This window comes from Anabrus simplex, chromosome 3, assembly GCF_040414725.1.
Source record: "Anabrus simplex isolate iqAnaSimp1 chromosome 3, ASM4041472v1, whole genome shotgun sequence".
Lineage (NCBI taxonomy): Eukaryota > Metazoa > Arthropoda > Insecta > Orthoptera > Tettigoniidae > Anabrus > Anabrus simplex.
The window spans coordinates 244,123,234-244,266,044 of NC_090267.1; the positions used below are offsets into that span (position 1 = coordinate 244,123,234).

Below are 142,811 nucleotides of genomic sequence, written 5' to 3' on the forward strand. Positions count from 1 at the left end.
ACCTACCACCGAAGCCGGTTTAAGGTTACAGCTTCATCCATTAAGTTCATTTCTAACTTCGCTTTACCTCCTCATTCCGAGTACCCTCCTGCCGCTGTTCCCACCTATTTCTACCAGCAATCATTCCCGCTACTTTAATGTCTGTTACTTCTAACTTATGAATAAGATATCCTGATCCCACCTGGATTTCATTCCCGTTCAACAAAGCTTGTCTGAAAACAGACCAATCTAAATATAGTTTCGTCCGGGAGCTAAATTCCTACTTACAGAATACGGTTAATCGCGTCTGCGAGCTCACTGCATTAGCTTTACTGCACCTTGATTCTATCTCACTTAACATACAATACTACCATCCTGGGAGAACACACATCCTGAATACTTGAAATTATCTTCTTGTTCCAGCTTCGTATCTCCAATCTGACATTCAATTCTCTTGTATTTCCTACCTACTGACATCAATTTAGTCTTAGAAAGGCTTGTTTTCACACTATTCTCATTGCACTTGTTTTCAAGTTCCAAGAAATTACAAATTATATATAATATGATTGTTCACAAAGGGAATCTTAAATATCTGAAAGAAGCAATGCAAACAAACAAGAAATGCCTTTCACAACTTGAATAGACCAAGGCATTAAAATTTCGGGTTACTCAAATAATATGCTAGGTAGACCAGTAATGCCCAGCTACTTTATTAAATAACATATAAAATACAATAATTGAAATTTGAATGGTCATAATTACTTACTTTACATGTTCCCTTTCCATTTAGTCGAGGTGGGGTGCATATGACTCTTCTATCAATGGGTATGGTTGGGGGATAATATTTCTTGCACTGCTCTATGTTCATGATTTCCAGGTTAACCTTCTGTAGAATGTTGGTTGGTTTATTTTCCTGTAACAGAGAATTTCAACCAAAGGTATAATAATCGTATTGCCTTTAATATTGATTCATTATGGTACTGGAAAGAAGATTAATATAACGAACACAGAATATGTATTCCAAAAAAGTTATTATCCTTGAGAAACTATATATTCTTTGGATACCTGTTGCCATTCCTTCATGGATGCAGTATTTTTGTATCCCTCTCTTGGCACAGGCCAGAGCAAAGTGTAGCTTACACCGAAGTCCCTGTCTTATTCATGGCTGTAAAAATATGAAAGCTGCTGGGGTATGGGTGATGCTGAGTGATGACATTTGGAGCACAACTAGTGTCTGAATGTTATGAAAGGTGTTGCTCATGCCAACATTCGTGCTCCAGTAGCACCTTCTGATCCAGTGAGGAAAGCAATGGCCAACTACCTCACTACTCATCTTGCCTAGTACGCCTCATTTCGGCTCTGCCATTAGTTTTTGCAGTTTCCCTATAACTGCATTTCGTGGTGCTATTTAAGGATCCAACCAGCCTCCGGGCTGATGACCTAACCGACAGATATTCTTTGGTAATAGTTTTAAGTCACATCAACTCAGAGAGACTTTCTGGTGGCCATGGGAAAGGAAAATGTTAGGACTGAGGAGAAAGTGATCGAGGCTTTATTAAGGTACAGTCCCAGCCTTTGCCTAGTTTCAAAAAAGTAGAAACCCGGGAATATCTTCATGGCTGCCAGTAATGGTGTTCGAAATCACCAACACTCCAATGCAAGCAGCCAACTCACTCGAATACGAATGAATACGAAACAGTAAAACTGATTTTTTTACAAAAATGAAAGCATCATTATATTGAATACCGCCGAAGGGCAATCTTCCGTAAACCTTTGCTATTTACATCAATTTTACATAAAATTGAAAATCTAAATTTACGTACACCATTGAATAACTCAATAGTACAGCATTCTACCTAGTTAAGAAGTGATACTCACCCCGATAGAGCCCCATCCAACAGCGGTCACAAAGTTTCCTAGAGGGATGTCCGTTTCTTGAGTTGCCAGTCTAGCAGCCTTGATAGTGAAGTCATTCAAAGGAAAGGGTTTTTCGACCTGCGCATTTAAGAAGAAAGAAAAACACGAATAGCACTACATTGCCCCGATAGAGCACTACATTACGAATTATTTCCTGATGACAAGTGTAACAGGTGTTTTATTCAGTGAGGAGGCTACCGACTCAACAAAACCACTTATCTATTTTTATTGCCCGTTTCTATATAAAATAAGCTATAAAAGACTTGTCCGTCGCTGTTTTCCACATGGACGTTCAGGGGGACGTGTGCAGATGACTCCTGGATCAGGGAGAATCTTCACTATGGATTCTAAACGTAGGAAATACGTGTCCGCTTCCATTGCGTAACGGTTATCAATATAGCTGTCGTCCTCCGATGTCCGGCTTCGATTCCTAGTACTGCCAGAAATGTAAGAATTATTAAAATGGTTCATGAAGCTCATCGCCATTGGGGGTGCACCACCTCGGTATGAGCACGCGAGTTTACTTTACTGGAATCTCTTCACACGACACACACTTACTGTGAGAACAGAGCAACGTGGAACTAGAATAATACCAGAGTTGGTTTATGAGCTGCAACAGTTCAGTATAAGAACCGACTCTCCGTTCAAAGAATCCCTGAAAATGTGTGAAAAGGTAAGTAAAAGGGGGAGGCAAACAGCAAAGAAATTATGGGGAAAATAACTGAGCGACATACAGGGTTAATCAGCTAAGTTGTCCATCTGAAATATATTCCGGTCCGTTAAAGATAGAGGCATTCTGTTTTCATACTCTTACATCTATCTATATTATCTTACTATATATAAAAATGGATGTATGTGTGTAAATGACACATCTCCTCCTAAACCACTCTAGCAATTTCAACCAAACTTGGTACACTTATGATTTACTATCCGGAGACGAGCAATGTGGGGGTAAGCCATCCGTAGCTCCCTTAGGATTGGGGGGTCAGGGGGGCAAGGTATAAAACAAATTGAAAAAGGTGTCGAATCCACAGTTTTCGGGGTCACTGAGATAAATAGTGGCATTTCCGATTTTTTAAAAGTCAAAGTTCAGCTCCCTTTTGGGTGGGGGGCGAGGGGGGAGTGATAAATAAAATTAAATGAAAATAGTGTCGAATATATAGTTTTCGGGGTCGCCGAGGTTGAATTGTACACTCCGAATTTTTAGTATCAGGAGACAAACCACGTGGGAGTAAGGAAGCCCAGGCACCCTTACGGGTGAGGGGGGCGAAGGGGTCAGATATACAAATTAACGAAAATATTGTCAAATCCATACTTTTCGGGGTCGCTGAGATGAATAGTGACACTCCGGATTTTTTTAAAGTCCATGTTCAGCCCCCTCTGGGGTGGAGGATAAGGGGGGAGTGATATTTAAAATTAAACGAAAATAGTGTCGAATACATAGTTTTCGGGCTCACCGAGGTTGAATTGTACACTCCGAATTTTTAGTATCAGGAGACAAACCACGTGGGGGTAAGACAGCCCACAAACCCTTATGGATGGGGGGCGAGGGGGTCAGATATACAAATTAACGAAAATAATGTTGAATCCATACTTTTCGGGGTCGCTGAGATGAACAGTGACACTCCGGATTTTTTAAAGTCCATGTTCAGCCCCGTTTGGTGTGGGGGCGAGGGGGGGAGTGATATATAAAATTAAACGAAAATAGTGTCGAATACATAGTATTCGGGGTCACCGGGGAGAATTACACACTCGAATTTTTAGTATCAGGAGACAAACCACGTGGGTGTAGGACACCCCAGGAACTCCTAGGGGCGGGGGACGAAGGGGCTGAGATATAAAAATAATCGTAAGTAGTGTCGAATCCATACTTTTCGGGGTCGCTGAGATGAATAATGATACTCCGGAATTTTTTTCAAGTTCAGTCCCCTTCGTGATAGGGGGACGATGGGAGAGTGGTATATAAAAATAATCAAAAATAGTGTCGACTCCACAGTTGTCGGGGTCGCTGAGATGAATAGTGAGACTCCGGATATTTTATAAGTCCAAGTTCATCACCCTTTGTGGTGGGGGCGAGGGGATTGAACTTAAAAATAAACGAAAATAGTGTCGCTGAGATGAATACTAACACACCCGATTTTTTAAAAATCAATGGTTAGCCCCATTTAGGGTGGGGGAGGTGGGGGGAGTGAGATTTAAAAATAATCGAATATACTGCCGAGTCCATAGTTTTCCGGGTCGTTGAGATGAATAGTAACATTCCGGATTTTTAAAGTCCAACTTCAGCCCCCTTCGGCGTAGGGGGTGAGAAGGTTAGAAAATAAATTGTCAAAAATGACCAAGATAGTGGACGTGTGTATGTTCCAGTGTGACTTTCAAGTATGACTTACTACCTGGAAAACATACTTTGGGAGTAAGACGCCCCTAGAACCACTAGGGAAGCGGGTGAAATATAATCTGTATTAATGAATGGAAGTCAGTTTGGAGCGATCTATATATACTGTACTACATATATATATATATTAAAGCATTAAAATGAAAGCAGACGTGACCATTCTAGGCATCTTAGAAACTTAAAACTTGGTACCAGACAAGCTTATGACTTCGGGATCCATAGAAAAATCTAAACTTCTCATAATTCTCTGAGGGGGACACGCTGGGAGTTTCAAATCTGCTTAAGAACACAGTGGGTGATATTTATCCAGAACGATAACTTATAGGTTTCATGGGCTTAAAAGTTTCCTGAAAGTCCTCATTTTTAACCCCCTCCTCCATATGAAGATGGCGGCACAATCTCCCAGACAAGTTAGAAAATTGAAATTTGGCAAAATTATAGCTTTTTGTACGTTAAATTTGGTTGTATTTCTGGATTTACCTAAATTTTCCACTTTATACACGTGTAATTGATGGTTTGATTCACTAATAGGAAAGACGGGATCATCAACTTCTACACGAATATTGGCCCACCCAGTAGCCATATGTAAGCCAAATTCTATGTTTGAAGCTGTATGAAAAGTAATTCACTGTGTGAAAATCTTACACAAATTTCACTCTATTCAACGTTTCTGCTCAATCATACCTTTAAATAGATGAGATACGAGGAAATATGAGGCCAGAGGTGTCTTACCGTACAATCCGCTTTTCGATATCATGCACCGTTTAGAAGCAGATATTCTGTAAATGTAGGTGAACATGCATACACTTCCGTATGTCGACCTACGTTTATTCATTGAAGTAGATTTGTAGCTATCTAGAAGAGGGTGTGTCTGACATTGTAATTAATACGTTACAAATCAATAGTGAATGACAGCTGGAGGGCGTCTGCTGTTGTAATCAGTACTCCCCACATCGACTATAATTGGCAGTAGAAATGGGGACCTCCTCCAACGCCTGTGTACAATTGTAATGTATAATTCCCTTCTCGATTTGACTAGTAGACAACAAGGGAGCGTGCATTTTTCAAAACTCTTTTAGCTGATTCTCTTTATCGTTAGGAATAGGTGCCCCCTTGCAAGGGGGCCATGGATTATAAAAAAATTTACCCATCAAAATGTGACTGATGTTACGCATAGTGAATTGCGGTGGACAAGTGGACCTGTCATTATCATCACAACTCCACAACTCGCACTTTACATTGGAAACCACGTCTGCGTACCTTCCTATGCTGTTTCTCGGATAACGTCAAGAGACATGCAGTTTAAAATTTTTTATTCACTTCATGTACAGTAATTTACTTCGATATCCGTATACAATGTAGAATACCGTAGCGAAGCACGGGTACATTTGCTAGTATCTATATAAAATGAATGTTTATATGTTTGCATGTATGTAAATGACACATCTCCTCCTAAACCACTCGAGAAAATTCAAAGAAAATTGGTACAGTCATAACTTACCGTCCGGAGACGAGCACTGTGGGGGTAAACCATCCCTAGCAACCTTAGGGGTGGGCGGTCAAGGGGCTTATATATAAAATTAATAGAAAGTAGTTTCGAATACATAGTTTTCTGGTTCGCTGACATGAAAAGTGACATGCCGGATTTTTTAAAAGTCCAAGTCAGCCCCCTTCGTAAAGGGGAGCGAGGGGGCAGTGATATATAAAAATAATCGATAATAGCGTCGAATCCATTGATTTCGGGGTCGCTGAGATGAATAGTAACACTCCGAAAATTTTTAAAGACCAACTTCTGCCCCCTTTGGAGTGGGGGGTCCGAGGGGGAGAGATATATAAAAATAATCCAAAAGAGCGACGAATCTATAGATTTCGTGTTCGCTGAGGTGAATAGTGACATTCCGGAATTTTTTTAGTCCAACTTTAGCCCTTTGGTGTGGGGGGCGATTTGTTAGTGATATTTGAAAATAGCCGAAAATAGTGTCAAATCCATACTTTTCGGGCTTGCTGAGATGAATAGTGTCACTCAGGATATTTTATTAAACTACAAGTTCGGCCCGCTTTGGGATGGGAGGCGTACAAATATTACCTACTATCTGGAAAATATACTGTGGGGTAGGACGCCCCTAGAACCCATAGGAAACGCGGTTAAATATAACCCGTATTAATAAATGAAAGTCGGTTTGGAACTATCTATATACGCAGTATACTGTACTGTATATATAAGTTAAGGTATAAAAATTAAAATAGATATGAATTAATGAGGCACTTCCAGGCATCCTAGAAACTTAAAACTTGGTAGCAGAGAAGCTGGTGCCTTCAGGAACCCAAGAAAAAAAAAAATTTCAAATTACCCTGAGGGGCCTCGCTGGGAGTCTCAAATTTGGGGCTCAGCATAAGAACGCAGTCGGATATATTTATCATAAACAATAACCTATAGGTTTCATGGGCTTAAAAGTCTCCTGAAGGTCCTAATTTTTAATCCTCTCCCCCATATCAAGATGGTCGCAAAATCTGCCAGACGAGCTAGAAAATAGAAAATTAGCAGAATTATAGCTTTTAGCCTGTAATCGACGGAAAAGTTACGAGATGTTAAATATGTTTATTTTTTAGCCGCCAAAAATATCGAAATATGGAGGCAATTTTAAAGACGGTGCAGACCTTCCTTTTGAGGTATTTGGTGGCTAAATGGTATGTCGTATCACAAAACGGATGGCACATTCTCGGTTCAATTTGGAGTGATCCATAACTTTGGTCCTATGACTTTTTGTCGTATGTCTCTCTTCCTTACGCGTTAGATTTGGCTGTATTTGTTTGTACGTTTTTTTCACACACGTACACTGACTGACAGAGCAAATGCAACACCAAGAAGGAGTGGTCAGAACTTTATGCCAATTGCAGGGTAGACTGACGTCACTGAGTAATGCTCATGATGTGAAATGCGCCGCTGTGCTGCGCACGTAGCGAACGATAAATGGGACACGGCGTTGGCGAATGGCCCACTTCGTACCGTGATTTCTCAGCCGACAGTCATTGTAGAACGTGTTGTCGTGTGCCACAGGACACGTGTATAGCTAAGAATGCCAGGCCGCCGTCAACGGAGGCATTTCCAGCAGACAGACGACTTTACGAGGGGTATGGTGATCGGGCTGAGAAGGGCAGGTTGGTCGCTTCGTCAAATCGCAGCCGATACCCATAGGGATGTGTCCACGGTGCAGCGCCTGTGGCGAAGATGGTTGGCGCAGGGACATGTGGCATGTGCGAGGGGTCCAGGCGCAGCCCGAGTGACGTCAGCACGCGAGGATCGGCGCATCCGCCACCAAGCGGCGGCAGCCCCGCACGCCACGTCAACCGCCATTCTTCAGCATGTGCAAGACACCCTGGCTGTTCCAATATCGACCAGAACAATTTCCCGTCGATTGGTTGAAGGAGGCCTGCACTCCCGGCGTCCGCTCAGAAGACTACCATTGACTCCACAGCATAGACGTGCACGCCTGGCATGGTGCCGGGCTAGAGCGACTTGGATGAGGGAATGGCGGAACGTCGTGTTCTCCGATGAGTCACGCTTCTGTTCTGTCAGTGATAGTCACCGCAGACGAGGGTGGCGTCGGCGTGGAGAAAGGTCAAATCCGGCAGTAACTGTGGAGCGCCCTACCGCTAGATAACGCGGCATCATGGTTTGGGGCGCTATTGCGTATGATTCCACGTCACCTCTAGTGCGTATTCAAGGCACGTTAAATGCCCACCGCTACGTGCAGCATGTGCTGCGGCCGGTGGCACTCCCGTACCTTCAGGGGCTGCCCAATGCTCTGTTTCAGCAGGATAATGCCCGCCCACACACTGCTCGCATCTCCCAACAGGCTCTACGAGGTGTACAGATGCTTCCGTGGCCAGCGTACTCTCCGGATCTCTCACCAATCGAACACGTGTGGGATCTCATTGGACGCCGTTTGCAAACTCTGCCCCAGCCTCGTACGGACGACCAACTGTGGCAAATGGTTGACAGAGAATGGAGAACCATCCCTCAGGACACCATCCGCACTCTTATTGACTCTGTACCTCGACGTGTTTCTGCGTGCATCGCCGCTCGCGGTGGTCCTACATCCTACTGAGTCGATGCCGTGCGCATTGTGTAACCTGCATATCGGTTTGAAATAAACATCAATTATTCGTCCGTGCCGTCTCTGTTTTTTCCCCAACTTTCATCCCTTTCGAACCACTCCTTCTTGGTGGTGCATTTGCTCTGTCAGTCAGTGTATATTTCATAGTTTGACACACTTATAGGAAGGATAGAATTATCAAATTTGGCACACATATTGATACGACCGAAGGCCATATGCGAGCCAAATTTCATGATTCTCGCTTCCTCATAAGTATGCGAAAGGTAATGTAATATGTTATAAATGTACCCAAATTGCGCCCTGTTCAAAGTTTCTCATTCGATTTTGCCCACAAAAATATAAAGATACAAGAAAATGTAGAATGATAAATGGGGTGTCTGGTGGCGCGATCCGTTTTTCGATATGATGTACATTTTAGAAGCAGTTAATGTCGAAATGACGGTTAGCACTTATAAACATGCCCGTGCCTATCTGTCCTCTATCTATCAATTTATCTATCTATATGTATAAAAATGAATGTTTGTATGTTTGTATGTATGTAAATGACACATCTCCTCCTAAACCACTCGAGAAAAATTACGGTAAAGAAATTTGGTACACTCATAACTTACCATCCGGAGACGAGCACTGTGGGGGAAAGCCATCCCCAGCACCTTTAGGAGTGGCTGGTCAGGGGGGCTATATATAAAATTAATAGAAAGTAGTTTCGAATACATAGTTTTCGGGTTCGCTGACATGAAAAGTGACATGCCGGATTTTTTAAAAGTCCAAGTCAGCCCCCTTCGTAAAGGGGGGCGAGGGGACAGTGATATATGAAAATAATCGATAATAGCGTCGAATCCGTTGATTTCGGGGTCGCTGAGATGAATAGTAACACTCCGAAAATTTTTAAAGTCCAGCCCTCTTTGGAGTGGGGGGTCCGAGGGGGAGTGATGTATAAAAATAATCCCAAATACCGATGAATCTATAGATTTCGCGGTAGCTGAGGTGAACAGTGACATAACGGAATTTTTAAGTCCAACTTCAGCCCCCTTTCTTGTGGGGGGGGGGGGATTTGTTAGTGATATATGAAAATAATCTAAAATAGTGTCGAATCCATGCTTTTCGGGGTTGCTGAGATGAATAGTATCACTCAAGATATTTTTAAAGTACAAGTTCAGCCCGCTTTGGGGTGGGAGGCGAACAAATATTACCTACTATCTGGAAAATATACTGTGGGGGCTGGACGCCCCTAGAACCCATAAGGAACGGGGTTAAATATAACTCATATTAAAAAATGAAAGTCGGTTTGGATCTATCTATATACGTAGTATACTGTACTGTATATATAAGTTAAGGTATAAAAATTAAAATAGACGTGAATTAATGAGGCACTTCCAGGCATCCTAAAAACTTAAAATTTGGTACCAGACAAGCTGGTGCCTTCAGGAACCCAAGAAAAACATAAAATTTTCAAATTACCCTGAGGGGCCTCGCTGGGAGTCTCAAATTTGGGGCTCAGCATAAGAACGCAGTCGGATATATTTATCATAAACAATAACCTATAGGTTTCATGGGCTTAAAAGTCTCCTGAAGGTCCTAATTTTTTATCCTCTCCCCCATATCAAGATGGTCGCAAAATCTGCCAGACGAGCTAGAAAATATAAAATTAGCAGAATTATAGCTTTTAGCCAGTAATCGACGGAAAAGTTACGAGATGTTAAATATGTTTATTTTTTTAGCCGCCTAAAATATCGAAATATGGAGGCAATTTTAAAGACGGTGCAGACCTTCCTTTTGAGGTATTTGGTGGCTAAACGGTAAGTCGTATCACAAAACGGATGGCACATTATCAGTTCAATTTGAAATGATCTACAACTTTGGTTCCTATGACCCTTTGTCGTATCTCTATAACTTATACGTTAAATTTGACTGTATTTCTGGATTGTACGTATTTTTTGCACTTTTTACACGTATAACTGGTAGTTTGATTCACTTATCCGAAAGATAGGATCAGCAACTTCTACGTGAACCTTGGCCTACGCACTACCTATATGTGTACCAAATTCTATGTTTGTATTTGTCACATATGTGTCCGAAGAGTAAATCTATGTGAGAAAACTTTACCAAAATTTCACTGTATTCAACATTCTAACTCAATCTTACACATAAATAGATTATATACGAGAACATGTCTAATGACCAGCCATTTAGACCGTTATATAAGGGGTCTTATCGTAGGCCTACAAATCTTTTGTCGATATGGTGTACCTTTTAGAGCAGTTAATCTTCAAATGAACGTAAAAATGCACTTATTTTCGTATGTCGTTCTCTATTTATTCATTGAAATCAATTTGTAGCTATCCAGAAGGAGTTTGCGTGCCTTTTTAATTAATACTTTACAAATTGATAATGACTTTCAGCAGGAGGGCATCTGCTATTGTAGTCAGTACTCCCCCATCGACTTAAACTGGCAGTATGAATGGGGTCTATGTTCAACTCCTGTGTACCATTATAGTGAATATATTCCTTCTCGATTTGACTGGCAGAAGGCTGGGGAACATACAATTTTTTTTAAAGCTCCCATAACTGGTTGTGCTTGGTATTAGGCTGGGGTGCTCGCCATTATAAAAAAAATTGCCCATCTAAAATATGCTTGACGTTATGCATATCGGGCTGCTATCATACTGGTAACTCATCAATTCGTTGTGACTGGCAGTAAGCTGACTGGCATTAGGAAAAGTGGCCTGTCATTATATTGATAACAGCACAACTCAATTTTGGCTGGCTGTAGAGAAGGTGCCTGCCATTATAAAAAAAATTCCTCGATTGTTATCTGTCTGAAAGTAGGAAATGGGGCCTGTCATTGCAACGAAAACTCCCCAAATATATTGTGACCGCGCAGCAGGCAGTGGGGCCCGTCATTATAATGAATATTCCCAAATCGATTGCGAATGGCAGTAGGTTAGTTATCGTCACAACTCCGTAACTCGCTCTTTACATTAGAAGCAACGTATGTGGACCTCCCTACGCTGTTTCTCGGATAACGCTGTGAGACATGGAATTAAAAAAGATCTTACTCAATGCATGTACAGTAATTTACTTAGATGTCCGTGTACAATATAGAATACCGTAGCGAAGCACGAATACATTTGCTATTATATACATAAAACACTGTCTAGATCATTCTATTAGGTTTGTAATTACCGATAAACTTGCAGCAACTTCGATTTTTTAATGGGACTATACTAATATTGCACAATTGAACAACAACTAAGAATTGAGTGAAAATATCAGTGATGTGCTTATTTTGCAAATCCGACGAGTACGTTTGGAGCTATTAAAGGGTTTTATATGTGCAGGCATTAAACATTTTACGAACTTCCAGATGTTGCGGGAAGAATGGAAGAACATCCCCAGGTGGAGGAATACGTTATCCAGTTAACATTCACAACTGTAGAAGTAGAAGGGGATTCTTGGTTGGTAAATGTTCTTCTTTTCCTCGTGTGCTTCGCTGGGCTGGTTAGCGTGCAATTCAAACCGAACCGTAGGATCAATGATATATACATTGATCTCACTTCTGAAGGCTACCATATCAATCCTAGGGGTACAGCTGTTCTCCGATAACCCATGGATCACTTCACAAGCGCACTGTGTAAGCGGCGTCTCTTACTGGCTGAGCGATGGATCTATCTCGTTATGGCAATGCCGACAACAGTTCTTGTCCTGGAACCTGCCTGGAACGGCTACTATATTATCGCGGCATCTTTAAAGCATCGCGCCAGTCACTGCACGATAGACTATCATGGTGTGTTGCCGAACTGTTCGCTAAATGTTGTTCTTTGAAAAAGATGACACATCTTTTCCCTTTTGAGAAAGCTGGCACTACTTTATGAATTCCTAATATCTCAGTAAATGCCCCATTTTTCATATCTATCATATTCGTCGTAAATGAAATTTTCTTATAATTTGCTTTACTTCGCACCGATACAGATAAATCTTATAGCGATGATGGGATAGGAAAGGGCTGCTGACAGTGGGGTTCGAACCCACTACCTTCCGAATGGATGCTGATAGCTACGTAACCCAATCCACGCTGCTACTTCTTCGGTTATCAGGTTTTCTGTGTCGTAAATTGCATTCCGAATGTATCTGAGGATAATAATATACACTGCTCCAAAAATATAGAGGGACATGATTTTGGTCATCTGTAGCATTTAACCAGTTAATTTGTAAGCTATGAAGTGTGTTTTGTCATTATCCGAAATGATTTACAAATATACGCTCCCTGACGGTTGAACCATCTTGACTATTCCTTTTGCGACATAGGGGAACGTGTTGTGTTATGTAGAAAACTAAAGTGGGTGGCCAGCGACGCACACATCCTCTACGTGAAATGCTCTTGTACCAGACTCTTTACAAACTATTGTAGAAAGGGTCGAGAAACGATTCAAAGAAACACGCTTGTATTCTAGGAGACCAGGCCAGGGTAGAAATCGAAAAGCTCCGGTGAGAGAGAACAGGTATGTGGTCAATTGTGCAATTCGTCGACGTGCTGGTACGACTCGGTAGCACTAAATTGATCTGCAGGCAGCAAACGGTACAAATGCCGGTGACCAAACCGTTCGCAAGAGGCTGCAAGAGATAGGCTTAAGGTCAATATAAGCGCCTCGTCACAGAAGAAATTGACTGAGATATTCGGATGCACTTGGGAACTGGCAACTCCGACATTAGCGCAATGTGATGCTCACTGATAAATCGCGCTTTCACCTAACTCAGTGTGAAGGACGTCTGCTGGTGTATTGTCATCATGGATAGCGGTATACAGAGGCAGCAGTCCAGGAAGTGGTGAAGTTTTGTGCTAGTCCCTCATTGTTTGGGGTGGCATCAGTCTCGATGGCCGAACGGACCTTGCGGTGATCGTAATACAGACTTACGGCTACAGAGATATTGTGATCCATCATTTGATGCCCATTGTACCTGTTATGGGTCTCCAGTTTCTGCTGCAACGAGAGAATGTAAGGGCGCCTACAGGAGCCGCTACCACGATTACCATCGGATAAATTCAGATTCAAACCATCGAACGACCCGCTATGAGTCCCGACGTCAGTCCAACCGAGCACTTATTGGGCAAGATAGGTCAAGTCCGACAGCATCCAAGAGCCCCTCGGACACTTCAAGAACTTGCAGATGCTCTGGTCGAAGAATGGGAGAATATCCTCCAGGTGAAGTTTCGTCGACTGATCAGAAGTATGCCTCGTAGATGCGCGGCAATCGTACAGGCAAATATAAATCATACCTGATACTGAAGGGTCTCTGTATTACTTTAAGTTATGGAACTGGATGGTGACTCCGCTTTGGTTTATTACAGCGCTTGCCGCGTCTAAGTTTACAATGCGATGAAAGCAAACTCTTCACTCCTCTTTGATGAAGGTTTGAACTGTCTGGTGGCTACACATAATATAACACTGTACACCTAACTGGACAGCTGGACGAATGCTTATGTGAGTGGCTGTATCTTATGACTGCATATGTACTGATTTTGAGTCAGGTGATGAAGTCCCGGCTAGCACCAAGGTGTAGGAACGTGTTGGATGACAATATCTGGCATATGTCTGGGTAATTACAAGTACACGATTGGGGAGGGACATTACTGCATTGGAAGTCAAAAGGGAAAAATCGAGAAAGAACTTGTTCCTCTTGTATCTTGCTTTACAAAAATTTGGCCGGCCGACGTTTTCACCGACATTTGTTTGGACTTGCCTGTCTACTCCCAAGCTGGGCAGACGTGTTTGTTTGATCTCCGCTGTGATATCAAGTCTCATATGTGTTCAAGTTAATTCGGAGTGATCGCCAGTAATCTAGTGTGTTATTTAACTTGTGCTTTTCGTGTTCATGTGCATTTGTGTTTATTGACATCCGTGTGCGTTATTATCACCAGTAATTACTGTATTAACCCACAACGAATAACCAGTTACCTGATACAGGTCAGTTAATGCACAGTTCTGGTGACCTTATTTATGACACCGAGCGAAGCCAACTAGAACATCAACAGCCGCATACATCATCACCGAGTTTTACTCAAAATTTCTCCAAGCATCTACCGCAGCAACATTGCTATCCAGAAAATTTACATCAAACTTCCGAACTCCGCCCAGTCCAACGCCAACGTGCACCCTACTTCAGATTCACAATCTGTAAGTAAGCAAATGCTCAAGCCACCCAGATTTTAAGTATGCTCCTCGTGATACAGTGACTGATGACAGTATACAACAGTGTAATGAAGGCATGCACACAACTCAGTCAGTGAATACACACGATCAAATAGGACTATTAGCTTATCGACATACTCTTTCCCCAACTAATTATACACCCACCAAACGGCATCGCGTGCCAACATCACCACAGAGTAGCACTCCTTATGTTCTCAATGTTTCTACTCATAATCGCTTTCAACAACTTACTGATCCTAACAACATAGATCATCAACCTCACGACTAAGTAACTCCAACAATTACAGAAAAGACTCCACCAATCTGCTTACGTGAAGTGAATAATCATCAGCTACTAGTTCAAGACATACAAAAAATCACCCAGTCCGCCTTCCATACACAGTTAACTGGGAAGGTTGTAAAAGTGTTCACTACCACAATAACAGACTTTCGAGCGCTGACTGCATATTTTGGATCAATTCACCAGCAAAACTACATCATAGAAACCCTGTAGATGAAAGTTTTCAGTAATAACACGAAATGTACCGTATTCGTTCAGTGATCAAGAGACTTTTGTTGAATTACAAGAGCTCAGATTCCCAGTTCACAAGGTCGCTCGCTTTTTAAATAAAGATAAGAAATCCACCCCACTCTGCATAGCTGAACTCCCTGACACTGATGAAGGAAAGGCAATACTTAACCTCACGGTGTTGTCTCGCAGTATAGTTGAAGTTGAATTACGCCATCATAGCAGCGATATTACTCAATGTACACGTTGCCAAGCTTATAGCCACACTAAAAATTGTTGCCATTTGTCACCACGATGTGTTCGCTGCATCGATTCTCATTATAACTCCTAATGCCCGGCTCCCAAATCGGTTCCACCACAATGTGTCAACTGTCAGCAACATCACGCCGCCAACATTAAAGGATGCCGTCACTATTTAAAACTTAAGGAACGCACACTTAACAGGCATCAACCAACATCGATCCACTGACGAGTTCTGTACGCCCAACAACAACAACAACAACAACAACAACAACAGCATTACCGGCAACCAAGACATCCATAGTCGCAGCAACGACCTACGGGGGCATTCCACCACCCAATAATAATATACGTACATTTTCTAACTCTCACGTCCACTCCCGTACAACCTGCGCCACTCAATGCCAACAGCTACGTTGCAGCCGTAAGATCCTGACCTCCCTTTCAATAAAAACGACAGCCTCAACAAGAAACCACGACCGCACCTGCTAACCAATCTCCTTTCAGTGACTTCTTCTCCCAGCTGCTCAGTGTCTTAAAGTCAGTTATAGTTTCTTATCTCGCATAAATCCGTGAATTTATCCTCTCTTGCCTGTTGTCGAGTTTACACTATGAGTTTTTGGCTGTTGTTATGGTGATCTTTGGAAAAAAAAAACAAGTATGGATGACGGACTGTAATGTGTGAAATTGTATTTTCGTAATATAGTGTTTCTTTTATAGCAGTTGTGTTTATTATGTGATCAACTGGTTATACCTATACCGGGTAGGCCTAGGTCCCTAACAAAATTGTGGAGACCCTGCCAGGATACGTATTAATTTATACAACTTGCAGATTGTGTTGAAATGGAGAAGTTAACGAAAGCTCGGAGACCGGTTAGAGCGACTTTTACGAAAACGTGCAATTTGCTCTTGCAAAATTTAAGTCAAGAAATGAAAGACGGCATTCATGAAGACACGTTGCAATCCCTGATAAATAAATTGGAAAGGTTAGGAAACGAACTGGCACCGTTGGATGCAAATGTGTTACATTTGTTGCTGGAAAGAGAAGGAGACGACGAGTATGACCGTGAGTACGAATCTATAGACATTTTTAGAGACAAATTAGATGATGCAAGACAAAAATATGCCCTGTGGTTACAAGCTAATAATGCCAATGTGTTGGAAGTAGTGTCAGGTAGATCAACTGTATCAGCTGAGAACGAAAACAAAAGGCGTTACTTGGTTTTCTGAAGGGTGATGTAGAGAGTGAAGAGAGAATTACATTCGCTCAAGCTGGTTTTGGACTCTCTAATAAAGATAGAACTCGTGAAATTCGATGGTTAGTTTAGGAATTGGTTGGAATTTTGGGGACAATTTCGTCGCATCCATGAGGACTCTGAAATTGAGGATGAATATAACTTTCAATACCTAGTCATGTTCACGAAGGTTGATAGCCGAGTTAGAGATTTAGTTACCAGTTCCCCACCCCCCACTGCTGAAAATGACTCTAAGGCTGTAGAATCCCTTAAGGGTAGGTTTGGAAGAGAAGATTTACTGACAGAATTCTATGTCAGGGAGCTTAAAATTCTTGTAGTAAAAAATGCTTCTCAGACAAGGGAGAAGCCTAGCTTATACGACAAGTTAGAAGCACAGCTGAGAGCTTTAGAAACAATAGTCGTTACTCGAGATAAGTACGGCTCGATGCTCTTTCCGTTAGTAGAATCTTGCTTGCCTGAGAAAGTATTACGTGTCTGGATTAGGAGTTCATCAACGACTAAAACGGATCAGGATAATGGACATGCTGACAAACTAACCGCGTTACTTGGTTTTCGCTCAAGCTGGTTTTGGACCCTCTAATAAATCGAGGAGTGCTAAGATTAAAGAACTGGAGCGGGAGGAGCAAGGTTTAGCTACTGCTAGTGTACTTTTCGCTGGAAAAGGAAATGTTTGGAGTGTGTCTTCTGTAATAAACCGCATGACAGCAAAGGGTGTCATCTGGCTCAAGAATTGAACTTAAGGGATGAACATAAGATGTTGTCAGAGGATAAAGCTTGTTTTTCATGTCTGAAGGTGGGACATAGGGCTGCTAATTGAATTACGAAACTAAAATGTCTCGGGTGCAGTGATAAACATGAGGCTATTATGTGTGCCAAATTAGATGTAAATAAGGAGGTTATAAGGATGATATGAAGAACCAAGAATGGGGTTGAAAGTTGTCAGGTGGTCCAACTGTAACCCTTAACACCCAAACCAGTGATATTTCGGAAGTACTGTTACAAACTCTTGTAGTTAGATTAAATCATCAAGGGAAAGAAAGAACTGTACGGACATCGCTGGATACAGGCTCGAAGAGATCCTATCTATTGGAGAAAACTGCCGTGGAAATAGGGTATATTCCATCAAAGACGGAAGAAATTGAACACAAGCGTTTTGGAGGTGATTCAATCGGTGCAAACGAACATAACTTGTATGAGACAGCTATTATCAACCTACGTTATTCAATTTCTCAGAACATTAAGGTTCTGGGACAAAAGGTAATTTGTGGTACAATCCCACGTTTATAAAGGGGTCCTTGGATGGATGAGATCAGAGAAAAGAAAATTTACCTCCCTGATTATGGTCCAGAGCCATCGGAGATTGAGTTACTAATTGGTTCAGACAACGTGGGAAGTTTATTGACCGGGGAACAATCAAGTTCAGGTCTGGTCTGGTTGCTGTTAGGACCACATTTTGTTGGACAGTGATGGGACAGCTCTGGAAGACAACTGAAAACTCTAACACAGTGTCTATGGTGAACTCTCTGCTTCTTTGGGTGAACTATGGAACTTGGAAATCATAGCAATTTGTGATACAACCAAAACGTTGTCGACGAAGGAAATTGAAATGGCAACGTTGAAACATTTCCAAGAAAATGTTAAGGTAGATGAGGAAGGACGATATGAAGTCGTGCTTCCATGGAAAGAAGATCAGCAGCTATTGGAAGACAACAAGGATGTTGCATTTAAAAGACTGGTTTCTGCAACACACCGCTTAATCAAGGAAGAACATTTTTAGAAGTAGCAGCAGGTGCTCATTGACTGGCAAGATGAAATGAAATGGCGTATGGCTTTTAGTGCCGGGAGTGTCCGAGGACAAGTTCGGCTCGCCAGATGCAGGTCTTTTGATTTGACACCCGTAGGTGACCTGCGCGTCGTGATGAGGATGAAATGATGATGAATACGACACATACACCCAGCCCCCGTGTCAGTGAAATTAACCAATTATGGTTAAAATTCCCGACCCCACCGGGAATCGAACCCGGGACTCCTGTGGCCAAAGGCCAGCACGCTAACCATTTAGCCATGGAGCCGGACACTGGCAAGATGAAGGGATAATTGAAGAAGTTGGCCAAGAAAGCTCTCAGGATGCTGGGAGAAGGGATAATTGAAGAAGTTGGCCAAGAAAGCTCTCAGGATGCTGGGTACTTTCTACCGCACCGAGGAGTTGTTAAGGAAGGATTGGCTACAGCAGTGAGGCTGGTGTTTGATGCTTCATGTAAATTGAAAGGAGGACTTTCACTCAACGACTGTATGGAAAAGGGACCTAATCTATTAGAAGTAATTCCATATATTTTGAACAGGTTCCGTTTAAACAGGATTGGCGTGATCTGAGACATAAAGAAGGCCTTTCTTCAAAACGCAGTCTCTGAAAGGGATCAAAACTTTATGAAATTCCTGTGGTGGGAGAATTTTGCTGAGGGAACTCTAAAAATATCCCGCCACAAACGGGTTGTTTCTGGAGTTAACGGCAGTCCGTTTCTACTTGGAACGGTATTGGAGCTTCATTTAAAAAACGATTCATGCTTCCGTGAAACCGCAAATAAACTGAGAGCATCTCTGTATGTGGACAACTGCGTCACTTCCGTGAACACAGAAGAAGAACTTAAACAATTTATGGATGAGTCGAAGGAGCTACTGTTGCAAGGAAAATTTAAGCTAAGAGAGTGGGAGTACACCAGGTTGACTCTGGAGGATGAAGTACCTAAAGTGACACCTGTTTTGGGTTTGTTGTGGGACCCCGTAGCTGATGTTTTGTCAGTGAAGTTGAATGACTCTTATGTTCTCACAAGGAGGACAATTTTGACAATGACTGAAATTATTTTTGACCCAATTGGTTTTACTTCTCCGGTTTCCATTGTACCAAAGGTTTTACTACAGGAAAGTTGGAGAGAGAAATTAAGTTGGGATAGTCCGTTAAGTGAAGACACCCAAATCAAATTCAATAAATGGTTCAATGAGTTGTTCTCTGTTGCTGAAATTAAAGTGCCTAGAACATTTTCTAGTTATGAGGACAAATCGTCATGGAGTGTGCATGTATTTTGTGATGCCAGTCAAGTGGCTTATGCAGTCGTTATTTTCTTAATATCTTTCAATGGAAAAGAGTTTGAAGTGCGAATGGTCGCAGCAAAATCAAGGGTATCCTCCTTAAAGAAAATAACGATACCGAGACTGGAGTTATTAGCCTGCACTATAGGCTCACGTCTCGCTTTTCCTGTGAAAGAAAATTTGAATCTGACGGACATCCCGGAGTACTATTGGAGTGACTCTCCTTTTGTGCTATGTTGGATAAGAATATAGGAAAATTGGGGAGTGTTCGTCACTAACAGAGTGAAAGAAATCAGATTATGATCTAATCCTAAGCGTTGGTTTCATCTACCAGGCACAGACAACCCAGCAGGCCTACCTTCGAGAGGTTTCTGTACTTCACAGCTGATTTCTTCTTGTTGGTGGGAGGGACCCGTTTCGTTAGTTGGAAGAGAACAGTTGGCCATCGCGCGTTGTAGAAATTAATGAAGAGGAGGTCAGTGAAGAAAGAAAAAAAGCCTTGTTACGACTACTATGCTTGTCTCCCAGGAAAAGCAGTGTTATTTAAGATACTTTTTTCAGTATTCAAGAATCATCAGAATGGCGGCCTGGATGCTGCGGTTCATCAACAATGCGAGAAAGGACGTAGAGCAGAATGTTGCTTCTGAATGGGATTGTTTTGAAATTTCAATGGCGGAGAGACGACTGTTGAAAATTGTTCAAGAAGAGAACTTTACGGAAAGGGACAACCAAAAAACATTGTGCCTTTTCAAAGACCAGCTGGGCCTCGTCAGGGTTAAGACAAAAATCACCAACAGAGAGGATGTATACGTTTTCCATACATCTGTTTTATTGCCATCGAATCACCCTCTGACTGATGTGATAATCAGAAAACATCATTTGAGAGCTTCTCATGCTGGTGTTCAGATTCTACTCGCCATACTGCTGGAGCACTATTGGATACGAACGGGAAGAAGAACAATTCGCAAAGTCATCAGGAAATGTATTCAATGTAGAAGATTCGAAATGAAAAAAATCAGTTCCTGAAACGCTAGCCTTTCCAGAAGATCGTGTGGGAGATGCAGGTGTATTTGAAATGTTAGAAGTCGATCTTGCTGGACCACTATTTCTAAAATCCAAAGACAAGGATTGGATTGTGATTTTTACATGTGCAGTTGTTAGAGCAGTGAATTTGGAATTAGTAATGACTTTGTCAACTACAGGGTTTTTACTAGCCCTTAGGCGCTTCATAGCCCTGAAAGGCAGGCCTCGTGTGATTTATAGTGACAATGGGACAAACTTTGCTGGGGCTAACAAATTGTTCGGCAACACTGATTGGAAAAAAGTAGATGCGGAAACATCGGTTACTAGAATCGAGTGGAAGTTTAGTCCTCCTTCAGCTCCTTGGTGGGGTGGATTCTGAGAGCGCATTGTGCAAATGGTCAAGAAACTATTAAGGCTTGTTTTGGGCAAGGTTATCTTGAAATAAGAGGAACTGTTGACTGTTATTGACGATTGTGAATCCGTAATTAACTCCAGACCTCTCGCCTACATTTCAGAAAGTAGTGATGAATTCGCATCTCTAACTCAATCAATGTTTCTTCAGGACATTCCCGTGGTTGGTACTCCAGATTTAGAAAAACTAGATCAGGCTAGTCTCTCAAGAAGGTTTCAGTACCTTCAACAGCTGAGGAATGAACTGAGGAGAAGATTCCGACTGGAATATCTGGGTAGCCTTCTGTGCTGTCCATCGGATAAGGAGCCTGATCTGCATTGGAAGGTAGGAGATGTGGTCATCATTGGTAGTGATGACAAGAGAAGAATTGACTGGCCCCTGGGGAGAGTGACAGCTATATTTCCAGGTAAAGACAAAGTGATCAGAGTAGTTCGGGTGAAGACATCCTCTGGAGAACTCATCCGTCCTACGAGGCACCTTTATCCATTGGAGGTTGAAGGTGGGAGTGAGGAAATGGCCTTACTCCCAGTGATACGGTTCCTGAGATAGTAAGTCTCGGCAGCCGCAACTTCACCAGGAGTGGTAAAAGAGTTGAAATACCTTCTCTCCTCTGTCTGTAAACATTGTGTTTTGATTGGTATCAAAAAGTGGGAGTACTTCATGCTTACACTATGAGTGTTTGGCTGTTGTTATGTTGATCCTCGGAATAAAAAATGTACGGCTGACGGACTGTAATGTGTGAAATTGTATTTTCGTAATATAGTGCTTCTTTTATAGCAGTTGTGAGTGTTTATTATGTGATCAATGGGTTATACCTATACCGGGTAGGCATAGGTCCCTAACACCTGTCGTCTACTCTTCAACATGGAGGAACGTAGTATACAGATAGCTCGCCAATTAACACTTGTAAACCGAAATGCAAACGGTATTCGTTAAAAGCGCTCCATGTTTATAGCTTCCCTTGCAAGACATACTGTTGACGTTGCTTGAGTTACTGAAACTCACCTTCTTCCAAATGAATATTTCAAAATTCCTTAATACCTGGTTTACTGTACGGACAGAACAGCACTAGTTGCATCAGGTGGAATTGCCATCTTGATAAGGATGATAATTGCTCACTGTAGTATTTTTTTTCCATTCTTGTCCACTATTGAAACAGTGGGAATTATACTGAAATACGATGACATCAATGTCCTTCTGCTGATACGTTTATACAAGCCGCCGAAATATAAGTTGAATTATTAAGCATGTTGAACTTCCTCTCACAAGTGGATATTCAACCATATTACTTGGAAATCTTAATGCTAAACATATATCATGGGGATACAGAGCCACATACCCAAATGGATACCACCTTCTTGACGCAAGTAGTTCCTATGAAATACAAATATTAGCAACACCCGAACCTACGTATTTATCATTTAATCCACGAGAACAACCAGATATACTCGACACTGAGCTGGCAAGGGACCTCAACTTTCCCATCCATATGCAACCTCAGGCTGAACTAACATCTGATCATTGTCCAGTATTGGTCACATTTCACGCGACCCCATGCACCTCAGTCAACAACCCATGATTGATCACTGGTCGTATGGATTGGCATAGATTTCAAACGTCACTAGATATCCCACAGATTCAGCCTTATAAATTGAAAAGCAGTGAAGATGTTGACAACGCCGTTCAGAATTTCACGGACACCATAGTAACTTGCGTGAAATCTTCATTGTTATGAACTCTAAACCATCACGTACCTCCAGTGATCTCCCACAAACTGTATTACGCCTGATAAAAGAAAAATATCGAATTCGCCGTATCTGGCTAAAAGAACGCTGTCCCTGGCAATATAGCAGGTTAAATGCCCTAATACGTAGGATCATAACGGAACTGGACCAATATCGAGTTTCTTCATACCAACGATATTTAGCAAAAATTCGCCCAGATGACCACACATTCTGGATAGCAACTAAACGAATTAAGAACCAACAATCGTACCACCTCTGAAAAGTAACGATCACATATACACAGATGCTATCGACAAGTGCAACATTCCTTCAGCATATTATAAGTCCACATTTCCGTCGAATGCAACAGGACCTGAACATTCCTTTATCAGTAGAAGACGCTCTTTAAGCAGAAAACGATAAACTTGCTGCACACACCCAAATAATCTTCACCTCACCGCATGGAATTCGAAGACTTACCAATCGCCTGCCAAGGAAAAGTCACCTGGCCATGATTTAATACCAAATATCGTCCTTCAGCATCTTACTAAGGAAGCTATCACCTACCTGGCATCTCTGTTTAATGCTGCTCTGCATTGGTGTTATTTTCCTTCCAAGAGGAAATTCTCCGAAATCTTTGTCTTCCACAAACCTGGCAAACCTACTAGCCTCCCTTCAAGCTATAGACAAATCAGTCTCCTTCCCACCTTATCCAAACATTTAGAGAAGATTCTCTACCGTCGAATATCTGCTGAAGTCCCCAGGATTTATATACTTCCAAATTTCGAGTTTCGATTTCGACCTATACACTCAACGGTCTACCAGCTTCTATGTGTCACTGAGTTCATAATCAAAGGCTATGAACGTAAACAACAACCAGCGGCTCTATTCCTTGATATAGCACAAGCATTCGATACTGTGTGGCATGAAGGCCTGCTGTTCATTTTACATCGAATTTCCCTCCCACATTACCTCATCAATATAGTCAAGAGCTTCCTAACACACGGAAAATATGTTGTACGAATCGGAGGCAAAACATCCACACCGAAGAAAATTACTTCCGGAGTACCAAAAGGATCCATTCTAGCACCACTTCTGTTTAATGTCTTCATGGGTGACGTAACTGATCTTACACCGTCATGCACAGCAATGTACACCGGCGATAACAGTTCTTTTCACCGCCCATTCTGATCTTCACGGAGCCATCTCCAGGCTACAAACTTCCCTCATTCAGCTTTTTCAGTGGTTCCAGAAATGGCGAATCTCCTTGAATCCAAAAAAGACATAAGTGAAGATATTTGCACTCAGACCACACACCGCACCACCGTCTCTTAGCTCCGCAATAAGAGACTAACCTGGCTACCTCCTGACACGGCAGTCAAATGTCTTGGTGTTCCCTTAGACACACGCTTGACTTGGGATGCTGATATTAAACGACTAACAACATTGGCATACGTTCGTTTACATGAATGTATATCCTGTTCTAAATAGAAAAACCTCGCTTTAAATTGGATGCTCATTGTTGTTATACAGAGCACTTCTCCGAACAACAATCACTTGTGCTGCTCCAGTTTGGGGAGGAACTCTTAATAACTAACTCAGCAAATGCAAAATTTTCAAAATAGTGTGCTGAGCATTATCAGTAACGCTCCCTGGTACGTGCAAAATAAGCAACTCCGCAACGAAATGGGAATTCTACCTCTCCGACAATTTATAAAAAAGGCAGCCAGAAAATTCTCCAACCGCCTTGATGCAGTCGCAGGCGCTGTGTACTACAACATCGGCGTCAAGTCACGTAGGCCAACCCGCTTAAAACGACGATTACCACAAGATATATTTCGCAGTAACTCATCACACACAGAGGATTCAAATTAAACCTATCAGCACATTATTCATTTCATGAACTAGTAACTCTATCCTGTGTGGACTCACGTTCTGCTTTCTTTTCAGTGTTCAACGAGATAGAGGAGCCAACATGGCCAACCTCAGATTAATTATTCTCGAGTGCTGGTCAGTGTCAATCATTTCTGGTTTTTTTTCTTAATTTGTGTGCTTATTATGTGTGTATGATTATTAAGTATTCTTTACAGTCAGATCTTTACAGCACAAGTGCTGGCGATCAATAAATACAGTAAATTTTAAAAAATAACGAAAGTTCTTCATTGGGGTAATCACATAAATGGAATTGTAAATAAAGGGTACATATCTCTGCACACGGTTATGAGGGTATTTAGGGGTTGTAGTAAGGATGCAAAGGAGGGGGCATATACGTCCCTGGCAAGACCTCAACTAGATAGTTCCAGTGTATGGGACCCTTACCAGGATTACTTGATTCAAGAACTGGAAACATTCCAAAGAAACGCAGCTCGATTTTTACTGGATGATACCCGACATTAGTGTAGCGTTACAAAAATGCTGAAAAGTATGGGCTGGGAAGATTTGGGAGAAAGGAGACGAGCTGCTCGACTGAGTGGTATGTTCCGAGCTGTCAGTGGAGAGCTGGCGTGGATTGACATTAGTAGACGAATTAAGTTCGAGTGGTGTTTTCAACAGTAGGAAAGATCACAATATGAAGTTGGAATTCATGAGGGCAAATTGGGGCAAATATTCGTTTACAAGAAGGGGAGTTAGGGATTAGAATAACTTGCCGAGGGTGATGTTCAATAAATTTCCAATATCTTTGAAATCATGTAAGAAAAGGCAAGGAAAACAACAGACTGGGAATCTACCACTTGAACGACTGCCCTAAAGGCAGAGATTGATTGATTGATTGATTGATTGATTGATTGATTGATTGATTGATTGATTGATTGATTGATTGATTGATTGATTGATTGATTGATTGATTGATTGATTGATTGATTGATATATATCAGAGCAATTTTGGTGTCAATTTGTGCGTAAACAAACGGAATAACTAATACAAGCGGAAGTAACAAACACGCATATTGGCTTTATAACCAAAATATACATGTTCTTTGTAGGTACAAGATGAATCGGCTATTTGACCGTCAAAATATCGGTTACAGTTACAAATCCTTCTCTAAGCCCGATATAATTGCACCACAATAAGTCTGAGGGACAAACATAGAAAATGTAAGAATTCTTCAGCTTGCTCCGTATCGACTCCTGAATGTAAATTCCGACCCATGATGTTTTTATCGTTGCATAGACATTATTTTGCCCAATATAACAAATACCGAGAACGAAGAATTATTGATAGTCTGAATAAAAATCAGCCTGCAGTGATAAGAATCGATGGCTTTGAAATAGAAAGCAGCAATACAGAAAGGAGTAAGGGAAGGCTGAAGATTGTCCCATCACCTTTTCAGTGTTTATGCAGAACAGGCAGTAAAGGAAATCAAAGGGGAGTTTGGAAAAGGAGTCACAATCAAAGGAGAGGAAATAAAACCTTGAAATTTGCCGATGATATTGTTATTTTATCTGAGACTGCAGAAGATCTGGAGAAATTGCTGAATCGTATGGACGGAGTGTTGGGTAAGGAGTTCAGGATGAAAATAAATACGTCCAAAACAAAAGGAATGGAGTGCAGTTGAACGAAGTCAAGTGTTGCAGGTAATAGTAGATTAGGAAATGAAGTCATAAAGGAAATATATGAATATTATTACTTAAGCAGTAATATAACTAACGATGACATAAGTTAGGAGAACATAAAATGCAAACTAGCACAAGCAAGGAAGGCCTTTCTTAGAAAAGAAATATGCTCGCTCGAATATTGATATAGGAATTAGACGTTTCTGAAGACTATCGTCTGGAGCGCGGGCTTGTATGGAAGTGAAACATCGATGATAAATAGCTCAGAATGAAAGAGAATAGAAGCTTTCGAAATGTGGTGTTACAGAGAAATGCTGAAGGTGATGGATAGATCGAATCACGAACGAAGTGATACTGAATCGAATTGGTGGGAGGAGATCGTTGTGGCTAAATGTGACGAGAAGAAGGGATGGAAAGATAGGACACATATTAAGACACACAGGACTTGTACAGTTGGTTTTTGAGGGAAGTGTTGGGGTTGAGAACGGTAGGGGTAGACCGAAGTATGAATATGACAAGCAGATTAAAACAGATGTAGGATACAGAAGTTACGTAATAATGAAAAGTTTGCTATTTGTTTTAAGTCGCACCGACACAGATAGGTCTTATGGCGACGATGGGACGAGAGAGGGCTGGAAGTGGGAAGGGAGCGGCCGTGGCCTTAATTAAGCATTTGCCTGCTGTGAAAATGGGAAACCACGGAAAACCACCTTCAGGGCTGCCGACAGTGGGGTTCGAACCCACTACCTTCCGAATACTGGATACTGGCCGCATTTAAGCGGCTGCAGCTATCAAGCTCGGTACAATGAAAAGTTTAGCAGAGGATAAGTTGGCATGGAAAGCTGCATCAGACCAGTCTATGGACTGATGACTCGAACAAACAGCAACGAATGCTAGGCCTAATACAATAATTAGAGTGCAAAATGTTTAGTTCTTTATTATTTTCTCCAGATCTACGGTAAAAAATCCATTCAATCTGATAAATGAGAAAAATAACATTGTCCAGCCTATAGGCGAAATAAACTAAAACGAAATGAACAACAGATGCTGATATGTGGCCCATGAACAACTCCTTATCGGAGATGCCATGGCACTACGGCAGTAAATGGCACATGTAGTTTACAAACCTACATCTCTACAATGAAAAACAGGCAAAATTAAAATGGCAAAATAGAGTGGTAAAATTAAATACAATAAGGCTAACTAAAATGAAACGTGCCGCTGACAGAGGCAAAATTAAAATGGCAATGAGCGAATGATGCTGATAACCAGTTGACTTAGTAAAGTTGCGCATCCACTGGGGTTACGAAACATTAACCATTCCCAGATTTGCTTGCCTGAGTAAGCCAGTCTGGCAACAAACTTCCACTCTTGGCACCCCGGCAAGATCACGTTTTCTGCTGAGTGCGCTGACTTTCCTGTCTACACAGGGCAGTCCTCTACCACTTCAATTACTTAATGCCTCTACTACACTTACTCAGTCTGCTGAGCTGTCCTATCTCTATTACCACACAAGCACTTCATTATTTAGAGTTCCAAATTCATACTCAATTGCGCAATAAGAAAGCAGTCCAACGTTTCGAACTCTTCAACTAAATATTCTGCGAAACAAACTTGCTCAATATCACCCCCTATACTTCAGATTAAATTTACTACACATATACAGGGTGTTAGGTGTATACGTGCAGATATTTCTTGTAGCAATAGAGAACGATGTCACGAACCACTATATATCAAACTTTTAGTAATCAGCGGAAGTTATTTTCGAAAGCAAAGGGGTACGATGTTTTTAGAATAGGTAGTATGCCTTGTTCTGCGAATGAATAGCTTTCCGTTGATAACAGGCAAGTCACGCGCCACCCGTGCCAAACCGGTTTCTGTTTATGTTTCAGAGCAAATGTACTACTGTAACGAGATGTTACGTAATATACTTGCCAAACTGGTTTTATGTTTACGAGCAACTGAAGTACGATAGCAGCTGAAGGCTGCTACCGGTGTACGTACCTACATTTCGTGCTTCCTGCCGGGCTGTATGGCACAGACGGTTGAGGTGCTGGCCTTTTTACTCCAACCTCGCAGGTTCGAACCTGGCCCAGTCCGGTGGTATTTGAATGTGCTCAAATACGTCACACTCGTGCCGGTCGATTTAGTGACACGTAAATAGAACCCCTGCGAGACCTCATCGTCTCCGAAAACCGTAAACGTAACGCAAATACCATCATCATCATCATCATCATTATTATTATTATTATTATTATTATTATTATTATTATTATTATTATTATTATTATTATTATTATTATTGACTACTCGCCAATAATGTCTGCCCAGAAAATACTTCTCATCGTTTATAACTATGGATCTCGACAGTTGTATAATGTCCTAAATATGATGATTTTCAAAATTGGCTTTACGTCGCACCGACACAGATAGGTCTTATGGTGACGATGGGAGAGAAAAGGTGTAGAAGTGAGAAGGAAGCGTTCGTGGCCTTAATAAAGGTTCAGCTCCAGCATTTTCCTGATGTGAAAATGGGAAACCACGGAGAACCATCTTCAGGGCTGTCGACAGTGGAGTTCGAACCCAGTATCTCCCCAATGAAAGTTCACAATTTCGCGCCCCTAACCGCACGACCAACGTATTCCAAGCTCTAATGCCGGGCTGAGTACCTCGGACGATAGTTCGCTGGTATTCTGATCCCATCTTGGCAGGTTCGATGGAGGCTCAATTCGGGGGTATTTGAAGGTGCTGAAATACGCCAGTTTCGTGTCTGTAGATTTACTTGCATTAAAAAAAGTCCTGCGGTACAACATTCCGGCGCCTCGGCGTCTCCAAAATCTGTCACAGTAATTATTAGGACGTAAAAAATTACATTATTATTTCGTGCTTACAAACGAAAAGCATATGTGTAATGGTAAAATAAAGTATAACGTACTGCTTCCTTTGCAGTGCTTAATAAATTTATCAAAATAAAAGTGGCCAGTCTGAGTTGCTCAGACGGTTAAAGCACTGGTTTCTTGGTTCCAACTTAGCAGGCTCGATCTTGGGTCAATCCGGTGGTATTCGAAGGTGTCGGTAGATTTACTGGCACGTAAAAAGAACTCCTGTGGGACTAAATTAGGCTACAGCGCCTCCAGAAACAGTACGAGTAGTTAGTGGGACATAAAGCAAATAACATTACCGGTATTATTACTATTATTATTATTATTATTATTATTATTATTATTATTATTATTCAGTCTTATTATTATTGCTACTACTCATATTGAACTACTTCTTATTACTCTTTTCCTCGTCTGATTATTATTATTATTATTATTATTATTATTATTATTATTATTATTATTATTATTATTATTATTCACCTGTTCATATTTTCGTCTTATTCCTCTTTTTACTCTCCTTTTAAGTCGTATACTTCTTATTCATATTTGATATTTTGTTATTAATATTATTGTTATTTTTATATTATTATTGTTATTTTTATTATTTAGAGTTAGTTTATTTCGTTTATTTATAACTTCTCTTTAGCTTCACGTGACACAATACTTTTTCCGTCTTTAATTCACCTTTTGTGTCGTGTGCCGGTACATCTATGTTTCTGTCTGTGCTTCAAGACAGTGCTGCAAGGTCTGTGTTTGTTTTCCCAGCCCGGATTGCGTTTCGTTTCTCATGTGTCACAATTACATCTTACGTTCTGTTACATGTTTTAGTTTGACCTTGTGATACATCACCTTTAATCTGCTCTGTAGCCTTTAAGAGTGTAGCATGGTCAATGACCTCAGTGCTTGTTTTGTTCACATAACTGGACTAAGAACGCGTCTCAATCGGCCCAGCAAGTTCAAGGCCAACCACTTCTCTCTGTTTGTTTGTTTATTTACCAATGTATGTATGTATGTCAACACTGTACTATGTCAACATCGTACCATGAAAATTTACTCAATAAACGGGGTGTTTGGGGGGACCTCTGTCCTGGGTGGGGTGCTCTGCGGACCTCCTCTTGGGTCCGTGTTGTTGCTGCGGTTATCTCTCTGCGCGGTCAGGTATTTACTAACAGGGCCGATGACCTCGATGTTAGGCCCCTTTAAACAACAAGCATATTTACTAACGTATTCAATTCAATTTATTGTATGTACAAGACATACGTCCAACTTGAATTATTTCATCCTCACAACTCTACTTTCTTACTACATGGCCCATGAGCTACACGCATAGCTGAAGGCCCACCCACTCCTCCACGAGGTCTGGGAATGAAATAACTAATTTGATTGAATTTTTTCCTATTTCAGTAGTGATGAATATAACACAAGCATTTTATTGAATTTTTATACGTGTTAATGATGATGATGGTGATGATGATGATGATTGCTGTTTTAAGGTCATCGGCCCTTAAAAGAGCCTTTTGTTTTAACTCGTAGTGAATAAGAAACAAAATATAAATTGCTCGAACACACGTAAAAAACCAAAACCACATGCAGGGTAGAATTGAGGAACTGCCAAAATGCGTTCAAGGTCAATGTCTAGAGTTTTAACAAGCACGTCTTCCCTGTGTTGTGTTCAGCTTTCGGCACGTACAAGTCACTCGCGCACTGAAACTCTCGATTTATAATTTTTGTTACCGGTACTTCAATTTCACTGCTCGGATTTATGAGAATATCGAACTATCGGGACTCAAAATACTATATCGATACTGTACTGTACTCCCAAGTCATTACGGGGCAGAAATGGCGTAACATCTGACATACCAAAGCGAAACTCGTAGCAATTGTTCACAGTGACCACCCTGGGCTTCTCTGCAGGCTTCACTTCTCCGAATGCAGTTGCGACGCATTCGAGACAAGGAACCTGTGTTGTTCAGAATATCCTCTGGTGCCGAAAAATTATGTTTACAGAGGTCATCCGAAGTGGTTACTTCAGTTCAGTATACTTTGTGTTTCATGTCCCGCCAGACATAACAATCCACTGGAATAAGGGCTGGCCAATTGATAGTTCCACATCGTCCTGTCTACCGTTGAGGAAATGTCTGCACCATCGTGTAAAATCCACGTGGTTCGGCGTAGTCGAAGCGACACATCCTCTGAAAGCTCCAGTAACGTACTGCCTCTACATTAATAAAAAGATGTAACCGACCTCCAACTACACCCATCCAGATGTTAATTAGAAGCGGTGCTGGAAATCGCCTTGTCCTATTGAATGGAGATGTTCCACAGCTCATGAGTGGGGTATAGTGGGTTCGAACCCCTCTGTTGGCAGCCCTAAAGATGGTTTTCCGTGGTTTGCCATGTTTACACCAGGCAAATGCTAGGGCTGTAACGTCATGAAGGCCACGGCCGCTTCCTTCCCTCTTCCTTGTATATCCCTTCCAATCTCCCCATTCCCCCGCAAGGCCCCTGTTCAGCATAGAAGGTGAGGCCGCCTGGGCGAGGTACTGGTCATTCTCCCCAGTTGTATCCCCCGACCCAATGTCTCACGCTCCCGGTCACTGCCCTTGAGGCGGTAGAGGTGGGATCCCTCGCTGAGTCCGAGGGTAAACCTACCCTGGAGGGTAAACAGATTAGGAAAAAGAAGAATAAGCCTTCTATTAGAAATGCCCGGCGGCAATTCCACAGTAGACCGAGCTCGATAGTTGCAGTCGCTTAAGTGCGGCCAGTATCCAGTATCGGGAGATAGCAGATTCGAACCCCAATGTCGGCGGCCGTGAAGATGGTTTTCCGTGGTTTCCCATTTTCACACCAGTCAAATGCTGGGGCTGTACCTTAATTAAGGCCACGGCCGCTTCCTTCCCACTCCTAGCCCTTTCCTGTCCCATCGTCCCCATAAGACCTATCTGTGTCGGTGCGACGTAAAGCAACTAGCAAAAAAATCCACAGTAGCTATTTTTCCTTCGAGCAATGTTCACGCATGGTTGCAACTACGGTTTTTGAAATCTGTCTCATTAATAACAATATGACTGAATACTTACAGCCTTTTCTTTCAGTGTCCACCGTCATTTCATTGACCTGAAAAGTTTATGAATAAGCATAGACAACTCGCATTGTCTATTGTCCGAAATTCATCGTAGCCTGTCGCAATAACAGCACCGAAATGTTGCGCTCATTTTTCATTTACGTATTAACTATTTCCTTTCATTTTGTCAGCTTGGATCACTGAGTATTGCCATTGACGTCTTATGAATCACACACACCTACACAATACTTGATTCGCATGTATGTGCTGGTACGTATCTTCGAGGTCACTGTAACGATTCTGTGTACATTTCATACAGAGTACCCTAGACCGGTTTTCAAGTACAGCAAGTGGCTGGCACGTGAGCCATCCTCTCCTACTTGCCAAGCCTTTAGGGGAAGTGCACAACAACATGCGTTGGCCTGCGATAAGAAACAGGTTCAACAAGCCCTATATTCTGCTACTGTACTTCCACTACGCGTGGACAGAATGACGTAACCGGCATAACCTGCTACGGCCGTTCAAAACACATTAGGTCCTGAAATGTTTGGCTCAGTTATGGGCAAACTAATAGGACAAGGTAAAAAGTACATAGCATATATTGTGATATGTCTTTTTCTTTGCCGACTAGCTTAATATCTGCACGTATACACCTAACACCCTGTATAGCGCTCCACTTCGTACTCAGGTGAGCAATAAGGAAGCCATCCAATGTTTCCAACCCTTTAACTAAATACTCTGTGAAGCAATATTGCTCTAAATCACCCCCAAAAATAAAATTTACTTTACAGAAGTATATCACCATATACCAGCTTAACTACAGTATAAACACATCTCCACGTCGCACTTCGCCAATACGCTCACTCTACAACAACTACCACCGCGTGCAATCACGCAACCTCATTCACCTCCTCTCTTTAACCATAAGCATTGCACCAATAACTTCATCCTCCAAACACTAACCACAGTGACATAATACCACAATTACCTTAACAGTCCAAATACATCACTCCCATCTCTACATTCAATTGCCATTAAATTACTTCTTCACTCATAGCTTACCGACAATGAATTCACATTCAGACACTAGGCCTTTCATATACAATTACCTCTTAACAACCCATGGCAACTCAAATATACACATACCACCACTTACTATAATCGCTCTTACATATAACTCCAAATCACATTTCACCAATAATTTCTTCATCCAAACAACAACCACCATATAACACCATCTCCTAAACATGGCCAAATACCGTTTGCTAATTTCAACTTGAACCACTGCTATACGGTCTTATTCACTTGAATACCATAATACTTTCACATTTTTCTCCACCCAAACACAATATATACCTAAGAACATCCTTACTGATTACAGCAATTAATACACCAAGACACTATGCATTTCATACACAAGAACAACTCCAAATCCCATTTCACCAATACTTTCACAATCACTATCAACGTCTCTATTTACTCTAAAACCGTACTCTTGTACCCAATGCATCTGCTCTGATAATTCACCGCTCACACTTCCACCAAATACCACTTGCTGATTTCAACATACACACTACAAACCAACTACACAACTACACAACTAACATAAAGATACCACACTCACTTCTTATGTTGTCACCCTACCATTTGCGATAATTCTCTTACTTCTTGATAATTTTATTAGCGTTTTTACTTTCTTGTAACAATATACTCATCATATCCGCTTATTCCCTACATGTCTCTTAAGCTTCTGCTCCTCCCTTTGTTCCAGTACCGCTCTACTCTCTTCCAGGTTGCTTCTGAACATTCCTTTCTCCTCTGTGCCTCCGTTTCTTCACTGTTTCCACTCTGCTGACTTCCCTTATCTCTAGCTGTGACCATATCTGTATTCCTGGACCTTCGTATTCTCGCCCCATTATCCACTACTCCTTCCTTATCACCGCTTATGATCACATTTTCACTTGGCACCTCTCCCTGTCTTTCTTTCCACAGCTCACTGTTTCTTTTCGTACTGTCCTTACTGCCTTCCCCGTCTTCTCCTATATTACTGTCTATAACTTGCCTGTCTTCCCCACTGATCACTATACTACTCTCTGTTATTTTGCCTTGTTTAATCTTCTTTTCTAGGTCCATCAATTTATTCACAAACCAGATTCTACTCCAGCTGCCGTTTGACACTACTAGCTCCTGTCCTCTGATAACTGCTCTCAATCCTTGGTGTCTAGCTCGCATTATATGTTTTTCTTGAGAATTTTTATATTCCTGATTGCTTCACTTCCCACGTCCCACTTGATCTTATATTTTCCCTCTGCGTGTTGCCCGCATTTCCAACCGCAATATCGGCCATCAACGTAGAAAACAGTTGTACGTTAATAGGCCGGTTACCTCTAACTCTCCCAACTCTCAGCACATCGTCTATGTCCACTTCGCTAAAGTTAATTTTCATTTTTCCCTGAATTAGGCCTACCACTTTATAAACTGTGAGCATTTTGTCCTCCCCCTTCTCCTCTGGCACACCATATATAAATAGGCACTTCTTCCTGCGATTTAGAGTACTGGCTTCCATTTCTGCTTTAAGTTTCAGCGTCTCCTCTTCTAGTCGTCCTATTTTCTCCTTTAATGCTACAACATATTCGGCATTTTTCACCACTTGAGATGTTGTGTCTTCTGCCCTTTCTCGGAACCATCCCTTCATTTTTTCGAGCTCCCTCTTTTGCTCTTGTATCATGTTTTTGAGTTGCTCAAAGGGGCAGACTTCTATAACCACCTCCTTTACAATTCTTCTGATTGCTTCCATGTCTTCCTAACTCATATTTCCACTGGAAGTCGGACCTGGGTTCAGCTCCACTCCCCCAATCCATAGCCATACTATAATCACCGCCGCTGTCAGCATTAATTCTTCTTTCATTCCTATTTCCATTCTACACCCTCCTGGTTTCACTTCTTTCTTCTTTCTTCCATGCCATCTTCCTATGATTGCCCTGTATTGCTCGACACCAATCACTGTCAGTAAACTCTTCACTTCTTTCCTCTACTCAGCACCTGCGTTCCCCTCTCGCTCTCTCGGGACCCTCCACTTAATACGTCTGCGCTCGCCAGTGGCTTAGGCTGTACTGCGAAATTTTAAGTTATTCAAGAACATAAGCCGTAGGTTGGCTTTATGCATCACAGACTGTTTTACATTCAGTCGATACGACTGCTTTGATGATTTTGTACTTGGTCTATATTCTTCGTATTTATCCCTGAGGCTGATGAGATTAAATGGATTGGTTGTCAATAGGATCCTACTGCAATATTAATTACGAAGATAGGTGCTGATTGGATCTTAGTGACTGGTAAGTAGTTCTGGATAGGTTGACATATGAACTCGGACAACTCTCCGGAATCACTGAACAAAACCTTCAAGTATAATTGAACCGGAATACAGAGATATTCCGGTTAAAATCAATTTTACGAAAATTGAAGATGACATGGGCCTTCCAAATACTTGCATCGGAATTCAACTACTGTCATTCACTTCCGCATCTAATAATGTTATTTTCGGAGACGCCGAGGTGCCAGAATTTTGTCCCGCAGGAGTTATTTTACGTGCCAGTAAACTTACCGACACGAGGCTGACGTATTTGAGCACCTTCAAATACCACCGGTCTGAGCCAGGATCGAACCTGCCAAGTTGGAGTCAGAAGGCCAGCGCCTCAACCGTCTGAGCCACTCAGCCCGGCACCTCCACATCTGAGTATAGGACTACTGTACTCCATTATTTAGCATATCTAGTTTCAGCTTTAACTTGAAAACCTTAAAAATATTTTGGAAGGCCAATAAGCAATAACTGTGTTATATTAAAGTGTTTCGTTCATTCTCCGTAAGGATCTGCATTGCATAACCCATTTCTTCAGTGTGAAATAAGAAACTGGTGTAGAAGTGAACTAATGGAGTAAGGATATGTTTTAGAAATTACTGCTGCATACTTAATCTAAGTTATATACTGTATATTTAACATACAAAAATATATTAGTACAGAGCCTAATACTTACAGATATTGAAGAGCAAAATGTGGTAATAGCCGCCTCTGTGGTGTAGTGGTTAGTGTGATTAGCTGCCATCCCCGGAGGTCCGGGTTCGATTCCCGGCTCTGCCACGAAAATTTGAAAAGTGGTACGAGGGCTGGAACGGGGTCCACTCAGCCTCGGGAGGTCAACTGAGTAGAGGTGGGTTCGATTCCCACCTCAGCCATCCTCGAAGTGGTTTTCCGTGGTTTCCCACTTCTCCTCCAGGCGAATGCCGGGATGGTACCTAACTTAAGGCCACGGCCGCTTCCTTCCCTCTTCCTTATCTATCCTTTCCAATCTTCCCATCCCTCCACAAGGCCCCTGTTCAAGCATAGCAGATGAGGCCGCCTGGGCGAGGTACTGGTCATTCTCCCCAGTTGTATCCCCCGACCAAGAGTCTGAAGCTCCAGGACACTGCCCTTGAGGCGGTAGAGGTGGGACCCCTCGCTGAGTCCGAGGGAAAAGCCGAACCTGGAGGGTAAACAGATGATGATGATGATGAAAATGTGGTAATAACAAAAGCTAAACAGTTTGCAGAAGAGAAAGGTGGCAGCTGAAAATAACAGTACATAAGAAGATGACTTACCTACGCATGGAAGGTGTTTGGCGAGACAACGGTGAAACATGGATGGGGTTGGCTACTTAATGCACATTACCCATAGTCCTCTTCCCACAGAGACAAGTGAGAACGAACAAAGGTTATTGAAATAACACATATTCGAATGGATATCTTACAGCCCGACCCTTGTAGTAATAATATAAGGGTAAACAGTAGGAATATTGAAGATAAAATATGACAAGTTTTTGTGAAAAATTATTGTATTTACCTCCGCTACTGCAATATCGTTCTGAATATTGACTAACCCGTGATCTCGTTCATGGATGTATTCCTCGTGCATTATAATTCTTGATGCTCGACGAAGTATTCCTCTACCTTTCTCTTCACTGCCGACTTTCAACGTTACATTTGATGCATGGACTCTGGAAATAAAATATACACTATACAGGATGAACCGAAATTCGCCTACATGTGGTTACAGTGTTGCCAGATTGTCACTCTACAACATCCTTTTTCTGCCGGATATACTCGCAGGACGAACTTTTGTGAGAACTTTTTTTATTGCCGGCTTGTGAGGAATCGCGCTGTGACTCCGAGTGCGCGAGTTTTGGTTTATTCTGTATACAGGCACAAAAGTTCATCCCAACAAAATATTAATGTAGATATTCCGTAAACTGCAATATGAGAAAGACAAAGTCATCTCTGTAGAAACCATGAATCCCTTGGAGGCAATAGAGCCGACTTTCTGGTGTGGGGGGGGGGGGGGGGGGGCAAGGCGTTTTCTGCCCAGGAAAACTGATCTTAGGGGGCAGAGTGCCATTTTGTCCCACCCGGTCAAAAATTCCTCCTAGATGTTAACTCCTCTTACAACATGAAATGTGTAGCCTTTGGAGACTGCACCGAGCTCGATAGCTGCAGTCGCTTAAGTGCGGCCAGTATCCAGTATTCGGGAGATAGTAGGTTCGGATCCCACTGTCGGCAGCCCTGAAAATGGTTTTCCGTGGTTTCCTATTTTCACATCAGGCAAATGCTGGGGCTGTACCTTAATTAAAGCCACGGCCGCTTCCTTCCCACTCCTAGCCCTTTCCTGTCCCATCGTCGCCACAAAACCTATCTGTGTCGGTGCGACGTAAAGCAACTAGCCACTTTGGAGACTGCTTCTTCTTCTTCTTAATGTGTTTACCCTCCAGGGCCGGTTTTTCCCTCGGACTCAGCTAGGGATACCACCTCAAGGGCAGTGTCCTGGGGCTTCAGACTCTGGATCGGGGATGAAACTGGGGAGAATGACCAGTACCTCACCCAGACAGCCTCACCTGCTATGCTAAACAGGGATGCGAAGTTTGGATGGGACAGGCAAGGAAGAGGGAAGGAAGCGGCCGTGGCCTTAAGTTAGGTACCGTCCCGGCATTTGCCTGGAGGAGAAGTGGGAAACCACGGAAAACACATCCAGGATGGCTGAGGTGGGAATCGAACCTACCTCTACTCAGGTGACCTCCCGAGGCTGAGTGGAACCCTTTCCAGCCCTCGACCACTTTTCGAATTTCGTGGCAGAGCCGGGAATCGAACCCGTTCCTCTGGGTGTGGCAGCTAAAAAATATATTTAATAAACAAGTTCTATTATTGTTCTGTTCTTTTCAGTTTGTTTGTGAATATATAGGAACGTTTGCATTAATAGTTATTGCTGTCCGACTCGTTGGCTGAATGGTCAGCGTACTGGCCTTCGGTTCAGAGAGTCCCGGGTTCGATTCCCGGCCGGGTCGGGGATTTTAACCTTCATTGGTTAATTCCAATGGCCCGGGGGCTGGGTGTTTGTGCTGTCCCCAACATCCCTGCAACTCACACATAACACTATCCTCCACCACAATAACACGCAGTTACCTACACAATGCAGATGCCGCCCACCCTCATCGGAGGGTCTGCCGTACAAGGGCTGCACCCGGCTAGAAATAGCCACACGAAATTATTATTATAGTTATTGCTCATTTCACATGCCTGTATTTATGTTAATCATGACCGCCCCCCCCCCTGCCATAATTACTCGAAGTCGGCGTGCCTGCTTGGAGAAGTGGAAGGTAAAGGCTTCAACCCGTGGACTAAGTGAGATAGAGTTGTTCTATATCCGACCACCTTTTCCTCCAGTAGTTTTTAGATTGATTTAACGTCGCACCTTCCCATGAAAAATGTTCGGCGAGGCAACGATGAGAAGCGGATTGGATTGGATTGGATTGGATTGGATTGGATTGGATTGGATTGGATTGGATTGGATTGGATTGGATTGGATTGGATTGGGAAGGAAACCGCCAGGTCTGAAATAATGCCGAGTTTACACGTGCATAGATTGACTGGTGTGCAAGTAGAAAAGGCTTGCACGCATAAACCTCAAATGGCACGCAAATTCAATCCATGCATGCAGGAACCTGAAAAGTTCACCCTTTCAGAGATGACTTTTTGCGCCACAGGGGATTCCTTGGTAACTTGTAAACAAGAAGAGATTAAAATATGCTAAAGTTACTTTTGCGTGAAGTATTGTGTCGTGGGATAAAATTTTCATTAATAATGAAGGCAAAGTGAAATTCAGAAAAATAAATCTATATATATAAAATGAGAGTTTTGTCTGTACATTGCTCAGAATTTGAAAAGAATGGTATTTCTGTATCGGTCATGTCCATAGTAACAAGGAAATGCACTTTTTACTTTTCCGTAATTTCTGTCTGTCTGTCTATCTGTCTGTCTGTCTGTCTGTCTGTCTGTCTGTCTGTCTGTCTGTCTGTCTGTATGTATGTATGTATGTATGTATGTATGTATGTACACGCATCACGAGAAAACGGCAGAAGGGAATTTAATGAAAATCGGTATGTAAAGACGGGGGATGAGCCACTACAATCTAGGCTATAAATCATTTTACTCACCTTGAGAGAAATGGTAGTTTAGTGGAAGGCCTAAAATGTAATTCACAAATATTTATATTGTTAGTGGTCCTATCGATAAATACTACATAACGAAAGTTATATAGAATTACATTTCCGATCATTTATGTCATATATTGTTACCGTACCGACTTCGATAACATAGATATTCATGAATTTGTATTTTTGTTGCCAAGTCCACATCAACGCCGAGCTACGAGAAAATGGGATAACAGATTTGAATGAAAATCGGTATATAGAGTCGGGGAATAAGAAACAACAGTCTAAATTATAAACAATTTTATTCACCCTGGATAAAATTGTAGTTTAGGGGAAGGCGCTTAAAATTTAATTTTTTAGCACCCATGTTATTGGTCCTACCAAAAAGTACTACATAACAAAAGTTATAGATAATACAATTTCCGAACATTTATGTTTTATTCAGTTTCACCGTACCGACTATGATAAGAGTGGTATTTCAGAGTCGGAAGAAAACTAAACGTGAACGCCTACGATATCGAAAGCGCATAACATTGATCAACAATAACATTAAATTGACCATTGTTTGTGGTGATATTATTTGTCTCTTATGCTGCCTCTCAACAACGATAGATGGGATTACTGCTGCGTACCGGGTATAACAGTCTGACTGAACATTGGCGGGAAATAGCTGTGGGAAGTTAGAAAACTTTCTTCTTCAGCATGCCATTCATCTGGTTCATACATTTTCTAATACTGCTGGTACGTAACAGACTGGTTCATCATAGTATTCCAACTATTCGATCCCTACTGTAACGCGCTTTTTGAATGAGCAGTGTGCAAACTTAAGGCAGAGGCTCACTTAGTAGTAGCAGTCTAGAAACACAATTTAGGACAAATCCAAATTATAGCACCACAGTTCATCATGTAACTCAAAATTCAACCCTGAAAAGAGCCGTTTCTTAAGAAAAGCTTCTTCCTCTCCACTTTTATTAAATTCTACATTCATTTTATTCCAAATTAACAGTGAAGAGAGGGTTTCTCCTCTGGCTTGGAGGAAAAATTTGTCTCCAAGTCAGATAGATTTTTCCGCGGCCTATGTAGTGAACTGAGATTTTCCCACTCATCGGGTAATCCTATTAAACAGATGAATAAAAGGACATGGTTTTTGCCCTGGGAGTCTCCACTATTCGACACCCCACCCGGCCGAATATAAGACGAAGTGTGTTCACGGATCACGGCTCTCTGCGGCTTGGTCATTGCCGCTCTGGATCTTGGGACTGTTAGATCGGCAGCGTAGTACTGTTCGTCAAAAGTGAGAAAATGTGTGTTTTTTCATTTGATCGAGTATTTCACATGAAAGCATTGCTTTTAACCGCGTCATTATTACTGACGTCATTGGAATGATCTATGTTCTTTCAGTGGGGAGAACTACTAAAACAGCCTTTCTGAGGATGTAAAAAAGCAGGTGAAGAGTGAGTGTCTGCCATTAAAATGTGACTGATTGTGACTGATGGTAGGCAAGGGGACCTACCCTTACAATGAACATTCCCTAACCCAGTCTCCATATGAGAAAAAAGGTTTGGTGACCTTCCCGTCGCGTTTCTAGGGTAACGTTAAGTGCTATGCAGTTTAATACAATGTTGCTCACTTGCTCACAACGTGTACACTACCTAACCTAGAATACTGTATACAATTTAGAATTCCGTAGCGAAGCATGGGTACATCAGCTAGTATATACATAAATATAATTCCTTCAAGCATACGAACAATATCCTTGTTTATAGGTCGTGAACTGCAGTTTATATAAGAACAGGGATGCTCGAATTGTGAATTGTGGAACTCGATACCGTAAAGATGCAATCAGATGCTACACATCTCAGAGTAATCTCCAGCTTCAGCTTTCGTGGTAAGTTAAAGCATTTCCCTTTGTGTTATTCTGCTTTCGTATCATTGGTGTCACACGTTCCAATAAAAAAGAAAATGACCTTTGTCATTCATAAATAATCTTTTAGTGGAAGTTCAGTTAAATGTCGCCCAGATGTACCGACATCATCCCTTCGTGCAATCCACTTTCTCACCCACACGCGATTTTACAAAGTTTTCGTTTTTCGCGATCATTTATCATGTTCTTAACCAACAGTGTTGTAACTATTCGGCAGGTGTCCCGAGTAAGTTCAACTTCACTCCATATCTTCTAATAAACTTTACTGGCTAAACCCACTTCAAAATGACACTGGCGAGACATGCTTTTAAGGTGTCCTGGCGAACTGGCGCCAGTAGGACTGGCGAACGAACTGGCGCCAGTGAATCTATGCACGTGTAAACCCACCATAAGGCACAGCCCGCGCATTTGCCTGGTGAAATGGGAAACCACGGAAAACCATCTTCAGGGCTGTGGCAATAAATATATTACAAAAGCAGAGTTGAACTTAAGTCTTTGTCTTTGTGAACTTGAGAAATACTAATAATAATAATAATAATAATAATAATAATAATAATAATAATAATAATAATAATAATGCGATTAGCTTCTCCATTAGTCGCTACTTTCCGACAAGCACTTTCACAACATTAGTTACTTCAGTTCTTTCCTCTAACACCAGGCAAGTAGACACTTTTCGTATAAACAGCACTTATTATTATATGGAATCCTATTTATGTTTTATGCACTTTCACCTTACGATTAATAATAATAATAATAATAAGAGAATAAAATGTGATGGCCCTAAAATAATAACACCCCCCCGCTAGATGGCATTACTGTTGCAATTATACAAGAACTAACTGTCAACGACGGGGTCGGTGGATGCAGAGTGGTTTTCGGCCCTTGGGTTTCGTCCGTTAAGAGGCCACGGCTTGCCCGTGGTCCAAAAGCTCTGTACTCTAACCGGCCAACCGAGCAGAGGAAAGTTGGCAATGGCTCTACCGTGGATCCACACCTCTGCATTCGGGAGACGGGCCTGGGGCACAGTGCTGGACTTCACTCCCGGCCCCACCCGTCGGCTGTCCTGAGAATGGTTTCCGTCGTTTTCCATTCTCCTGCACTAAGGCGAATGCCGGGACAGTTCGTAGTGTAGGCCACGGCCGCCAACCCCCTCACCTTCTCCGCACATCTCCTTCACCGTAACAAATATCCCGGCCTGAGACACGGCGTAACCGTCTAAGAGACCCGCCTCCCCTTCAGGGGAGGAATGAAAACGTGTTCAGTAGTAGTCAACGACGGCACGTCAACTAGTCAAATAGGCCTAACCAGGAGATTTTTGAGCTTTATCGACTAATTTTAAAATCCTTGATATTTTAAGCTGAAAATGAAATAACTTACCCTTCTACGCAATGACCGGCGGTGAGGATCCATCTGTCACTTATAATCGTAGCTCCACATGAATAATACCCATTGAATTTGACGTGTTCGAGAAAAGCCTGGAAAGAAGGATAACGTCTTAGTCATTTGTAAGACGATGGTGAAGGTGACGAAAATAAGTAATAATTACACCAACAGCACCGTATGCATAGGGTATGCATAGGTATCTTAAGGCAGAAACAGGTTCCAAGAAGGACATTCCAGGAATAATTAATGAACAAGGGGAGTGTGTTTATGAGGATCTTCAAACGGCAGAAGTATTCAGTTAGCAGTATGTAAAGATTGTTGGTTACAAGGATAATGTGCAGACAGAGGAGGAGACCAAGGCCAAAAAAGTAATATTATTTACATATGATAAAAATGACATTTACAATAAGATACAAAAGTTGAAAACTAGAAAAGCGGCTGCAATTGATCAGATTTTTGGAGATATACTAAAGACAATGGGTTGGGATATAGTACCATATCTGAAGTACTTATTTGATTATTGTTTGGTCGGAGGAGCTATACTAGATGAATGGAGAGTTGCTATAGTAGCCCCTGTGTATAAAGGAAAGGGTGATAGACATAAAGCTGAAAATTACAGGCCAGTAAGTTTGACATGCATTGTATGTAAGCTTTGGGAAGGCATTCTTTCTGATTATATTAGACATGTTTGTGAAATTAATAATTGGTTCGATAGAAGGCAATTCGGTTTTAGGAAAGGTTATTCCACCGAAGCTCAACTTGTAGGATTTCAGCAAGATATAGCAGATATCTTGGATTCTGGAGGTCAAATGGACTGTAACGCGATTTACCTGTCTAAAGCATTTGATAGGGTGGATCATGGGAGACTACTGGCAAAAATGAGTGCAATTGAACTAGACAAAAGAGTGACGGAATGGGTTGCTATATTTCTAGAGAATACATCTCAGAGAATTAGAGTAGGTGGAGCTTTATCTGACCCTGTAATAATTAAGAGGGGAATTCCTCAAGGCAGTATTATCGGACCTTTATGTTTTCTCATATATATAAATGATATGAGTAAAGGAGTGGAATCGGAGAAAAGGCTTTTTGCGGATGATGTTATTCTCTATAGAGTGATAGATAAGTTACAAGATTGTGAGCAACTGCAACGTGACCTCGAAAATGTTGTGAGATGGACAGCAGGCAATGGTATGTTCAGAAACGGGGTTAAAAGTCAGGTTGTGAGTTTTACAAATAGAAAAAGTCCTCTCAGTTTTAATTACTGCGTTGATGGGGTGAAAGTTCCTTTTGGGGATCATTGTAAGTATCTAGGTGTTAATATAAGGAAAGATCTTCATTGGGGTAATCATATAAATGGGATTGTAAATAAAGGGTACAGATCTCTGCACATGGTTATGAGGGTGTTTAGGGGTTGTAGTAAGGATGTAAATGAGAGAGCATATAAGTCTCTGGTAAGACCCCAACTAGAGTATGGTTCCAGTATATGGGACCCTCACCAGGATTACCTGATTCAAGAACTGGAAAAAATCCAAAGAAAAGCAGCTCGATTTGTTCTGGGTGATTTCCGACAAAAGAGTAGAGTTACAAACATGTTGCAAAGTTTGAGTTGGGAAGAATTGAGAGAAAGAAGAAAAGCTGCTCGACTAAGTGGTATGTTTCGAGCTGTCAGCGGAGAGATGGCGTGGAATGACATTAGTAGACCAATGAGTTTGAGTGGCGTTTATAAAAGTAGGAAAGAAGTTGGAATTCAAGAGGACAAACTGGGGCAAATATTCATTTATAGGAAGGGGAGTTAGGGGTTGGAGTAACTTACCAAGGGAGACGTTCAATAAATTTCCAATTTCTTTGAAATCATTTAGGAAAAGTCTAGGAAAACAACAGATAGGGAATCTGCCAGCTGGGCGACTGCCCTAAATGCAGATTAATATTGATTGATTGATACCGTGAGTCACAGGTCGAATTGTGCCTTGTATGTCTGACTTAAGCGATATAATGCAGAGATCTTCTTGTGTAAAGATTAACGCATGTTGAAGAAGGCATAATTTGTGAACAAATACTAATTAATACACTTAAGAAAATGGAATTTGCAACACCATAAAGGCATTGGTCGTTTGTGTTGATTTTCAAGATATGGAACGATGCCGTATAGGTATGTAAACGATCAAAGTTTCAGACCCATTGGATTGTTGCTACAGGTCTCCCCACGTGATTGGTCGCGGAGGAATCAACTCCAGTATACGGACCCTCGTGTAGCGTAGTTGACTTGCAGTCTGTGCAGTGAAGTGTTCCCCGTCAAGCATGCCTCGACGACAGAGAAGAGCACGCTATCAACATTTATCGCCGTTTGAGAGGGATCGGATAATTGGGCTGTGTGAGGCTGGATTATCGCTAAGGACTGTCGCTGCACGTGTTGGCCGACAGGCATCTACGGTACAACGTGTATGGCAGCAGTGGTCAAATGAAGGTACCCACACTCGTAGACTTGGCACAGGCCCAGCGCGACATTCAACAATGAGAGAGGATCGCCGCATCATTCGGATGGCCTGGATGGAACCCCACGCAACAGCAGCGCAGATTTGAGCAGCTGTGGCACCCCACGTTACACAACAAACAGTTGGTAATCGCCTGCGTGCAGCTGGCTTACGAGCCCGTGTTCCTGCAGAAGGTGTTCCATTGACCCCACAACAGCAAAGTGTAAAGCTGGCCTGGTGTCGAGAAAGATCGACGTGGGTCGACGAATGGCATAGGGTTGTCTTTAGTGGTAAATCACGCTTCTGTCTTACCCGCAGTGATTGCCGGAATCGTATGCGCCGACGTACCGGGGAGTGGGGCCGCCCAGATCTTATTGTCGAGAGTCACACAGGGCCAGCACCAAGCATTATGGACTGGGGAGCTATTGGCTTTAATGTGTAATCACAATTAGTGCTTGTTGAGGGCACTATGACTGCTCGACAGTACGTTGATAGGGTACTCAAACCAGTGGTTGTCCTTATGATGGCAAACATTGCTAATGGGATGTTTCAGCAGGACAATGCCCGGCTTCACACTAAACGCTTCTCCAGAGAAGCTCTCCACGACATCCCAACCTTAGAATGGCCCGCCAGATCCCCGGACCTCAGTCCATTGAGGATGTGTGGGACACGATGGGTCGACAACTGGACAACCGTCCTCAGCCACCCACAACTCTAGAACAACTGACACGTGCAGTGCAGCAAGCATGGGATACAATTCCTCAGGAAGCGATCCAGGGCCTTATTGACTCCATACCTCGACGTATTCATCAATGTATTGCAGCTCGTTTTGGGCACATCTTGTGTTGATTGTTGTCCAAACGTGCGATCTGAGGGACCTGAAAGTGTAATCATCGAAGCACAACCGAACACTCGTCCTGCATGTTCAATTGCAGCAACGTAGCACCACTCCTTCTGGGTGTCGCAGTTTCCATCTTATTCAGTGTATCATCCAACGGTAACTAAGACTTTTCTATTATTATTATTATTATTATTACTATTATTATTATTATTATTATTATTATTATTATTATTATTATTATTATTATTATTATTACGGGGATACCCGTGGAACAGCAGAGGTGAAAGAAGGTGAGGGCACTACTCCTTCTGGGTGCTGCAATTTCCATCTTCTTCAGTGTATCATCCAACGGTAACTAAGCCTTTTCTATTATTATTATTATTATTATTATTATTATTATTATTATTATTATTATTATTATTATTATTATTATTATTATGATTATTGTTACGGGGATATCCGTGGAACAGCAGAGGTGAAAGGATGTGCGGGCACCACTCCTTCTGGGTGTTGCAATTTCCATCTTCTTCAGTGAATCATCCAACGGTAACTAAGACTTTTCTATTATTATTATTATTATTATTATTATTATTATTATTATTATTATTATTATTATATTGATACGGGCATAACCGTGGAACAGCAGAGGTGCAAGAAAGTGCGGGCTGGAATGGGTCTATCCACAAAGCCGAGAACTGAATTAAAATTTCATTAAAAGTTATATTTTCAAAATAGCAAACCTTAACAATTTTCACATAGAATTTGAAACTTAAAAAAAAAATAACAACAAGTCAAATCAGGTACAAGACCAGGAAAGCCAAGATTTAGAGACAATTTAACAACCTGGGCCTCAAGCCCTAATTTTTACAAATTCTGAACTCTCAGTTCAACCTTACCAAGGTACATTCTTGTCCAAAGGGAAGAAAAGCCCTTCATTCAAGGAGCCTTTGCTCCAAAAACCATATCAGGCCTCCTAGAGGCACTTTTACCACATATAAAAGAGCTGACCCGCTCTCAATTTTCTGGGCCTATCAAAGGCCACAACAGACTTTACCATTAACTGCCCTCAAGGCACACTTACAAGGAAACAGGGGTATCTTGTACCCAACCTACTGGGCCTTAGTAGAAAAATAATAGGTTAAGTTAATGGCCCAAAATACCAAATGAATGGAGGCGAGTACTTGCACTCCTAAATACACTGACTGACAGAGCAAATGCAACACCAAGAAGGAGTGGTTCGAAAGGGATGAAAGTTGGGGAAAAAACAGAGACGGCACGGACGAATAATTGATGTTTATTTCAAACCGATATGCAGGTTACACAATGCGCACGGCATCGACTTAGTAGGATGTAGGACCACCGCGAGCGGCAATGCACGCAGAAACACGTCGAGGTACAGAGTCAATAAGAGTGCGGATGGTGGCCTGAGGGATGGTTCTCCATTCTCTGTCAACCATTTGCCACAGTTGGTCGTCCGTACGAGGCTGGGGCAGAGTTTGCAAACGGCGCCCAATGAGATCCCACACGTGTTCGATTGGTGAGAGATCCGGAGAGTACGCTGGCCACGGAAGCATCTGTACACCTCGTAGAGCCTGTTGGGAGATGCGAGCAGTGTGTGGGCGGGCATTATCCTGCTGAAACAGAGCATTGGGCAGCCCCTGAAGGTACGGGAGTGCCACCGGCCGCAGCACATGCTGCACGTAGCGGTGGGCATTTAACGTGACTTGAATACGCACTAGAGGTGACGTGGAATCATACGCAATAGCGCCCCAAACCATGATGCCGCGTTGTCTAGAGGTAGGGCGCTCCACAGTTACTGCCGGATTTGACCTTTCTCCACGCCGACGCCACACTCGTCTGCGGTGACTATCACTGACAGAACAGAAGCGTGACTCATCGGAGAACACGACGTTCCGCCATTCCCTCATCCAAGTCGCTCTAGCCCGGCACCATGCCAGGCGTGCACGTCTATGCTGTGGAGTCAATGGTAGTCTTCTGAGCGGACGTCGGGAGTGCAGGCCTCCTTCAACCAATCGACGGGAAATTGTTCTGGTCGATATTGGAACAGCCAGGGTGTCTTGCACATGCTGAAGAATGGCGGTTGACGTGGCGTGCGGGGCTGCCACCGCTTGGCGGCGGATGCGCCGATCCTCGCGTGCTGACGTCACTCGGGCTGCGCCTGGACCCCTTGCACGTGCCACATGTCCCTGCGCCAACCACCTTCGCCACAGGCGCTGCACCGTGGACACATCCCTATGGGTATCGGCTGCGATTTAACGAAGCGACCAACCTGCCCTTCTCAGCCCGATCACCATACCCCTCGCAAAGTCGTCTGTCTGTTGGAAATGCCTCCGTTGACGGCGGCCTGGCATTCTTAGCTATACACGTTTCCTGTGGCACACGACAACACGTTCTACAATGACTGTCGGCTGAGAAATCACGGTACGAAGTGGGCCATTCGCCAACGCCGTGTCCCATTTATCGTTCGCTACGTGCGCAGCACAGCGGCGCATTTCACATCATGAGCATACCTCAGTGACGTCAGTCTACCCTGCAATTGGCATAAAGTTCTGACCACTCCTTCTTGGTGTTGCATTTGCTCTGTCAGTCAGTGTACACATTTTAAAACCTAAAAGGCACTAGGCCGATGAAACAGGGGCTATTCCAGAGCTATGGAGGTGACTCGTATACAGAATCAATTTAACACATTAAGGAAGAGTAGAAAAACGGTTACGAAATCGTAGTCACCTCAAATCCAAAATGAAGGGGAGCTCGAGAGAGTAAAGCACTCTCTATCCCAGATTTACAGTTAGAGATATATGAAGTTTTTACAGAATCCTACATGTTTAAGAGATAGGTTACATGGTGAAGGTTTCGGACCTTCTCCGCGGGTTAAACTGCTGAGCTAGCAAGAAGTAAAGATGTTAAGCGGCCATTACCTTATTGAAGAGATGCTGCCGGATGAAAGAGGCGCTTCCCGCCTCCTGCTACACTTCCATACACTAGGCTAGATGTTGTTCGAGTGGCCCAGAGGCAAGAAAATCAGCAGTTTTTATACCCTCGTGGAAGTTTCGAGACCTTTCATGAATAATGAAGACACACCCACAGGATTTTATTGGTTAATGTTCACAGTTACACACAAAATCGAAGAGGAAACACAGGATTGGCTGAAAAATAATTACAGAAATTATTGATTGGTTACCTTCAAAAGTGGGAGAAAGAAAAGATTAATATTGCCAACCCACAAATGAAAGAACGAAATTTAGTAAAGAACAAACTTATGAATACAAAATTTCTTCAAATAAAGTTCTTCCACATCGCACCAGGGTGCATGGTCATAGTTTTTTAATAGAGACATCTATAAGAGAATGTCCACACTTCTTGATCAATGGAAAACAAAACAAGGTGAAATTCACACAGTACTGACAACTTTGTGATCACAAAACTTACGGTAGTGACATCTTCTGAGAAAACTAATGAATGGATCCAGTTTTTAAAGTTCAGGGTTTCTCCTGTAGAGGATTTATTGGCGCAAGATTTAAAATTGCGGCATAGGAATGTACCGCCCGATACAATTATTCTTCTTTTATCGATTTTGGCCAGCTGTGGACCACGTAAATAACTCCTCATGATTTAAACTTTCTTTGGCGCCAGTACTGTTTCATCCTCCTACTTGCTGCTTCTTTTCTTTCAGCCGTCCATTGTTGTTTCTTCTTGGTCGCTGTTTCTGGCTCTAGGAAACCCTTAGATGAGTGTAGCTTTTTTCTGAAGGTAGTTCTATTACAGATGTCTTGATGTGTGATGTTCATTTCTTGCAAATCCTTCTTCGTGTTAACAAACCATTTTTCATAAGAGCTGCCTTTCCTATTGGGCTTATTGAAGTGGTTAACCTTCTACTGCATACTGTTGCCTTTAGGCAACAAATAACTTTTCACCTATATAAATGGATAAATATTGTAGACAGAGGTAGTTTTACGGCACACCTTCAACTGTACAATCAATTAAACACATATTAAGCTATTAGCCCCAGTTAAGAATTGCTGGTACATCTAATACACTGAACGTATGTTGAACATTAAAGCTTGAAATTTTCTTCACCAAACGAAAACGAAAAATAATTCATGCAGTTGAGGGTTAAAGATTTTCTTGGCAAGTCTGTCATCAGGCATTCTTGAAATATGTCCAAAAAATTTAACTATTCGCTTTCGAATGGCATCTGAAATCCTACTGCATGTTTTATATATTTCTTTGTTAGTGCGTAATCGATATGTGTCAGTACATTTCTTTGGACCGAGGCTTTTTCTTAGAATCTTCCTTTCCTTCTTCTCAATTTCTTCAATGTCTTTCCTGGTTGTTAATCCCAGGCATTCTGAAGCATACAAGCACTCTGGTTGAATTACTGCCTGATAGTGGTGTAGTTTTGTCCTAATAGAGTTCGCTTTCTTGTTGTATGTGTTTTTTGTAAGGTGTAATGCAAGCTCCATTTTTCTGGCTCTCTCGCGGTTTGCTTCTTTATCAAGCCCATTAGGTTGTATAATCTCACCAAGGCATTTGAATTTAACAACTTTATCTATCTTATCATTGTTTGTTGTTACTATGTATCTTGGGGCTTCTGTAATGTTGGTCATGAAATGTGTCTTTTCAAATGATATCTGCAGGCCAGTTTTCATTGCTACCTCTTTTAAAGTGTTAACTTGTATTATTGCCGATTCAATATTTGCTGATAACAGTACAAGATCGTCAGCAAATGCTAAGCAGTTGATAGTGATGTTCTCTTTCTTGTATCCTATCCTTATTTGGTCTTTAATGCCTTTTTCTGCGAGTTATTTTTACCACTCTTTGATGACTTTATCCATGACACAATTGAACAGCAATGGGGATAGGCAATATCCTTGCCTAACGCCTGTCTTGATTTCAAAGGGTTCAGATATCTCTCCCATAAACTTAACCTTTGAGTATGTGTTTGTTAAGGTCTCCTTTATTAGCTGTAATGTCTTGTTATCTGTACCCATTTCTCTAAGGATGTTAAACAATGTGCTCCTATCAACTGAATCATATGCTTTTCGAAAGTCAAAACAAACTGCTACATACTTCTTGCCCCTGGCAACTCCGTCCTTCAGTATTGTCTTGAGGTTCCAAATTTGTTCCACACATGATCGTCCCTTCCGAAAGCCTCCTTGGTATTCGCCGATTTTGTGTTCAACTTGTTGTTCTAATCTTGATAGCAATGCCATAGATAGTATCTTGTATGTCTCTTGAAGGAGAGAGATGCCTCTGTAATTGCTGACATCTGTTCTGTCGCCTTTCTTGTGTAGTGGGTGTATTAAGGCTAATTTCCAATCATCAGGAATCTTACAAGTGTTCCAGATTTCTTGCATTAACTGGCATAGGTTCTTGACCATTTGGGGGCTCACATGTTTCCATAGTTCACTCGTTATTGAGTCTTCACCAGCTGCTTTGTTGTTCTTAACCTTCTTGATTAGATTTGTGATTTTTGTTTCATCTGGCGGTGTGGAGTCTGGGTTCTGTTGCGTATGTTCTGTGGCGAGCTTCTCCTCTGGAACTGGGCAGTTAAGTAGCTGTATTCTGCTAACAGTTGGCAATTTTCTTCATTGTTTGTTGTGATGGTGCCAACCTCTTTCTTGAAACACAAGCTCGGTGGTTGGTATTTAGAAAGGCTCCTCTTAAATGTCTTGTAAAAGTCCCTCATGTTATTCTTTTGGAAGTTTTGTTCTATTGCAGCCAGTTGCTCTTTCTCGAATTTTCTTTTTTCTCCTCTTATGATTTTTGCGGTTGATTTTCTTTGTTCTTTGAATCTGTTGTAATCTTCCTCTTTCTTTGATGAATACCACTTCTTCCGTCTTTGTAGTCTGAGTGATATTGCCTGTTCACATCTTTCATTCCACCATGGATGTTTTCGTGATTTCTTGAATAATGCTGTTTCTTTGGCTGCTCCTATAATGGTCTGCTGCATTTGCTTCCATTCAGTGTTTCAATGTTCGTCAGTTCTTGGTACTTGTTGCTGTTCTGTTTTAGCTTTTGAGTGTCGAATCTCAGTACTCTGTTGTTTGTGCGCTTCTTCTTTCTGCTGGCAATAAACTTAATCTTTATGATTGTTAAATTATTATTATTATTATTATTATTATTATTATTATTATTATTATTATTATTATTATTATTATTATTATTATTATTATTATTATTATACTCCAGTATTATAATAATTGTCCGTCTCTGTTGTGTAGTGGTTAGTGTGATTAGCTACCACCCTGGAGGCCCGGGTTCGATTCCCGGCTCTGCCACGAAATTTGAAAAGTGGTACGAGGGCTGGAACGAGGTCCACTCAGCCTCGGGAGGTCAACTGAGTAGAAGGGGGTTCGATTCCCTCCTCAGCCATTCTGGAAGTGGTTTTCCGTGGTTTCCCACTTATCCTCCAGGCAAATGCCGAGATGGTACCAAACTGAAGGCCACGGCCGCTTCCTTCCCTCTTCCTTGTCTATCCCTTACAGGCTTCCCATCCCCTCACAAGGCCCCTGTTCAGCATAGCAGGTGAGGCCGCCTGGGCGAGGTACTGGTCCTCCTCCCCTGTTCATCCACGACCCAAAGTCTCAAACTCTAGGACACTGCCCTTGAGGGGGTAGAGGTGGGATCCCTCGCAGAGTCCGAGGGAAAAACCAATCCTGGAGTGTAAACAGACTAAGTAAGTATTATAATAATTATTTCTGTAAATAAAATAGTAGCGTCCTCCTGTTCATTTCATTTTTAATACTATTTCTTTACATATCTCAGTCCAGCTTTACTAAAGATCAACAGAAGATATTTTCTTGAAACAGGCACACTGTTTCAGTTGCACAAGGTAGTTGTTGTTAATGGTGGAAGCCGGCCCCTTGGTGTAGGGGTAGCGTGTCTGCCTCTTATCCGGAGGCCTCGGGTTCGATTCCCGGGCAGGTCAGGGATTTTTACCTGGATCTGAAGGCTGGTTCGAGGTCCACTCAGCCTACGTGATTAGAATTGATGAGCTATCTGATGGTAAGATAGCGGCCCCGGTCTAGAAAGCAAAAAATAACGGCCGAGAGGATTCGGCGTGCTGACCACACGACACCACATTATCTGCAGGGCTTCGGGCTCAGCAGCGGTAACTTGGTAGACCAAGTTAGGTGGTGGTGGTGGTGGTGGTGGTGGTGGTGGTGGTAGTGATTATTGTTCTAAGAGGAAGTTAGTTTTGCGACAGTTTCTTTAATCCGGTCCCAACTACTGTACGAAATATTTAAAAGTATCGAATATCTTACCTTTGCACCATAGAATCAAAATACCTGGGCTGTCGTACGTATTCCTCAATTTACAAATTCTTAATAATGTTATTGGCTTTACGTCCCACTAACTACGTTTACGGTTTTCGGAGACGCTGAGGTGACGGAATTTAGTCCCGCAGGAGTTCTTTTACGTGACCGTAAACCTACCCACACGAGGCTGACGTATTTGAGCACCTTCAAATACCACCGGACTGAGCCAGATTCGAACCTGCCAATTTGGGGTCAGAAGGCCAGCGCTTCAACTGTCTGAGCTACTCAGCCCGGCATTTACCAACTATTCTTCTAAAGCACTTTCATTCATCCGATTCAGTATAAACAGAGCTCAAAACATTTGCAGTTAAAAGACATATTAAGACCAAGTGGAATGGCCGCGCTTGTTAACGCGCTTCTGCATTTGGGAGACCGGGCAAGTTGGCCGTGAGGTTAGGGGCGCGCAGCTATCCGGGAGATAGTGGGTTCGAACCCCACTGTCGGCAGCCCTGAAAATGTTTTTCCGTTGTTTCCCGTATTCACACCAGGAAAATCATGGGGCTGTACATTAATTAAGCCCGCGGTCGCTTCCTTTTCACTCCTGTCCCTTTCCTATCCCATCGTGGCCATAAGACATGTCTGTGTCGGTGCGACGTAAAACAAATTACTCAGAAAAAGCATTCGGGAGACGAGTGGGTTCGAACCTCATCGTCGGCTGCCTTGAGAATGGCTTTCTGTGTTTTCCCATTTTCGCTTCCAGGAAAATGTCGGGGTTTCTTAAGCCACAGCCGTTCCATTTCAGCCTCTTACCCAAATTTTATTCCCACTCTTCATTTCATCATCGTTAGCTCCTCAACTGTGGCTGGCGTTAGGAAGGGCAGTAGGCCGCAAAAACATGACATACAATTTCATCTCAACTTATTACCGACTTCGTATTAAGAAACGGGACTAAATGGTAGTAATACATAGGCCTACATACATGGAAGGGCCAGGCTGAGTGGCTCAGACGGTTCAGGCGCTGGCCTTCTGACTCCAACTTGGCAGAATCGATCCTGGCTCAGTCCGGTGGTATTTGAAGGTGCTCAAATATTTCAGCCTCATGTCGGTATATTTACTGGCACGTAAAAGAACTCCTGCGGGACTAATTTCCGGTATCTCGGCGTCTCCGAAAACGGTAAAAGTAGTTAGTGGGACGTAAAGCAAATAACATTATTATTGTTATTCGTACATGGAAGGCATTTTAAGACGAAAGAAATCCATATTAAATGCATTAGTTTGAGATCCTTATTTTGCTTACACAGTAATCTTCTTAAGAGCACTCCAAAATACCTCTTTTGATTTCAGATCACACTTGTCACTTGAACACCCTATTAGGTGAGGCATTTGAATGGATGTACGAACATTAGGCAAGTGATGTAAGCAGCGAACAGTGATGTTGTTATTAATCAAGTTGAACCTTCCATGTTCGCAATTACGACCGTAATGGGAAAGTTAAAACTTACTGACGGAATAGTGGAATAAAAAATAAAAGAAGCGAAAGCAGAAGATATACGCAAGAAATCAGGCGGCATACTCTATTGAGTGGAGTTTAGGAGAGAGCACGCGGCATATAGCCTACTCCCGTATACCGTAGACTACAGCCCTGCTTAATTCGAAATCAGCCTTCAGTGCCGCCTTGTTTGTTCAGGCAAACAGTGAAACAGAATGTCTTCTGACATTTGTATTGACAATCAACAAATTTATTTCTAATTGTATAACACAACTCCAGTCTGTACCTATTCTGACTTAATTTGTATTAATATGTAGCCTCCCTACATAATTGTTCTAATAGGGAACATTTACTTCTTAGAATATATTCACGGTATTCCCTGCCTGTCGCAAAAATCATATACGAGGACCATGAGCTCGAAAATTGAGAACGGGTATTGGGGACCATGGCTCCCCTAGCTGAGTCTGACACTGCTTCCGCTTACTTGTACCAGGTTCTTCACTTTCATCATTTCTGCCCGGCCTCCCTTGGTCCGATCCCGGCGGTCTCCTTTATGCATGTGGGTGATCCCCATTGCCTATAGTAGGAAGTTTGTAACAGGAGACCACAGAGGCTTTGGACGAGGAAGGCGGCTTCTAGCTGACTCTAGTATTTATTCCTTTTACTTTTACCGGTCTCCTAACTTTCATCTTTGTTATCCGACGTTGCTTGGTCAGCTCTTGGTCTCTTCTGACCCTATCAGTATTAGATTTGCGAGGCCTCAGAAGTCTTACATTTTCACCCCTTGCCTTCCTTTTGCCGATGTATTCATTCTTCGAAGTGTTGAACCGATTCCACTCTCCTTGTGATTATTGTTAAGAGAGGATGGTGCCGTGTTGTACTTCCTCTGAAAGCAATAATCGCCACATTCGTTCTAAGATACGTTCATGAAACACTTCTCGGCATTGTACTGCAAGAAGACAACTATTGCATTGTCTATCTATCAGATAATGTGAACTTCTAGTGTGAAGTCATGTCTGAAGGTTTATATTGATATTCCTGATGCCTTACTCTACAATTATTATCCAAGGTTATGATAAATCAATGCCTTTGCTGGCTGGACCTAGCGTTTACAGGTCTTCCCGTTATGGCTAGAGCAATTTTGTTACTTTCATTGATCTGACTCTGTTTTATCCTTGGCTTTAACGAGATGAAAATGGCTGAGGTATGAGCGATGCTAGTAATGCCATTCCTTATGTAGCCAGTTCCTGTCATGAATGATCTGAAAATGTTGCTCATAGGGTCGGTTGGGGCATGCGTTTCAGTGGGCTTGGCAGACTGATATGTAATAGCAAATTTTGGCAAAGTGAGGAAAGCAACGGGAAACTACCTCACTCCTTATCTCCCTAGTACACCTCTTCAGTGATGCCTAAGCCATCTATGACAGCTGATGGCGGAGCTGTTGAGGATCCAACCAGCCTTAGGGCTGACGACTGAACATACACACATGATATATCTGCACACTTAATTCTTTTCTCCACACAAGGCTTCGATGTACATAACACAGAAATATTTTCTTCTCCTTTTTCTGCTATTACAGAGCTATCTCATCATTCTTGTAATGGTTACTAATTGGTTCCAGTGTCCGCCTCCGTAGAATAACGGTTAGCACAATTAGCTGCCGTCCTTGGTGACCCGGGTTCGATTTCCGATACTGCCAGAAAGTTAAGAATGGCAGGAGGGCTGGTATATGGTTGGAATGGTACATGCAGCTCACCTCCATTGTGGGTGTGCCTGAAAAGAGCTGCATACGTCAGGATGAAGCCACGAGTTTACTTTTTGTCCTCGGACACTCTCGGTACTAAAAGCCATACGTCATTTCATTACAGGGTCCGGCCTTCCTACCATCAAGTTCGGCGGCGAATATCCTGCATTTTAGTATACACCTTCGAAAAAACCGTCTTCTTATGGACTTTATTTTCATCCATCCTGTTCTGTTGCTTTCAACACGCCACTGCGTGCTACAAGCACCCACTACCTCGCTTGTAGCTTCGCTACAGCATTACGTGATTCCCGCCCCAGCGGGATTTTATTGGAAATCTCCGGCCGCAGGTTTAAATATTCTGGCGAATTCTACCCACTGCAGTATTCAGTGAGTAGCCAAAGGTTATGGGAAGACACTAAATGTGATGTGATAGACACTAAATGTGATAGATAAATACTTACACTAAATGTGATAGATATATACTTACCAGATATTGTAACAGGAGTTGAATCATGGCTGAGAAATGATATAATGAATGCAGAAATTTTCTCACGGAACTGGAGTGTGTATCGTAGAGATAGGATAGGAATGGTAGGAGGGGGAGTGTTCATTCTGGTGAAAGAAGAATTTGTAAGCTACGTAAAAGTTACGGATGAAAAGCATGAAATTCTGGATGTAAGGCTCATCTCTAAAGATAATAGGCAACTTGATGTCTTTGGAGTGAACAGACCGGGAAAGGGTAGCGCTGACGCTGATTCAGAATTATTTGTAAAGTTAATCAGCTATGTTGGAAATGATATGGAAAGGAATGTGATAGTAGCAGGTGATCTCAATTTACCAAATGTCAATTGGGAAGGTAATGCGAACGACAGGAAGCATGAACAACAAATGGAAAATAAGTCAATATGGGAAGGGCAGCTGATTCAGAAAGTGATGGAACCAACCAGCGTGAATAATATATTGGATGTGGTGCTGATAAGACCAGATGAGCTCTATAGAGGAACCGAAGTAATTGATGGTATTAGGGATCACGAAGCTGTTTTTGTCGTAGTCAAAAATAAATGTGAAAGAAAGGAAGGTATTCAAATTAGGACTATTAGGCAGTACAACATGGCTGATAAAACAGGCATGAGAGAGTTTTAAAAAGTAACTATGATCGCTGGAAAATGGTAAATAAAACCGTAAACAGACTCTGAGATGGGTTTAAAGGAATTGTTGAGGAATGTGAAAAAAGGTTTGTAGCTTTAAAGGTGGTAAGGAATGGTAAATATCCACTATATTATAATAGAGAAGTAAAGAGACTAAGAAGGAGGTGCAGGTTGGAAAGAAATAGAGTTAGAAATGGTTATGGAAGTGGGGAGAAATTGAAGGAACTTACTAGGAAATTAATCTAGCAAAGAAGTCAGCTACGGATAACATGATGGCAAGCATAATTGGTGGTCATACAAATTTTAGTGAAAAATGGAAGGGTTAGTATAGGTACCTTAAGGCAGAAATAGGTTCAAAAAAGGACATTCCAGGAAAAATTAATGAACAAGGGGAGTGGGTATGCGAGAATCTTCAAAAGGCAGAAGTATTCAGTCAGCAGTATGTAAAGATTGTTGGTTACAAGGATAATGTCCAGATAGGGGAGGTGAGTAATACTAAAGGAGTATTAGAATTTACCTATGATAACAATTACATTTACAATAAGATACAAAAGTTGAAAACTAGACAAGCGGCTGGAATTGATATGATTTCTGAGGATATACTAAAAGCAATGGGTTGGGATATAGTACCTTTGAAATACATATTTGATTATTGTTTGGTTGAAGGATTTATACCAAATGAATGGAGAGTTGCTATAGTAGCCCCTGTGTATAAAGGAAAGGGTGTTAGACGTAAACCTGAAAATTACAGGCCAGTCAGTTTGACATGCGTTGCAAGTAAGCTTTGGGAAAAAATTCTTTCTGATTATATTAGACATGTTTGCGAAATTTATAACTGGTTTGACAGAAGGCAGTTTGGGTTTAGGAAAGGTTATTCCACTGAAGCTTAGCTTGTAGGATTTCAGCAAGATATAGAGTAGATCATGGAAGACTACTGGCAAAAATGAGTGCTATTGGACTAGAAAAAAGAGTGACTGAATGGGTTGCTATATTCCTAGAAAATAGAACTCAGAGAATTAGAGTAGGCGAAGCTTTATCTGAGCCTGTAATAATGAAGAGAGGAATTCCTCAAGGCAGTATTATTGGACCTTTATGTTTTCTTACATATATCAATGATATGTGTAAAGAAGTGGAATCGGAGATAAGACTGTTTGCATATGATGTTATTCTGTACAGAGTAATAAATAAGTTACAAGGTTGTGAGCGGCTGCAGGGTGATCTCGATAGTGTTGTGAGATGGACGGTGGGCTATGGTATGATGATGAACGGGGTTAAAAGTCAGGTTTTGAGTTTCACAAATAGGAAAAGTCCTCTCAGTTTTAATTACTGCGTTGATGGGGGTGAAAGTTCCTTTTGGGGATCATTGTAAGTACCTAGGTGTTAATATAAGAAAAGACCTGCATTGGGGTAATCACATGAATATGATTGTCAATAAAGGGTACAGATCTCTGCACATGGTTGTGAGGGTATTTAGGGGTTGTAGTAAGGATGTAATTTGAGAGGGCGTATAAGTCTCTGGTAAGCCCCTAACTAGAGTAAGGTTCTAGGGTATGGGACCCTTAACAGGATTGGTTGATTCAAGAACTGGAAAAAATCCAAAGAAAAACAGTTCGATTTGTTCTGGATGATTTCCGAGAAAAGAGTAGCGTTACAAAAATGTTGCTAGGAAGATTTGGGAGAAAGGAGACGAGCTGCTCGATTAAATGGTATGTTCCGACCTGTAGGAGGAGAGATGGCGTGGGAGGACATCAGTAGACGAATAAGTTTGTGTGGTGTCTTTAAAAGTAGGAAAGATCACAATATGAAGATAGTTGGAATTCAAGAGGACAAATTGGGGCAAATATTCGTTTATAGGAAGGGGAGTTAGGGATTGGAATAACTTACCAAGGGACATTTTCAATAATTTTCCAACTTCTTTGCGATCATTTAAGAAAAGGCTGGGAAAACAACAGATAGGGAATCTGCCACCTGGGCGACTGCCCTAAATGCAGATCAGTATTGATTGATTGATTGATTGATTGATTGATTGATTGATTGATTGATTGATTGATTGATTGATTGATTGATTGATTGATTGATTGATTGATTGATTGATTGATTGATTGATTGATGTTAATAAGGAATTGCTCTTGTGCGATCCCTCAACACGGCAGCAATGCGGCGAGTCATCGACTCTACAAGGTGTTGGAATCGTGCTGGAGATATCTGGACACCCGCATTGGTGTTGTGTAGTTGGGGCGGGGTTCATGGAGCATACAACAGCTTCGACAGCATCCCATAAATGCTCGACTGGATTAACATCGGGAGATATGGAGGGCCAATCCATGGCCATAACTTCACTGGAGTGCTCTTCCAACCACCTGCGTGCTACCACGAAGCGGTGACATGGCGCATTGTCCTGTTGAAACATGGCATCTCCATCAGCGTACTCTAGGGCCAGAAAAGGTGCAGATGGTCCACATGACGTGCACTGTCTGCGCTCCCTGTAGCTGGACAATGTGGTCTAATTGCGACCATGAGAACGCCCCCAGACCAGAATAGAGCCACCACCCACCTAGACACAACCTTGATGACAGGCAGGATCCATAGTTTCATGGAGCATAGGGGCATACGCCACACTCTCAAGCGACCTTCAACTCGATTTAACACTGGAACCGGTATTCATCGTACCATACTACATGCCGCCACTGTTCCATGGTCCATTGCCGACGTTCGCAGGCCCATGCACGTTGTTGAGGTCTGTGTCGAGGTGTCAGCAAATGGGACACGAGTTGGTCGTTGGCTGGTGAAGCCTATGCGGTGCAGTTGCCTCCTTACAGTCCTGGTAGAGATGGGCTCCTGACTCCCAACACTCAGCTTGGCGGTGATCTGACTCACAGAAACCCGTCGAGCGCGCAGTATGGTTTTAGATGTCCGTTCATTAAACACATGTGGTCATCCCGTGCGGTGGTTAACGCGGGTGGTAACATTCTCTCTGCGATGCTGATGATCCACCCTCGACAATGTTGACCTTGGAAACCCGAATTCGCGCGTAACCTCCGCTATGCTATGACGCATGCGCCGTGCACCGATGATCATTGCACGTTCCAAGTCGGTTAACTCGCGACGTGTTGCCATCTTCACGACACAGATGACTGTGACAGGCTGCTCAGTTTCGCCACAGCTAGCCGCAATGCTTAAAGGTCATACACGGCATTTTTTCTAATGGGACACCCCTTGTCGTGACTTTTGGCCACTCAGTGTATATTGTACTGCTTTCCTCTGTTACTTGTTGAGCATCAACTGTGTGGTTTGCAAGGTCATTGAGTGGCCGGTACCGTTTCATCCGGAGCAGACATTTGCCATGAACGAGGTGAGCTGAGTAGTGCTAATTATGGGTGGAACTTGTTAATATGAAAATAAAGTATGACCTCAAAGATCTACAAATGAATATGTGAAAGTAGTAGGTGAAGTTCTTGGTGTAAAAATCATCCTTTCATTACGTAAGCAATCGCTTGGCTTGAACTGTGCAGCAGTGTTAAAAATCAGTTCAACTGAAAGGAAACTCTAATGAGTATACCTCTTATTTGGACTTAAAATTCTGAGAAGAAGAAGCCATTTAGAAGTGTTCAAAAACTTTCATACCCAGCCGGACTCTGTTTTGAAGCATTATGGTGCTATTTGAAGTTTTTAAGAAGACTAGGGTTGAACTTAATTAGTTTTAATAGAATAGGATTATATGTAAAGCTTTGCATGGATTTGAGTCTTGAAGAACATTCAGTATTGTTCGCTGCCTTACCTAGAATTGGCAAAGGGATGATGTTGTGAATTATTTTTGTTACAATTGGATTTGTGTTCTAGTATTTTGGTTTGAAAATTCTTGCTTCTAGTTGTTTATACAATAGGGTATTACCGTTGGTCACCTTTCTGTTCCTTCCCCTCTTCTATTTATAATAGGCGTCCGGCGAAAATTTCATTAGGATTAGTTTTGGTTATATATTCTGAGCGTTGGTCGTGAAGCCTTGTTAATGTCAGTCTAAAAGATTGAATTTTATATTTTGCACCCCCTTCTTTGGAGCCTGCAATTGTAAGAAACGTCTTTAATTTGCTGAAATACGTTCGGTTAACCCGAAATAAAATCTTAAAGTATTTGTTATATGAACTCCTCCAAGGGAATATATTTTTCACAATAAATAACAGAATCTAGGGTATATTAAAGTATGATTTCTTAATTTGAAGGTTTTAATCCTCTGTGGTCTTATTAAAGTCATAATCCTTATATGCTTCCTGCCCCTTCCCTTTGCTCGATAGTGGCCTAGGATCAATGGCATCATTCTTGGCAAACTCATTATCCTAGCGCAGTGCCTCCCGTCTGACTTAATTGTTGATTAACAAACCTTATGTTTGCTCGTCAGCTGGGCCCGGCAGCCCTTGAGCGATGTTGTGTTGGCGGAAAGAGACAGCTGTCTGAACTTGTGATGTCTGTGGAGTTTCCATAAGGGGCTCAGAATTATACGCGGTATCTTTTCTTTAACCTTAGCTTTTAGTGTCTACCCTTTTATGTTTCTTCGAAAGATTTATTGTAATGCCTTTCGTAAGTGTAAGCGATACATCACGAACTTAGTTTTTATAGCTCAGGATCACCCTTCCTGGTGCCTCATAAAACGAGGAGTGTCACATTCTGAAACGGTATTTTGACTTCTGACATTTATATTTAAACAAGTTCATAAAGTGTCCTATTAATTGTTATGGATGTAAGTGTAATACACTAAGAAACAATTTGTATCAGTGAAAGAATTAATAGAACACAATCTTGGCAAAGCACTTTCATTATAAAGGCAAGAATAATTTTTCTTTTTGTCATACCATGCTTGGGAATTCGGTGATCGAAGCTTTCTTTCCTCCCAATATGCGATCACTCTTGCCATCGGTGGGTACGGCTGAAAATGGTTTTAAAAGTATGTTGTTATAAATTTTCACATATAAATATAAAACTCAGAATTATAACACTTCAGAACTAAGTCAGATTTACGCAACAAATGCTGAACTTTAAAATTACTCAACTGGAACTGGTCGTTACAAGATATATAGCACATGTTATTGGACGTTTTGCTTCTCCTAGGCTTTTGAGTTACTGAATTGCCTAATTCCCTACGGGGAAAGAGGATGGAAGACCACAATTTCCACACGAAAATTAATACTGTATATATTTTGAAGGGACACCGAAGAAATAATTAAAAACCCTTTTGAGAAATATAGATGTGACTGTAATTTCTTTATTTCTGTATTTTTTAACTGTGTATCAGAACACTGTGAGGCGCGGTCGTCTTCACATCGAGTACTCCGCTGTCACCCCAGCGTACTAGGTACTGTGTTTACGTGTATATTCGGTCTATTGTACATGTACTAATATAATTTACTTATATGCCGCAAATAAGCTGACTGTGTCTTCTATTTTTCTTGTTTCAAATAAGAATAGCAGCAGAACGAAAATTTTGTTTGTGTGTGTTTTTCTGAGTGAATTATGAACGATCCACCTGGCACGAGTCGGGTAATTAACGTTGCCTTTCAAACATGCTACGACAACTCTCCACCTGTGACTCTAGACTTTACTTTAAGCGCCAAAAGCCCTCAGAATTCACATCAACTTCTGTCGACTCAACAGCCTGTCAACACCCACTCAACAGAGATGCATGAAGCAACTGCCATATTACTACAAACAAGTCACGTATCAGTACCCATTGTTTCAGCACAGCTAGTCATCAAATCTGGTAATTCTGATTCTGACTTTTTAATTGAATTCAATCCCCAGTGAAAAAAATTGTGTCCTGGCGGACGTGAACCCCGTCCTCCAGAAGAGTAGGAAATGCTCCTTGATACCATAAACAGTTCCATTTCAACTGATATCACGAACATTTCTAATGGTTCAGGTGTGGGAGAAATAAATACTTTATCCCCATCTGTAAATCACCCCAACACTAATCAAAGACTTGTAGATCGCAATAGCAGCGAAAATAGCTACAATCACAATGATAAAAGCCCTTTCGCTGTTATCGTTGAAAGTGTCAACAAAGACGTAGGTAGTCTCCATCCTATGGCGCTTGGTAGGCTGTTATTTAACGAGCGGGTCGTGTGCCGTCAAAACATCCTTGACATAAAAACTATAGGGCGAAACAGGCTTCGAGTTGAAACCACTTCAGGAGCAGTGGCGAATCAACTAGTGGAATCTAATTTTTTTCGTAAACCAAATATAGAAGTTTACATTCCGTCTAGTGTAATTCAAGGAAAAAGTTTAATAAAAACTGTCGAACCCACACTTAGTGAAGCTGAAATATTATCAGAGATGCAAACCCCGTTACCAGTTGTTCATGTAAACCGCTTCAGAAGATTATTCGCGGGGAGAGAAGGCCTATTCCAGTTTGTCTGTTAACCGTTCGTGCACAGCAAATGCCAGCATATATCCTCTTACTCGGGACTAGATGCCCAGTGCAATCATTTGTGATGTCTGTGCGATTATGTGAACGGTGCTTGAGATTCAATCATTCTAGCCTGCAATGCCGAAGGGCACGACGCTGTAGCCGTTGCTCAGGGCCTCATGATATTAGTCATTGTTAGGATTTAATTTATCCATGGTTTGTTCCCTGTAAAGGAACTCATCTTTCCACTGATAAAAGCTGTCCAGAATATAAAAAGTGGATTTCTGTTCGGGAACTTATGGCTTTTAACGACATCTCGCAAGTGGCTGCGCTAGATATTTATAACAAAAGAGCATACGCGTATTCAGCGTCACGCCCACAAGTTAATTATCAATGTTAGGTGGAATATCCCCTCTACCTAACATTTATGTAACCTCTAACATGTCAACACTAAGAAACATTCTTAGACAACATGAACCCTTGGCACCAATTATTACAGCAGAACCACCAATAAAGGAAAATTTTCCATAGAGTATAACACCGCGGAACTCTCCTCATTCAACATTTAACCAGAAACTCAACCATCCATTCGCTTGTCAGCGTAAAATGTCAGTTCATATAAACTCGTCAAGACGTCCGTTACAACCTTTTAAAACCATTCTCTCCCTATTTCTCAGTTGGTCTATATTCCTTCACATTTACCTGTTAATCCAATTACTTGCAATTCATATCCTCCCCAACCCTATCGGGTACCATCAAATCCTGCTAAAAAACAACGACCAACTTGTCGAGCAAATATTCAATATTATTATGCTCGTAGTAGGTCAGCTTCAATCTTCAGCGTCCAGCAATATTCATCCAACAGCATTCCGCGACATAATTACCAATATTTTCGCCATTGAAAATGGGCTTTAAAATCTTAGAGTGGAACGGCCGGTCGGTGACCTCGAACAGAGGTGTTCTGCAACGTGAGATTCAATGCCGAAATGCATCTACAGCAGCGCTATCTGGGACATGGTTCATTACTTTACTGATCTAACAATCTTCGTCTGAACCATCTGACCCTCTACAACACATGGTGATAAAGAATATCCTGCTACAGATTGTCCAGTCTAATAATGGCATTTAACATTATTCAATGGAATGCACGATCGCCTATTTCAAACAAACAGAGTCTAGATAATGCACTTCACGATATAAAACCTCATATTTTTGTCCTGTCAGAAACATGGTTCAAACCTCAAAGATATATATATTTTCGCAACTATACCACTATAAGTGAAGACCGTGATGATGGATATTATGGTGTAGCTATTCTGGTACACACTACATTATCTTACAGATAAATAACTATCTCCAGTTCAACTGATTGCAACTAGTATTCAGTTTCCCTCTAGAACTCTTACGACTCCATCTGGATATTGCCCACCGAGAACGACAGTCACCTTGGATATTTGGCAAGAAATCATCCCTCAACTTCCTCCCTCACAGATCATCGGTGGAGACTTCAACGCTGACTACACAGCATGGGGTTGTCCAACCACCAATCACTATGGTAATGATATAGTCAATATCGTCAACAATTTAATTTAGTCTACCCGAATGATCATTCCCCTACCTTTATTCCTTCACCGACTAGGCAGGAATCGGCAGTTGACCTCCCTTTGACCACTTCATCTTTATCCTTGTCCACTGACTGGTCCGTATTTACTGATTCTGGGGGTTCCAACCACTTTCTCATCTTGATTAGAATGGAGACTTCTCTTCCTCAGAACCAGAAAGTGTCGACAGGAAAATGGAACTGCTCTAAAGCACATTGGCCAGTGTTTACAACCAATATGGATGAAGAGAAATTATGCCTTCCACTGCAAACTTCTAGTGGTGTCAGCTACAATCTATATATCTCCGCTATGCAGAAAGCTGCATCAGAAAGTTGGATCTACATACACGGGAAGACCAGCAGATTGGTCTTGGGCTGTTGCACGTCGACGGACAGTGCTTCGGCAATATCGGGAATAATTCAATTTTGAAAGGTACCAGCAATGCCTGAACACTCAAAATAGCTCCTTCGTTTGTTAATTATCAACCACTTCAGTTCAGAACCAGTCCGAGTAATCATTTCTTATCATCTCCCTTCACATTAACTGAGGTGAAAAATGCAATAGATGAGTCGTCAAGTACTGTACTAGGTCTTGATAATATTTTTTACCCGATGCTGACCCATTTAACAATCTAAGCTCAACAGTGGTTACTCCGGATCATAAACTAAATGTGGACTCAAGGAGAATTTTCGATATCCTGGCTAACACAGATTGTGATACCCATCCTCAAATTCGAAAAGGAACCAGGGGATCCGAACGCATAGTGTCTTATCGCCTTGTCTTTTTGTATATTGAAAACCCTCGAGAGAATGATTAGGCTCCGACTTGAATGGTGGTTAAAATTTCATAATCTACTACCTCGAAATCAGAATGGTTTCCGAAAAGGAAGAAGTACCTATGACACACATGCGCTGCTCACTACGGACACATATAAGACACTCGCTGATAACAGTTACGTACTTGCCATTTTTTGGATATTTCTGCTGCACACGACGATGTTGATGTCTCAAGATTAGTGTATACATTGATGGACCTCGGCCTTCTCCATCCGATCATCAAGCGAATTTACAATCTTCTGCATGTGCGTTATCATGACAAACTCCTTTGCCCACGCAAAGTCTCATAAGGACTGCCTTAAGGTGCAGTGCTCAGTCCCCTGCACTACACCATTTACACCAGTGATCTAGAAACCATACTTCCACCCAGGATTCAAATGTTACGGTATGCTGACGATGTGTGTGTATATACCAGTGCAAGCTCTCTACAAATTGTAGAAGGTCAAATTGATTCAGTTGTACCTCAATTAAACCATTGACTTCTAGAAAATAATTTATCCTTATCGCCTTCCATGTCCTAAGCAATTATATTTACGCGAAAACACTCACGAGTAACGCCCTTAATCCTGAACACGAGACCGTTCAACTTAGCCAAACCTCAGGAAAGGTTTTTAGGTCTCACATATACATATATCTGCGCTTACACCAAAACTGGAACGAACACTGAATATTTTTCGTGCTCTCACCCAAACATGGTGGGGACTGATCCCTGTGTTCTCCTCCTAAATCGCAGTTTCATGTAATCCGAAACGGATTATGGGAGTGTGTTTTAATCATAACGGAAGCAAAATCTCTCTGCACAAGCTAGAAAGAATTCAATATATCTGCGTCAGAACCTGCATTGGAGCAATAGCTTCGACCCCAACAAGTGCGCTGTTACTAAAGTGCGCCGAACCTCTTCCCGCTGTACATCGACAGTATTTAGCAGACAATTTTGTATTAGCCAGGAAGTACAACAATGGTCGACCAATGTGCAGCAGTCTGGCTGATTTAGAAACCGTTATGGGAGAGCAAGGAAACCGAAAATGGATGAAAAATATATGCTTTCTGAACAGTCTTCAATTTCTACGCCCCACACTTCCTTCGTCAACACCCCACAAGCCTTGCCCTGCATTTGAGATTCCGTACTCTTACTTATTGTTTTCTATTCCAGTATATCTTCTTACAACACTTACTTCCTCTAACCAGAGTTCACTCTAACTTTGTAGAATATACTCAAAGCAAGTTGCTCAATGCTCTTCAGATCTTCACTGATAGCTCGATAATACCTTCACCGCCTGCAGTGCGATACGCTTTTTACTGCCCCGCAACTAAAGAATCTCGTTTAGTTACTTTACGAAAGGACTGGACTATTTTACAGCAGAAGCTGTCACTATTTCCGAAGCTCTAGCATACAGTTTAAGAGTTGAACCTTCAGCAGTTCTTGTAATTATTGACTCTCTCATTGTCTTGAAGACTCTACAGTTACCTGCTACATACAAACTAACGGTTCATCATATACAGATCATTAAGAGATTTTGACAATTTACACGTCTTAATACTGTGCACTTTCTTTGAATACCTAGCCATAAAGACAGCGGGGAAACCAATTCGCTGCAGTCCAGCCACATCCCCCTCACTCACCTTGGTTCTCCAAATGGAATGCTTGTGCCGATACGTCACTTCTCTTATTCGCATGGGGTTCAGTCACGGCAGGTTTGTAAATCATCTCTACCGGAGAAGGGTCCTAAACTCGCTTTACTGCTTCTGTGACCGCCAAGCAACCGCTGACCTCAACTACGTCTTCTTCTAGTGCCATCGTTATGATGTCCATCGAAAAAAATTCATAACTTTAATTGAACTTCCAACTACATCCCAACAACCCGAGGTTTATAATGCAAACGCCATATTCTTAAAATACAAATTTTGACGTGATACAACATCGGAAAAAATTACTCAACAGACAACAGCTGGAGTGTTTCAATTTCTTCTTTATTCTTATTCTCTGCGTATGTTTGTGTGAACATTCCGTAAGGACTCAGAACGTAATCCCAGTACATTATTATGCAAGGTGTATATGTATATATGTTCTCAGTGTATATTTACTATATATATTTTGTATTCTAATTCATTTCTAGCTGGCTACATTGTCTGGTACCTAAAGCAAATAAATTAAAAGGAACTGTGTGTATGGAGTTACAGCATACTTGATCAGTTCCAAACGTGCTGACTACACGGTATTTGAGATCTCAGTGGTCTAGCCTATTCCACATTTGTGTGATGATTCTCTGAAATCCCTCCAGGATGCAGACAAGTGCTCTGCGTCGTTCAATTGTACGTTGCAATGGTCTGAGTCTTGCTTCATCGAGTTCATATAAGCGTGGGAGCGACGAAGTCTTAAGAGACGAAGCTGTTTCCTCACGAACCATAGCGTCCTACCTATGTACTGCATAGAGCGTAAGCAAACTTCGTCATCGATAAGAGGCAGCCGACTTCCACACGTAGCGCCGGACAAGACATAATAAACGGTTGTGTCCGCTGAGTGACCAATCCGCTAGGCACCGCCTCTTCACTTGACAAGGATCGGCCGTGTTTGAAAGGACGTTCCGCTTAGCGGTACATTTTTCTGCCACATGCATTTAGCACAGAATTACTAATGAGAACTCGATAAAAGAATAAGCACCTTATGCGATAACTTTCTTGCTCTCCTGAAAAATGTGCTTTTTGACAAAATAACATCATACGGTGCTGTTTCAGGGATGGTTTATAAAAACGCAAGAGTTGAATACCAGTAGAGGAGCATAGGGGTTCCCAAGCCATAGCGTCAGCATTTTTTTTGCTGAGTCAGCACCCGAGGTCTAGTAGTATAGCTATGCGAGTTCTGATCCTAGGTCATTGACCCCTAGTGTAGTAGTTGTACAATGCCTATTTTGCGGATTTGCATAAGAGAGCAAGCCCAACCTCACAACCACTATCTTGGAGGAGCCTAACCTACGTTTTAAGGCTAGATGCCCTTCCCGACGCTTAAGAGAGCAAGCTCAACCTCACTGTCGCTATCTTGAAGGGGCTTAACCTAAGTTTTATGACGAGATACCCTTCCTGATGTGGACAGTCGCTACCTTGGAGAGGCGTAACATTAGTTTTAAGGCCAGATGGCCTTCCCGACGTGAAATGCAAAAGGTGGAGGCTATACACAGGCTCTTATGTGACTAACTCCTGGAACCTGGGTCAGGGGTTACTGTGCAAGATGGCGGCTATACACAGGCTCTTATGAGACAGCCTAGGGGTACTTGCGCAAGATGGCGGCTACACATAGACTCTTATAAGACGGCTCAGGGGCGTTTGCGTAAGATGGCGGCTATACATAGTCTCTTATGAGGCGGCCTACTTGCACGTGCGCAAGTTATCGGCTATGAGACGGCCTAGGGGCGTTTGCGCATGACGGCGGATATACAAAGGCTCTTATGAGACGGCCAAAGGGCGCTTGCGTAAGATGGTGGCTATTCATAGGCCCTTATGAGGCACCTAGGTGCGCTTGTGCAAGATGGTGGTTATACATAGGCTCTTATGAGACGGTCTAAGGACGCTTGCGCAAAATGGTGGCTATACACAGGCTCATATGGAGAAAGCTGGCCTACGGCCTTACTGGAGAAGATAGTGGCTATATACAGGCTCTTATGGAGAAAGCTAGCCCAAGGGCTACTGAGCATGATGGCAGCTGTACATATATTCGTATGGTCTCCTCCTCTGACGGGACACAGCCGCCCTCCTTCTCCTCCTACTCCTCCTCCTTTGACGAGGTATAAGACGTCATCCCGACAAGTCTAAACATGCATATTCCATAACTATGAAAACACCATCTTACGCTTAAGGCTTTTCGCATTACGGGAGTGAGATTGTGTTGTTTTTAACCTGCAGCGATAACGTCATCATCGTGACAGAACATGTACAATCCTGTTACAGTGTTTATGTCCCTATCCGACAAAAGCGCTTTCTCGCTGCGGAGAGGATTTTTTAGAATATACATACGCTAAACGGCTCTGCTAACGCAAGACATTACGATTTTCTGCGACTATATTTTCGGTCGATATTTACAACTATCTTCTAATCCTGGGAACCGAACATGTGAATACTAGTTGTGCATCTACAACGTTATAATGATTGACAGGAAGGCAACTCCAAGGTAAACGCATAGTTAGCGGAACGATAGACCTAGAGGATAGATGTGCTTCCTCATAAAACAATAATCACCACAGTGTAATTAGAATGCACAAGCTATATGCTATACAGCTCAAGGAAAATAAGTATATCCGCCATCTTGCGCAGTAGGCCGCTAGGCCAGCTTTCTCCATGAGAGCCTGTGTATAGCCGCCATTTTGCACAAGCGCCCTTAGGCCGTCTCATAAGAGGCTACGTATAGCCACTATTTTGCGCAGTAGGCCCCTGGGCTCTCATAATACCTATGTATACCCACCATCTTGCGTAAGCGCTCTTAGGCCGCCTCATAAGGTTCTATGTATAGCCGCCATCTTGCGCAAGCGCTCCTAGGATACTTCATAAGAGCCTCTGTATAGCCGCCATTTTGCGCAAGCGCCCCTGGGTCGTCTCATAAGAGCCTTTGTATAGCCGCCGTCTTACGCAAGCTCCCCTAGGCCGTTTCATAGCCGCCATCTTTCGCAAGCGCCCCTAGGTTGCCTTATAAGAGCCTATGTACTGTATAGACGCCATCTTACGCAAGCGCCCCTGAGCCGTTTATAAGAGCCTGTGTGTAGCTGCCATCTTGCACAGTAACCCCTGACCCAGGTTTCAGAAGTTAGCTTCATAAGGGCCTGTGTACAATTCACGCCAGAAAGGGCATCAGGCCGTAAAACTAATGTTACGTATCTCCAAGATAACGACTGTCCACGTCAGGAAGGGAATCTCGCCGTAAAACTGAGGTTAAGCCCCTTCAACATAGCCACTGTGAGGTTGGGCTCGGTCTCTTAGGCGTCGGGAAGGGCATCTAGCCTCCAAGATAGTGGTTGTTAGGTTGGGCTTGCTCTCTTATGCAAATCTTCAAAATCGGCATTGCACAATTACTATACTAGAGGTCAATGTCCTTGGGTCAGAACCCGCATAGGTACACTACTAGACCTCGGGTGCTGACTCATCCAAAAGTGCTGATGCTATGACTTGGGAACCCCTTTGTTCCTCTACTAATTCATGATCTTCTGCGGTAGATTTTCGACAAATACAATATGGAATCGAAGTTTTTTTTTTTTTCGTCCACGGGGTGCTGGTCTGACCACTTCCCCACAGTGGCATTCCTTTCCCCATCCAAAGATTCATTCTCTTGAAACTGAGGTGAACGTAGGTTATACTTTCCCTTGACGTCGTCTGGACAGGTTATCATAGTGATTTAGGGGATTAGTGTTCGGGGTCATGCAGCTGTGAGCTTGAATTCGGGAGACGGTGTGCTCGAAACCCACTGGCGGCAGCCCTAAAGTTTTTCCGTGGTTTCCCATTTCCACACCAGGCAAATGCTCGGGTTGTACCTTAATTAAGACTGCGGCCACTTCCTTCCCACTCCTAGCTGTTTCCCAACCCATCGTCACCATAAAATCTATCTGTGTCGATGCGACGTAAAGTAACTTGTAAAAATAATCTAGTTGTACATTTCTTCAATATGTTAAAATCCGAGACATTTAAGTGCAATAGCATTTAGTTTAAATAAAGTTTAAGGATGGTGGTGCTATAGTTGTGTAAATTGATAAGGACGGCCATGTTTCATTCTGGAATGAGGTGTTGACGTAGTTTGTTGATTTTTATAGTTCCATCCTTACGATATTCGGGGTGCCTCCGAATAAAACTGGACACGCAATCTTGGCTGTCACTATGAATTTACCTTTTCGCATTCATACATACATATATATTTGTGTGTGTGTGTTCCTGTTAGGTCATCAGCCCGAAAGATTGTTGGATCCTGTAGGTTATGATAATTATAAGGAAAACAACAAAAACCCAGGGAAACACTATAATGAGGAATACTAGGCAAGATGAGGAGCCATAGCATCCCTCACTGTTGCAGCACAACTGACCCTACGAGTATTACTTTTCACAACATCCATGACAATTGATTGTGGGATTGTGGCATCAATGGTATTACTAAGTAAACTCATAACAGAAGCCTCCATACCCTCACTTCTATTCCTCGCGACCGCCCGTGGATCGAATCCCAGCGATTGCTGCGTAGGCTTTTCAGCGGAAACATACTGTGGATTTGCGCTAACGGTTACCCCGTCAAGAGGTAAAAAGGCCGAGGAAGATTTTGTATTGTATCTCGTATTAGAGCATCTGATGACATACGACAATTTGTCATTAGGTAGAGATCATACATCATCATAATTAGCACTTAAAAAGAAAGCCAAATTTTGACTTATGATAATAAAGCACCTAAGTAGAAATAGGATTCAGACACACTTGTTAAAACAAAAGAAAACTATTTTAATCAAATAATTTAATCAACTAGTTGTCCGGCTCCATGGCTAAATGGTTACCGTGCTGTCCTTTAGTAACAGGGGTCGCGGGTTCGATTCCCGACAGGGTCGGGAAATTTAACCATTAATTGTTAATTTCGCTGACACGGGGGCTGTGTGTGTGTGTGTGCTGTCTTCATCATCATTTCATGCTCATCACGACGCGCAGGTCGCCTACGGGAGTCAAATCAAAAGACCTGAACCTGGCGAGCCGAACTTGTCCTCGGACACTCGTGGCACTAAAAGCCATACGCCATTTAATTTCATTTCATCAACTAGTTTTCCATACTTTTTATCATTATAGCGCTTAACCTTATATCGAGTTCTTATCACTAATTCTGTAGGGAAAAACGTTGTTACGTTCATGCTAAATTTATACGGCAGAAAGATGCGCCTAAATATGTCAAACTCGTCTGATCCTTATGAACCGAAGATGCGGCATTTAGTAGAATGGCCATATTAAACTGCCTCCCTCGTACAAGTGACGACGCGCACTAATGATCATTGTGGTGCAAAATAATGACACTTGCACTATTAAACAGTGGAAAGTCATGTTGAGGCATTCTTCAACTCTATCCCCTATAAGAGTGTATTGTACTCTCGAGCAACGATGCAGAGTATTAACGACAGGAAAAGATGTCTTGTTTCGACGTGTGAAGTGTGAAAATAGTTCACATCGAACAACAACGATGGTTTTGCTCACGTCCACCCACGTACAATATACAGGAGGTGGAAAATGAAGTTAGAAGCGTGTATATTTCCCCAGCTAACTACTCTCAACACTGCGTATTCTGGAAAATGTATAAATGTCCATTAATATAAGTGCTCCAAGTAGTTAAGTAAATACCGTATTAATTCAGGATAGCCGGGCTAAGTAACTCAGACGGTTGAGGTGCTGGCCTTCTGACCCCAGCTTGGCAGGTTTGATCCTGTCTCAGTCCGGTGGTATTTGAAGGTGCTCAAATATGTCAGCCTCGTGCCGGTAGATTTACTGGCACGTAAAAGAACTACTGTGGGAATAAATTCCGGCACCTCGGCGTTTCCGAAAACCGTAAAAAGTAGTTAGCCTACCGGGACGTAAACAAAATAACATTAATTCAGGATAGAAGTACAATTCAGGGATTCCAATTATAATTTTACTTTTTTGCAACTGGTATGCATTGCTTTGGATATTCCATTTCAAAATATGCCATATCTCAGCAACAACGAGTTAATAAGTGTATTGTTCTTCCTTCAACTATAACCGAAGAACTAATGTTTCGCCGAGGAAAAGGGAGCTTCGATAAATTTGCTTCATTAAATATTTGATACATGCATTGATTCTGTGTTAAATTTCATATAAATATTTAATAACACCAATTTATAAAATTTCATAAAAATACTCATCGAGAACACAATAACCTGTAATAGAGAAACGAATTTATATTAAACATTGCTATAACTAGCCTAAACGCATGACACTACTGTAGAACCCTGAAGGGCTTAGGCCTACCAAGCGACGGCTCAGCCTGAAGCCTGCAAATTACGAGGTGTCAGCACGACAAATCTTCTCGGCTGTTATTCTTGGCTTTCTAGGTCGTAAACATGACTGTGGAGTAGTTAAATAAGCTCCTCAATATTATATGGTGATTTTCTCCGTTTTATGGAGATAAACCTCCGATTTTGTCACAGAGTTACAATATTCAATAATTGCTTATCATCATCATCATCATCATCTGTTTACCCTCCAGGTTCAGTTTTTCCCTCGGACTTAGCGAGGGATCCCACCTCTACCGCCTCAAGGGCAGTGTCCTGGAGCTTCAGACTCTTGGTCGGGGAATACAACTGGGGAGTGTGACCAGTACCTCGCCCAGGCGGCCGCAGCTGCTATGCTGAACAGGGGCCTTGTGGAGGGATGGGAAGATTGGAAGGGATAGGCAAGGAAGAGGGAAGGAAGCGGCCGTGGCCTTCAGTTAGGTAGCATCCCGGCATTCGCCTGGAGGAGAAGTGGGAAACCACGGAAAACCACTTCCAGGATGGCTGAGGTGGGAATCGAACCCACCTCTACTCAGTTGACCTCCCGAGGCTGAGTGGACCCCGTTCCAGCCCTCGTACCACTTTTCAAATTTCGTGGCAGAGCCGGGAATCGAACCCGGGCCTTCGGGGGTGGCAGCTAATCACGCTAACCACTACACCACAGAGGCGGACAATAATTGCTTATACCTTACTTTACACATTAATTAGTAAAATAAACGGTATTTTAGAAGATGTTTACTTAAAATGGGTACAAATTTAACAGTGTTGACTAATAATGTTGCAACCAATATATATTTTAAAAAGCATCAGTACAAATTACGCTGTTAACTTATATCTCTGAAATAATCTGTCTTAAATAATACTTCAAATAGAAATAATTATATAATATATAAACTTGATTTTTAAGTAATTCTTAGTCATAGGCTACGTAAAGCTGCCTCTGTGGATCAGCGGTAGTGTGTAGGCCTCCTGATTCCAACATAGCGGGTTCAAACCCGGCAGAGGTAGACGGATTTTTGAAGGGCGGAAAAAAGTCCATTCGACACTCCATGTCGTACGATGTCGGCATGTAAAAGATCTCTGGTGACACTTTTGGTGTTTACCCGACAAAATTCATTAAATCTGAGCCATAGACTCCCAAGAGAGTTTCGGTTTACTCGGCCTGCCATCTAATGGGGGCCTAGAGTAAAACGGAACGTCGAAATTGACCAGCAGACAGCCAGATGGCGTCAAATTGAAATGTCTGCACACGGTAGCTGATGCCATACGATTATTATTATTATTATTATTATTATTATTATTATTATTATTATTATTATTATTATTATTATTATAGGCTACGTACAGTAAAATCTGCTTTACACCTTGATATACGTGTAACTCATGTTCAGCTGTATGTTGTAGAGCTTGCCATTGTTACCACAAAATACTGTGAAGTGGCATAGGTGGAAGAAATTCTAAAATTCGTGCCGTAAGATGGTAAACTCTTGTCAGTGATATAGAAACATTATGTTCCTGATAGACAAAAGTGAACTTACCTGCGTTTTCCATTACGACCAATAGGACCACGAAGAAGGATGGAGTCAGGGAGATCATCCTGGTGTCAGTTCTGACTTTATGACGTACAGTACAGAGTTTCTCGTCCTTTATAAAGCATAGATTCTGTTATTGCTTCAACTTGTGGGTCACGACTTATTCATCCCATTTTTGGTAGCAGAGTTAAGGAAATACTCTCCACTCAATAATTCAAATTTTCAGCGCAATAAATAAGTGTTAACAGAAGTAGCATACAGACGTTTAATGGCAATTTTCTGCACATCTCTTTTGATGAATTTGTAGTACGTTGTCTCCAGTAGCCTTGACGGAAAACAAGGATAACGTTTTACGCTCACCTCTTCAGACTGCCACCTGAAATTATCTGTAAACGTTTGTTATTCTATTTCAGCAGCTACAAAACGATTTCTTCTTGGTTGATGGAGATCGATAAAGGTATTTTAATGTATGGAATCTCAGAAACAGATATATAACTCCGAGCACTACTCAAACACAAACTTTGACAGATTCACCAAGAAGAAGTCCCACCTCGACTGAAGCATGTACATTCATTTGCATGGAAGAAAGCACACTCCGAAAGGATGAAAACCTGGTGGGCCCTCAAGAAGACAAACAGGGGAGATCTAGCGGTCCTTAGTGGCCTTAACAATGAATAATAATAATAATAATAATAATAATAATAATAATAATAATAATAATAATAATAATAATAACACTGCCGACTATTTAGCACAACGGTCAGCATTTGAGACTTTCGGTTTAGAGGCTCCCGGGTTCGATTCCTGGCCGGATCAGAGATTTTTAATGGTGTCTGGTTAATTCTTCTGGTTCGGGGACTGAGGGTTTGTGTTCGTCCAAACACTCCCCTTTTCATACTAAACTACACGCCACTCTATCAAGTACCACAGAAACACGCAATAGCAATGATATACCTCCGTATAGGGTTGCGTCAGGAAGGGCATTCGGACGTAAAACAGGGCCAAATCCATATGTGCTGTTCAGTTCGTACCCGCAACCCTACAGGTTTGGGAAAAGTGTTAGAAGATGAATGATATTATTATTGTTTTACGCCCCAGTAACTAATTTTACGGTTTCCAGAGACGCCGAGGCACCGGAATTATGTCCCGCAGGATGTTTCCATGTCTAAATCTACTGACACGAGGATGGCATCTTTTAGCATCTTCAAATCCGCCATCCTGAGCTCAGAAGGCCACCTACTCAGTCCGGATAGTCACACATAATGGCTACTTGACTTAAGTAGTATGGTCAATACGGTTTTAAAACAATGGGTGTTGAGTCAGCATTTTCCCACGAGATCCTTGACTCCTAGTAGTAGGATTAGGGGATTCTGACCCCAGGTCAATGAACCCTGGTTGAGTAGCAGGGCAATGGAAATTCGAGGATTTTGTGTACGAGAGCAAGCCTAACTTCACAGACGCCATCTTGGAAGGACCTAACCTCACATGGCGTAGCTTTACGGGCAGATGCCCTTCCCGACGCCATATTGGAGGGGCCTAACCTCACAGGGCCTAATTTTACGGTCAGATGCCCTTACCGTCAACACCTTGGAGGGGCCTAACTAAACAGTCATAATCTTGGGCCCAGTTTTACGGTCAGATGCCCTTCCCGTCAACATTTTTTGTAGGGGCCTAATTATGCAGTCGTCATCTTGGGCCCAGTTTTAAGGACAGATGCCCCTCCCTTCTCACAGCGGCCGTTTTGGAGGAGCCTAACCACACAGTTGCCATCTTGGGGCCGAGTCAGACGGTCAGACGCCCTTCTCTCTTCAAGGCGCCATTTTGTAGGGGCCTATCCTTACAGTCGCCATCTTGGACCCAGTTTTACGGACAGATGCCCTTCTCTCCGCACAGGCGCCATTTTGGAGGGGCCTAAACTCACAGTCCCCATTTTGGGCCCAGTTTTACGGACAGATGAACTTCCCTCCTCCTCATATGACCTAGTTTTATGGCTAGATGCTCTTCCCTCCTCATTATCATGGAGGAACCTACCCTCACAATTCCGTCAGATGTCCTTCCCTCCTCCTCCTCATTTGGCGTAGTTTTACGGCTAGATGCTCTTCCCTCCTCATTATCATGGAGGAACCTACCCTCACAATTCCGTCAGATGTCCTTCCCTCCTCCTCCTCATTTGGCGTAGTTTTACGGCTAGATGCCCTTCCCCCTCACAGACGCCATTTTGGAGGGGCACATCACAGAGGCTCTTTGTCGTCTCCCCCTTTGAGTAGTGAAATATCTGTGACGTAATAAACACGGGTGATTTAAAAATACACACAACCGAGCCCGCAGGCCTTCTCCTGACAGAGCTGTGACGTCATAGCGTGAGTGATTTGAAATGTGAACTGATGGATGGGGATGAATGACGTGAGACCTTTCCTTATCTTCTCTACGGTGTCGGATTGTATGATGAGATGAATCTGTTAAGATCGATTACTGGATTCCTGATGTCAGGGAAGATGAAATGAATGCCATGATATATATAGAGAGGGTAAAACCCGGTAGTGGCTCATAGATTTCTCCTGTCGAATAGCATCGAGAGGTCAATCAAGGCTTTACGTCTCCATCCGACGGTCAAATAACCAACAACAGCGTTATGTGCCCCTACTGCGGAGAGGATTGGAAAGCTATTTTAGGCACACAATCTAGTAATTAGAAATTATGTATATTACCACCTACCTTACCCTGCCAGCCTGAGTGTCTCAGACGTTTGAGACGCTGACCTTCCCGCCTCAAACATTTGCCTCACCTCATACACGACCCTCTTCTTCTTCCTCCTAAAACGCATCTCTATTTAGTTGTCCACCTGTGCCAGACTTGCCTCCAACGGGAATGAGCACATGCGATACCAAGGTCATTCCGTTTTAACATACAGCGATTACGTCGACATGGTTATGCATGTTTAGACTTTGTTCGTTATCAAGGTCACTCTCTAGTAAACTCAAACCTTTATAGATGGTATACGTGTGAATATCTTCGATAGGTCTTAGGGGGCAAAGGGAATGCAATAAGTAGAATATTTTGAATTTAATGTATATGTATTTTAGATTTTCAGCCCGAAGGCTGGTTGGATCATCAACAGGTCCACCATTAGCTGTCATAGATAGCCTAGGTGTCACTGAAAAGGCGTACTAGGGAAATATGTATTGTGTAATTATTTACAAAAAACAAACTTCTACCGGTTATACAACAGTATTAGTTATGCTGCCAACAAGTTTGCGTTACTCCTTCTTATCATCTTACTGTGAAGAGGTAGCATGCTTCCAAAATTGTAATTCTCCCTGCAACATTCAAATTAAACAAAACATTTATTGTTTATGAAATTAAGTTTTCAAAATATATTATACATTGCATGTTAAGCATCGCAAAGGTGATGCAGTTCTTACCTTAATGTTATCCGTGTGTTTAGTTCCTTTCTGAATCATTATCAGCTACTGAAAAGAAGGGAAAATGTTCATCCAAGCACAGTGTACAGTTTACAATCTTCGCATTAGGTCCATCGCAATCGCATTCGATGCGGTTTTCACTACGGTGCTTGTAATGTCGTCGACAGCGTCTGCATGAAACTACATCGATTGACATCTTACTGTGAAGAGGTAGGATACCCCAGAAAGCTTCTACGAAAGGAGCAGCGTACGTAGATAAAATTCCCGGGGGTAAACACTGAATCCGATGTTATGGCGTCTGATTTAAGGTTTCATGTTTATAGAACATCTTAATAGCCCGACTTACTTGTGTGAGGTGTGGCGAATATGGTAGTACGTGGTATCAACAAATCATATATGCATAGGAATGACGAAAACGATGTAAATCACAGCACAGGTAATGAAAAATGATCGACCCACGACAGAAAGGATCATCAAACAGTATACATTTTGAGCTGCTCAGCGCCTAAGGCTTCACTGGCGGGAACTTGTCAGACCACGGAAGGGCATATGTTCGATACCCCAAACCATAAATCTCGTTAGGTTACGGCAACGTAAAAACTGATGTGTTAAACATGACATTTATCAATCAGCAGAGTCAGTGGAACTTCGGCGGACCGACCAAGAGGGCCGTCCGTGGTAAGTGCAGGGTCAAAAAAAGGGAGAGAACAGAGGGGAGGGAGCATACAGCAAACAAAATTAAAGAAAAGGGAATAAATTTAAACAAGTTATATTTCAACCATAAATGACTAGAACAGGCCAAGTGCAACAATCCAAGAATAGGTATCACAAAGATTTTAGTAAGGGCCCGGCCCTTTTAACAATAAACTGCACTCGAGACAGATCTTGGTTTTTAAAAAATTATTGCGAATAACACCATAAGTTTCTGCAAAAGCCCAAGAACCGTATTCGGCAGAAAACCACAATTATTATCTATTTTATTTAAATATTTTTAAATGACACTGATTAAGAAAGAAGGAGGAGGTATTAATACAATTTGACAATACTGATTAAAGGCCACACTTACAATCAAATATCAAACCCAAAAGGGGGTAAGAGAGTTAGAGCACGTTACAAGACAGAAATATACGACCCAATACCGTGAAAAAAGGAGACAGACAGAGAAGGGAAGGAAAGGGAGGGGATTTTTCCAGGCTGCTTAAACCCTATAAGTTGGCAGTGTGAGCGATCGCTCCGGCCTCAATAAAAGTTCAGGAGGTGGCAACACTTCTAACATTTGTCCAGATACAGTTTATCATGTAAAGTAGAAGATTAATTAATATATATTCTGAAGGACTCTTTTGGAATGAAAGCCAGAAAGGCACAGAATAATCAATCGTTCAGTGTTGAAATCTTGATGGAAAACACGAAAGATGAAAAAGTTATAATATTTGCTCACCCAGTCTGAAGATTTACAATGCAGCTTTTCACAGAATAAAAATATAAAACATCACAACGGGCCAGCCGCCTGCGAAAGAGGTAAATAAGATGTAGCGTACTAATTTCGCTGCTAGGCGAACAGCATACATATTCACAGTTTCGATTGTTATCAAGACGATAGTCTGTAACCGTGTAGCAAGTCTCTTCTATCTGTTCCATAGCGTACGGTGCAGAAGCACACACTAATGTTCATAATAAAGGGGTATCCTTATTTATAGTCTTATAAGTGTATTCCTTAGTGGATGGTAAGTGACATCGCTCATAATATTAATGATACAATAGGCTGTTGTCTTAGCAGGAATATGTTCAGATGTTTCAAATTCTAAACGAATATCGACAGGAGATTCTTTTATAGATTCTTCATGATAAGAACAGTCTATAACTACAATCGGTGCTTTATTTTTAAATTCTTCAGGTGAAAATAGCGGACGATCTTGTTTCTGAAAATAAGATGATTGGAATTTACAAAACATGTCATAGAGCAACCCAAATTTATTTTTCTCAAATTAATGCCAATGTATTGTAGGGATACGTAATTCCGTTGAGATATAGTCCGGCATTTCTTAATGTACAGTGATCAAACTGTGAGCTATATTTTTCATGGTTGAATTTACAAAGGGTTTGAAATCCACAAACAATATACAAAGGCTTTTAAGTAAAAGCGTGACATTTCAACAGTCCAGCTATGCTTTGTTGAAGGTGGTAACACATGGTATTCATGCAGCTCCCAGCTCCGAAAACATATAGGTAATTGTGTATCATTTTCTACAATCTTGAGCAATCGAAGTTTTCTCGATCAGATAATGTTATGTGTGTAATCCTCCACAGTATACGATGAAGTGTAATTTTTGAGTCTAGTGTGTTTCTGCAGCTTTGAGAGAATTGTAATCACTTCGATCACGGATCAAAATTAGCTCTTGTTTTGCATTGATTATAATACGTTGAAAATCATCTACAAATCTGAGAATATGCTTTATTGGTAACATACCAGAAGAAGTACCGTCCTGATAAATCATCCAGTTGTTATTAGCTTTCGGTCACCATCCTTACATCCGTAAAATATTACTTTCTTCATCACTACAAGGAAGGTAGAATTTCATTGCACTTGTAATACCGACATTCTTCGATCTATCTATTTCCACATTATTTACTTCATAACGCGCTTCAGAAAAGAGAAAAGCTAGACCATGGTAGTTTAGTTGAGATGTGCTTGCTCCACTTACATCTGCCTTATCTGGGCGTCCATCAATATAGAGGTAGTTTTCGTGTGGTAGGGTGTATATATCGTACTGATTAATGATAAAGCGAATTTCAGCACTTTTATTGAGTCCAAACGTAAAAGATTGATGAGAATGTTGCTCACATCGTACTACACCTACACGTGTTTCTACTGTATTCATAATGTCTATAATTTATTCCATTATGTTGTAGTAGCGTATAACCTAAATCTTGGAGAATCTGCTTACGGGCATCTGTTAACTCGTTGAGTCTTCGCAAACATGTAGTATGTCTTCGGAATGTACACCGTGTTTTATAGATTTTTTCATACTGGTTTAAGATGAAGTTTGTAAGCTAAGTACGTGTGTCGATAAAAGTTAATAAGCTGATTATGTTTATTCACAAGCCTAAGAGTGATGTTACTAATGGGTTTTATAGACACAACATGATAAAGAACTACTGACGGTTTCTCACGATAGTATGTCCACTTTCCTCTGTAATAATAAAAACGTGCCGGACGTGTGAAGTTTTTTGAATAATATTCAAGTCTGTAATACTATTAGAAGTGGCGTTTACATGATGACCAATGAAGAGTGTTATAGTTTGATCAGACTCGTAACGTACGTTCGGTATGAGCTCTCCTGGTAAAAATCCAAGCAGTGGTCCAGTCAAATCAGGTTATAAATTGAAGTCAATCTTGAATGATGACTCAATAACTCATTTATGTGCGATGTTGCTCACAGTAACTGAGAACTTGTAATTACAGGTATGATTATTAAAACGCTCTTCTCTAAAGTATTGAATTAGCGTACTTTCAATTTAGTCATGAATATCGTCTACTGAATAACTGCTTGATGGTAGCGATAGCACATTCTCATCGTAATAGAACTTGTTTACGCCATCACACACATTATAGTTTTTATTGCAGCTTTCAAACGACACAATCGAAGACTATGTGGCTAATAACCGAGTTCGATCGGGGGATTAATGTAGACGGTTTTTTCAGGTCCTACTCCGCGTACAGTGAACGTTCTTTCACCGTTGGTCATCACGTGTACAGTGTTGCTCTTTCTCTAATGTCTGGGTTTGATACAAGAACCTAAGACATAATCGACCGCACATGCGTGTATTGCATTTTTGCACACAGTTTTTATTGTGAACAATGTCGCATTGCTTCCGAAATAACGTATGAGCTCAAATGGAGGAGGTAAGTCTCCATACCTATCGAAATACCATACTTAAGATTTACGGTTCATGTAGGCAACGTGATGAGATACAGGTCCGCGGCTGTTGTCTAAGTTAATTACAGAACTCCCACGTTCACATAGGTGTGCTGGTAGTTTATCGCGCATATACACACCTGAAAAATAATGAATTCCTAGTTGTTTAGCAAACGCAAAAATCTTCTTCATGGATTAGAGTTCGATGTGGCAGTGCATTCAGTAGACGTACTACCTGTTAGTGACATTGTGCCTCATCTCTTACGTAGTTCTCGTACAACTACAAAAAGACGCCATGGAACGTTGTTTCCTTTTACTATTCGATGTATTATACCTGGCCCACCGGGATGTGGGAAGTCAAATATTTTAATCGAAACCGACTTTCAACCTATGATGTCGTGTTACGTCAATTTATTACGTGTTGAAGAGGTGTTAAGTACAGAACAAAAATGGCCAACCAGACACCAGTGGGATCCGAACCCACAACCTCCCATTTTTGTTCTTTACTTAACTTCTCTCCAACACGTACTAAATGTATGTAACACGACCTAATAGGTTGAAAGTCGGTATTGATTAAAATGCGGTCGTGAAAATTCAATCTTCAAATATTTTATTCACATTCATTACACCTATAAATGGCATGCTCTTCGAGAATATTTACGTTTTCGCTAAGTCAGTCTATCAACCACTGTATATTATTCTACAAACTGTAATGCACGATCTGGTTAAATATGGAATTAAATATTTACAATTTAATGCACATGAGCAAGTACCGTCCCCGGATGATGTGCTTTCCAATTCTCTTATGATCTTTGACGATGTCGCAACACAACAGCAAATCGTTATTCGTGCATACATAGGTATGAGGCGACATAAATATGTAGATTGCATCCATTTACGTCAAACTTATTCTCGTGTGCATAAGCAGTTGATACGCGACAACGCAAATATTATTGTAGTTTTTCGGCAAAATGAGCGCAACATACGACATGTGTATGATGATCATGTTCACACTGATGACATTCAATGACCTTAAACGTATGTGTGCTACATGCTAGTCATAACATCATTGGGGCTTTTTAGATATTGATGAAGAAAGTGACGTTCATTATGGACGATATCGTAAGGGTTTTGATCATTTTATATGCATCAACAGAGAGTTACAGATACCACTTGATTAAAAACTGCCATCATGTCAACATCCAGCAAAGTGATTACAAAACATGTAATCCGTACTCGAAAAAATATTTGACGAAAATTTAAAGAACTTAAACGTCTTCAAGCAGACACTGATTTATTTTTGAAAATGCAACTAGGTACACCACCGAAAGAAATTTTTAATTCTACATCATTGCCCCAGTCTTCTACAAGTTTTCTTTCTATGCTATCATTTTATGATACAGAGTTTTATATAATTCGTACAAGTACTGAATTATAAGAGGACTTCACCGTCGTATCACAATATCACGTTTACTGTTAACACACACACTCGTCACAGAGTAAAAGGTAACGATATACAAACACAAAGAATATATAGATATCTCGTAGTTGACGTAACCAATGTAACTCCGCGACATCCTCCCCACACTGTTCTATCTCCAATGGGATGACCAGCTGCACTTGCCGAGTAATGAGCGTGTTGTCAGGCTGCCGCAGAACGACCGTTCTTGTACGTCCGTCTCTTCCTGGGCGTATCTCTTCTATCCTCGCTTTCTTCCACATGTTGTGAGGTCTGACGTCTTCTTGGGGGAGGACGATATCTCCGATCTTGGGAAAATGTGTATTGGTCTTCTGATTTTTACCTCATGGTGACTTTTATTTAACGTGAGAAACTTCATTATTCCGTATTGAACTAAGAATTACAAATAAAGTGTTGGTATATCCACCTATTCAATACAAAATTTAATGTTGTTATTCAACTACAACATTTACAGAATTATACAGGACAAGTTTCGACACATAACAGTGTCATCCTCAGCTGTTATTGAAAACTAGGCATACTACAATTCATAATATGACTCAAAGTAATGGTGGGGAAAAACTATTTAAAACTGTTTTGAAGATATTAACACATTAAAAACATTTATAACAAGTAAAGAACTTGCGAGTCAGTTATATGTTAAAAGAGTTCATTAAGGTATCCTTGTCTCCTTGTGATAGCCGGTTCCGATGTTCTCGAAAATGTGCTCGCATACCATCACTGTCAGTCATATTATGAATTGTATGTATACCTATTTTTCAATAACAGCCGAGGATGACACTGTTATGTGTCGAAACTAGTACTGTATAATTCTGTAAGTGTTGTAGTTGAATAACAACATTAAATTTTGTATTGAATAGGTGGAAATACCAAAACTTTATTTGTCATGGTGACTTCTCAGTTGAAGCAGATAGTCCTTTTCCAGCGTCGTGAAAAGTCCCCCAAGACCTTTTATTGCAATCTATATTCCTTTACGAGATTTTCCTCGTGCTTGGTTCTGGCCCTTCCGGGATGGACGTTAGTCTTCTTCCAACTAAAAAATGGGATGGTGTCGGGAGATCTCCCGTGTCTGTTGCCTGGGTGATTGGCCTGCTATTGAGGGTGGCTTCAACACTTGTCAGTATTGTATTGAGACATTCTTAGTACAGCTGGGAACGGCCGAGTACCTTTCTTAGACATCTTTTTACAGATCCAACCATTCTCTCCCAAAAGCACCCCCCCCCCGCAAGCCACCCTCGGTGCGATAAACTTCCAAAGAATACCATTGTGAGCACAGTGGTGGTGCACCTTGGTGTCTGTCACAAACTTATTGAGTTCTATAAGCTCGTTATGAGTAGTGAGGAAGGTCTGAGCGTTGTCAGAATATATGGTGTGCGGCACTCCTCGTCTGTTGACAAATCACTGCATGGCCATCAAAAAATCTATCTGTAGACATATCTGTAGATACTTCGAGATGGAAAGCAAGGGTGGTGGCACAAGTGAAAAGAATGATGTACGATTTGTTAACATTGCTGCCACATCTAAGGTACAGGGGTCCAGCGAGGTCGATCCCAATCACAGAGAAGGGTTGTGTCAACTGTATGCTATCTGCTGGTAATGGCGCCTCAATCACCACTGGTCTGCTGTTGTGCGCTAATTTGCACGGTAGACAAGAATGTAGAATCTTCTTAGTTATTTGTCGAGCTCGCAGAATCCGGAATTCTTCACGTAGTTCTGCCAGTACTATGCGTACTCCAAGAGAGTGAATTTTGATGTGGGTCTCTTGAATGATAAACTCGGTGAACCTGCGACGGCCGTCCAGAATTGTTGGGTGTTGATCAGTTTCAGACAAATTTGAGGGTTGTAGTCTGCCACCAAGTCGGATGATACCTTCATATAGAAATGGGTTGAATCTAGAAATCTGTGAAGTGTCCGGTAATCGTTCAACATTTCATAATGCAGCTAGTTCAGCAGTGAACCGTTCCTCTTGAACCCTTATTGATCCAGTATGTGCGTGACGCACGTAGCTCTTCAGTCGTTAGTGCATTGGGGTATTTTGTTTTCTTACTCAACATACTGACGAAACGAAGTACCCAAGCTGTGACATGTAGGAATTTCCAGTACGAGCTATACCTCGAGATATCCCGGAGGGGTTCCGCTATAGTGATCGTGAGAACTTGTTGCGTCTTCCTGGCTTTTGGCAACTGCGTGCAGGTGGGCGTTGGGTCAATTGGCCATGCGCTTCTATGTCTGATGAGCCAGTGAGGACCATGTCACCATGTTTCTAAAGAGGCTAGCTGATCTGCATATACTCCGCGAGTGAGGTGATCTGCAGGGCTGATCTTCAGGACAGTGTCTCCATTGACTGGGGTTTACGTGATTATGTATTTCTGTCACACGGTTGCAGACAAAAGTCTTACACTTTTTCGGAACGTTGCCTATCCACCCAAGTGCAACAGTAGAATAGCTCCACAGCTGAAACTTCTTGATGTCACAGCCGGTCTCTTGACAGAAGTAGTGAAGAAGGCGTGTACCAGCAAGTGCGGCTAGCAGCTCTCTAGTCTTGGTAGAGTTAACTTCTTCACGGGCGCTATTCTGTTTTTGCTGCAGGCGAGTTTTGTGACAGGAGTGTCGTTAACCGTTGACCTCGTGTAGAGGACAGCTCCATATGCTCTCTCCGAAGCATCGCAGAAGACGCGCAGCTCTGGTTCATGTCCTGGACCTGTAATGGCCACCCGCCTGGGAACGGATATGGTTGATAGATGCTGAAGTGTGGAAGTCCACAAATACCAGTTAGTGCAAGATCTGATGGAAGAACTTCCTCCCAAGATAGGCCTCGGAGCCACTTGTCTTGGAATGTAAGTTTTGCTACGATCCCCCAGGTGCGAAAAGTCCGAGACGGTCATAGAATCTGGCAGTGGTGCGTAGAATGCTCCTCTTCGTCCCTGGTTTGTCCACCAGGTATCTTGCTATTTCTCCCTTGTCGGTCGGAATGATGTCTTCAGAGGTATCCCAATCGATACCAAGCACACTCGTTACGGATCTCATTTCCACACCCTCGTTGCGCAAGGCTTCATTCAAGGTCAGTGAATTGGTAGCCCACTTACGGCGTGTGAGTTAGATCTCTATCAAAACGTCCATGAGTTCGTTTTATAACCTCATCGCGAGGATGTCGTCTGCAACAATTGTTATAAAGTCATCCATAAATGTTCATTTATCGAGAAGTCCCGACGCAAATGGATAATTATCTTGACGCAGTGTTGTCAGCTCTCTAAGACTAGCGGACAGAATAAATGGGCTCGAAGTAAGTCCATATGGCAAACGTTTGAAATGGTAGGCTATTACCTCGTCAGTGAAATTGTTCGCACCATCCCCTGTATTCTCTGTGCAATACCACAAGAACCGCGTGAGGTCTCTGTCGTTTTCGTCTAACGCTAACTGCGAAAAGGCTTGGTGACCATCACACGCGATAGCCTTCGGGTGGCTCCTGAAACGTAGCAGGGTTCCCAATATTTCGGGGAGCAAGTTAGGAACTATTTCCAGTGCGTCGTTCAGTGAAGGCAAGTCTAGTTCATGTGACGGCGCGTCTAACAAAATTCTGTACTTTGCGTTGTCTCCCCTTTGTTTCTTTACAATAAACTTCCATGTGCAACTTCCACATGGTCTTGTCTTATGTACTCCCACATGTGGTTGTAATAGATATGTTTCAAGTCCTTGTTTCCCTGCAGTTTAGCCTCTAACAGGGCGACTCTCAGTGATGGTGTGAATGTCAGCTAAGGGAATGCTCCCCTTTCGAAATGATACAACTCTCCGTCCATGTTCGATCCGGTAAGAATCTTGAAACTCTTTAAAAATTGAGCTTTCTTTAAAGGATACTTTTTGGTCCTGGTTATGCACAATTTCGATAGTTTCCAGGTCCCATAACCGTCTCACGCTTTCATCATTTATCTGATCCGTTGTGAGGGAGACATGATTGACCATTATTTGGTTGATCGTAGTGCCAGATCTACTTCTGCTGAATGTATCCGAAGATAGTAGGAAGAAGAACCAGTGATGTTGATACTCTGATAGGTTCTTTCATTGTTACTATCGTCCACTAAGTATCCGCACCTATGAGTACGATAGGTTCTTTCATTGTTACTATCTTCCAGTAAGAATCCGCACCTATGAGTACCTCGATTGGAAGATCTTTGTCAAGGTCGTCACTCGGATCAGCCAGCTTCATCTTCCTTAGTGATGCTAGCACGGTTATGTCTTGGGGTGCAGTTGGTTTAAAAGTGTAGGAGCTGTGATTTTCAAAGGCGGTAATCGATACTTGAGCTGTGGTTGAGTAGCCCATAATGTCGAAACAAACCTTCCGTCTAATATCATACATAGTGGATGGTGATTCAAACGTGCTTATCTCAAGAGTCTTGCGATCAGTAACATTAAGCTGCAGCGAATTAATCAGAGAATTGTGGATGAAGCTCGATTGACTCCCTGCATCCTGGATACAACGAGTTAGCTTCTTTCGCCCTGTCGGCCCCTTGATCCATACACGGGCCGTTTTAAGGTGTGTGAAATCGGACGTGATGACCCCTATATTGCCCACGGAAGTGTGTTGACTGCTCCCCTCGGTACAAATGGATATATGGTGTGACCCTCGAGATTTGATGCAGGATGCCTTCCCCCTCTTAAAAGTTGTGCCCACGGCGTAGGCAAAGAAAGCACCGGTTTTGTGGCTTTCAGTCTCTCGACTCTCACCTGGGGATCCTTCATCTGCTGATAATACAGACTCCAGTGAACTCAGTTTTCCCAGTACACACAGAACGGGTCTGGTCGCGGTGTCTGCTTCCCCTTTTGTTTGTTTGGTTTTGTGAATAGTGGCTGCTCTGGGCATTGAAGAGGTCGTTAATGGGGCGTCACCCCGTTTCCTTTGAACGTTGAGAGTTCCTTCCACTTCATCGTTGAGGAACGCCATTATTCGGGTGGTGTCCTTTTCTTGTATGCCTAGTCTTTTAGCGCGGACGAGCCAACGACGACATATGTACTCTAGAAAGGCTCGTAATAGTTTGGGTGCTATAATTCGACCATATGCGTCGACGTCTTCACCTAGTGCTCTGAATGCTTGTATCCGGCGATGGCATTTATATAGGACGTGTTTAATACTTCGGGGGCCTCCGAAACTGCAACTTCGAGATTTTCCAAGTAATCGAGGTGAGGCTGGATAATCCTGTTCTTATCACCATATCGTTCTATCAGAATTTTCTTAGTTTACCTGTATGTGTCTGCCGTTATAGATATACAGTCTACAAGAAGCCTTGGTTCTCCCTCCAAGTACCCACGGAGAAACTCGTGTTTTTTTACTACGGACACCGACGAATTTTTGTCACGGGAAGACTCGAACTGCTCTCAGAATCCCGGTCATTTTTCTACGTTCCCTGAGAATGACTACTGTTTAATGGTAGGGTCGAACAAGGTCACTCGGAGACGTAGTGGTGGAGTTGGTCTCATTCGTCGCGCTTTTCTGTTGTATGAGGCCTGTGGGCTTTCTAATCGCCCGTTTGGAGTTGTCCAGATATTACTCACAGGCTGTTACGTCGTCTTCGTACTCCACGTCATCGAGTAAATCTTGGATACTGTCATTTAACGCATTTAAGTACACTAACGTTTCCTGTAGACGTTCGAGGATATGTTCTATTTCATCTAAGTCCGTGGATTGATTGAACGAGTGAATCTGATTAATAAAACGCGTAGTGTTTGAACATTCAGTCATTCGTCTAAGTTTCAATTTCGTGAGGTGATTCGCTATACTGCCGTCCATTGCTAGTGAATTAATTCTTCATTGATCTGAAAACTGCTACTCCTTGAGATATAGAAACAAAAAATATACATATGGAATGATCGCTCGACTCTACGTTACGTCATACACTATTGTGTCAATGAATGGTTGCCAGAGAGAATGTCATATTTAAAGTAAAAGACCATAGCTTAGCTACTCCCTTTGTTCAACAGACGGCGCTAGTTTCTACTCGATTGCTGCATGCATAGCTCTCTCTGGACTGGAAGCCATTACGGATATCTTGACGTAGGTGGGATTATATTTCTTGTTTCGAGTAATATCGTAACTCCTTCGATCTTCTATGCATTTAATGTTCAGAAAAATTAACAATCTATGGTTAAAACTATGCACACTGTAATTCTGTTTCGTCTTTTCTGTTGCGTTTGAAGTTGTGGTTCTCTTTTCCTCAGAGATGCTTAGATATGTCGAGATTTAAGTCGCTCAACATCCGTGACCGTGATGTGAATATCCTCTTCTGTTCTCCCGTGTCGCGTTGAACTCGTAATATTCCCGGCAGCAAATTTATGTTATGATATGTAATTCGTACAATTACTGATTTATAAGATGACTTCACTGACGTATCACAATATCACGGTTATTATTATTAACACACACACTCGTCACAGAGTAAAAAGTAACTATATGCAAATACAAAGAATACATACTTATCTCGTAGTTGATGTAACCAAAGTCAATCCGCGACATAGAGAAGCATGAACACGAAAAGTATGAAGAAGAATAGAATCAGGATGAGGAAGAGGAGAAGCAGGATAGGGATGAAGAAGAGGAAGAGAAAGAATAGGATGAGGAAGATCAACTGAACGATACTTCACCACCTAAGCGTGTTAAGTTTTTAACTACAGATGTTATTGCTGAAACACCTACTACATCAAAACAAGATCTACCTACATTTTTCTGAGGTTATGATCACGCCGGAGTATCATAATGCACATGTTAAGATTAATGGCAGCAGGCTCATCGTGAAAGGTGTTACCTATAAACCTACCAAAGTTCTCTTAGAACTACTTTTCTCGCGAATACCTGACAATGATATGATTTTAAAAGATGATCTTAAAAATATAAAGCAATACATTTTGCTACTGACGCAACACGACCTAATTACAAGAGGACAGATGCTGTAAATGCAAATAAGATTCACAAGTATCGAGAGATTATTTCTTAGCTGTTTCCGTCACATAAACCAACTGCACGTGGTCTCAATGTTATTTACAAGCCTTTGTTGCCATATGTAGACGTAAGATACTTGAATGACCCTAACTTACTCGTTGAACGATTATAACTCCTAAGAGCTTGCTGCTCGCACAGGCCACGAATGAGAAATTCTGGAAATAGAGAGAGAAATAAGTCATGCGGGTATTATTCAGTAATGGCTGTAAATATAATCATCGCACACGAATTACATAAACCAGCACGTCGCACATCACGTCGCACCTACTGTCGCAGACGCGTTATTTCATGCGATAGAGATGATCTTTTGCAAGCAGACTTAGTAGAAATGATTCCATATGTCTGTAGCAATGAGGGATATGCGTATCTTCTTACTGTGATCGATGTGTACTTTAAGTTTGCTTCTAAGAGAGGAGCTCAAGTCAATAACGCATTTAAAAGGGGAGCTGTTAGCCCAATTGGATGAAAAAATCAAAAACTAAATTTGCGTGCTTTGTGTCCCTTATAATCCCACGTGTCCAAAGCAAAGTTTTACGTCTAACGACCCTCCTAGTAGTTTAATAGACGTTTAATAAGCATGCTGCATTAGGTACCACACCCCTTCTTTTCTTCGCTCCTCATTTATCTTTTATACTTCTGAAATGCTTCATGCTTTCTAGTTGAGAGACATTTTATTTTCGGTGTAATACATTTTGACTATTCTGTAAGTCATCTAGTAGACATACGGATATTGCTATTCATTTGTTCCTTTGTTTATCTGTGACAAATTTTGTGGTGGTATCGTTGTTTCGCGTTCTTAAATTTTCATATCATATGTTTCGTGTTTACTTCAAATGACAAAACCAAAGGGTATTTTCAAGAAGAGGAAAGGTGTTGGAGCGAAAATAAAATTGTCTTGTGCAATAATAGAGGTCCACTTGAACATGTGAGGTTAGAGCAAACACCTGATCATGATATTAGAAATACAGCTCCCAAATCCATTGGAAGTGTTTCCAGACGTAGACTCACCAGACGTATTATCATTTGAGAACTCGTATGACGATGAAGATGATTCACACCATGTACGGTAAATATTGTTGTACCATTGGATTTGCTGAATAATGCAATCAGTGACTTTGCTGTTTGTAAACAGTTCAAAGACAACAGCATAAAATATGTTGAAGACTCTATAAAGAGAGCTGGCGTGGCAACAAATCCGGTTCTCATGTGTACAAACTGTAGTGATGAACATTCTTTTTCAACTTCCCCAGTACATAACTCAGTTCATGATATCAACATAAGACGTGTGTATGGACTGCGGTGAAGAGGCAAGGGACTTTATGTGCAATTTTGAATTTATCGAAGCCTCCAACATAATTTAGACAGTGCAATAAGGACATTAATAATGCTGTAAATTTTTGTGCTGTGCAATTTATGTCTTCTGCTGCAAAGGAAACTATTGAAAGGAATTAAGGATCTGCTGATCTCACTGTGAAATTGGGCGGCACCTGGCAGAAGCGCGGATATACTAGCCTAATGGTGTTGTATCTGCTACAAGCATGGAAACAGACAGTGTTGGATGTGGAAATTTTAACCAAGTAGTGTCAGACATGCCTCAATCTGGAAACCTCTGAGGAAAATTTAGCATCCCGCATGAATGGGAATGAGTGCAGGATAAACTTTGATGGCAAAAGTGGAGGAATGGAATCGGCAGGAACAGTAGCTATATTCAACCGGTCTTTGGAGTGGTAGGGCGTCCGATATGTTAATTACTTAGGTGATGGTGACAGTAAGGGTTTTCATAAAGTGGTAGGGAGCAAGCCTGATGGGGACATTAGTATTGAGAAACTTGAATGTGTAGAACACGTTCCGAAGAGGATGGGTACCCGCCTAAGGAAACTGAGAAAGGGTATCAAAGGCAAGGTACTTGAAGATGATCATGTTTTATCAGAAAAGGGTAGACTGACTGACAAAGGAACTGACATTCTTCAAAGTCACTATTGTTCGGCAATTAGAAATAATGTGGATTTCTTGGAAAATATGAGTCATGCTGTGTGGGCTGCATATTTCCACAAAATTTCAACTGACAGTCACCCAAAGCATTATCTCTATCCAAAAGGCGCATCATCGTGGTGTAAATATAACAAGTCACCAGCTACTGGAGATCAATACAGGCATGAACATTCACTTCCTGTGGCAGTTGAAGATATATTAAAACTAATTAACAGGGCTCTTGCTGATCCAAATTTGCAGAAGAAATGTTTGCACGGCAAGACACAAAATCCCATCGAGCCTTTCAACAATGTTGTGTAGACTCAAATCCCTAAAAATGTGTTTGTTGGCTTGGAAACTCTGTGCATTGGTGTATGATGATAGTTTTGGAAGGATATGTGTTTTGAAATATTTGAACGTTGAACCCGGCAAAAACACTGTGAGAGCCCTTAAAGAAATTGCTAGTTTTAGAGTTAAAAAAGCTGATAAGGATATCGAAGACTTTATTAAGGAAGCTAGGAAGCATGAGAGGCAAAGCAGAAAGACTGAGAATGCGGATGATGGTCATGACAACCCGTAGTATGCTGCAGGGATGCAATGATATATGTTGAAACTTTAAGTTCATCTTTCTGAAAGCTATTTTTTTAAATGTATAAATGACACATTTTTTAGAAACTTCTCATCATATAAAAATGACTTTTTATTAATACATAATGATACTAATGGTAATCTTCTGGCTCTTTTATCCTCGAGCCATGTTCCCCTCTCTAAACAGAAGGTTATCTAATGAAATTTCTAGCCTGTCTCATAACACACATTATTTCAACATATTATCTAGTATATTCTACCCAGATTTACGACATGCATTGAGCATGCCTCGTGGTCTCACTGTCAACGGGTGCTCTGCGCGTATTTTGTTTTTGCAACACATAATATTTCGCACCTCTTGGGCCACGGTTCATTTCTCTTGCTGTTCTGTGTTTCTCGTCTGCCGGAAATGTTCTGAGAACTCTAATTCAACAACGATGGCTGAACTTGTTTCCGCTATCTCTCTGGATCCCTATAAATGCATTCATACAAATAATAAAACATGCACTTCCTATAATTAGGATATATGTCCCTATCTCTGATCTTTCCCCGGTCGATTTCAACAATGCCCCATCGTCCTTGTAATCTTTTGATGATTCTATCATCGAAATATTTATATCCTACAATAAGACGGGAACGTTATAATGATAAATATCCCATAGTAAATCAACTACTCTATCTATGACCCTAATACCCTACAATCTATGCTCACTAAGCCAAACACACTTGCATGATTAGTTCTGAATCTATTTAACCTAGGTAGACTAATTATTTATTTACGCTTAAAATTCATGAACCTCGCTATTCTGCCTAAGATTATATCTGTTCAAATTTACCTTATTCAGGCATTGCCGCTCGGCTCCATCTTAAGTATCGCAGGTTGGTTTAGTGCCTCACCACACCCGGCTGGTCCAGGGATCTATCCTCTTGGTTCTGCAGCTTACAACGGTCCATGGTAGTGTCGTTCACGTGCCTGGATTACCATAGGACGACCTCGTTTCACCTACTTGAACTGCGGTCTCTCTTTCACCTGGTCCATCTGGATTACAGTTGGAAGCTCGCGTTTCATCTACTGGAACTGCCCTTCGCCGGCGGTCGCTGCAATCAACCTGGATAGCGTGCCAGTTATCTGTAAATATGCATAATAGCATAGAATTAAGTATTAAATAACATATTGAAATATATCCATTACTTCCGTCTTTATTTGTTGTCCCTCCTCGCTATATTTGCTTGCTGTATTACAGCGCCGCTCCTCAGTCTAGTTATACGCCCTATCCCAGCATTCACCATCGTCATTTCAATTATGCGTTTAGTTACATTCTCTTCTCTCATAGTCAGTTCGGAAATTATACTGGATAATGGCAATTACTATTACACACCCGTCGTACGGTTCTACACTTGTATTGTTCTATTGATACGCACTAAGTCACACGCGCAACCTTCTTCATCGAGCTCCGGATAAGAGTAGACCGAGCGTCTCTCGTTCCTCAACCTTTTATCACATAGGGGAATCACTGACAAAACTACGCCAACTCTTTGTGTGGATTTGGCTTCGGTTCCCACGGTATGTTATATAGTAACTAATTTGAATATTTTACATCAATTCGAGACACTAGATAAAACCAATCAATATTTTCTGTCGTTCGATTTTTCCATCATTTATTTATTTGTCTTCTTTCAAGAGGCAGAGTTAGGGCGGATGACGCTCTCTTACACTTAACCACACTTATAATACTTTTCTGCAGATATGTTTAGTTGTAATTGAGTAGAGTTACATTATGCTAACACACACGCTATCACTCTCACTCACATGTATAACGGAATTGATATATTATACTCTAGATTAACCAATATGAAATATTATTGCTGGAACACACATACACACACACAGAGAGAGAGAGAATAAATGCACATATTCCACAACTATCAGCTAGGTCTACATATACCAGAACACATAGTATATCTCCATTCACACATTGAGCTGTGCAGTGCAGAGGTCAGCTCGGCAAGATCTCTTGAACGTAGTTAAAGAGTCAGTATCCCTATCACTGACCGGTAAGGAATTGCAAAGTCTGCAACCGGCCACAGTAAATGAACTGTTATACGCAGATGAATTGTGAAGAGGAATTGCAAGGATAGGTCCAGCGCCTGTATTACCGTTACAAAATGTGGAGAGGAAGTGATATTTAGAGGAAATATACTGAGGGGAGTTCTTATGTAGAAGTATATGTATTAATACAAGAACGTGATACTTACGTCTTTGGTCAGATTTTAGCCAGTGAAGTTCTTGATAGTAAGGAGTTATATGCCCATCATATCTCAAGTTAAAAATGAATCTGAGGCAACAGTTTGAAAGCTCGCTGTAGTTTCGTCGTTTGTTCCTTTGTTGCGTCAACAAGGCGGTACGTCACAGTAGTGGAGGATAGAAAGAATTAAAGTCTGCACTAGCCTTTGTCGCATGTTTGGTGGTAAGATGTCCTCGTTTCTTTGCAATGGATGAATCGAAGCAAACACTTTCTGACATATATTTTAGGTATGTTCCGTCCAGGTGGAGTATGATCACTTGATTACACGTTGTAACGTTCGAGAACCGACAATGATTGGTTGTGTTTTCGATGGGTTTATGAGAAGCCTATTTGTTCGTGCGTATTCGCCTAGTTGTTTCAAGTCAGCATTCATGTTTAGTACAGCTGCTCATGAACACATATATTTAACTGTTTCAGGAAGATCCATTAAGTGAAGACACTATCACAGCTGGAAGGAAACTGCTTTCCTCAATTGCAGGAGCAAAGAAATGTGCTTGGATCAAACTTATGGAGGAAACAGACATGACAAGGAATAGTCAAAAGGCTTGGAAGCTTGTTAAACGACTTAGCTACGATTCAACCATGGGACCAGCCCATACAAATGGTACGGCAAACCAAATAGTAAATCAGCTTGTCATCAATGGGAAAACAAGTCACCCAATAATGAAAATAGTACATAATATCCTTAACAATGAGGTAACAGTAACCTATCGCGGCCACTTGAAATAACGGAATTACAAAAAGCAATTCAATATAGCGAAAATTGAAAAGCGGCAGGATATCACAATAGAGCAAATAAAACACTTTAGGTCAACCAAACAGGCTTGGCTTTTGATCTTCTTCAACAACTGTATTACTTCCCTAAAAATTCCAAATAAATGGAGAAAATCCAGGGTGATCACATTAGTGAAACCTGGAAAGGAACCTACGGACCCCAAAAAGTTCAGACTAATTCTTTCCTCCGCCACCTATACAAAGTAATGGAACGAATGTTGCTCAGTCTCTTAATTTTAGTAGTAGACCAAGTCCTAGTCCTTCAGCAATGTGCCTTCCGCCCAAGAAGGAGTTTCACAGCACAGTTTCTACATCAAACCCAGCACATTGAGGACGGTTGTGAAATGAAGAAGATCATTGGGGTGGATTTTATGGACCTCTCAGCCGCCTACGATACAGTAAATCACAGGATATTATTACACAAGCTTTATAGAATGATCACCGTCATCAATATAAGCAAGATGGTAGTTACTCTCCTGGAAAATCGTCTCTTCCTTGCTGAATTCCAAGGACGCCGAAGCAGATGGAGAAGTCAAAAGAATGGACTACCTCAAGGCAGTGTATCGGCTATTATTCTTTTCAACATCTACATTAATGACCAGTCATTACCATAAAATACTGAAATGTTTATCTATGTCGATGACCTTGGACTTACTACTCAGACTGATTCCTTTGATGAAGCAGAGATCTCTCTAACTGCTGCCTTAGAAGAGCTAGGCACCTATTATGAGAAAAACCAACTGAAACCAAATCCAGCTAAGAATCAAATTTGTGTGTTCCATCTCGGCATGCACAGGCCTCTCAGAAACTCAAAACACTATGGAAAGGGAACTTACTGGACTACTGATTTGCATCAAAGTACCTGGGCGTTATGCTGGATCGCATATTAACATACACTGACTGACAGAGCAAATGCAACACCAAGAAGGAGTGGTGAGAACTTTATGCCAATTGCAGGGTAGACTGACGTCACTGAGGTATGCTCATGATGTGAAATGCGCCGCTGTGCTGCGCACGTAGCGAACGATAAATGGGACACGGCGTTGGCGAATGGCCCACTTCGTACCGTGATTTCTCAGCCGACAGTCATTGTAGAACGTGTTGTCGTATGCCACAGGACACGTGTATAGCTAAGAATGCCAGGCCGCCGTCAACGGAGGCATTTCCAGCAGACAGACGACTTTACGAGGGGTATGGTGATCGGTCTGAGAAGGGCAGGTTGGTCGCTTCGTCAAATCGCAGCCGATACCCATAGGGATGTGTCCACGGTGCAGCGCCTGTGGCGAAGATGGTTGGCGCAGGGACATGTGGCACGTGCGAGGGGTCCAGGCGCAGCCCGAGTGAGGTCAGCACGCGAGGATCGGCGCATCCTCCGCCAAGCGGTGGCAGCCCCGCACGCCACGTCAACCGCCATTCTTCAGCATGTGCAAGACACCCTGGCTATTCCAATATCGACCAGAACAATTTCCCGTCGATTGGTTGAAGGAGGCCTGCACTCCCGGCGTCCGCTCAGAAGACTACCATTGACTCCACAGCATAGACGTGCACGCCTTGCATGGTGCCGGGCTAGAGCGACTTGGATGAGGGAATGACGGAACGTCGTGTTCTCCGATGAGTCACGCTTCTGTTCTGTCAGTGATAGTCACCGCAGACGAGTGTGGCGTCGGCGTGGAGAAAGGTCAAATCCGGCAGTAACTGTGGAGCGCCCTACCGCTAGACAACGCGGCATCATGGTTTGGGGCGCTATTGCGTATGATTCCACGTCACCTCTAGTGCGTATTCAAGGCACGTTAAATGCCCACCGCTACGTGCAGCATGTGCTGCGGCCGGTGGCACTCCCGTACCTTCAGGGGCTGCCCAATGCTCTGTTTCAGCAGGATAATGCCCGCCCACACACTGCTCGCATCTCCCAACAGGCTCTACGAGGTGTACAGATGCTTCCGTGGCCAGCGTACTCTCCGGATCTCTCACCAATCGAACACGTGTGGGATCTCATTGGACGCCGTTTGCAAACTCTGCCCCAGCCTCGTACGGACGACCAACTGTGGCAAATGGTTGACAGAGAATGGAGAACCATCCCTCAGGACACCATCCGCACTCTTATTGACTCTGTACCTCGACGTGTTTCTGCGTGCATCGCCGCTCGCGGTGGTCCTACATCCCACTGAGTCGATGCCGTGCGCATTGTGTAACCTGCATATCGGTTTGAAATAAACATCAATTATTCGTCCGTACCGTCTCTGTTTTTTCCCCAACTTTCATCCCTTTCGAACCACTCCTTCTTGGTGTTGCATTTGCTCAGTCAGTGTATAAGAAACATTGACACAACTTAAAACAAGTGATAGCTGCTAGAAACAGCATTCTACGCAAATTGTCAGGAACAAGTTGGGGAACACAACCACAAATTATTAGAACATCAGCCCTAGCTCTATGCTACTCTGTAGGAGAGTATGCCTCGCCGGTGTGATACAGGTCATCCCATACAAAGGAGGTCGACATCGCTCTCAACGAAAGTTGCAGGGTCATTACTGGATGCTTGAAACCTACAACCATTGAGAAGAGCCAACTTTTAGCTGGTATTGCTCTCGGTAAGATTCGTAGGAGTGTAGCAGTGAACAAAGAAATGCGCCATTCATCTACTGCAGAAGCACATCCTCTCTACGGATACCACCCAGCTACACAGAACTAAAATCTAGAAGCAGCTTTCTCCGCACATCAATTTATCTTGAGAGGAAAGCAGAGAATGATAGGATCAAAATATGGAAAGAAACAATCAACCACCTTTCCAACTGGATAGAGACGAAGGAAATCTTCCATATGGACACCAGGAGAAGTTGACAATCTGGAAAACCCTTAACAGACTCCGTATAGATGTCGGCAGAACAAAAGTAAATTTGTGGAAGTGAATTTCCTCGAGCGATTTATCACTTTGTGATTGCGGAGAGCAGAAGACGATGCAACATCTATGTCGATGTGTTTTATGTCCTTCAATGTGCACTATGAAGGACTTGATTGCAGCCTCCCCCAACGCTATTTACGTCGCCCAGTACTGAGCAGCAATCATATAGCTCTCGAATTGTTACTTTATCTGTGATTGTTTGTATAATAGACTTGTAAATGTGTATAGTAGGAATGTAGATATCATGTTTTATAAATACCTGTATGTAAAGTATGGTACTTCTGACAAGAATAAAGAAAGACTGTACCTGTTAATTAGTTTAATCTACAGTGGTTATATATTTGAGGTCATCTGTGTATAAGTGGTATCTGAACGATTTTAGTGTAGACAAGATGCTATTGATGTACAGTGAAGAAGTAGTGGATCCAAAACACTATCTTGCGAGGTGCCTACTTTCCTAGGTCTCCTTTCTAAAATTCTGTCATGATTTGTTACCCGCTGCCAATGATTATTCAAATAAGATTTAAAGAACTTGAGCATTAAAGAGTCGAACCAGTAATATTCTAGTTTCTTAAACAATTGTTGAATGTCTATTGCGTCGAAAACACCACTGAAATCCAACCGCATTAGAACAGTCACTTTATGTTGCTTCGTAGCTAGTCTGATGTCTTCGGACACTTGAAGTTGAGCAGTTGCAATACTGTACCCCTTTTTTAAAGCCTGACTGTAAAGGGTCATTTAAATATTGGAATACTTGTTCGTACACAAGTCGTTCTAAAGCCTTAGAAAGAGCCGGGAGGATACAGAAGAGGCAATAATCAGAAAGTAGTTTAGGATCAGGTGTTTTGGGTACTGGAATAACATTTGCGCGCTTCCAGAGGGATGGAATGGTACCAGTCCTAAGGCAGTATTAAAAAATGTGAGCCTCAGCAGGAAGGATGGCACACATAATGTTATGAATAAAATTTATAAGGATGTTTTCTTCACCTACGTTTTAGATTTAATTGAATAATTGCTACTGTATTAACTGTTACCAGAGACAGCTTGGAAAGTAAAACGTGGGCAATTAGGTGATAGGGTGAATGATTGGTACCGGTACGCATTTACGTCTGGGTGGTTAATTAAGGTAGGTGTATTCTATCTCTTGAAAAATATGTATTAAACTCATCAGGGGGAACAATAGCATCTATCTGTGGCTATTGACTTTCTAAAATACCCAGTGAAAGAAGACTTCCTAGTCTTGGATTTGCTAGTTGACTATTGAAGGGAACGGGCTTATTTGTGCAGCGATGACTATCTTCTTATCATATAAGCGAGCTGATCTCGGGTCATGGACAAGCAGGCAGGGTGATGCGGAGTGCCTCCTGGAATGGGGACCCGCAGCAGACAGTTACCCGAGGAGTGTTTTATCGCTGGCACTCATTACCGCACTACTTGTTATAGGAGGCTTGGAGTTAAACCCGGGCAGTAGTATAATAAGCGGGTTCGGCCGCCTCCTCCTCCTCCCGCCGCCTCCTCCGCCGCCGCCGCCGCCGCCGCCGCCCGCGGGAAATTTGAATTTTGGCGGGAAATTTGAATTTTGGCGGGAGATTTGAATTTGTAAACAAAGCCACGTGCTTTTTGACAGCTGTCATCGACAACAACGCAACGCTAATCTCACTGCTGCCATCTTAACGGGCCTAAACCTCACTAGTGCCAACTTAACCTCACTAGCGTGAGGTAAACAAAGCCACGTGTTTTTTTGACAGCCACGTGCTTTTTGACAGACAACAACGCATCGCTAACCTCAGTACTGCCATCTTGACGGGCCTAAACCTCAGTAGTGCCAACTTAACCTCACTAGCGCGAGGTAAACAAAGCCACGTGCTTTTTGACAGCCACGTGCTTTTCAACAGATTTGTAAACAAAGCCACGTGCTTTTTGACAGACAACAACGCATCGCTAACCTCAGTACTGCCATCTTGACGGGCCTAAACCTCAGTAGTGCCAACTTAACCTAACTAGCGCGAGGAAAACAAAGCCACGTGCTTTTTGACAGCCACGTGCTTTTTGACAGATTTGTAAACAAAGCTACGTGCTTTTTGACAGACAACAACGCATCGCTAACGTCAGTACTGCCATCTTGACGGGCCTAAACCTTAGTGGTACCAACTTAACCTAACTAGCGCGAGGTAAACAAAGCCACGTGCTTTTTGACAGCCATGTGCTTTTTGACAGATTTGTAAACAAAGCCACGTGCTTTTGACAGACAACAACGCATCGCTAACCTCAGTACTGCCATCTTGACGGGCCTAAACCGCAGTAGTACCAACTTAACCTAACTAGCGCGAGATAAACAAAGCCACGTGCTTTTTGACAGCCACGTGCTTTTTTGACAGCTGTCATCCGCCATCTTTAAACTACAGAGCACCGTGCTGCCCTCTTTCGTCACCTGTCATCAGCAGTGCTGCCATCTTGACGGGCCTAAACCTTAGTGCTACCAACTTAACCTCACTAGCTCGATATAAACAAATCCACGTGCTTTTTGACAACCACGTGCTTTTTTGATAGCTGGCATCCGCCATCTTTAATCTATAGAGCACAGTGCTGCCCTCTTTAGCTACTTACCTTTGAAATGTGGTGGCGGATAATTTGAAAAATGCTTTTCGACAAGCAGCCATCTTTAATCCAGAGAGAACCGTGCTGCCCTCTAAGTGGTGGCGGCAAATTGAAAAATTCCACGTGCTCTTGTTTGAAAACAAACTCACGTGCTTTTTTTGACAGCTGTCATCTGCCATCTTTAATCTATAGAGCACAGTGCTGCCCTCTTTAATTTGAAATGTGGTGGCGGTAAATTCCACGTGCTCTTGTTTGGAAACAAAGCCATGTGCTTTTTGACAGCTGTCATCCGCCATCTTTAATCAACAGAGCACCGTGCTACTATCATGCGGGCAATTTCATCACCTGTCATCCGCCATCTTTAATCCACAGAACACCGTGCTGCCCTCTTTATGACTACTACCTTAAGCATGTAGTAGCGGGCAATTTGAAAAGTTCTGTTAGCTATCATCCGCCATCTTTAATCAAGAGAGCACCGTGCTGCCATCTTTAGCTAGATACCTTTGAAATGTGGTGGCGGCAAATTGAAAAATTCCACGTGCTCTTGTTTGGAAACAAACTCACGTGCTTTTTCGACAGCTACCATCCGCCATCTTTAATCAACAGAGCATAGTGCTGCCCTCTTTAGTTTGAAATGTGATGGCGGCAAATTCCACGTGCTCTTGTTTGGTAAACATAGCCATGTGCTTTTTTGACAGCTGTCATCCACCATCTTTGAGCACCGTGCTGCCCTCTTTATCGTAGTAGATGTAAATTCGTCACCTGTCATCCGCAGTGCTGCCATCTTTAGCTAGATACCTTTGAAATGTGGTGGCGGATAATTTAAAAAGAAAAATTTTTCAGCAGCCCTCTCTCGACGCTAATTGCATAAGATGGCGGCTATACATGACTCCTTAAGGGTGCTTACGCAAGATGGCTGCTATACACAGGTTCTTATGAGACGCCCTTGGGATGCTTGCTCAAGATGGTAGTTATACATGGCTCCTTATGAGATGCCCTAGGGATGCTTGCTCAAGATAGCGGCTGCTCTTATGGGACGGCTTAAGTGTCCTTGCACAAGATGGCTTGAGACGCCCTAAGGATGCTTGCGCAAGATGGCGGACACAAGATGGCGGCTATACAAGTCTCCTTATGAGACGCCTTAAAGGTGCTTGCGCAAGATGGCTGCTGCTCTTAGCTTAGAGGCTAACGTGTCGTGATAGTTCGATTCATTAAATTTAGGGCTTAAATGCAAAATGTTAAATATCTCGAAAACGGTGCATCGTAGAGCAAAACGGACAAAATTTTTCTACCCAATACCTAGGTTCGCAGTATGAGGAACAAGAAAATCATAGTCTAATGATGGGATCAACGGTTCGGTTCCTACTTAGGCCCTTTGGCATTTGCTCTGTTTTAGCTTGTATTGAAGCGAGTCTTCGTAACATGATCAGGTCTAGCTATGGTAGAGAGTATAACGTACCGTGCAGGTTCGATTCATTAAATTTGGAGGCTTAAATGCAAAATGTTAAATATCTCGAAAACGATGCATCGTAGAGCAAAACGGACAAAATTTTTCCGCCTAATACGTAGGTTCGTAGTATCAGGAACAAGAAAAAACATAGTGTAATGATGAGATCAACGGTTCGATTCCTACTTAAGCCCTTTGCCATTCGCAGCTATCTATTTCTACAAGATGGTGGCTGCTCTTATGAGAAACAAGATGCCTTGAGACGTCCTAGGGATGCTTACGCAAGATGGCAGACACAAAATGGTGACTATACATAGCTCCTTATGAGACGGCCTAGGGGTGCTAGCACAAGATGGCGGCTACTCTTATGAAGAAAGCTAGCTTAGAGGCTACTGCGCAAGATAACAGCTGCTGTTATGCATGTGGTGGAGGGCAATTTGAAATTCTATGTGCTTAATCAACAGAGCACCCTGCTGCCCTCTTTAGCTGAAATGTGGTGGTGGATAATTTGAAAAATTCTTTTGACAGCTATCATCTTTAAACAAAGGCGACTATACATAGGCTGTTAAGGCATTATCATTCTCCTCCTCCTCCTCCTCCTCCCCCTCCTCCTTCTCTACCTCCTCCTCCGCCTCTTATGTCAAGGCATAGCTTTATATCGAACAAGTTTAAACCTGCATCGCGAAGGCAAGCGTGTGCAGCGATAACATTATTGCGCATGTTTAGACTTTCGAAACATAAGAAGAGTAGAATCAAACGCTGTACTCGATACGACATGTGATCAGAACATTGATTGATGCGTTCAGAAAACAAAATAAGTGATCAAGACTAGAATCGAACGATGTACTCAATACATCATGTGTTTAGAATATGTCAGGGGATACGCTTGTTCTAAGAAGATCAGATTGAAACATAACAAGACTAGAATAGAACACTGTAATCGATGTTGTTAACTTCAACATGTGATCAGAACATTGATTGATGTGTTCAGAACACAAAATAAGTGATCATGACTAGAATCGAACACTGTACTCGATACAACATGTGATCAGAACATTGATCGATGTGTTCAGAACACGAAATAAGTGATCAAGACTAGAATCGAACACTGTACTCAATACAACATGTGTTTAGAACATGTTAGGGGGTACCCTTGTTCTAAGAAGATCAGAATGAAACATAACAAGACTAGAATCGAACACTGTAATCGATGTTGTTAACCTCAACATATGATCAGAACATTGTTTGATGTGTTCAGAGCAAAAGTACAATTTTGATGATTTGCGCAGCTAACTCGCTCGGTAAACGATATAGCCAAAGTATAACTTCAAATTATTTACCTTCCATCATTCGTCTTGTGTGTAAAAATCAGTCGAACAAGTTATCGCATAAACATGGCTGAAAAAAAATCGTGATAGGGTATGGAACCCAGGGGTTACATCTTATCAGAAGGGCAAAAAGGATGAAAGGACTCTTCCTCCTCCTTACCGCACATTCCTTGGCTAAAGGGCTAATGGGCTAAAGGGCTAATGGGCTAAAGGGCTAAAGGGCTAATGGGCTAAAGGGCTAAAGGGCTAAAGGTGCAACAACCTCATCGATCGCTATCAGCAAGAACGCTTGTACTTTGTTAAGTGTAGAAAATTAATCTTTATTGGTAAATGGTTTTATGTTCAGAACAAGGTATGGAACCTAGGGGTTACGTCTTACCTAATAAAATCCCCGAGGTGCGATGAGTTACGTTTTTCGAACTAGTGTTTGGAACACTGAACTTTTCAAGATGGCAAGAGTGAGGTTAGCAATGTTCTGTTGTTGGATTTTAAATTCCGCGCTACAACATGCATAAGGTGGCAGCCCTTGAGGTTTACTCCCGTAAAGATGGCAAGAGTGAGGTTAGCAATGTTCCGTTGTTGGATTTTTAAAATTCCCCGCTATAACATGCAAAAGGTGGCAGCCTTGAGGTTTACCGCCGTAAAGATGGCAGCAGTGAGGTTAGGGACGCTCCATTGTCCTGCAAAGTGAGGTTAGGGTTCGTCAAGAAGACAGCTGTCAAAAAGCACGTGGCTATGTTTACCAAACAAGAGCACGTGGTCGTGACGTCACGCTCACGTAGTATGCTGCCTCAGCATGTAAAGTTCAATGTCTACACCTACGTAGTTAACACTCTGCTATGTTCACAAGATTTTTATACATCACTATTCTTTATGCTTTAAGTTCATTCACATAGGCTATGCTAAGATAGCAGCACAAACACATGCGAACTTTGTACATTCTAATGGAATAAGTTTAGTACTGTGTGCGTCATGGATACATGATGTGTGCACGCATTTAATCTTGACTATACGTAATGCTGCTGCTTTGTTTACAAGATTTTTACACATTGCTATTTTTTATGCTTTAAGTTTGTGCACGCACAAGCGATACTCGTACGCTCTAGCAGGAGAAGTTTAGTACGATATTCGATACATTCATTATCGATAGGTGATGTGTACATGCTTTAGAACATAGCTCATCTTTATGCTTTAAGTTCGTGCACATGGGTTAGGGATACACAAAAGCGATTGCTACATGCTCTAGCGGAAGAAGTCTAGTACGATAGTAGATGCATGTAAAATCGATAGGTTATGCTAAGATAGCAGCACACTTACATGATTTTAGCACAATCTAGTGGGAAAAGTTTAGTATGATAGTCGTTTCGTGCAAAATCATTAGGTAATGTGTAAACGCTTCGAAACAAGGCTATTCTTTGTACTTTAAGTTCATGCGTACAGGTTATGCTAAGATAGCGGCACAATCTAGCGCAAGAAGTTTAGTACGAGAGTCGATGTATGTAAAATCGATAAGTAATGAGTACACGCTTTAAAACATGGTTATTCTTCGTACTTTCAGTTCATGCATCTTAGTTATGCTAAGATAGCAGCACAATCTACCTGCAGAAGTTTAGTACGAGAGTCGATACATGCAAAATCGATAGGTAATGTGTACACGCTTTGAAACATGGCTATTCATTGTACTTTAAAGTCATGCTAAGATAGCAGCACGATCTAGCGGGTGAAGTTTAGTTCGATGGTCGATGTATGTAAAATCGATAGGTGATGTGTACACGCTTTGAAACATAGCAATTCATACTGCTGCTCTGTTCCCAAGACTTTTAAGAATAGCTAATCCTAATGCTGCTCTTAGCGACGTCGAGCTAAGGATTGATTACGTGACCGTGACGTCACGATCACGTGCTCTTGTTTGGTAAACATAGCCACGTGCTTTTTTGACAGCTGTCTTCTTGACGAACCCTAACCTCACTTTGAAGGACAATGGAGCGTCGCTAACCTCACTGCTGCCATCTTTACGGCGGTAAACCTCAAGGCTGCCACCTTTTGCATGCTATAGCGGGAATTTTAAAAATCCAACAACGGAACATTGCTAACCTCACTCTTGCCATCTTTACGGGAGTAAACCTCAAGGGCTGCCACCTTATGCATGTTGTAGCGCGGAATTTAAAATCCAACAACAGAACATTGCTAACCTCACTCTTGCCATCTTGAAAAGTTCAGTGTTCCAAACACTAGTTCGAAAAACGTAACTCATCGCACCTCGGGGATTTTATTAGGTAAGACGTAACCCCTAGGTTCCATACCTTGTTCTGAACATAAAACCATTTACCAATAAAGATTAATTTTCTACACTTAACAAAGTACAAGCGTTCTTGCTGATAGCGATCGATGAGGTTGTTGCACCTTTAGCCCTTTAGCCCTTTAGCCCATTAGCCCATTAGCCCTTTAGCCCATTAGCCCTTTAGCCAAGGAATGTGCGGTAAGGAGGAGGAAGAGTCCTTTCATCCTTTTTGCCCTTCTGATAAGATGTAACCCCTGGGTTCCATACCCTATCACGATTTTTTTTCAGCCATGTTTATGCGATAACTTGTTCGACTGATTTTTACACACAAGACGAATGATGGAAGGTAAATAATTTGAAGTTATACTTTGGCTATATCGTTTACCGAGCGAGTTAGCTGCGCAAATCATCAAAATTGTACTTTTGCTCTGAACACATCAAACAATGTTCTGATCATATGTTGAGGTTAACAACATCGATTACAGTGTTCGATTCTAGTCTTGTTATGTTTCATTCTGATCTTCTTAGAACAAGGGTACCCCCTAACATGTTCTAAACACATGTTGTATTGAGTACAGTGTTCGATTCTAGTCTTGATCACTTATTTCGTGTTCTGAACACATCGATCAATGTTCTGATCACATGTTGTATCGAGTACAGTGTTCGATTCTAGTCATGATCACTTATTTTGTGTTCTGAATACATCAATCAATGTTCTGATCACATGTTGAAGTTAACAACATCGATTACAGTGTTCTATTCTAGTCTTGTTATGTTTCAATCTGATCTTCTTAGAACAAGCGTATCTCCTGACATATTCTAAACACATGATGTATTGAGTACATCGTTCGATTCTAGTCTTGATCACTTATTTTGTTTTCTGAACGCATCAATCAATGTTCTGATCACATGTCGTATCGAGTACAGCGTTTGATTCTACTCTTCTTATGTTTCGAAAGTCTAAACATGCGCAATAATGTTATCGCTGCACACGCTTGCCTTCGCGATGCAGGTTTAAACTTGTTCGATATAAAGCTATGCCTTGACATAAGAGGTGGAGGAGGAGGTAGAGAAGGAGGAGGGGGAGGAGGAGGAGGAGGAGGAGAATGATAATGCCTTAACAGCCTATGTATAGTCGCCTTTGTTTAAAGATGATAGCTGTCAAAAGAATTTTTCAAATTATCCACCACCACATTTCAGCTAAAGAGGGCAGCAGGGTGCTCTGTTGATTAAGCACATAGAATTTCAAATTGCCCTCCACCACATGCATAACAGCAGCTGTTATCTTGCGCAGTAGCCTCTAAGCTAGCTTTCTTCATAAGAGTAGCCGCCATCTTGTGCTAGCACCCCTAGGCCGTCTCATAAGGAGCTATGTATAGTCACCATTTTGTGTCTGCCATCTTGCGTAAGCATCCCTAGGACGTCTCAAGGCATCTTGTTTCTCATAAGAGCAGCCACCATCTTGAGAAATAGATAGCTGCGAATGGCAAAGGGCTTAAGTAGGAATCGAACCGTTGATCTCATCATTACACTATGTTTTTTCTTGTTCCTGATACTACGAACCTACGTATTAGGCGGAAAAATTTTGTCCGTTTTGCTCTACGATGCATCGTTTTCGAGATATTTAACATTTTGCATTTAAGCCTCCAAATTTAATGAATCGAACCTGCACGGTACGTTATACTCTCTACCATAGCTAGACCTGATCATGTTACGAAGGCTCGCTTCAATACAAGCTAAAACAGAGCAAATGCCAAAGGGCCTAAGTAGGAACCGAACCGTTGATCCCATCATTAGACTATGATTTTCTTGTTCCTCATACTGCGAACCTAGGTATTGGGTAGAAAAATTTTGTCCGTTTTGCTCTACGATGCACCGTTTTCGAGATATTTAACATTTTGCATTTAAGCCCTAAATTTAATGAATCGAACTATCACGACACGTTAGCCTCTAAGCTAAGAGCAGCAGCCATCTTGCGCAAGCACCTTTAAGGCGTCTCATAAGGAGACTTGTATAGCCGCCATCTTGTGTCCGCCATCTTGCGCAAGCATCCTTAGGGCGTCTCAAGCCATCTTGTGCAAGGACACTTAAGCCGTCCCATTAGAGCAGCCGCTATCTTGAGCAAGCATCCCTAGGGCATCTCATAAGGAGCCATGTATAACTACCATCTTGAGCAAGCATCCCAAGGGCGTCTCATAAGAACCTGTGTATAGCAGCCATCTTGCGTAAGCACCCTTAAGGAGTCATGTATAGCCGCCATCTTATGCAATTAGCGTCGAGAGAGGGCTGCTGTAGAATTTTTCTTTTTAAATTATCCGCCACCACATTTCAAAGGTATCTAGCTAAAGATGGCAGCACTGCGGATGACAGGTGACGAATTTACATCTACTACGATAAAGAGGGCAGCACGGTGCTCAAAGATGGCGGATGACAGCTGTCAAAAAAGCACATGGCTATGTTTACCAAACAAGAGCACGTGGAATTTGCCGCCATCACATTTCAAACTAAAGAGGGCAGCACTATGCTCTGTTGATTAAAGATGGCGGATGGTAGCTGTCGAAAAAGCACGTGAGTTTGTTTCCAAACAAGAGCACGTGGAATTTTTCAATTTGCCGCCACCACATTTCAAAGGTATCTAGCTAAAGATGGCAGCACGGTGCTCTCTTGATTAAAGATGGCGGATGATAGCTAACAGAACTTTTCAAATTGCCCGCTACTACATGCTTAAGGTAGTAGTCATAAAGAGGGCAGCACGGTGTTCTGTGGATTAAAGATGGCGGATGACAGGTGATGAAATTGCCCGCATGATAGTAGCACGGTGCTCTGTTGATTAAAGATGGCGGATGACAGCTGTCAAAAAGCACATGGCTTTGTTTCCAAACAAGAGCACGTGGAATTTACCGCCACCACATTTCAAATTAAAGAGGGCAGCACTGTGCTCTATAGATTAAAGATGGCAGATGACAGCTGTCAAAAAAAGCACGTGAGTTTGTTTTCAAACAAGAGCACGTGGAATTTTTCAATTTGCCGCCACCACTTAGAGGGCAGCACGGTTCTCTCTGGATTAAAGATGGCTGCTTGTCGAAAAGCATTTTTCAAATTATCCGCCACCACATTTCAAAGGTAAGTAGCTAAAGAGGGCAGCACTGTGCTCTATAGATTAAAGATGGCGGATGCCAGCTATCAAAAAAGCACGTGTTGTCAAAAAGCACGTGGATTTGTTTATCTCGAGCTAGTGAGGTTAAGTTGGTAGCACTAAGGTTTAGGCCCGTCAAGATGGCAGCACTGCTGATGACAGGTGACGAAAGAGGGCAGCACGGTGCTCTGTAGTTTAAAGATGGCGGATGACAGCTGTCAAAAAAGCACGTGGCTGTCAAAAAGCACGTGGCTTTGTTTATCTCGCGCTAGTTAGGTTAAGTTGGTACTACTGCGGTTTAGGCCCGTCAAGATGGCAGTACTGAGGTTAGCGATGCGTTGTTGTCTGTCAAAAGCACGTGGCTTTGTTTACAAATCTGTCAAAAAGCACATGGCTGTCAAAAAGCACGTGGCTTTGTTTACCTCGCGCTAGTTAGGTTAAGTTGGTACCACTAAGGTTTAGGCTCGTCAAGATGGCAGTACTGACGTTAGCGATGCGTTGTTGTCTGTCAAAAAGCACGTAGCTTTGTTTACAAATCTGTCAAAAAGCACGTGGCTGTCAAAAAGCACGTGGCTTTGTTTACCTCGCGCTAGTTAGGTTAAGTTGGCACTACTGAGGTTTAGGCCCGTCAAGATGGCAGTACTGAGGTTAGCGATGCGTTGTTGTCTGTCAAAAAGCACGTGGCTTTGTTTACAAATCTGTTGAAAAGCACGTGGCTGTCAAAAAGCACGTGGCTTTGTTTACCTCACGCTAGTGAGGTTAAGTTGGCACTACTGAGGTTTAGGCCCGTCAAGATGGCAGTACTGAGGTTAGCGATGCGTTGTTGTCTGTCAAAAAGCACGTGGCTGTCAAAAAACACGTGGCTTTGTTTACCTCACGCTAGTGAGGTTAAGTTGGCACTAGTGAGGTTTAGGCCCGTCAAGATGGCAGCAGTGAGGTTAGCGTTGCGTTGTTGTCGATGACAGCTGTCAAAAAGCACGTGGCTTTGTTTACAAATTCAAATTTCCCGCCAAAATTCAAATTTCCCGCCAAAATTCAAATTTCCCGCGGGCGGCGGCGGCGGAGGCGGCGGGAGGAGGAGGAGGCGGCCGAACCCGCTTATTATACTACTCCGGGCCCTGTTCAACCAGCTTCAGAAGAGGTAATGAACGTGAAGTGCATAGGGTGTAAGAGGAACTTAAGTAGAGGTACTGAACGTGAAGTGTATAGGGTGTAAGAGGAACTTAAAAGCTGGTGCTAAGTGTGATACGTGTGGAATGTGGTTTCATTTCAACGGTGGTAAGCTACAGGCCGTGGACAGTGATAAGGAACGGATGGCATGTAGCAAGTGTTTCATGTAAGTAAGAAATCCTGGAGATCGTTACATTTTAGTATGCGGAATCTCAAGAAAGCTAATTCTTGTGCCAAAAGTAAAGCTTATAAATGCTTAGTAAGACCGGTTTTCGAATACGGATCTGCGTGCTGGGATCCGTACAGGATGGGTGGGTTTAGTATATTCCCTACGAAATGTTCAAAGAGGAGCAATACGTTTCGTAACCGGGGATAAGGGGAGTACCATTCATTGAGAAAGTCATGAATCTTGAAGAATTAGAGCTCGCTTGTGATGTCTTCATAAGAGCTATAGGGGAAGGGCTGCCTGGAGTAGTATTAGGAATAGGTTGGAACCCCCTCGTACTTATCGAGAAATGATCATAAGCATAAAATTAGGACCAGAAACTAGCATACGGTCGTCGGCAATTTTCCTTCGTAAACAGGACCATAAGGGATAGGAATAAATTACCTGCAGCAGCCTTTGATAGATTTCCTTCCGCTATTAATTCTTTTAAAACAATTAGTGCTAGTGTAAAGTGATAAGTAAAAGTTGTAAATTACGGACACTGAATTTATGATTTCTGCTTGATTTAGATTGTGGAACTAGTAGTTTTTCTTTTAGTATTTTCTTTCTAGGGAATTGCTTCTTGTACTCATGTTTTGTAGTGGTTGTTGTTATCGTTGGGTAATTACCAATGTTTAACTTAACTTTATTATCACTTATAATGTTAGCTAGTAGTAAGCTCAACCTGTAGTATTGTAAGCCGTAGTGTTAAGCAATGGGAATGCTGAAGTTGTGTATGAAATTTTATGCGATGATGCTGGATTTAGAAAGTTAAACCAGTAGTATTTCTTGTAATATTTTCTTTCCATGGAATTGCTTGTTGTACTCTTGTTGCTGTAGCTGTTGATGTTGTTGGGTAATATGTTTCAATCTTCCTTTATTATAACTTGTAACGTTAAGTTAGTAGTAATCCTCAGTGTTAAGTACTGAAAATAATTTAGTTCTGTATGAAACTATATTTGATGATGCTGGATTTGGAATGTTGAACTAGTAGTATTTCTTGCAATAGTTCCTTTTTCCGTGGAGTTGCTTTTTGTTCTCGTGTTGTTGTAGTTGTTGGGTAGTTATGTTTTTAAATTTATTTTAGTAAGTACGTGAGCTAGTAGTAATTTCAACCTATTGTACTGTAAGCCGTAAAGTTAAGTACTTGAAATACTTAAGTTGTGTGCGAATTTGTATATAATGACGCTGGATTTAGAATATTAGACTAGTAGTACTTATTTCTTGTCATATTTTATTTTCATGGAATTGCTTGTTGTACTCTTGTTTGTTTGTTTGTTTGTTTGTTTGTTGTTGTTTTTGTGTAATTATGTTAACTTTACATTATTAGTACACTAGTGTAAGTGACTAATGCCACCGGGATGTTTCTCATTTGCGATGTAGAATAAAAGTAAGTAAGTAAGTAAGTAAGTAAGTAAGTAAGTAAGTAAGTGAGTGAGTGAGTAAGTGAGTGAGTGAGTGAGTGAGTGAGTAAGTAAGTAAGTAATTAAGTAATTAAGTAAGTAAGTAAGTAAGTTGTCAGGAGCACGTGGATTTCAAATTGTCCGCTGCCACGTCCAGAACGTGGCAGAAATGATGTTTTGCACCGTCAAGATGGCAGCACTGATGTTAGCGATGCTAAGTTGTTTACAATAGTGGGGTTAGGGTCCGTCAAGATTAGAGCTGTCAAGGAAGCACGTGGCAAAGCACGTGGCTTTGTTTACAAACGAGAGCACGTGGTTATGACGTATCTGTCACGTGACCGAGCCAATCGCTGGCTCTTACGGAGAAAGCTAGCCTAGAGGATACTGCGCAAGATAGCAGCTATACACAAGCACTGATAAAGAAAGCTGGCCTTGGGGCTATAAGAGCCTATGTATAGCCGCTATATTGCGCAGTAGACGCTAGGCTACCAGTAGAGTACCTAGAAGAAAGCTGGACCAGAGTTTCGATAGAAGAATTCTGGACCAGCGGCAGCCACTGCGCATGCCCCGTGCGCTTCACTCCCTGAAGGGGCCTCTCACTTGGCAAGGCACGTGCGGGGGGCGCCTCTCGCTGTCAAGGCTACACACAAGTGTGGAATGTCGCTCCTTGCGGTAGCTTACTACTGCTATGCTTAGGGTGGGTGGGCGTGATAGGTGACATCACTTGTTTTGGTGCGTAATTGAGTATCTTTTTACTGAAAGGTATTGTAAGAGCAAAACAAGTTCACTATTAACCTCACTCTTCTAGTAGAGATTAAAAAAAAAAGATCCTCTATTGAGTGTAATAAAAGTGCTTCGCTCAATTATCAAAAAAAAAAAATATATTCTACCCTACTTGCCTATGTGATTACTTCTTGAAATGTTTATGTTGGTGACAGGAAAGACATTTTGACAAAAATCATCATGTTAGATATGGTACTAAATTTATATATTTTTTTTGGCAGAGTTCTTTTTACTTGTTAGGGTGCATGTAGGAAATGTTAACTACACTTACCCAGAGGTCTTTATGTAAGAGGTAAATATTTCTTGAAAGGCAAGGTTCTGTGAGTAGATTTGCTTCTAAAAGTTACTTGGTGGAGTTTCTCTCACTGCTCAAGGTGAGACAGCTACATGTTAAATAATTGCAGCAACTGGATTTGCTTGACAAGGTTACTTGCTGCCCAAAAGGTGAACAGGATATGAGATTTTTTTTGTAAAAAAGAATCGCTCCTCTCCTCCAGCTTTGGTCTGTTGAAGGTTAGCGAGTAACAACTCTAGCCAACTGGTTGTTGATGAGTGAAGGACAACACAAAAGTGCTTAGTTTAATTAAATAATAAAAATATTTTTCATGACTACTTACCTTTAATTATTTTTTCAACAGGATGCACATCTAGCTGTAATTCTTGACGATAGATACACGCATTGTTTACTAACCTTACATCAATAAATGTCATCTATGAAATATCATTGTACTAGGTAAAAAACAAATTAAAAAAAACTCGGATAAAGTCTGAAATCAGAGGTTGATTAAGACATTCCGTTGTTACGAACGCGATAGTATGAATTTTTACATACGGAATAAAACAAAAACATCTCGCCATTTTTGTTGGATACGTCGGCAACTGTGTATACTCATCGAGGTCAAACAGCTCATACATGAGAGTGTCATGTCTGTGATTTCTTATTATCTTTGTCCAAGATGGCTAACACAAAAAATGCATTATGATCTCTGAACTAATAAATTAGTTAGGCAAACACATGATGTGCTATCTCATCAAAAATTATATCGAATATATATGTTTAGCACGGAAGATGAAATAATAAATCGTCTAATGAATCGGTTAGGGGTGCGTGAATTCACCGCAAAGAACAACAGCAAAGAACTTCAGTGAACAAAGACATCAAACACGACAGTGTTTAAACAAAACAAAAGAACGTGCTGCCACGTAGCTGAAATATTGGTTGAAAAACTGTAAAGCATGGTTTCTTTTTAAAAAAAATATTACGAATTATTTCTTAATCAACCTCTGAATTGAGACAGTGTGTGAGTGAAAGCTATAATTTATCACACCTACACAGGTTGGTGATTTGAGGATAGAAAAATAAAATCTGGTAAAGGATTCAAGGTTATAGCATTTGGATGGTGTAAAAACAAAAAAAAATATGTGTATGCATATATAGGTTAGGATGAATTATTCAAGCAACTCGAATAATAAGTGGAACATCACACTGTTTTATTTACCTGTTAGTTCAAAATACATGATTAAATTCTTTCTTACATGCTTCACAGTCTTTAATCATTGGAATCGCTCCGTCAAAACCATCAACCTCGTCTTGTCCTCTGTAGCAATAATGTCTGACACACGGGCTGCAAACTGCTATTTCCAGTTTTGCTTTTACATAGTAGGGTAGTTTCTCCCATGCTTCATCTAAATCTTTAGCGGCATATGTTGAGAGAAACCCAGATGGTAAATAGCGAATTAGATGTTGTGGCATTCGAAGTAAACTGCCATGTGTATAGTATGATGTAATAGCCTCACTTACTAATGAGAAATATATTGTACGTAAAGGATCAGGTTTAATACTTGGTGTACAAAGTTCACATTTACACTGGATGTTACGGTTTCTCTTCTCACCAAACTCATTCTTTACTTGTCGCTCCATGACTGATGACACGCACACACTGTTGCCAACAAAGAGAATACCTTAATATTTATTCATACACTTTTTTAAATAGTGTGCTACAGTTTACGTTACGTCACACTGACATGGTGTATACTCCAGTTAGCTTTAAAGTACAATTCTCTTAGCAGTTACCTAGTGTTAAAATAGCGAACTAGAGAGAATAATTTTATGATTGCCAACGAGGAGGATCGAACTTGTACTCATCTAGATGTGAGCGAATTCACTTGCTTTATATAAAAATTTTAATGCTAGGTGTAAGATAATCTCACATTATATTACCAGACGCAACTTTATTGTGTGTAAAATTATTATTTTGTAGACATATGTTTGAAGCAGAACATTCCTTTGTAGTGTATATCTATCCCGGATGTTTTCTGCAAGCAGCTTTCGCATAAACCGGTTAACACCTTACTTCTTTCGCGGTCATTGCTGGTCATGGTCGTGCTTTGACCATGGTTTCATCAAGGCTACAAAAAAAGAGGATGCGTGAACTCAAGTGCGGATCGCTACGCAGCTTACTAGCAGATGTTGTATCCAGGCAGGTTTTTTGAAACTAGTTGTTTTTTTTTTCAAATTACATATCACCGTTAGAACAGGTATATATACTGCGATCGCTTGCTGTAGGTACGTTACAGTTTCAAACTGCCTTCGAAATGCCGTCCGTCCAAGAAACTCTCTTTGAAAAGCTTCTCGCGCTGCGGGAAATAGTTAGATTAATGGAAATGTGTGAGATAAATAATATAGTAGAAGTACAGGGCTCATTTGAAAGAGCGATCGTTAACAGAATTCGGCATATGACTAACGAAGAGTTTCGGCTTCTCGTTAGGCTGCATACACGTATTTTGTTACGGCGCGAAAGCCCGAACTTCAATATATTATTTATCCACAAATTTAGTTTCTTTTCGTGCAACGCGATGTTAGCAGAACTAAGAGAGCTAATGGACGATCACGGAAGTGATGGCGATATTTTTGGTGAGTTTTAACTTTTTTCTAAATTTCAAGACTTCGTCTATTGTCGGATTGCGAAAGATTTTAATCTTACATTAACTTTTTCTTTCTATATAGGAGAAGATTAAGAAGTGATCCTGGAGGAGGAGGAGAATTTAATTTATTTGAACTGTTATAGGTGAGTGCAAAAATATATTTTATTTATCTTGCTTTCTTTTCTGCTCTTAGGAAGATAAACTAATTAAATATAATTTTTTTTACGTCGCACTAACACAGATACGTAAAGGAGTAGGAAAAAGGTTGGAATTTAATATTAAAAAAATTACAAGAGGTTATCTTTAGTTAAATTTTGTTTATTATATTTTATTAAGATACATGTTACACAAATGTTTCGAATTAATTATGCAGAGTTGAGGTGGAAATATCTTCTTGCTTGAGGTAATGTCCAACGTTGTCATCAACAAAACAAACAGCACAGTTTCTTGGGCAAGGGAAGTCTGCAACAATAGAGAGAGGACACTATAAGATGGTAAATCTATCAGACATTAGAGTAAAAAATTAAAAATATATTATACTAGCGTACTTACTATTGATTTTTTTTAGAATACATATTCCTTCGGAATCCATGAATTATGCGTGGCGTCGAATCCTAGCCACGATACGAAAACTTTGTCGTTCTTTCTTTTTAAAATTTTATCAATGAGGTATATTTTAGGATGTTTTGTCTTCTGCAGTTCTTGTTCATAGAACGCACCAAATATTGGTTTATTTTGATAGTCGTGAAGCAAGTAAGTTCTCGGTGATGTTTCTTTTACTTTTCTTACAGTAAATAATTCATTACTCCAATTAGGAGTATAGCCCTTTGTAAAATATCGCTTAATTTTACTTATTCGTACTGTGTCACCTACTTTAAATTTTGGTGGATAAGGTGACTTCTTTTTCTTCATTTCCCGTAATTTGTACACAGTAGCAAGTTGTTGTAGATTGTTTGTGACGTCTATAGGTTTCATACCAATCGTACGATGTTTTCGATTATTATATTCATCTAATAGTTTTGGTAGCATGCGAAGCCAGTGGTATGATCCGCACGCCGAGAATTTCCTCCACATCCACTGCTTCAGTGTTCGATTGAAGCGTTCAACTACGCTTGCCTTCAAGCTGCTCCCTGTCGAATAGTGCTTAATTTTTCTTATTGTAATCCACTGTTGAAAAATCTTATTATAAAATTCTTTTCCCCTGTCAGTTTGCAGATGTTTTGGATAGCGTTTACATTTTGAATAGATGCGTTCCATATTCTCCACTACTTCGTTTCCTGTTTTTGTTTTAAGTGGAACTGCCCAGGCATACTTTGAATAAACATCAATAACAGTTAACATGTATTTATATCCACTATTAACTTTCGAAAACAGAGACATATCAACAAGATCCGCTTGATGTAAATCATCTCTCCCCCGGCTAATAACGCTCCGTCTTTCAAAATTCTTTCGCACTGGAGCGTGGAGTTCTTTCGCTATTTCTTCTCTGATATTGTTCATAAAGTATAGGTAAAAGAATTCGTTCTGTGTCGTCTATTCGTTTCTTGAATCGCAGTCGATCTATAGCCAGTTGTTGCCAGTTGCTTCTTCTGTCTTCACATCCAATTTCATAGATTACTGAAATATCCTTTGAGAATCTAACCGCTTTAAATATATTTGCGAACGGAAGTTCGTCCCACCGCGCAGTGTTCATTTATTCGATGTACCTCGACTTTCGAAGTTCTTCTTCGATTGACAAGATTTCGTTTTCGTGTGACGAATGACCAGCACTTCTAGATGCTATTAACTTTTTCAATCTCTCCACTAGACTGTTTGGATCATTCCAGTGAACTAATTCGATCTTCTTTCTTTGTTCATTTTTCCACTTGGCTACTTTTGATCCTCTTCCTGTACGTTTGTATTTGTGTACACTTACAAATTTTGGTGTGCTCCTTCCTTTTTTCACTTTTGCATCTTCTACTAATGGCTTGATAATTTTTTGAAATTTGAGCGATTTCGTGCCTCTCATTGGCTTGCCTGCGTCATACTGTTTCCTGTGCACGTTAGTGTAATTTAATATATGACTGTAAGCTGACAGATCCTTATCATCATACAACTGTGCGTCCGGATCTTTCTGAAATATTAATTCAAGGAGACCTTCAGTTAAAGGATAGTTAAAATTGTCAATTATAAGATTGTTATCGCGAAACAGTACTTTTTTCTCCCTAAATAGTGTTCTCCATGAACTACTCGAACCCCGAATATTCTATCAACTTTGTGTCTCAATTGTGGGTTAAGATAATTTTGCAGGAGAGTTGTAACCTTTCTGTCCAGAGTTTCTTCTTCTTCTTCTTCTTCCGATTCTTCTTCTGCCTCATCACTTATATAACTATTTAATTTTCGATTTTTCTTTGCAACTAATCCATTCGAGTTAACTGTAAGCTGCTGTAGTTTATTTAATGGTGCAGTTATTGGTTTAAATGTTTCTTCTAACTTTAGTTGGTTTAAAGCCATATCCGCTTTAAGAGAGTTATATTTTTTTTTACATCTTTTCTTAATTTTGCTAGTCTATCCTTTACACGACTTTTTTCCACTATGTTCGCCTGCATTTTTTAAACTGAAGCGTAACGTCTATTGTTTTACTCATATATAGTATATTCAAAGAGTATATGGAGCGGAAGATCGTTAGTATTCCATTGTTCTGGGTCTTTTAGGCGGAATTGAATTTCATCACCTTCCTTTACAGCAATTGGTGTACCTACTTCTAATTCGATTGGATTGTTCACGTGATTAATCATCGCATATACCAGAGAACCACGTGTACTTGTTAACGGTGTAAGTGTACCCGTGTAGGGAAGCTTATACATAAGACGACAGTTTTGTAGCATATATATTGGTGACTGATTTGACGGTAGACTGTTAATTTGAAAAAGAGCTTTTCTTGGTTTTTTTGTGCAGTTCCTTTTTCATCACTTCAAACTCTTCTTTTTCAGTTGCAAACGTTTCTAAATACTGTTTGTTAACAACATCTTGCTCGTGGATAGGTGAATCAACATTTGTAATTCGTTTGTTCTTCATATTTAATTCTCCGTTAGATTCTACTGGTAGAGAATTTTTCTGAAGTTTAGATACGACAAGTTTTAACTCGTCAACTTCTCTCCGTGCAGCTGCATACTGTTCTACAAAGACTTTATTTGCAACATCTTTCTCATTTAACGGATTATGTACGTTAGTAATTCGCTTATTTTCCATACTCAAAGTACCACCCCCATCAACGTTTAGTTTCTGTTGATTGCTTATTTCATTCTTCAGTTTTTCGAGTTCTTCACGCGCTGCTGAATGTTTTTCCAGGTATGCTTTATTAATCGCATCCGTCGAATGAATAGGTTTGCCGATGTTTGTTACTCGTTTATTTTGCATATCTATCGATCCATCGTCATTCACTTGTAGTAGTCTACCTTTTGTATGCTTTTCTAAAAATAAAAGCGAAATTGCATCTTGTTCCTCTTCAGGATCTGCCACACCCGATATTCTCTTGTTGTTCATGTTGAGGATATTGTCAGTTACAGGAAGGTGATCATCCACAATATCACGTAAAAGAGAATCAACATATTCTATGCGTGCAGAAACGTCGTTAACTCGTTTCTCTAAATTTCTCTGCACATGGTTAGTGTGCGTACGCATTGTGTCAAGCGAAACTGCTTCGTTTCCATTCATCGCTGGAGCTATTCCTTTCAGCCTTTTGTTCTTAAAATCAACTGCATCCTCTTCTAGTTCACATATGTCATGTATTTCATTTTTATCTAAAATGTCACGTTGTATTTCTTCTTTATTAATACTGTCCTTAACGGTTTTTAACACATAATTTTTATTACAAGCATCCTCCATGTTTATAGGATTGCCGACGTTCTTTAAACGTTTACCATGAATACTTAAGTTTCCGTCAGATGTTGATGTTAAGTAATTTGTATAAACCATCATTTTTTCATCTACATATGATTTAGTAGCAATATCATGACGTGATGATGGTCGCGTTACATACACGTTACTGGTTCTGTTGTTTGATGCCATCGTGATGTTCTTTCTCTACTCAACAATTCGAAAATGAGTTCGTTAATGTATACACTCTCGTATTTATATCACATAAAATATATCGAATCCATTTCGATATCGACCTTTGCTTATTTCGCTATCCTTATCGATAACGAGAAAGCTGAATTTCGACTGTGACCAACAACGATAACATAAATCAGTGAACTGGTTGTAACTCATATCGGTGTTCACGTGATCGTCGTAGACATGCCGAAGATTTCTTGCATCTTGTTTAAACAGAATAATGAAATTAGCGTTGTCTCTAATAAGTTGTTTGGGAATGCAGGAATAGGTCTGACATAAGTAAAAAACATCCACGATATGGTGTCGACCTCTACTAAAGTAGTCTTTCATGTGCTGCTGTTTGTCGCTTGCTACATCGTCAAAAATAAACACGGAATTTCTTTGAGCTTTTTCTGGCGGTATTACTTGCTCACGATCAGAGTAAAACTCGCATTTTATTTCTTTAATAGATTTTAAAAGCTTCTCTAGCTCAATATATTTCTTCTGCGACAATGATTTTGAGTAAACATACACATTCTCAAAACGTAACCCGTTCGGTTGCAATAACAAATTAATCATTACATTAGTCTTCCCTGCATTCGATGGTCCGCATATGAGACAGCGTATTGTGTCCGGCAACAGTTTACTATGTTTATTTTTCTTTCCTACTGAACGTTTTGTGTCGTTCAGATTTGCAACAGGTAAAGATATCGATTGTTTTATTGTCTTCACCATCACTTTCTTTTGATGATGATAATTTTCAACGATCGAGTGCACAGTAGATTTCTTTTTTCTCAAAGTTATTGTTGATTACTAAATAAACACGAACTTTTTTTTTACCTTCTGTTTTACTTATCTAGTTCCAAAATGGTTCGTGCATCACACTACACGTAGTATTAAGAAGTGCTGGAAGAGCTGTCCTGTTATGATCTAATACTATGTTGCCAACTTCACAACCTCTCATATACCGACAAGAAGGCGACCATTTTCTATGTTCTGTTAACGGATCATCATCTTTATCCCACGAAAATAATTCGATTCCGCAAAAAATACATTTAACTGCGTCTAGGTATCCCGTGAAGTAAAATCCAGCTTTAGCTAAACTTAAGGGGTCTATCCACGGTACACGCCATCTAGCGAAAGTCCTTATCCGATCTACCTCAGATTTTAAATTTAACGGACGAGGAATGTACGCCATGTCGCTGTAAAATGAGGAGAGCAGAAAAATATCTCTCTTATATATATATATATATATCTACCTTTCAGAAAAAAAAGAAAAAAATAAACTTACATACATTTTTAGACCTCAACAGTTGCACATCGTGTAAAAATGTAATTCGTATATAACAACACACTTGATAGCAGGAGCTCTTATTTGAGTATGCTGCGTCGAAGACGCAACGTTGTAGCAGCTCCATGTAAACGAGTAGGGAAAGGAGGAATAATAGGCAAAGTTCTTAATAAAGCTATAGATAATTTACCAGTAGAATTGCACATACCAGGTTATGAATTCTGTGGACCTGGGACAAAGTTAGAAAAACGACTTAAGCGTGGTGATCAAGGAATAAATCTATTAGATAAGGCATGTAAAGAACACGATATCGCTTACGCTACATACAAAGACCAGAACAGAAGGAAAGAAGCAGATGAAATCTTAGCCTCTAAGGCTTGGTCTCGTGTAAACTCTCAGGACGCATCATTAGGAGAAAGAGCAGCTGCACTAGCATTTACGGGTATTATGAAAGCGAAAACTAAAGTAGGTGGTGGTAGACGAAGAAGAAAATCAAAACATCGAAGAGAACGAGTAAAACCAAAAAAAGACAACATGCTGTAAAAAAAAAAGAAAGGTGGTTTTCTTCCACTCCTTCCGATATTTGCAGCCTTGTCGGGCTTGGGCGGTCTAGCAAGTGGAGCTGCGGGCATAGCATCGGCTGTAAACAAGGCGAAAGCTGCACAGGAAGAATTAAAAGAAATGAAGCGCCACAATCGAATGCTAGAAGCGATGCGTGGGAAAGGGCTTTCTACTCGAAACAAAGGAAAGGGCATTTACTTAAATCCTCCAGCATACAAAAGATAATGGAAGGTCTGCCGAATAGAGCATTAACTAACATAGATCTGTATCGTTATGCATATCGTTTAAAAATTCCCTACTTCAGAGGTGTGTTTATGCGAGATACGTTACCGAAAATTTCTCGTAAAAATGAGAGTTGTATTTTGAATTTAGATCCGATAAGTAAATCTGGTTCGCACTGGGTTGCGTTCAGTAAACGAGGTGCGTATGTCTACTACTTCGATAGTTTTGGTAATTTACGTCCCCCTAAAGAGGTATTAGAATATTTAAGAAACTGTTACATTCGATATAATTTTCATTCTTATCAAACTTTTAATTCATCAATTTGTGGTCATCTGTGTTTACTATTTTTATACTGTATAAATAAAGCAAGACCTTAGTATTTGTGTTCAGTGTGCACGATGCCGTATGAAAGACGGATTACACTCGAGGGTAGAGGCTCGAAGATTGATGTAGTATTAGAAACTCCGATTTATTTGAATAGAGCTTCTTTCTATGAAATAGGTCTTGCCGCACTATTTACATCTAATAGTATTCGAAATGTCACTAGTAAAAATAATAAGTTTGCTATATATTTGAATGGTAAAAAAATTCTTTTGAGTGTAGCAGAAGGCATTTATGAATTCGAAGATCTTGTTGCAAAAATAGAAAGTTTGCTATTAAAAATGTGAAACTATTTCTGCGGGAGTACACTCCAAAACTTAGTTTTTTTATCTCGACTACTAACAACAAACCTACTATGCATTCTCCGTTTGACATTGATTTCAATGTACCGAACAGTGTTGGCACTAGCTTAGGTTATCTGTTAAATGTATATGAGAAATATGCTAACCATGAATCACAGCTGAATGAAATAGGTAACGTAATCGTTAATAGCACAAATAACCAGATTGGTATTAAAATGAAGGGAGACAAAACAACTGTACTCACATTACCGGAAGGTAGTTACACTTTTTCGGAAATAGGAGCTCTAGTTCAAGAAGCAATAATTAACAACTTTCCTATTCTCGAAGAGGAGAATGACCCTCTAGATGGAGATAGTAAACTTATTACTATTACTTACGAAAAGACCTATCTTCGCTGTAAAATGTCCTCCAACCTAGACGTAGACTTTGATGTTTCCGATTCAATTGCTGATTTGTTAGGATTTTCACGCCGAAAATATGATGCTAATAAATTACATATTTCAGGAGAGATTATTAAAATTAATAACGTGAACTCGATTCGTGTATGTTGTAATCTCGTGTTAGGTTCCGGTTCCTACCTCAACGGTAAACAAACACATTCGTTATACAATTTTAAACCGCTTGTTCCAGCAGGCTATCCTATCGCAGTTCAACCGTCAACTATAAGCTTCTTACCGGTAAACACTAGTGTTATTCAACATATATCCGTTGTACTCGAAGATCAGTTCGAAAACCCAATCGACTTACAAAATGAGGATGTAACAGTAGAGTTAATTATTCGTCCAGTAAAAATACAGTAATCATATATAACATAAAGCGTACACTTATGTACTATCATTCGAGTAAGGAACAGTTGAACAACATCATGGTAGTAATTTACAACAACCAGTCAAAAAACCGAGGATTAAAAGAGGAAGCAGCTAGAGTAGTAAAATATAGAGTAAAGCTAAAAAACAATCTCATCGTGTACGCGACAAGAAAAAATTAACCACAAACAATAAAGACTTTTTACAATCGCTAGGCTACCGACTACTATAAGTTCTATTTCTCCTACAGAAACTACTTTACTCTCTTTTCGTGTGCGTAATCAAGGTAACATCACTCTCTTTTTGTGTGAATTCACTTTACAATGCTACCGACTACCCCCCTAGGATAAAGCATATAAATTCTAATTCTCTACCAAAAACTACTTTAGTCTCTTTTTGTGTACAATCACGCTAACATCAAGGAGAAATATGTTCAACGTAACGGACAAAGTTATATTTGACAACAGAGTTGCTAGGCGGGAAGTAAGGAGCTATCATCCATATGCTGGCACGAAATATGAAAACAACGATGAAATTCGAGTTCCTGTACACAACCAAGAACATATATTTTTACCCTCTGAAGCTGATGTTCACATCGAAGGTGAAATAGTTAGATCAAGCGCAGATAATACACCATCAGCTACAGCCGTTCCCGATCAAAACTTTGCAGCAAATCTCTTCGATGAAATGCGTATTGAATTGAATGGTAAAGAGATTGAAAGAACACGACGTGTAGGCACAACTAGTGCTATAAAAACTTTCGCCTCTTATTCTAAAAATGAAATGTTAGCGCTGCAAAATGCAGGCTATTTTCTATCAATTTCTACACCACCAAACGAAGCTAATATTGCCCACGCAACTACAAAGCTGTTCCACGCAATTATCCCACTGAGTCTTCTTTGTGGATTATTTGAAGACTACAGGAAACCATTCATAAACTGTAAACTTGAATTTATCTTTATTCGTTCTAGAGATGACAAATGTGCACTGTTTTCAGCCAACGCGGAAGATACAGCTAAGGTCAAAGTACGAAAAATGTATATAAAGCTACCAACTCTAATACTGTCCGACGAGGAAGAAGTTAAACGCATAAAGTTAATCCAAAAAAATCCTTCTATTCCTGTAGCATTTCGATCGTGGAGTTATCACGAGTTACCTACTATTCCAAATTCAACGAAAATTAATTGGACTGTTATGACTACGTCACAAATAGAAAAACCGAGAGTTTTTATGCTTGCTTTCCAAACCGATCGTAAGAAAATTAATGTTTCTTCTTCTCTGTTCGATCACTGTAATATTCGATCCGTTGGCGTATTCTTAAATTCAAACTTTTATCCCTATGAAAAGGCTGTAGCTAATTTTAACAATGGTGACTACAGTGAATTGTATGATATGTTCATCAAGTTTCGTAATGCGTACTATCAGCTTGATGATAATCGTTCCGAACCGAACATATCACGAAGTGAATTTCACTCGCATTGTCCTATTGTTGTTGTTAATTGCATGGAACAGGTTGAATCGATAAAATCTTCTTCTGTAGATGTTCGCGTTGAAATTGAAACGAACGAACCTATTCCAGCCAACACTACTCTGCATTGCATTATTATTCATGATCGCATAATAAATTATAAACCACTAACGAATGAAGTATTTTTCTTCCAATAATCTTGCGCGAGTTTTTCTTCCTTTTTTTCCTTGCTAATAGTGTATATAAACGAGAGAGTGAAGATTCTCTGCTTCAGTTCTTCGATATCAAGCACACCATGAGTGCAAAACCCAGAGGAGTGATAGTTGACATTCAGAGGTTACCTACTGGAGGTTACGAGATAGCCTGTTGTAATATAGATTCGTCTACAAATGTGTTATCTACTGCTCTATTAGGTATGAGTGTACCTAATTTAGATTTCACGCTTACGTCGTTTTTCAATCTTCTCAGTGAACAACAACACCAATATCTGGTTGTGTGCAACTGTGTTAATGAGTTACGTCTATTAGCACTGCAAGAGTATCCTCGTACATGCATAATTGACTTGAACACTATAGAAGGTGTACCTGATTTAAGAACAATGCGTAACGAGTGTTTCCCTGTTGACTGTCCGCGCCATTTACCACATGTTGCAAGACATTCAGGCAGCTGTGCTATGTTCAACGTTCACGCAGTTCATAGTTGGCTAAAATCGACAGATGGTGTGATGAGAATAGTGTGTTCAGTGATAAACAAATTTAAGAAAGAAGGTGTGAGCAGATTCAATAAATTTGAGTGGGCTTTCTTCCCTGAAAACATATTATCTATTTACGAACAACATCAGTTAAGTGCGCTCTGGCAGTATCTACCAGATCATCTGAAGGCGAACTTACACCAGGCTTGTCAGGATTCAGGAGCTAACAACAACGACATCGTCCGAGCTTGATATCAGCTACTAATACATCAATTATTAAGTTGAAAAAAAAATATAGATATAATACCATCCTTTTTTCCTTGGTTTTTTTTTTAGGTTTTATTCTGCTTCTAACTAATTTATTTATTTTTTCTCCTCTGCAGGTGTCTCCTCATAGTGGGATCAACAACAACAACAACAACGACGTCTGAGCTTGATATTAGTTACTATTTCATCAATTATTAAGGTAAAGAAAAAAAATAGTTTCCTTTTTTTTCTTGCTTGCTTTTTCTGTTTTATGCTGCTATCAACTAATTTTTCTTTCTTTTTTCCCCTCTGCAGGACTATCCTCTGGTGGCGGTAGAAGATTCAGTCTCTGCAGATCTCTCCTCGTGGTTGCAGTTACAAATTCAATCAGAAGTTTATATTTTGAAAAACCTCTGTAGTTTCCTATTCAATAAACTTGATTGTAAAAAAGAAATATGTTCTCTTTTTTTCATTCTCCTACTCCTACTTTAGTTAAGAGTACAAGGAATAAAAGGAGAGGCTGCGCAGGATAGTTTGAAAGAAAATCAAACTTTTTGATCATCTAGTGTAGAGTTTTTATTTTTTTCGAAAAAGAAAAAAGATTAAATAAAGGTTTACAATGCACTTTAATATATAAATGATAGAAAATTAACTTACAGTACAATACTAGTTAGTACAATAGTATACAATGTACTTAAACAGCGAGTGTAATTCTATAAGATTCCTTTTTTTTCATAATTAAATAAATATAATAGTATGCAATGTACTTTAAAAGTATAAATACAGTACAATACATTGAATAAAAGAAACAGCGAGTGAAATGTTTATCTAGTTTGAAATTCTATAAGCTTACATTTTTTTTCATTAATTACAGAATGAAACAAAAGTTTCTCTAAAATAAAAAATGATTAAAGTAATCATAGGAGCTTCTCCTCTTATTACTTAATATTCACCTTCAAAGAAAATTACATTATTTTACATACAGAGGGGTAAACTGATGACAAAGTGGAGGAGGTGTTCACAAAAAAAGCAAACCTACTTTGCAAGATAGCTATACATTAGTTATACTTCTTTTCTCTGCAAGACTGTAATGTCCAAATGGTAATGTATTAATTTTGTTATCTGTGATGTACCTTTTGTCATCATTAGCTGTGAGTGCTAGTTTGTATTGACGAACCGTGAACACAGAATGAGAATTGGAAGTAATGCACACTTGTAGTTTGGTCACTTGTTCACCTTCATACAGACAACGTCTATACTGATCAATTGTAAGGTGATCGACAACATTTTTTTTGACACCCTTAGCTTTACATGTAGGTTTCTCTTTTTCACACAACTTAATAGCATACATCTTTGGTCTCAAACCTACAAATTCTTCAACAATACTTCCACCGTTTTCATCCTTCATCAAACCTATTTCACCTGAATTTTTTCTTTCAATTTGGAAAGGATTATTTTCATCATAATTTCCTGTATCAAACAAAACTGAATTTTCCTTCATAAACTCATATATATCAAATGAAAAATTGTATATTAAACTGTCGGTGTCAGTGTAGAGTAGTTGTGAGTTTGATTCTGTGTTTCTCAAAATAACGTTGTAGTGAAAATCGTTCATTTTCATTTTTGACAAATCTAAAATTGTAGCACCGAGGTAAACCGGTTGATTGTGATGAATTTGAAGTTTCTTCATTTCGATAACCATACACTGTTCGTCTACTATAATACGACGTTTGAAGTTTGCTCTTGAGATCAACGTACCAGCACCATAACGTCCCTTCCACTGTGTGACCCATCTGACGTCGCGCAGCTTCCTTACGTTCATTAATGAACGACCAAAAATTGCGTTATTCATTAATTTATAGAAACTTTTCTCGAACTCATTTTTTGCTAACTTTCGTTTCTCTGTGTTCAAATCAATGTAGCATTTTAACCATGCGCTCTGATTAAACTGAATCGCTCTGTAAATGTGAGCTACTTTCATACCTAATTCTACACACTGTTTTAATAGCCTATAATGAAGAACATACCGTTCCTTGTTGTAAAGAGTGCTCATTAGTTTCGTAGATTTTTCAGGACACAATGGATAATCGGCATGTTTATCATGAAGTTCTAGCGCGTAGATTAAATCAACTTCTACCATAAACCCAACATCTGCTTCATCTCCTACATTCATAATGTCTAAATTCTCAACGTTTTCGACCCATTGAAAGCCGCCCGTTGGAAGAAACTGTTGCATAGCGAATCCATACAAATTGTTCACGTCAAAGTACATTATGTATGATTCCGGTTTGGACTCATCGTATGTTAACATGTACTTGTTATTTGCTACTGCATGCCGCGTAACGCATTGCACATTACCACCGCGTATGGAGCGTTCGAAAAACTGCAGCATGTCGATATCCTGAAGTAATTCTAGCTGGACAGCTGTTATTTTCTTCATAGCACTCCATGCCATAGACGGTACCGTGTAGAAATGAGCGGCATCAATACCATATGTCTCTTTTCCACTCAATCTAAAGTTTTCAAATACATCGGCCAAGAGTAAAGTATCGATTTTCAAGTAAAGATCAGAATATTCACCCAACGATTTACAGTTAAACTTATTCCAAATAAGCTGAGCAAACGCGTAGTTTTCTTCCGAAACAGTTTCACCCTTTAAAGAGCTAAAGAATGAACTCCTTGACGGTAAACTAGTGTCGTCTAACACCTCCATACTAGTAACATATTCGTATGGAAATATCCCTTTCCGAGAAGCGAGTTTAAACTGTAAATCATCGGTGAAATACCGTCTCGTTACAAGCTTTGACTCGTCACTAAGTAATAGCGACATTTTGTCCAGCGAAAAAGGAATAAAGTTGTAAGTGTCTATAAATCTTAGTTCAACACACTGTCTTTGGTTATAACGTATAAAGTTTGAAAATCCTTTGTATCGTTCCATGTTCACTGCTAATAGTTTAATGTTCGTTCTGTGATTTGTCACAACATCCCCTCCCTTCCTATGCAGTTCTCTAATTATGAAATGGCCATCATAGGCTGTCAAATTATGGAATGCTACCGGCAAGATAGAAATTTTACGATACTGTAAGTTACACAATTGATGTGCTGATCCCCTGTAAACACCCGTTAAATGACAATGATCGCGAACTTTAATTTCATTATCTGCAATTTCCTTCTCACATATGTGACATAATGTAGACGAAAGAAATTCATTTTCTTGCTCAACAGTTAATGCTAACATTGGTTTCGTATCAAAATAATAGGGCGCAAGCGTGTCCACCAAGTTATACATCTCATCTACGAACCATTTTACACAATCACTACCTCGATAGAGTTTGAAAGAGCACAAATCTCTGTCAAAACTACAGTGTAAATAATATGCTACGCTGTATGGCACATGTTCGTGAATTGGAGTTGAATGTGAGGTGTCATCACTTGGAAAACAAGTAGACACAGGTTTCAGTATGCATTCTGTGTCAGCATACACAATAAAAGGCACTGGCTCTTTAACCTTATACTCGGTAAAGTACACTAGCCGTTCGCTATCCGAAGGCATTATACTTTTGCCCACCGGAAATTGTATACAGTTATTAGTATGCAAAGCTAATTTTTCCTTATTAGAAAAGTAAGACAAACACCGTCTGCAAATATAAATTCTATTATGGTTCTTCGTAAGAGATGAGCGCACAAGACGTGGAAGATTCTTAATCAAACAAAAGTGATACTTCTCACTGTCGCCAATCTGAAGCATTAGAAGATCTACGATCTTTTCACACGTTTTATGTGAAATGTACAATGGTACAAGAGTAAACTCTTTTTTGTCATCATTCCGTCCTATGCACACCCAGTTGTTCTCGTCATACTGCGCTCCGAATACATTCACGGAGATTTCGTTTTGATCTTCAAATTTTCTCATGTATCTCATTTCCATCGGGATTGGTATGTCTTTTAAATTTAAAATTGCATTATAATGTGGATAAGAAGAAATGCGATCTACATGATGTTTAGCTGGAACTAAGCCAGCAACTACACTCCACGCAAAGCAAGCATCTCGTGTGTTCCGCAGATTAATAACTGCTTTCTTGTTTCGAATTGCTGTAGGCAACGTTAGACAAGTTGGCGACTTGCCCACGTGAAAACCTACATTTTTATTAATGTTTATCCGCAATTCGCGAATTCGTAGCAGAGACCATCCCGAATCACGAGCCTCGAACTCTGATAATTTTTTCAGAATCGGTCTCGTTACATGTTCGTTGTACCATTCTCTTAAATTAGTACCTTCAGTAATTTCAGCGTTCCTTGAATGAAAATAATTGTTATCGATTTTATCGTGAAGGACATGTTGTGTGCAGAGAACGGTATTTACTTTTAATGCTTGTGTCTTGAGTGCTTCCTTCACGTATTTATTAAACCACACGTAAGATTTATCTAGGAACTCTTCGGGGAGTAAGAAATCATTGTTAACATTTACCACCGCTAGTGTGTACACTCTGCGCCGAAAAGCTTCCTCGATTTGTTTACACTGGAAAGCAGACAAATCTTCTATCTGAAAAGTTAGTCCATTAACAGCGCGAGCGTGAAAATAAATTTCTAACATCTGATTACGCATTTCCTCTAGCTCGTTAAGATTTTCAATCAGCTTGAACTGAGCTTCTTCTCGCTCGTCGCTAGGTTCGAACCGATATGAAATTAGTATTGATCCATTTACCTCCCTCATAAACGCGCGAATGCGTTCAAACGCTCTATCAAAATGAGTTTGCATTCTACCCGCATCTTCATCTGTCTGTAAATTAATGTCTAGTTTCCTACGTTTGCTGCTCGAAGGATACTCCATGACTACAAAAAAAAAAAAAATACGATTTGGTGCTAAATTTTTCAGCAATCTCAAGACAAGTCCAGCAGTTGCTGTAGCAACGACTTATCAAGAATGTACAATCCGTCATTACACAGTATAACCATCGAGCTAGGTCACTACCTTCTGCATCGCGTGAACAGTGTACAGCTTCGCTAGGAAACTCCTCCTGAAGCTTCCCTAGCAATGTATTACGGTAATAGGAAATGTTATTTGAATTTTGTGACGAAAAGGAAAATTCAATTTTATAAATTTCTTCGAATGTATTATAGCCAAGAAATAGTAGAAAATGTTCATTACTTGAAAGTTCACTCAAAAGAAATCGCACTACAGCAGCTGTCACTTCCTGCTGGCTTTCATAAGCTTTACTCAGGTTCGTCACATATACTGTATAATTAAAAAGAGAACCCCCTCTGTTCCATAGTTCAATACAATTAGCACTCACTTCTTGTTCTTGTTGTGCGCTCAGTTGTCCCGCTTCATCTTCAACAGGCTGTGAAGTAGCGACCACATCCTCCTCTCGATGTACTTGAAGACGACGACTCTGTATGCTTGGATATGCTTGATGTTCAGTTCCTGGTTTAATCTCAACTTTCTTCCACTTCATCATATTACCACCTCGGACCTGAAAAGAAACACCACATACTATTTTCAATTAACAAAACAATTATGCGAATACGGCGAAAAAAAATTACATTAAGAACGAAAATACTCTCTGCATACTTACTTAGTTAAAATAGATGTCGTAACTGATGACATTCTACTGTAGGAAGCACACTTGATGGTAGCCCCTCTCCATGCCTCTGTACATCATTTTCAAGTTGTTTTTTAAAGAATTTATTTCTTCTATTTCTTCTGCTGTAAGTTTTGAGAATTGCGCCGGCAGGAAAACACTCACAGTCTCCTCATCTTCCCCTTCTATATCAACGATTATTTTCCTCCCAAATCTTGTTTCTACCGCTCTCAGCGCTTTAACCTTAAATGGATGGTTAAGTTGCAACTCACTTAACTTTCTATTATGAAATTGTGGTGCCTTGGCAATTTTGTTTAATTTCATTAACATATCCATTTTGTTGAAACTGCTATATCTTTTTTAAAATTAACAAACTAAATAAACTTACACTTACTGAAGAGGAAAGAAAAGTAGTAGTAGTAGAGAACTCTTCCCACTAGATGATAGTTTTCATGTTGTGCTCTGCTCCTTAAATACTCCCTGCCACCACCTTCACTCCTCACCAGTAGGCTGCACTTGTCACTAGTTCACCTTCACTCAAAATTACAACCTACAATAAACATCCTGTTCGTGACAGAGATAACCTTCAACAAGTTAGAAAGCGGATCTTGCCTAGTAACAGCTGCACTGTAGCACTCCTTAGTGTTTCCCCCTCACCCCTCTAGTAAGAGAGGAGTGAGGGATCATTTTTTTTTACATAAACTAACATCCTGTTCAGCTTTCACCAGCAAGTGACCTATTAAAGCAAATCCAGTTGCCACATAGTTACTGTACCTTGCCCACAAGAGTAACCTTTCAAGAAAATTAATTACCTCTTACATAAAGACCTCTGAGTGTGTTGTCCTCATTCTACATGTGGTTGACCCCCTTAGCCAGTGAAAGCTACTCCAGCAAAATCCAGTCACAGCACCTTGCCCCCCACACCTTTCAAGAATTAATTACCTCTCACATTAAGACCTTGCAGTATGTGTAGTTAACATTCCACACACGCCTTGCCAAGTGAGAGGCCCCTTCAGGGAGTGAAGCGCACGGGGCATGCGCAGTGGCTGCCGCTGGTCCAGAATTCTTCTATCGAAACTCTGGTCCAGCTTTCTTCTAGGTACTCTACTGCTACCTTTCCCCATAAGAGCCCGCGATTGACTCGGTCACATGACAGCGACGTCATAACCACGTGCTCTTGTTTCTAACCAAAGCCACGTGCTTGGCCACGTGCTGTTTTGACAGCTCTTATCTTGACGGTCTCTATCCTCACTTTATAGACAACAGAGCATCGCTAACCTCAGTGCTGCTATCTTGTCGGGGCTAAAACTCATTGTGCCAACTTATGCATATGGTGGCGGGTAATTTGAAATCCACGTGCTTTTTGACATTTTCAAGATGACAGCTGCTATCTTTTACCCCGTGGGCACGGGATTTTAAACAAGTAAACATGGCTAACCTCAGTGCTGCCATCTTGATACACCCTAACCTCATTGTTGCTACCCTATGCAAGTAGTGGCTTTTTCACAGCTTTTTGACATTATCAAGATGACGGCTGCTATCATTAACCACGTAGGCACGGGATTTTAAACAAGTAAACATTGCTGACCTCAGTGCTGCCATCTTGACGAGACTAAACCCCACTATTACCACCTCATGCACTCGGTGGTCGGCAATTTAAAAACCACATGCTTTTTTGACATCTGTCAACATAACAGCTTATCGTCTCAGCTTACTACAAGCTCTGTTACTAAACTCACACCACCAGATAAAGAGGAGGTGCATAGGGAAGATAAAGAAGAACACGTTCATTTCCCATCGGAGCTTGTTTATTCTACTTTATTTTCTAAGCCGACAACATGTTCTGTATCTGTGCAAACATCTCAAGAAGAGAAGCAACTACACTTGTGAACATCATAGTAGGCCATCAAATAAGTCTAGTGGTTAAATCTATATTCATAAAATGTTACATCAATTCAAAATCCCTGTCGACTAACAAAGAGTGCCGCGTGAGTAGCCGTCCCTAAAATCAAGATAAGTTAACATTATACATTTCCGATCCCTCTCACAGCTTATTTTATCTGCATGATGGTAGTGATTATTGATTTAAGAGGAAGTAGAGTTCTATTCTACTCCCTTGTAAACAAAGTTCAAATCCCATGATTTTTTATTTTAACTACCGTGTTATAACAGGGTTTAAATCCATGACTTTTCTCCTTAACACAATAAGATGCAGGACAAAAGTATGCGCTGCTAAGTAGTAACATGACATTTTGCACAGTAGCATGATGTTTTATTCCGTTTCGGTAACTAAATCACTTTACAGATGTTGCATGTGCTCGATTCCCGCAAAATCCATTTCCTTAGGACACAATTATTCCCTACTAAGTAGTAATCATTTTATCCGCAGTAATTAAGAGGAAGTACGTCGGATGGAGATATACAACTTTTGCAATCCCATGTATGCGCGCTGATTGTACAGCAATGCGTTTGTACCCACAAAGAGATTAATCCCATAATGCACGATAAGAACAGATTTCGAATCCCATAATGTTTGGCGTTATAAGTTTTTGTTCTAAACACTGTTTGTCGACATGTTTTGTCATATCGGATAAATACATACAACATTAGCTTGTTCTACACTCAATTGTATTGTGTGCTAAATTTAACAGGGTTGAGCTTGTCATGTCGAAAAGGGACATAGAGCACAGTAGCCTTATAAGTTTTTTCTATTCTGAAAACTAATAGTCAACATGTATTCTCATGTTCTGCGATCAATTCTAGTGTGTGCTAGTTGTAAGAGGATTGAACTAGCCTTGTCGAATAGAGACATACAGCACGGTAACTATTTTGTTATAAGTCTTTCTGTTTAATAGTCAACATGTTTCCTCTTGTCGCATAAAAACGTACAGCGTGTCAATTCTATATTTTTGAAATTGCACTCTGTAATTAGATTAAACATGTTTTGCCTTGTCGGATACAGCATTAGCTTATCCTACAAACAGCCCCCATCTTTAACCACGTGCACTCGTTATGGTCTCAGCTTACTACAAGCTCTGTTACTAAACTCACACCACCAGATAAAGAGGAGGTGCATAGGGAAGAGAAAGAAGAAGAACACGTTCCTTTCAGATCGGAGCTTTTTTATTCTACTTTATTTTCTAAGCCGACAACATGTTCTGTATCTGTGCAAACATCTTAAGAAGAGAAGCAACTACTCTTGTGAACATTACAGCAGGCCATCAAATAAGTCTAGTGTTTAAATCTATATTCATAAAATGTTACATCAATTCAAAATCCCTGTCGATTAACAAATTGATTGTACTCGAAAACCGGTATCCTTACCGCATCGTCCTCCTACCGCTCTCTCCCCAATCGACAAATGGAAGAAAACAGCGCTGATAACGTAAGTATATCGCAGCTAATTTTTTATCAATTCTGGACTGCATCTGTCCATAGGAAGAGGGATGAGCTAACCTCAGTAACTCTAAGGAGGAGCCCTTTTTTCTTTTGCTAGGAAAAAGAGCCCTTTTGTCGGGAGGAGGAGCCCTTTGCCCTTTTGCTAGGAGGAGGGAGCTATTTCGTCTTTTTGCCAAACAAATAAGGAGGAGAAACCCTTTTGCCCTTTTGCCCTACGAATATGCAGGACGCGCTCTTTTGCCCATTTGCCAAGGAGAGGAGCCCCTTTTCCCTTTTGCCAGAAAGAGGAGATCTTTGGCCCCTTTGCCCTTTTGCCCGGAAGAGGAGCCCTTTTGCCCTCTCGCACTTTTGTTATAAGGATAAGGAGGAGGAGGGCGGCTATGCCCCGTGCCCTTTTGCCCTTTTGCTGCACGGATGAGGAGGAGGAGGGCGGGTGTGTCCCGTCGGAGGAGAGGAGGTCATAAGAGCCTACGTATAACAAGAATCTTGTGCAAGCGCCCTTAGACCGTCTCCTTAAATCCTATGTCTCCTCTATATAGCTATCTCCATAAGAGTCTATGCATAGCTGCCATCTTGCGTAGTAGCCCTTGGGCTAGCTTTCTTCATAAGAGCTTGTGTGTAGCCGCCATCTTGCACCAGCGCCCGTAGGCCGTCTCCTAAAAGCTTACGTATAGCTGCTATCATGCACAGTAACTTCTGATCCCAGTTCTAGGAATTAGTCTCATAACAGCCTGTGTATAGCCGTCATCCGTGCAATCGCCCATGGTCGTCACCTTTATCTATTAGAGTGCATGTATAGACGCCATACGTGCAATCGCCCATAGCCGTCATCTTTCTCCATAAGAGCCCATGTATAGCCGCCATCTGTGCAATCGCCTATGGCCATCATCTTTCTTCACAAGAGCCATGTATAACCGCCATCCTCTGCAATCACCCATGGACGCCATATTTCTCCATAAGAGCTCGGGTACATCCACCATCTTGTGAAATCGCCCATGGCAGTCATCTTTCTCCATAAGAGCATATGTATAGCACCATCGTGTGCAATCGCTCACGGCCGTCTTCTTTCTGTATAAGAGCCCATGTATAACCGCCATCTTGTGCAATCCCCCATGGCAGTCATCTTTCTCCATAAGATCACATGTATAGCACCATCTTCTGCAATCGCCTATAGCCGTCATCTTTCTCCATAAGAGCCCATGTGTAGCCGCCATCTTGTGCAATCTCCCATGGCCATCATCTTTCTCCATAAAAGTCCTTGTGTAGCCGCCATATTGTGCAATCGCCCATGGCAGTCATCTTTCCCCATAAGAGCATATGTATAGCACCATCGTGTGCAATCGCTCACGGCCGTCTTCTTTCTCCATAAGAGTGCATTTATAGCCGCCATCGTGTGCAATCTAACATAGCCGTCATCTTTCGCCATAAGAGCATCTGTATAGCGCCATGTTGTGCAATCGCCCGTGGCCATAATATTTCTCCATAAGAGCCATGTATAACCGCCATCTTGTGCAATCGCCCATGGAAGTCATCTTTCTCCATAAGAGCATATGTGTAGCACCATCTTGTGCAATCGCTCATGGCCGTCTTCTATCTCTATTAGAGTGCATTTAATGCCGTCATCTTATGTAATCGCCCATGGCCATCATCTTTCTCCATATGAGCCATGTATAACCGCCATCTTGTGCAATCACCCATGGCCGCCCTCTTTCTCCATAAGAGGCCATGTATAACCGCCATCTTGTGCAATCGCCCATGGCAGTCATCTTTCTCGATAAGAGCATATGTATAGCACCATCTTGTGCAATCGCTCATGGCCGACGTTTTCTCTATAAGAGTGCATTTATAGCCGTCATCTTGTGCAATCGCCCATAGCCGTGATCTTTCTCCATAGGAACCCATTATAGCCGCCATCTTGTGCAATCGCCCATGGCTGTCGTCTTTCTCCATAAGAACCTATATGTAGCCGCCATCTAGTGCAAACGCCCACGGCCGTCATCTTTATATATATGTCTATGTATAGCTGCCACATTTTACAATAGCCAATAGCCGGCGGCTTTCTTCGTAAGAGCCCGTGTATAGCCGCCATCTTGTCCAATCACCCATAGCCTGTCACAAGAGCCCGTGTATAGCCGTTTTTTATAGCCGCCATCTTGTGCAATAGGCCATGGCTGTCATCTTTCTCTATAAGATCCTATATATAGTCGCCATCTTTTGCCACCACCCCTGGGCATCATATTTCTCTCTAAGAGCCCATGCATACCCGCCATCCTGTGCAATCGCCCATGGCCATCATCTTTCTCCATAAAAGCCCATGTATAGCAGCCACTTTGTGCAATCGCCCATGGGAGTCACATCTCTCTATAAGAGCCTATATATAGTCGCCGTCTTGCGCAATCGCCCATGGACGTCATCTTTCTCCATATGAACCTATGTACAGCCACCATCTTGCGCAATTGTCCATAGCCGTCATCTTTCTCCATAAGAGCCCATGTGTAGCCGCCATCTTGCCCAATCGCCCATGGCCATCATCTGTCTCCATAAAAGCCCATGTATAGCAGCCACCTTGTGTAATCGCCCATGGGAGTCACATCTCTCTATAAGAGCCTATATATAGTCGCCGTCTTGTGCAATCGCCCATGGAAGTCATCTTTCTCCATATGATCCTATGTACAGCCACCATCTTGCGCAATTGTCCATAGTCGTCATCTTTCTCCATAAGAGCCCATGTGTAGCCGCCATCTTGCGCAATCACCCATGATCGTCATTTTTCTCCACAAGAGCCCATGTGTAGCCGCCATCTTGTGCAATCGCTCATGGCCATCATCTTTCTCCATAAAAGTCCTTGTGTAGCCGCCATATTGTGAAATCGACCATGCCCGTCATCTTTCTCTATAAGAGCCTATGTATAGCCGCCACCTTGCGCAATCACCCCCGATCGTCATTTTTCTCCACAAGAGGCCGTGTATAGCCGCCATCTTCTGTAATCGCCCATGGCCGTCTCAGTACGTATTTGCCTACTACTTAAGATGGCGTCGGGAAGGGCATCTGGTCGTAAAACTACGTGCTGTAAGGTTAGGCCAATCCATTATAACGCCTTTGAAGTTAGACTTGCTCTATTAGGCGTCGGGCAGGGCAACTAGCACATAAAGTAAGGTTAGGCCCTCAAGATGGCAGATGTGTGGTTAGGCTCGTTCTCTTAGGCGGTGGGCAGGGCAACTAGCCTTCAAAGTAAGGTTAGGTCCCTCAAGATGGCGGATGTGAGGTTAGCCTCCTTCTCTTTTGCAAAATCCGCGAATATAGTTTACCCTACTACTCAGCTAGGGGCCAATGACCCCAAGTCAGAACCTGCATTGCTCCCCCAATGAGTGCTGACTAAGCAAAAGAAATACTGACGCTCTGGAATGGGGACCCCACTGTTCTACTACTAAGGTAATTACATTTTTCAACTTTTGAGTCAATTTCATCTAGTAGTGGAATATCTTTCCAGGTAGGTTATGAGCGTCATACATCAGATGATTCAAGTATCTTTTAGATTTTTCTTCAGGTAGCAAACTTCGGCTTGTATTTGGGTATACGTAGGGAGTAGGATAGGTAAATGAAGTCGTGAGTTGAGATCAATGGAATAGGAATTTGACCATGATTTAGAACTTTCTGCAGATTGTTAGTTTTGATATGATCGATTAGTGTATGTGAGGTGTAATGATTTGTACATATATGATTAGTAGGTTTTAAAGGAAGGATAGCTAGATTACAAGAAGACATTATGTCTACTAATTTTTCACTTTGGGCTGATTCTTTCATTAGGTTGTTATTAAAGCCACCTAGGTTTTTTTTTTTTTTTTTTGCATGATCGTAAATAGACATGAGGTCGAACAAACAAGCTTCGAACTCATTCATGATCATTAGTTATTAGGTTTATAGACAATTGCTAAGAGAAGTTTAGACGCCCAAACAGTAATCCCAACAAACATGAACGCAAGTCCTGGCTGATCGTTATGCAATGACGTGCATAATACTTTACCTTTTAAGTTGCTCCTGTAATAAATTGTTACACCGCCCCTTTTACTATCATCTTTGGTGTTATACAGGTATATGTTACAAACGCCACTTAGATTACCCGCCAGGTTCAGAACGAGAGCCGAGAGTGAGAGGGGTGAAAGAGGGCAAGTGTTCACACGCGGAAAGATATTTTCCTCAGTTCTTCAGTTGATCACCAGTATAACATCAGAGGGGCCACTTAGAACTTGAGTTGACGCCGACTATAGCAACAGAACACACACACAAATAAACACTCATACACTTGAAGAAAATATTATAAAAGCAATTGGAACTATTTAGAACAATGATAAAACACATGACAAATATGAATCATGAAATCCATCCCAATTAGTTTATTCAGTTCGGTCGCTGTGCTGATATGACTTTTAGTCCCACATGGAAGAAGAACCAAAATACGACCATCCTGTGTCCAGACTTTGGTGATGCCAATATTGTCCCAAGCTGCGTTTAGTTACTCCCTGGCGTGTTTTTGTGTATGATTCTCTTATCAACAGTTTGGTACCTTTAAGAAGTCTCGTCGCTCGCCACGCACGGCCACGTTCAACATAGCGAGTAAACTTCACAATTATTGGCAGTTTTCGACTTCCAACCACATCAGCCACTGACCGATGAGGTCTTCCAATTCTGTAGCAGCGATCGATATTGTCCAATTTAGCATCAATATTTAAGTGAGGTTTCAATATGTCAGTTACTTTGGAGTACACATCTTCCTTGCGATCCTCACTCACCCCGTAAATATGAAGACGGGTTCCTCCGGCTGTATTGCTCGGCTTCATCCAGCAGATCACATTGCCGTTCTATTCAGTTCTTCCAGTTCAGATGAGATGACACCCTTTAATTCCGTAAAGTCATGGGTGAGCGAGACAAGGAACTCCGGTGGTAGGTTGGCTGCACTGGTTACACTGGTAGCGGTAGCATGCTGTAGCCGCGCCACGAAATCTTTCAACGTAACTTTGAACACACCTGTTCGGTATGTAATAGAGTTCTGCTATTTTGGCAGCGTTATGTAGATATGAATTACGACGCTATTATACTTAGACAATGTCCTGGTCGCACTCGCGGGCTAAATATGGAACGCATACTGCGGTTTCTGCGGGATAAACCTAGAGCACTCACTACACACTGCTCGTTCTGGGTGCTATGTTGTGGTGGAGGTGGAGGTGTTACGTAGCTCCTAGGCGTAATTATCCGATAATTTTACAAGCATTCCACCATTGTTTCTTCTCGCTTTTTAGGCTTTCAGGTGACTCGGTTGGCAGAGTTGGAGACTAATCTGTAAATCTCACCCGTGGTTCTCTCCTTCGCTGATCTGCTTTTCTCCGTCGTCAGTGGCATTGGTCGGGCACGCTTTCAATTGTTCGCATTCCCGCGCTTGTTTTAATACATGCATGAGATATTCAATAAATTACGCTACCACGCAGATGTGGTACGGTACAATACTGGGTGCCATGCAGGAAAAGAACGGGTAAGTGTACATAATATATTTTTCTGTGATCACCTTCAAACGCATTTAAAAGTATAGATAAGTCTCTAATCTTTTCACCACCTAACGTTACTTAA

General features: G+C 41.3%; 1 protein-coding gene across 1 annotated transcript; it reads right to left on the minus strand.

Annotated features, from left to right (window-relative positions):
• Window positions 1–1,839: 1,839 nt before the first annotated feature.
• Window positions 1,840–76,643, minus strand: LOC136867194 (mite allergen Eur m 3). Its single transcript, XM_068226836.1, has 5 exons — window positions 76,552–76,643; window positions 63,018–63,091; window positions 43,191–43,288; window positions 37,249–37,402; window positions 1,840–1,974 (listed from the first exon to the last, which is right to left on the minus strand). Exons 1-5 carry the CDS (start codon window positions 76,607–76,609, stop codon window positions 1,840–1,842), a joined length of 519 nt encoding a protein of 172 aa, XP_068082937.1. The 5' UTR covers window positions 76,610–76,643.
• Window positions 76,644–142,811: the final 66,168 nt, after the last annotated feature.

Bases quoted from the DNA above. Each gene is read 5' to 3' on its own strand.
- LOC136867194 (XM_068226836.1), bottom strand. From the start codon at position 76,609: ATGATCTCCCTGACTCCATCCTTCTTCGTGGTCCTATTGGTCGTAATG. The intron at 63,092-76,551 runs GTAAGTTCACTT...AACCATTTTCAG, and splicing joins GGTCGTAATGGAAAACGCAG to CCGTACCCACCGATGGCAAG. The intron at 37,403-43,190 runs GTAAGTTATTTC...TTTTATTTCCAG, and splicing joins GCCGGTCATTGCGTAGAAGG to AGTCCATGCATCAAATGTAA.